The sequence below is a fragment of the Daphnia pulicaria genome, chromosome 4 (assembly GCF_021234035.1).
Source record: "Daphnia pulicaria isolate SC F1-1A chromosome 4, SC_F0-13Bv2, whole genome shotgun sequence".
NCBI lineage: Eukaryota > Metazoa > Arthropoda > Branchiopoda > Diplostraca > Daphniidae > Daphnia > Daphnia pulicaria.
In genome coordinates, this window is record NC_060916.1 from 10399251 (window position 1) to 10541612 (window position 142362).

A 142362-nucleotide genomic window follows, 5' to 3' on the forward strand; every position below is an offset into this window, starting at 1 on the left:
TGTTTACAACAGATGAGGTCTGCCGAAGAAGCTACTCACACTGCGATGCTTAATCAAATGAGAACTTCTGTTTCATTTTTCATTGTGGCAATGGACTGTTGTTGTTGTCACCAGCAATAAAAAAAAACGTGTACTCATTAACAACTTGCAATCAAAATGCTGGTCTTTGCAGAATAAAACGCAAAGGTTCAGCTGGAAAATTCCTTTAGTTGGAGATTTGTCATCATCAATTCCGCCAACCGCCCATCAACATATTTACAAAAACTATACCGCACTAATGGGTTGTTTTGTTGCTTGTTCCCCAGGTAATCTAATAACAATAGCATAAGTTGTATGTAAAAATATTTTTTACTGATGCTAAAGATTACCTTACGCAAAATATTAATCCGTCTCTTCCGACTATCAAATAGGACCCCCATTATGAATCATTCAGTGACTTTGAGTCCTAGAAGACATGCACAGCGTAATGGAAATGGTGGTAAACAATGACGGGTCAGATATCTTTATAAAATTTCCACCACCCTGTACACACACCACCCCATACACGGTTCCTAATTTTGACCCAGATTTATTTCAAAATAAATCTTTGTTCAAAGATAAAGTTGTTATTCCAGTAAAACTGAAATCTCAAGAAGAAGAACATAAAATTAATTTCCATATTAAAAATATGTTTAACAGTTAAAGTGAAGGCACATGCCGTAGTTTTGGCTTTTGCTATTACTGTCCATAAAATGCAAGGCCAATTATGTATTCGGTTGATACTAGATATTAATCAACACCCCGTCAAACCTTGTAATATTTATCATGGTGTTTATGTTGCTCTTTCATACGTTTGACAAGTAGTCAAAAATAAATTAAAATAAAAGCTAAAATTATAAATAACTATGAAACTGCTTTTTTCATAATTCTAGGAATAAAAAACTGGTTTTACGAGAGGCCAAGATGGGGACCGATACACCAGATGGATTGAGCTAAATAACGAAATAGCTCAACTAAGCATCCGCAACTCGTCTACATTATGTAATTACATGCAGAATTTGCATACTTGTTGCAATCTTTTTTACACTTATTTTTATTGCATGTTACTATTACGGATCTGAATGGGTGAGATTGGTCATGCTTTGAAACGGTAGATAATTAGTGATGGTTTTACACCTTGCATAAAAAATGCAAATGACACTTGTTATTTCTATCTGATATGTTACCTTGTTCACTATAATGATGAAGCAGTCATCACGAAAACATCGATTTAACCTACGGAACTTAATAGGATAGACAAGGAGTGTCTACTTTCACACACCCTGGAACCCCAACAGACACATTCTTGCTTGTATAATTTTCACTCGTGTCTGTCAACAATTATCCACCAGTATTGAGGAGACTTTTGGACCGTGATAAACGTGTAGTGCTATATCCTGTCTGACATTGGATTAAAGTGGGGACAGCGAAGATGAATCGGACGATTATGGATTTTATTGCTATTTACAATCACGCAACGTGACGCTCGAGACCCCCCAAAACATGGAAAAAAAAAAACAATTGAAAAAAAAGGAAAAAGAAAAAAAGAAAGAAATACTAAAAGGGTTACTGCGACTCACTTCACCCTGGAGCTATATCTTCCGTAATCCAATATTCGAGGGACTTTGAGCGGAGTTAGTGGTCTTGGACGTACAACCATAGTCCAGTTGGACCACTGTCCCGGTCAGAGTAATCAACCTCTCAAGAAAAAATTTCCATATTTTCGGTAATAAATTCATGTTATAGCGTATGTTATAAGATAGAAAATGATATTTTGGGCAACAGGCGAACATCCGGCCGGTTAAATTACAACTATTTTCAAACGAGCCAGACACTCTCCTTTTGCCAAAATATAATTTTCTATCGCCTCTTCCTCTACGGCATAAACTTGAAATCCTCATCCGTCGCTGTTGCTCCTTCAGCTTCTAACCTGACTAAATGGTCCACGATTGTCTGCACCTCTGATGTTTCTGCTTGATGATTGATGACATTCAGTATATCGTGAACAACATCTAATTGGGGCTTCCAATCAGTACTGGAACGAATGAATGCATTATGTGCATTGTCATTACGACATTAAAAAACTGTATGCAAGACTTGGGTGTCGCCTCTGGTGCCGCCCCCAGGGCTTTGATAGTCGGGGTTCGTCTTGACTTGGTCTATAACATACTTCATGTTGGCAAAGACGTCAATGGTAATATTGCCCAGATTCTTTTTCTGTACCAAAAAAGTCCGTAAACGGTCGGCTAGGAACTTCAGCAAGACCCAAAACACTATCATGGATAACCCGATGGCTTTCTCGAACGTGAAAGCCGGAGTAAATTGGAATGAGAAGCTCACAAGTCCGTCCAAGTTTCCGGCAAGCATTTTGTTCAGGATCCTTAGCTGTTGATTAACGCTTCGGTTGAGTAGTACCAATAATGTTAGGTCAGTAATCGACGTTTGGTCTATTGCGTTGAGACCTAGAAGTGTCGGATCATTGCGTATGTTGATTCTACTTTTTGTATGTCGTCATCGGAGATTGGAATGGTAAAGAATCCTGCAGGATTGGCCAGGTTTTTTTCTTGAATTCTCGCAACAATACTTGGCAATCGATATTTAGGGCGGTTGGATTCGCTTTGCCCTTCCCGCACAAGAATTGGTGCCACCCCAACAGAGACAGATGGAAAAAGTGCATCTGAATGTACGCAAACTTCAGCGTCTTTTTCTTGAGTGGCGCCAAAAGGGGAACGTAAGGTACTTTGCATATCGCTACCAGTAAAGGTTGTTATACGGTTGTTTTAACCCGAATCGTCGGTTTTTGCTGCTTAAAAATTTTCTTTGGTACAACCATATTCGGAGTAGCGGGCTGAGCTGGTGGAAGATACTTATAGTTTTGCCCATTTTTTGAATTCTTGAAGATAGCTCTTTTAAACATGTGATACATGTTGCGATGATTGGTGCTGCTTATAAATCAACGACCGACCCGTTTCTTGCAGCGGCGAGTCTGTGGTTTTTTACCTGCATGTGTGTCTGATGTCGAGTTGCGTTTACAGTTAACCTAACGTAATCATTTTTTTTAATTATTATTATTGTATAGAGCCACGAGCAACAAGAAGCTGCGTGAGACGTTTTCGCTCGAGTTTAGCTTCGTCAACTCTAATCTGCAGCTGCTCAAGGAACAACGTACTTGCCGTTCTTGACAGCTCGGTCGAGGTCTACCAGGGTGACCAGCATTTCGGTCTCACCCATCATATCCCCATGATACTGCTTGGTTTCAAAGATACGAAGGAATTTATATTTCACGTCGCCCTGCACGTACGTGTTTATTATTATTATCCCAGTTGGAAGGAATCGTTTTCTTCAAATTACCAATTGTAAATGGATTCAATTTAGTTTTTTTTTTCTTTTCTTGCAACAGGAATTTATCGAAGACCATTACAGGCAAGGCAGATGAATACCTGGAAGCCGGAAGCTGTTGCAGAGTTGTGTCACTTGGGGTAAGAGCCCAAACCAATAAGAGCAACCCAAACCCGTCTGTTCGGACTGTCTTCCTTTTTATTTTATATATATATATATATAAAGACTTTCTGTATGTAATAATGATGTTGACAAAAATAGCGAACATACTTCAAAACAAAATAGAAATCATTTTCTTCAATTATAATTTTAAATTTTTGTTGTCCTTCTTTTTTTGTTTCATCGTTTTTTGTTTTCTTTTTCATTTTGTTAATTTCATTATCAGGCCATGAGGTCCGAAACGACACCGGCATCGGTTTGTTTTACGAGTATTACTATCAGCTATACTTCCGAGCGACAATTTTGTGTTGGTGGTGGTGGTGGTGGAGAAGGTGGTTGTTGTGGTGGTGGTCGAGGAGGTGGTCGAACTGGTCGAAGTATAATTTAATCCATTATCATTACATTTAAGATAATCAATTTTTTTATTTTAAAACAGTCGGCGACTGGAAGTGCTTTCCGTGCGGGAGATGGAATGTTGTCTGGCGCTCAGTTTGCTCTGAATGCGGGGTCCGGGGTGTTCCGAAGTATTTCAGAAGAAAACCATTGATTCCCCAATTAAAACCGATCCATCAGTCTCTTCGGGGGCCGAATAGGCCGTTTCCTCCCAAAAAGTCTTTTTCAGAACGCAATTCAGCATCGAATCTTCGCGGAGCTTGACGGATATTCTGCATGCAGTGGGAATCGGTGGTTATTCATGTAAAAAACAATTGTTTTTATTAAAATTAATTTATTAAAGTAATTTTCTTCTTTTTTAGAAAATTTTTCGCCTAACCTACTGCAATGTCATCATTTGCTCAAGGTAATAATATTTTTTTAAACTGAATGTATCAGATTATTTTATATTGTTATGAATAGGTAAAGGTTGGGGTGGAGGAGATGGAGGTGGAGGCAGGGATTGGAAATTCCAATTTTGTCAGTCGTTCAACCCATTGGGACGCATTACATGTGTAATTTGCAAGCAAATTCGCATATTCAACAAAACTGAGATACAAATATTTAAAGCCGCCAAGAAGAATAAGAAAGATAAGAAGAAAGCCAACGCAGCACTGTCCGCAGCGCTATCAGCAGCTTTGGTGGCAGCTGTACCTGCTACTGCTGCTGCTGCAGCCCTACCTGCTGATGATTTTTTTGAATCCTCGTCATCATTCAACTTGCCGACGCAAATGGATATAAGTATGCTAAAATTCGTACTTTTTTAAAATTAAAATTTTTATAATTTCTTTTTTTTAATTTTCAGCGCCTCCAGTAGCCCCACGCTGTGAGAATTGTTCTCGCCCTTGCACATTTTGCGAGGGAGACAATTAATCACAATTTCATTCCGCATCTTATTCTCTCACTCACGTTCATCACACTCTTATATTCCGCTAGTCCGTACATTCAAGCTCCTCCTCATTTGTGTTTTATGATGTATGGATGAAACGGTGTAAGAAAATTTTTTCTTCATTCCTCGGCAGTGGCGAGATCCAGAGAGAAATTATTTGTTTTTCTGTGTGCACCTTGTTTCTTTTTTTATGTATACGTTTCTTTCCTTATTTGACCGTCATTACCAACATTGAGTGCTTGTGTGCTGTACTGCAGTTGATGGCCTGCCAAATTATTTTGATATGATAATACAGCTGTGGGTGCACTTGATCATCTCTAGAATCTTTCAAACTATCTTATCTGCAGACCTTATCTGCAAGCAATTTCTCCTTACCAAAGAGCCTAGAAAGACATGTCGGCAGTTGTATCGCAAGGTAATATATATTTTCATAATTTTGTGTTTATTTAGTAATTTAATTATTTTAATGAACAAGTGAAGGCTGGAGTGGTGGAAGTGGAGGCGAGGCTGATGGGCCAACTTACTGGAGATGCCCGTATTATAATAGAAGAAACATGCATTGGCGTTTTGACTGTGCATCTGCAAAAAAAACAAGGAAATTCACGAATGAAGAGAAGAAGGTGTCCAAGGTCACCAAAAAGACCAAAATGAATCAAAAAATGTTGAATGCCACAACTGCCTTGATGGCCACTGCTCTAGTTGCAGCTACGGCTGCAGTATATCTCCCACTGCTGCTTTTGCAGCTACGGCTGCTGCTGTTGCAGCTACGGCTGCTGCTGCTACAACACATTCTGCTGCTGCCGCCTCAACTCATTCTGCTACTGCTGCTACAATTTATTTTCCTGCTGCCACTAGGCCCTACAACTCATTCTGCTGCTACTTACCCTTCTAATATCCCTCCTGCTGCTGCTATTATTCGTGATCATGCAGCTCCTTTTGTTGAAGGCTCTTCGTCATCAATCAATTCGCCGATGGAGTGGCGCAACATAAGTTGGCTAAAATTATAATTTTTTAAAAATAAACATTTTAATAATTTTATTTTTTTATTTTCAGCGCCTCCAGATACAGTCGTTGCTCAACGCTGTGAAAATTGTTCCCGCCTGGCCCATATTAGCAGGGAGGCAATTATTTAAAATTTCGACGATGATAGAAATTTCCTTTTATTATATTCAACGAAACGGTGTGTAAGAAAATGTCCTTTTTTGCTCGGCAGTGGCGAGATTCTTATTTTTTGTTTTTTCTGTACTTGGATGCACCTTGTACCTTTTTCATGTATATGTATTTATATGTTTCTTGGATTTGTAGAAGTGAAGAAGTACAGAAGTCGAAGTAATAAAAGTTACACGTTTTGGTAGTGAGTGGAGGTAGTGCGAGTGGTGCTGGAGGTGATGGAGGTGATCGAGGTATTTAATTGATTAATTACAAATAAATTTAGAGTATTAATTAATTGTTTTATTTATAACAGTTAGCGATTAGAAATGTGTGCAGTGTGGAACGTGGAATTTTGTTCGGCGACTATTTTGCTGTAAATGCGGGGCTTCCCGTATCCCCGGCACATCTGGTCCCAGAGGAAGACTGGGACATGGAATCGGGTGAATCGCCCGCCCCCCCCCCTTCCGAAGGAGAAATCACATCCAAAAAAAGCAGCCAAAACCCCCAACTCGATGAAGCTGCCAATCATCAGCAGCTGGTCCCTCGTTTCCACTTTACAACTATCTTTAATTTGGAATCATCGAGGCACCTGGGGGAAGTCCTGGCTGGAATTGGGCTGGAAAACTACGGATGTCAGGTCTAACCTAACCTAACCTAACCGAGACTTGCCGCGATCAACCGATAAAATCGATCTCGATCCCTTGGGAATTAAATGGGAAATGATCTTCGAGGCTTCAGTCTTTACCCTAACCTAACCTAAAATTTTTAAGTGTTCATACGGAACCCAATAGATTTGGGCGTAGTAGTTAGAGGCACACTTCTGAAACCATGTTGTAATGACAAGTGTGTGTGTAAGACTCTGGATTGGAAGCTCTGCGTAGCGGGGATATACACCACTCTGAGTGGAGTGGCATCTAGCGGCCAGCACTAGACACTCTAACAGGTACAGTCCTGAAATCCTGAAAAACCACCTGGTCTCAGCTAGCACGCCAGACCGCTACGGGTATCTAAAAACGCCTGGCACGCCACACGCCAGACCGTCACGTAGGCTTATTCGAGCTTTTTAGACGGTAGGTTCTGCTTATTGAGCCATTTTTTAGAAATTTAGAAAAACTTACCGCCGCTGTTGGATTTCATTTTTTCAATGGCTTCTCTAACACGGAGGTAAAATTTAATTTCCTCCGGACTTTGAATGGCTTTTTAATGCAGAGGTAAATCTTAAATTCTTCCTGGGTTTTTGAAGAAGTGTTTGATCCATTTTACATAGGCGCTTTCCCTTGCGTAACACAAAATAATAAGTAATTAAAATATTTCAAAAAGGAAAAAAAAAAACTAAATTACTTCGTACTGATTCCGAAGAGCGATAGCTTCACTTTTACAGCGATGCAGAAACAATAATTCCTTAATCCTTGTGGTCGCATAAGACTAACGGTTCTCTCATCAAGCAAGCTAATTTCTAAGAACGCCACCAAATGTTTTAGGCCCTGAGGACAAGCGTATTCCTCAGTTATCATCTCCCCCACTCCCTAATTCATTTTTTTTTTAAATGGGCGCAACTCTTGACAGAGTATTGCCCAAATTTATTTACAAATATTCACGAGAAAATGCATTAAATACATAGGAGACATAGAGCATCAGCTCTTGAATAAAATATACACGATATAGAGTATACACGATAGTAAAATGGGAACTGGGCCTATTTACCCCACACTGGACAGGCACCACCTCCACGAGCACCGCGCGAATAGTTTTGATATTTTAGTCTGCCGGTCTCCACCACTCCCCATAAGCTAAGATTATAAAAAAAAAGGAAATAGATCTCCCCCCCCCCCTAAGTCTCCCCTCTTCGCAATTTTTGGCAGAATATTGCCATCTTTAATCCTGTAGCATCTCTGCTCCTTCTTTTATGTCTTTTTAGACAAACCTACGCTCATAAGGGTTCTTCTTCTCTCTATCCTTTTGGGCTGATTATTAAAAATTGTGATTAATAATTTGAATCAATGGCGATTACAGCTGTGTCTCTTCTCCAACTTCCGTCTGCAGCTACCGAAGTGGGGCTATATATATATTTATATATGTAACTCAAAAGTTTGGGCCGGGGCTCATCCGTAGTGAGGATTTGACGTGGTTGCATGCACGGACATTTTTTTCCACGTATCGAATATCGTATCATCACCATTTTATTTCTTTCCATCTCATTTTCTAAAAGATAAATAATACAAAAATACAAAAAGGGTGGACGACGGGTACAAACGAGCTGAGCTAGCTTTTGTCCCCACCAGCTATTGAATAATAAAAAAAAACATCGTGAATAAACGACACACCACCATCTTGATCTTCCTGCTTGGTTTCTAGTCATAGAAAAATCTTTATAATTGCAAGTGCGTACATGTGTTTAGTGTTCAACGATAGGAAATGTTTTTTGGGTTGTATTTTTGATTTTTGATCAAGTTAACTATACAATTGTTGAATTTGTCTTCCCCACACCTTTCACCATCTCGCTGCAACAAGAAGCGTTACACCTATTAAAGACAATATAAAAATTACAATTGGAAAAAAACAAGTGTGTACGCAATTACACCAGACTCATTTTGACAAAAATAATACCAGGAGTAAGACGAAACAGAATAACTTGGATATCTGATATTTAACTAATGGCGTTTTCACGTGGGCCTTTTTGAGCGCTCGAAAAAACAGATTGAGCTACTTTTCGCGGAAATCCGTTCCAGTGGGCGCTAAAGTGTGGCCCAAAACTCTAGAGCGTCTAGTCGCTCCATTCCACTGGGATGGAATTCGCCCAATTTTGGAGCGAAAATCACAATCTGGATTCCTTTTTCGACTCCGGAGTCTAGGGCAGGAGTCAAAAAGCAAATCCAGATTCGACATTTCCTGCAGCAAGTAGAAGCAGACGATGTTGTTTTTTCTTTACAGACGTTCAGACCAGCTGACATTCTGTTCCACTGATCGAACAAAATAATTGTTCTTTTCCAGATTTCGAGGCGCTCCAAGTGAGATTTTCAGGAATCCAGCTCCGAGCTTGGTCATTTTTCAGAGCGCTCGAAAAAGCCCACGTGAAAACCCCCCTAAGGAAGAATTACGGTTGGCAAGGTATTCAAATTTCCAGTAGCGAAGAAAATTGATCTCTAGTCATATTAATAACGGTGCCATATTAACTAAATAGTTAGCTAAAGTAAATTTGATCAAAATAATTACTTTTACTATTGCATGGGTCGAGACGCACGACTGTGTACTTGCAGCGAGACACACGAGGCACGACATTTCGGCCAATGTATAGGCACTTGCAAGTCCAAGTTGATTTGGCAGAGTGAAATTTACATGCTTAATCACCTGTAAATAAAAAAGTTGAGATTTTACGTTCATCACTAAACCTAAAAAATCGACTACGAATACCTTTTTGATTTTCATTGTATTGTATTATATTCTAGGATTTATATAGTGCTTTTTCATGAAATGCTCAAAGCGCTGTTGTTAGTTTCCAATTTGAAATATATGATTAAACACATCACAGTATATTGAACGTCATATTCTTGAAAGCAATCAAGAATCATGATTACAGGATGCAGCCGTCAGGGCGCTACTTACAGTTTTATGACAGGTTTAGCTGGGGTTCTAAACCAGAACCTCATTCCCTTTATACACAGCGTTATTGACGCTCTAGTCCACTACACCTCACATCCTGAAATGATGAGAAACTGATGGGAAACGTCACGACCAGCATCCATTCCATTTCGGCTGCGTCAAGGAACAAAATTGCCGAAGTTTTGGCCCCTGAAGTCATTTCAGACGGACATCATTTGGCCTAATAGCGACTGCCAAATTGGGTTGCTTAATTGCTTGCAGACTGCACGCAGCAGCTAAACTTGAATTCGCCACGCCTTTCACTATCTGGCTTGTGGCACAAAATAAATCAAGTGAGGATGACCACTAGATAACTCCAGCAGCTACCCTAGGCAACCTAGCCTACCAATTCAAATGTAACAAGGAAATATAGAGTTTTGGCTCGGCGCGCATATATAATTTCTTCTGATCTTGATGAAATTTGGTGTGCAGGTTTATAACAAGATTGGAAACTTATGTGCAAGCGTCGTGAAAAAACTACTAGTGGAAAAAAAGTTATTTGAAAAACAAATGCGAAAAAATGCCAATTTTTGGAGAAAATCGACAGGCGCGCATATCAAATTTTATTTTTTTTAGCTCAAACTTGGTGGATAGTCTCATTATATCATAAGAACATATAATCCGAACGTCCCCACAAAATTAAAAAAAAAAGTCAAAAATGAAACAGCCTAGACGACCTATCTTCCGAGGAGTTTCTTCAAGGTGTGCTTGAGTTTCGTAACACCCCACGAGCAAACGGAGCATCGCCTGCCAAGATGTTTTTTGGCCATCAAACTCGATCTATTATCCCGGCCTATAGAACCTCATTTGCCGACAAATGGAAAGCCGTAATGGACGCCCGTGATCGACAAGCCGAAATAGACGCCGTTGTGAAAACCCGCAACGACGCCAGCACCAAACCCAAATCACGGCTCCCTGTTAGACAAGGATGCTGTTTACTCCTATCCCTTTTTCTTTGTGTGACGTAAATCGTTTCTTTTTTTCTTACTTGTGTATGCACTACGTTGACGTTGTCACTACGATCGAAAACTCAGTGTGATCTACCATTGTTCTCTTTTGTGTGGTCTCTCTATCTCTTCCCTTTTTGATGATCAAGGTAAATAAATCTAACTAAGGCAGTCCCACAGTGAACACTCTTTAATTCAGACACAAAAATCGAACACTCCCGCTTAGAGCTGATGTACAGTATCCCAAAAAAAAATCCGAATGGATTTTATTTCAAAAAGCCCCCTATCCATATTTCGGGGAACTGTGTTTGGCTTTTAGCCCACATTTAGAAGGTAAAGAACAAAGCGAAAGGTGGGAAGAAAGAACCCCCCCCCCTTCCGAAAAAAAATAAGGAATAGCCTTAGGATTTAGTGAATTATAATATAATTATCAGGTTTTGAAATCTCATTGTTCATTTTTGAACAAGTGATGAGAATACCCAAAAGCTTCCAAATCTTCCCATCACAAACCGGGAAAAACTCAAAGGAACCGCCTTAAGTCACTTGTTAACAATCGTCAATGTGTTCAAGTCGGTTCAATCAGTTTTTCGTACCATGAAAAATCCAGACAGTCTGTCATGGCTAGTGGCTAATTAACTCTTTTCCTTTCATCCCACCTTTCGCTTTCTTCCTAGCCCCCAAATTTGGGCTAAAAGCCCAACACAATTCCCTGGAATATGGATAGGGGGCTTTTTGACAATAAATCACATTCGGATTTTTTAGGGTACACCCGAGTCAATAAATATCCCCCACCCCCCACCCCCCAGAAAAAAAATAAGGCACGAAAAATAATCGTACCGCAACAAAATTGGTTGAACGCTTACTGTCATTTAAACAATATGCTTATCACCCATCCTTTCCACTTTTTTTGCGTTGAAAAAAGACATCTCTAGATGACAGTAAGCGCACATCCAATTTCGTTGCGGTATTATTATTTTTCGCGCCTGTTTGGGGGGTAGATATTTATGGACTCGGGTGTACTGTACGTTTACCGCATTAAATTCGCCAGCGGGAGCGTTCTATGATTCTATGACGGCCCATCTTTAGCAAGGAGGACGGCGAGATCAATCTCGATGCCGTTGCCAACAGTGGTGCCGGTTTCTCTGATGACGATACTCTCATTGGCGGTAGCAGCGACGTGTCACAACCAGGGGACGGCCACACATCACCACTTCACAGCGACACCCCGAAGCAGAGCGACGGAAGTAGGACCCAGACGAGCCCACATCCGCCCCAGTTCGCCGTAGCGATCGCATACGTAAGAAGAGGGTCATATTAGATCGTTAGACAATAAAGGATTGTATCCCGTTTGCAACACCCGCCAGTTCTATTCCCTCCTCGTCTCTCTTAACCATGCGGTTTTTGCCATCAATGTCTATCGCATTCGTTAATTCACCTTTTTTCTTCACATTTATCTGTGCCATTCCATCACACCTACGCCGTCAGGCGATAGCTATCATAGTTCACAACCATTCCCTACATGTATTCTAGCTTTTCGTGGTTTTCAGCCGTTCCATATGTGTTAACAGGGAGAACAGCTTATGTGTGCTATTTCAAAGAATACACTAGGATACCTAACAGATATTGCATACTGACTATCTTTTGACCATCAGAAAACAGGCGTGTCATCGAACGTTGCGGACAGTCTTGGTACGGCTATCTTTGGACTTGTCATGGCCGTTGAAGAGAACCGAAGAAAAGATGCGGACAAAAACAGGTCGGAGAAGTCGTTGGGGGTTTTGGTGAACGTAAAAAAGAGGGCTGAGATGCAGGAAAAGATTTTGGATATAACAGCAGGATCGTTGGATTGATAAACTAGGCAGCGTTCCGGATATTGCGGGCCGGATGGTGCCTCACTTTAGTCTTACAGACCACTGAATAAAAAAACAAGGATAAAGCTTCCCATTCAGAAAAAACTGAATTGGTGTTGTTTAGTTGACTGAACAGCCATTGCTTGGCTTAGCAGATGGTCACAGAAGGTACCAAAACAGTGAAAAGGCTGACGGTATCGACAATCGATCTTGCTCGATCTTGCTGGACGAAAAATGATCACACTGGAAACCTGAACGACAAAATAGATGAAGATAACTATAGTATCTTTTATTGGCGGTGATCATAACGATTCCCCAATTTATCTACTTAGTCATTCCAATCCCATTTATCCGTTTGATAATCTTAATACATTTATTAGAAAACAATAATACTGCTGAGTTATTACCTTTCCCGTTTAATACTTAGCAATTTTAGTTTTATATCCTACCAAAAATACTTCTGGGTTTGTTTTTATAAGATTTCATCAGTAACTCGTCTAGCTCAGATTTTGATTTCCTTTCAAAGTTTAGTACTCGAAAATTCGAAATTTGCAAATCAGGGTCCACTTCACTTGCCAAATGGATCGTCACAGGCATCAAGGACGAAAAAGTTAAAGCCTGCAGAGAGGCGTTTAAATCTACCCTGAAACTGAAGTCAGAGTTTCTCGTCAACCCTACTTTGGATGAATCCATTTCTCTACGACTGAAAGCTTCAAAGATTTCTAACGCTACTAAAACCAACATAGACCCGACGGAGAAGATGCTCAAGAAATTGTCATACAAAATTTTGGATTTAATCAAGCCTCTTTTGTATCTAGCCAGCCGCGTCAATTTTAAAGAAGAAGAAGAAAAGTGATGTTATCGCAACTCGGCTTTTAGCCACACTTTTTCGAGATATTAGCAAATCTCGCCGGCAAACCATCCTCGCCCAAGTCTACCCTGAGTTCATGAATCTTCTGGATAGGAGCGGTATCTGGTCGGAAGGAGAAGACCTCTTCGGTCGGAAGTTCTTACGTCACTTAGTTAACGAAGCGAAGGCGCATGCTACCCTCGAAGGCATCTCCAAGGTCAACAAGAAGCCTCCACCCAGCAAGGATCGCAACCCGGGCCATGCTAGAGACTCTACTTCCAATCAACAGTGGCCGAGAAATTCCTACCCTTACGACGCTCAACGTGACAGGTACATTACCAATTCATCTCACTCTTTTGGCGGTCAAGTCTCCCGTTTCATTGGCAATTGGGTTAAAATCACCTCCGACCCGTGGGTTTTGCGTACGGTTGAACACGGCCTCAGTCTCGATTTCATCTTCACTCCCACCCAACAAAAGATCCCACGTAATGCAGTAATGAACGATCAATAACTAGAGATTTGCGACACCGAGATTTCTTCTCTACTTCAAAAAGGGGCCATCGTCCCTTCAGACGGTGTCGGTTTCATAAGCGGGTTCTTTGTTTTACCAAAATCTTCGGGGGGATGGAGACCGATTGTAAATTTAAAGGGATTAAATCAGTTAATCCCACACCAACACTTTAAAATGGAGGGCGTAAATACCGTGCGTCGCGCGGTGAGGCAAGGGGACTGGCTAGCAAAGATAGATTTGAAGGACGCCTACCTTACCATTGCCCTCTGCCCGGAAACAAGGGTTTCTCTTTTAGTTCAAATGGAGAGAAGTTGTTTAAATTCGTTTCAATGCCATTTGGCCTTGGTCCAGCACCCGGGGTGTTCACCAACTGCTGAAACCTATCGATAGCTTTGTTAGACAGCGTGGCGTGCGTCTCGTCATCTATCTCAACGACATATTGATCATAGGCCATTCCAAAGAATCAGCTGAAGAGGCCGTAAGTCGGTATTCCGAATTCCACCTCTTCGTATCACTCGGTTTTGTTATTCACGAAGAAAAGTCAATAATGGTGCCAACTCAGTCCCTCGAGTACATCGGCTTAGGCATAGATACGATCTCTATGACTTCCTCCATCCCATCAAAGAAAAAGGACAAATGAAAGGAAATGTGTACTCTTGCGTACAAGTCAAACTCTCCATCACTCCTTTAGCCTCACTGCTAGGAATTCTAAACTGTGCCGCTCATTCAGTAAATTACGCTCCGGCGCAATGCAGAAATCTTCAGGCCTTTACTCAAAACATTCAAAGTCAGCTAAGGGTGACCTCTCAGCTCGGTTTCCTCTTCTTCGCAAAAAGCCAGAAGCGACCTATACTGGTGGATGTCGAAGGCATCTATTTCGGGCGAAAACTGACCGCATCTCCCCCCTCAATTTTTATATGCTCGAATGCCTCCCTTTCCGGATGGGGAGCTGTCAGTGATAACGTGAGAACCGGTGGCCCTTGGACCACAACCGATTCAGGCCGACACATTAATGAGTTGGAATTGATAGCAGCCTTTAACGCAATTAAATGCTTCGCCACCTCGGCATCTTTTACATCAATCGAGATTAGCATAGATAATACGTCGGCAGTATCCTACATCAACAAACAGGGTGGCCTAAAATCAGGCGCCCTTTGCGAAACAGCCCTGGAGATCTATTCATGGTGTGAAGCCAGGTCAACCTATCTTCACCCCATCTACCTTCCAGGCTCATCGAATCTGGTAGCCGACGCAGAAACCCGAAAGCCCTTAGCAGCAGGCGATAGTAAACAATCGACATCCGCATTCCAAAAAAAGCATCAGACGTGGAAGACGGAAGTAGACCTATTCGCCAGCGCATGGAATGCGCAACTCCAAGATTTGTCAACCGTTTTCCTCAGCCGGACGCATGGATGACGGACGCCTTAACATTGAACTGGAAGTCTCTCAAAGCCTTCGCCTTCCCCCCGTTCAACTTAATCGCGAGCTGCCTAACGAAGTTGGTTCAGGAGAAAGCAACAATAATTCTAATAACACCATTTTGGCCGAGTCAACCTTGGTTTTCGGATTGGCTGAAACTGGCGACGGAACCCCACGCATGCTACACCCGGAGAAAGATCTGCTGACATCCCCGCTGGGGGAATGTCACCAGCTCACAGCCAACCATTCAATCCGACTAGTCACCTGGAAGCTATCGGGGGATGCCTCAAAAGCCAAGGGTTTCCGGATGAAGTCGTCGAGCTGTTATTTATCCGCACCAAGAACGAATACCAACGCTGTATATCAGTTGGCGTGGGTCAACTGGTGTGATTGGTGCCATAGACGGGATGCTGATCCCATGTATAATGGTGTAAAGGAGGTACTAAGCTTCCTGGCCGGAATGTTTAAAGAGGGCAAGAGTTACAACACGACAAATGTTCATAGATTTGTGTTATCTTCCACCCTTATTTTATCCCCTTCAGGCCTCAAGGATGTCGGAAAGCATCCACTAGTAGCCCAGCTGATGAAGGGCATCTACCAAGGCAAGCCCCCGATTCCTAAATACAACGCTACATGGGACCCATCCGTAGTCATCAATCATTTCATCTCCACAGCCGGAAACACAATGCCACTTATCCAACTGGCCCGCAAAATTGTCACTCTATTAGCGTTTACTACACTCCTCAGATGCTGATTGCTGAATTCCATCCAGCTTGAATCCGTTTCCTTCTCTGCCAACAAAGTATTTTTTAACTTAGGGCTCCTTCGGAAGAGCCAGCGTTCCGGTCCACTCATGAGATACTCGCCGGATGAGTGGGAAAACCCACTTGTTTTTCCGGTGGCATGCCTCCGCTCTTATTTAGAAAGAACGACCAGCCTTCGGTCATCTCTCAACAGTTCAAGCGTTTTTATTGGTTCCAATAAACCTCATAGCCCCATGACGGGTTCTACTATAGGCCGCTAGATCAAATACAAGCTGAAAGAAGCGGGCATAGACACATCTATCTTCTCTGCTCATTCCACTAGAGGGGCGGCTGCATCAAAGGCAGCGTCAGCCGGAGTCTCTATTCAGGCGATCCTCAATCAAGGCCATTGGGCCAGCGAGTCAATTTTCTCAAAGTTTCATCACTGGGAAACGTCGACTATATCTATCTCCCACCCGCCCTCACCAAGACAAACTATTAATTATATTTTATTTTTCTGATTCAATTGCAGATCCGACAATAGGCCTGGATCCAATCAGAACTGGACTTAGCGTAACAACAATGGCGGACTGAACAACAAGACTCGAAATAATATTCCCGTCAAACGGTGCGCGTTTCTTAAAAGATCTGAGGTCTACAGTGATATATGCCAACCACTTTAGTTCCAAATTTTCTTAAAATAGCTGAATAAACAAGGTCAACACTATATAGTTGATGATTCAAAAAATTTCCAACAATCACAATTATTCTTCACAAGCTTCGCTTGTTCGAACAATTTAAAATTGTATATAAATTTGTATTCTCAGGTATGTAACTATCTCAAAGAAATTATTCATATTCAGTTACTTTTACGTCAAATTATTAGTTTAAACCACATGGATCTGAATCACAGTGGGAATTCATGATGGATTAAGAAGCCTAGCATAGTATTAAGGCGTACAAGATTTTTTAGTGCCGTACCATCAATCCTAAAACGATGTAATGATTTTTTTTATTCGAAGAATGTCGCATACAAATACACGGAATAAAATTTACTTTTATATTGTGTTCCTGAATAACCAGATTTCTCGGTTTTGTATGCCCAGAAGCAACTATTAGAAAAAACAACAACATTCCTTGTTTCACCTAAAGGAGTAGGAAATGAATTGAATCTTTGTACTGTTTGGTTTTTTATACGAAAATGTCAGATGACTAGCTATTAGTTCATTTTTATTTGAACTTCTCTTACTCTTGTATCGCTTGATGATCGTTTGAACGCTGTTAACAACAAAGCAACACCTTAATGAAGCTAGAACTTATGATTTGTCCGTATATAGAAGGAATCCCAATCTATAGTATACCAACACTGACCAGAGTTTCACACCTGGCAACAAAATGCTGTTGAAGATAAACAAAAGTAAATGAAAAGAATGTCGACGTTGGCGTCGAAGACTAAAGAATCGTCGCCGGTTACCATTTTGTTCCTACATATTCCAGGGTTTAACGGAAAGAAAATAGGTTATTTTCAAAATATGTTTACTCGACTGGTAGACCAGTAGCAAATAGTGATCGACTCTTCACCTCCCCTTTCATTTGTCTGACCATTCGCTGCACGAAAATTCATGGTGTAATGAATTTTTATTCTTTAATTTTGTTAAAAATCTTACATAAAATATTATGTCGACGCAATAGTTGAAATATCCGGCTAGTTAGGTATGCCGGATGAGCCAAATATGGGATCTTCAAAGATGAATATTATGAAAATTATTATTCTTTTTATTATTTTATGGTTATCAGATTTTTTTTATATGGGTCTGTTGACACAGACACAAGGAACTTCGACTAGTTATAAGAGTGAAGACATCAGTGTACCCCTACTAAAAAGTTCCCAGATTTCGGGAACTGGACCTAAGGACCAGGATTGCCAGTTCTAGAAAAAACTGCAGAATACTTTTGTTTTGATTTGGGTCCCTGGTGGTCCAACCCTGCTTCGAACATCACACAGCAGACGACTGTCGTCGTGGAAACATAATTTTACGATAATTTCACCAAAACGTCGTTTCTTAGAACTGGCAATGCTGATGTGGCCACAGAAACCACATATTTAGGCTATATGGTAAATAGTGAAGGTCTAAAACCTGATCCGAAGAAAGTGAGCGCCCAAAAGTGTGACTCAACTTTATAGTTTCCTTGGTCTAGCCTTTTTTTTATAAAAGATTCATACAGAAATGTGTCGGGTTAGCTCAACCACAATGCCAACTGCTTAAGAAGAACGCTAATTTTGAGACAAACGGGAAAAAGTAACAAGAGTTCGCGTGGATAAAACTAACGAATATACTTTCTCCAACATCCTTTCTCGGATACGACGACGGAATCTCTCCTTTGAAAATTTCAGTAGACGCAGATGCTGTTGTAGTAGGAGTAGTGGTGGATTTCTCTGCAGACGATGATGATTTTTTCCAGGTCGGATTTGCTGGTGTTCCGTAAGCTGCGTTCCAGGCCGTACTCCATTTTGATGCGGACTAGGTTTTGGAATAGGAAAGTTAATAGGAATGGGAACGAACGGTGGATCACCCGGTCTGCATTTTGCGTCTTGGCCGTGCTAAACTTTGATATGTGGTCTGCGGTGTTGCAACACTTTCTGAAACTTGTTTGTTATAAGTTCAGCAGTCTTTTGGGTTCCGAGAACCAGTGGATGCAATCTGATAGTAGGCGTTCCGTTGCTTTGCATAGGCAGTATTTTAGTAATATTGGAGGATATGAGACTGGATCTTCTGATGGTTTTCTTGGTTTTAAGAATAATGGTGGATTATTTCAACTGAGGGGAGATGAATGCGTTGGCTAGGAATGTTTTGAAGAGGTGTTAGAGGTGTGGATGAGGTCCTACTAACCTAACCTATAACTCCTACTACTTTGCTTTTGGTCCTAGGTAGGCATTTCTCGACCGCTTCTTTCGTCATCGGGATTTGCTTTGCTTTGCTTTGCTTTGCCCCTTTGCCGTTGAGGATGTTGTACCGTTCGAATAGATGGATGAATTTATTGTTTCAATGTGGTTATTTGCGGGGATGTTGAATGGGTGGAGTTGCTAGTGAATTGCTAGAGGAAAATCTCTGCTTTCTTGGTCAGGAAGTTGATCAAGTTGTCGTTATTAAATTCGTGACGTCAGGTGAAACATTAGTGCCTTTGTCCTCAATTTTTTTTACAAACGATCATAGTCGTGGTTGGTTCTGGGACCAGTAGAGATGAAAATGTTCATTCTTTTTTTCCGTTATAAACTTATAATGTATTTTTCTTTTGGCGTCTGCTTTGCCCCATTGAGTCCTTAAGTAGGTCGATAGAGGTGATTGCGTCCAACGTCCAAATTGGACATACTTTGCTTTGCGTGTCAGTAAATCGAAAATGCTAAAAATAATTTAAAAAATTTGTAATCGATAATTTAAAATAGGTTAAATTTTGACAAGTTTTTGATTCAATGCTGCAAGTTGAACTGATGATCAAGGAACTGGATGTTAGGAATGTCTAATTTTGCGGGTATTGACTGATACAAATTTTAAAAAAAAAGTGTTGACTGACGGTTTTCTTGATTGACGCCATCACGTTGATCAATCGCTGCTTGGATTTTGCTAAAATTTTATTCTCCTCTTTTTTTTAAATTTATGCGAGCGTGCGAGGGTGCGCTCGTGATCCAACCTGGCTTGCCGCAATTGTTCTTCTAGTTTGCTTCATTTGGTTGCTGTTGGGAACGTTAGTTGGGGTTTTATGTTGCGCTTACATCTGCGAGGCTCCTATGCTGGATCACATTCCACTGCCCGGACGCAATATTTTCTTTTCGGAATGAATTTTGGTCTATGGCAGAAAGATACCCCTTCATTCTGTTAAGGCAGCCTTCGTTTGACTCTTGCACGTCATTAAGCCACGCGGTTGTGGCTACCGTTTCTTCTTCTAATAAGTTTAACCGGCTGGTGTAGTTTGTATGGAGTTCAATTATTTCTCTTATTGCTTCTTCGAGTTTTGAGATGTTATTCTTTACATCGTCGGCATTCGGCTTATTCTTCAAGAGGTTGCCAGTGCGAGTTATGAGTTTGGTTTGAAATGTCTTTGCCACCGTTCGCTGGACAAACACATACTTGTCGTTTGCCAGGTTGCTTTCGTCCTGTTCCATTTGTTATCGATAGCTTGACTGGACAGCTAACGTGACAGTGCATACGCATTCCTATAAGAGTCGGAATTATTTATGAACGAAAACACGACAGAAATTAAATACCCCTTTAATCTTGGATATTCGTTAGTCGATGGTTTTGGGTCAGTGTTCAGTTATGAATGTTCGGTTTCGGATGTTCAATGTTCAGTTGGATACAGTTGGGATCGGTGATACGCTCTGTCAGGTGTAAGTGACAGCAAGAGAGGGGAAATGATTAAATATGAGTGCCTAAGTAGTTAAAGGACTTCGATCGGGCAACAATAGTCACTCAGATAGATGAGTTGAATAAATTAGCCGGGAATAGGTTACAGAAATAGGGTGTTTGTTTAAAGAGGGACTTACTGATGGAAAGCATGTAATGCTGAGCCAGCGTTGACTTCTTTCACTTTCTTGTTGATCCCGTATTTCGGCACCAAAATGTGAACCACTTGAGCCACAGAGAATGAATATAAACGGTGAGATGAGAAACAAGGCTTTATTTCACTATACGTATGCATTTTAGCATCTAAGAACAGAGAGAGAGAACAATATGTTGGTTGTCGTTCTTGCTGTCGATTCCTTTTCTCTGCTTCCTTTTTTCTCTCATCTTCTCTTTCCGTTGTTGCTAAAAATCATTGTGCCGGTGCACAACACAAGGTATATTCACTGAATATTGGGGGTGGCAATTGACAGTTCATATTTCGATTATACACAAATATTTTGAAAATTGTAAGTTTTGTAACAAGCATATCTAACTAAAAATATCTCAAACTCAATTTTGATACATAAATAGGGGTAACTGTATCGCACTGCCATAAGATAGGTAGGTAACATAGGTTCGATTCTAGGCAAGCCAAAGTCTTAAACTGTTTTAATAATAACACTTAAAAATAAAAGGAAAACTTGCACAGAAAATCATAAATAGGGGAAAAAGAAGGAAACATGAGAATTTACTGTTCCTAAATAGGGTAGGTGTTTGTGAAAGTCTTTATTTGTTCAAATAAGGAAGAAATTGTGCGCTTTTAAGACGTTCGAGGGATATCGGGTAGGGACGTAAAAGAGATGTATCCTGGGTAGGACATTTGACCTAATTGAACATAAATGGGCTCAACATCTAACGTTATTTCGACGTTCCAGAATCCCGAATAAACCACAACTTTCTAATGACGATGAACTGTTTACCAAAATCAAAGTTTCAATAAAAAGTAGTAAAGTGCATCATATAGATACATGTAGGAAATGTAGAGATGAGTTCCATCATGGCGTTGGTTGGCTGACTTTTATGTTTATCAACACGACGACCCAACTGTTCAACAGAAGAGAGCTGTCCTATTTGGAGATGTAAATAAGAAAATAATTGGATTACACAATAATTGGAAATGTATGGATTTCTATCGAGTTATGCGAAAGTTGGTGGAATCATCAAAGTTTTAACCCCAATTCATCCAAAAATTGGAGGACATCACCAACCTAACGTCACACTTCAAGTCAAGTTCTTTTGCCAGGGATTCACTTTGGTTGTTAACAACCAACTTATATTCTGTTTGAAATCCGAGGCCTCGAATGTTGTGCATTGATCACGTTTCTTCATACAAATAAAAGAAAAAAAATTGACATAAGAGCAATAGCTGCAAGAAAATTACGGCTGGGACTATTAGTATGTCATTAGTTATGGTATTTTTATATAGCAAGACAGTTGGAAAGACTCATCGACCGTAGCAAAAAAGTTAAACTGAACCAAAAGTCGTTGTAAAGTAAACTTGATCGTAAAGAAAGACTCGTCAAGGTATTCTTTGAAGTGTTATGACGAGTTATATTTAACGTCAGTATTACATATTTTATTACAGAAACTAAGAGCAGAAATTAGGGATCTTCAGAGTAATATGAGTAAAGCTGGTGAAAAACTTTTTGAAGATAAATTAACCGTTTTTTTCCCAAGGTAATTTGTGCCCCAAGTTATTGAACGGTCACCTACAACGTGTCACCCGTTTCATCCGGGTTTTAAACCCAGATGAAATGGATTTTTAGATGTAGGGTCTAACAGGAGACTGCTGTTAGTCCTTGGTTAATGGTGTGATTGATCCTGATTCCCATAGCGTTTTTCAATGCCAAACTATTAAGAATTATATTATTGTTTCACTGTGCTCCGTTTTGACAAGCGATTTGAACTAATGAACTACAACAGAATTAAGTGTGTTTCAGTCATCAGTTATATTTTTCACGTTTGACCTGCCAGTAACCTTCTATCTATACTTTCCCAGTACAGGGTTTTCAGCGTTAAGTGCCGATTATGAGGTGTCAGAAACAGGTTGATAAATCGTAATCACCGGTTGCCTTCTACAATCCACACAAAGATTGCTGAAACTGAATTTCGAAGTAGGGGAGACCGGGGCTATGTGTGACACGGGGCTGTAATGTACAAGGGAATTAAAATATGTAAAATTCGTAAAAAAATTGTGGAATAAATACAGAGTATGTTGAATTACGTTTTATTTATTATATAAACTTTATTTCTTGAAATTGCGATTTATTTTTCTTGTTTTATGGGAAATTAAAAAAAAATGGGAATCTGACTGGAAACATGGAAAACGGGGTAAAAGAGAGCATCTTATTGGCACCTCCTGTGGGTGAGGAGCTGTAGGAGGGGCCAAAAGATTGCTGTTTAGTCCTATTTACGAACTGACAACACAAACGAATTGTGTGCTTGACATTATAGGCCCAATCTACGTTCCTTCCATTAATTTGATTTCTGGTAATAATACCGATTGAAATCCATTTAATTACATTTTGTCCATTGAAACAACACTTTCCTATTTCCTAGGTTTCGGCTCATGTAAAACAAATATGTTTCGTCCTGAATTGACCGACGATCAAAAAAATTTCTAGAGTTTCAGCTGCAAAAACAATCATGAAGAATGTAGAAAATTACACCATGGGTGTCAGTTACGGAGACAGTCAACGGTTCAGGTACAGTAAAACGTTTCCTCAGCTGTTTTTGTATGTTCTAATTATTAATGTTACTTACTTACACCTCTTGCTTCTATTGTTAGTTTTGAAGACAACGGAACAATGTATTTGTATCACAAATCAGAAAAGGAGAAGATTCCCAGCACTGTTCTTGTTTGGAGCTGTATAACTACTATCAACTCAACAATTTCACGAGTTGATGGTAGACGGGACTCAGCTAAATACAGAAACCTTCTAGAAGAGCATGAGCTTCCATTGGCACCACAGACTACATAGCACATGATTAAATACGTCCATGACTGGTAACTTACTATTTTTTTAATTACAAAGTTGTTGTGACGTTTCATGATAACATCGTTCTTTATTCAGGTTTCCGGTCCATTATTCTACTGCCATGAAAAAGTATTATAGTGAACACAAAAATGCGTTGATTCTTCGTGACTGGCCAAGATGTTTTAGAGACGTGATGCCTGCCGAATCGCTCTGGAAGCAGATGCTCAACGAGCTAACTGAAAATAAAATTGAAGTTTTTAGTTAGAACAAACTATGGAAATAAATTTACAAAGTTCGTCTAAACCAAATTTCAGTTAGTCTTGAGCAAGTGGTCAACAACCAAGGTGCTTGTGTTGATTAGTATTCTGTTTGTTGGCACTTTCTTAACAGTTAATACAAACAATCCCTCAGATTCATTGCTCAAATATTGTCACTTTTACACAAAAACTGCATTTTGTTACATAAGGGTGTTTCGCATTTCTAAATTCCCGAAAGATTTTTAATAGATAGGAGAAACCTTTCTTTGTTTTTTTCCAGTGTTTAAATTAATATCCAGTTCTTCATTGAGAAACAGTGAGATGACAAATGTTATAACTTTACTCGAGACTCGATTTTAACCGTCAATGTAGCAAATATTATTATTTTGCTGGCGAATTAGGTAAGCTGTGCTATCGCACAAATTGAGAATCCTTCATTAATAAATTAGACACATTGTAAATGGTACAGAAGAATGATGAATTTCTAGTGAAAATGACTAAATCAAAGAATTAATTTTGTGTTAAAAAAGCTGGTTTTCTTCCATTTCGAGACTGACGGTTTGGACGGATAAAGGTTCCTTTTCATGAACTGCATTTGGAGGCTGACGGTTTGGGATGGATCAAGGTTCTTTTTCGTGAACTGTATTTCGAGGCTGACGACTTTGCCATTTTCTGTCATATTTTCTTTGTTCGACAAGCGAGGCTTATCCACTCGTGTTTTCTTAGAGTTATCCTTTTCCATATCCTTTTTCTTTTTTTTTAATAGTTCATTTCTAGTTGAGCCATTTCTTCGGGATCGGTTTACAAGCGGTTTTTCCAGTACGGGTTCTGTTCGTTTGTCTTGGTCCGTTTTGAATGACTTTCGGAATGGGCATAAGCTCTGCTAAAAGTACACGATTTACAGTCACATTCGTTCTTAAGGGAGTTTCACAGTTGCCAGATCTTGATTGACTTGAAGGTCCTTGAATTGTTTCTCTATCACAGTTTTCCATTGGGTGCCGATTCTGTTGAAACTACTGTGTTGCCTAAAACACTATAGTCACATTCCATCATCTTCCCTCTCCACCATCTGAATGGTGTTGCAACCTTCTATCTCTATGAACTGCTGCGGGGGGGGGGGCGGGGGTGTATTTCAAGATCACTTAGAGCTTCTGCAACCTGTTGTTGCGGTGTGGCTAATAAAGGAAAGGTATAAAACAAATTTATTGGATTATTAAAATAAAGAGTAAGAATAATAAGAAAAACAATAATGAGAACTTCGTTTCGTACCTGGTAGATCAGTAACCAAAGATGATGAGAAACGGGGGTCGTCTGGTTGGAACATTGTGAAAGGGTAGATCCGAGCTCTTTTGAAACCAGAAATAAGGTTAGCAGGAGTCATTGCCATATAAAAGGATCCTTTGATAATCCTGCTATTTCATGGATGGTGATTCGTTTGCCAGGATTATTACGGTACCATTCCATGTGAGCTGCCTTTGTAAACTTTTTCAGTGCTACAAACATCGACACATCCAACGGTTGTAGCTCATGGGAGGTGTGGGTAGGCAAAGTTAAAAGCTCCATATCGTATTCTTTTGCTTTCTTTACTACTAGGTAATCCAAGTGAGAGGAGAAATTATCCCAAATTATTAGGACTGGATTTTCTTTGCTGCTTTGCACATACTTCTGTGCATGCTCAATGACATCCACCATGATGTTTCCATCAAACCAACCAGTTCCGTTAGCAAAAGCAATTGAACCAGGAACTGAGTTATTCATACTTTTTCGGTTGACATTCTTTATCGGAAAGACATAAGCTGGAGGAATAAATCCCCCCTGCAGCGTTTCCAAAGCATATCATAGAAATATTAGTTCCTCGCTCAGTACCGGTGGTTTGACAAACCTTAACAAATGAAATAAATGAATAGCCGCAATTGATTCAAAAATAAAACGAATTACGATATTTATCTGCTTAGTACCACGAATAGCAACAACTGTTTCAGGCGCCATCACCGTTTGATTGCTAGTTTCATCAATATAAATGATTCGGTCTGGTGGATACTGATGACGGACAAAAACACAAACCAATGTCTCTTGATATGAATGAACAACTGGGTAATTGAATCTGGCAGCTCGAGCTTGGCTTGTAGCTTTAGCTTTTTTTAGAGATAAGCACTGATTCCGCTTCATGAACGAAGTGAACCAATCTTCTCCACCAGTATGATATTCGTGCCACATTGCAAGACGGGTTCTTTCAAATTAAAAAATTCCATTACCTAGAAAAGCTGTAAACGAGCTTTCTTACTTCAGTAGGAGTCAACGAATGATTGCTCTCTATTGCAAGCTTGAGATAATCAACTTCACTACAACTTCCTCCTCTTCAGACTTAAGGATTTACCTATGATGCGCTTGATTTAAGAAATAGTTATCAAGGATAGAGGCAAGATGCTTCACTTTTTGGAAGTGATTGAAAAGCGTAGTCTTAGAAAAGCCATGACTATCTGCTACTGTTCTATAAGAACTCTGCCCCCATTTAAGATCTTGTTGTAATTTCAACTGTCTTAGTGCACTGAGCAATATTTCTCTTGGCACCTTTTTCTTCTTCCTGTGGTAGTTACGAACCATATTCAAACCTGTAATGTCAAAACATGGGTTAATTTCAGTATTTCAGTATTTCAGTAGTTGATTTAACAATAGTTAGATCACCACTCACCAGCAAGCTTATATAAATCGTGATTTTTACAAATGAAGAATGTGTTGGTGTGTTTGGCAATCCAGGTGTGCAACTCTGTTTTAACAAGCGATTCGCCACTCAAAGAGGCCGTTTTGGGTTTTTTTTATTTAGCGGAAATCGTCGCTGAGGGTGTAAAAATTAAGAAGTAGATGGGTTTTGTGCAAAATTTTTCGCTAAGTCGATTGGTAAAAACCGCAATCGCCTAGCTTTTGTAGTTTGGGAGATTTAAAAAAAAACTGAGAGGGGGTAGCCAAAATTTAGACTTTTTTCTGTTTTTGTGCATTAGTTTTCTCGTCAACTGCTGAACCTAAAAATATTCTAATTGTTTCAAAATGATCCCACCTCTTCAAACCATTTTCATGTTTTTTTTCGATGCTCAGCTCAGAAGCCGAGATATTAACGATTAAAATGTTGGAAAAAATTCCTAAAAATTTCTTTGTTTTTCGGCCCTGCCGGGCTTCATCCTATAAGCCACCTAGCTCTCGCGAAAACAACATTTCCCCCCTTTTTGCCTTTAGGGTCTGTTGGGGTGACCACCCCCTCTCGATAGGTGTAGGCTGACGTTATGAGGGAGACCACGTCATCAAGTCGCCCTCTCTCGAACACGAAGTCCCGAACAACATTCGACCCATTCGACAAAAGATTATGTGGCTACATCGCCATATAATTGGGTGATCAGCAGGTGGCTAGTGTTTGTGGTGTATGCTGATACGCAGAATTTGATTTGCGAATCATGTATGGGTATTTGTAGTGTACGCAATGTAACACTAGTAGAAATAAATTTAACATGTCCAAACCAAATTTAAAATGGTTATCCAACTTCATTATTCGAAAATAAAAATAGTCTGAATTATTCCATCAAGTATTGATTTCGCTCCCTAGTAGCACACTTTTTTCCCTAGGACCTTCCATGGATATAAACACATCCAAATTCAGTACGCCGGAAAATTGATGCTCAGTGTACACTTATTGTACGTATATATGAGGGCATGTATTTGAGAAATTTGTGTTAACCGAACAGAACGCCTACGGTGCGATGTAGGTGCGATGTATTGATACTGATAGCAGTAACACGTTCATCCCATCACGTATGAATGTACAATCCTTAAATGTATTTTTCCGTAGTTAAACTGGATTGTTAAAACTCCTGTCATATGGTACACGTTTGTGCATACAGTTTTTTATATCATTGAAACAGCCTTAAATGTTCGCCAACGAATATACCGTTGATGTTAATAGTCGGATGTGAAACTGTAAAAAAAAAATAAAAACCGCGAGTCTTTTAAAACGAACTTGTCATCATTATACATTTTTAAATGGATTTTGACTATTCGGAAATGAACATACCTTCCACATCGCCTGCAGAACGTTACTTGTCAATCTCAACGCATACCAATCTGTACTACATACGAACCAGTTTGCAGGAAACGTAGTAGGCAAGCAGACACATTTATACTTCACCGATGGCAAAGAAAAGGATTCAAGCACATTTGATAATGAAGAAACAACAAATTCATCAATAAAGGACGAGGGCATGGAAAGAAAAAAAGGGTATAAAAACAAGTCTTCCTGTTTCGTAAATCGACAACCCAATAAGAAGATATTTCCATTGGGTATTTCAATCCAATTTCTGATCAAAACAATAGTTTTATGTGCACCTTCAACGATCATAACCCAATTATCAGGAATAACATTAGTTAAACGTAGTTCTTGAATCGCAATTTTTGTATTGATTACCAGCCTCAATTGCAGGAATGACTGGACCTGACATTTGATATATTTCTACCTTAAAATCTTCAATAACACTACAGTCAGTATTCCGTGCGTCGTTAGAACAATTTAAAATTCTACTCTCTTCTTCCAACCTTCGCGCAATCTGGTGAAGTGGTCTTCCGCTTTTTTTAACAGAATTTTAATTAATTGCAATTTGTTTTCCAAAACAGAATGCACTATAATTGTCTAGATTGACATGAATTAAAACGTCTACCACTAAATGGATAAGACAGTGAACATTTATGGCGATGCATTTTGCGCTGCATAGACTGGCACTGGTGGTGACAAAGAGCCTCAATAAATCATTCGCATAACTGGCCAGACTCTCGCAGTGATCTTTGTCGGAAAGTAGCCTTGGGGCTACGTGAATAAGCAAGAAGTGTTTGTTGCAAGCTACAGCCAAAAATTTCTTATACGAAACAGGGCGTAAAAAATTTAGATCAAATTTCTGTTCCGATGCTTTCCACCTAGGAAAGTCCTTTGCCAGTCTAGTTTTCTCAGCAAAATCAGATGGCGTATATTGGTCTACTGCAACGCGAAATGCTGATATACAGTGAATATCCGTGAAAGTTTGTAGAGCAGGAAAATGGCTCTCTATGTTTGAAAATTAACTTGACGGAAGGTATACTACGGTGCCTACCGCACCCCATATTTTACTCCTTTTTCTGTTTTTTTTTCGTAGGTAAAGGAAGAAAAGAATGGGAGGACCACATTTTTAGTCATCGTAACTGTAGATATATTAGCTACCCACACGCCCGGTGTAACACATTTTCGACGACCGTAATAAGCATTGTACGCAGGAATTTTCAGCAAAAAAGTAGCAGCTGCTGCATCACTGCACATTCCATTAATAGTTACAGGGATGTTCTTACCCTTAAAAATTAGTCCACTCGTTATTTTTATGAATTCATCTCGAAAAACAGAGAGAGATTGGCGATTCCTCCTTCAGAAGAAAACGAGAACCTGTACAAACGCTCAAACGTGGTGCTGGCTATTGGTTGCAATTAACATTGCTCGCTGTTTTCCTCATTGGCTAATTCCTTTAATATTAGGTAATAATTCTGTTTAGGAAATATATTGATTAAGGTGACCGAATATTCCTTCAATTACTGACAATACTCGTCGTACACCTGTTAGTAATAATCTTTATTTCGCCGTATACACTACGCAATTTTTGGAGTAAAGCTCGTGTTACACTACTTGCAATTGATTCTAGACTTCTTTTCAACAACATGCATTTGAAGAACTACGATGTTTGGTACCTTTAAAGAAAAAATTTATGTAAAAATCTGTAAATCTAATGTATCTTTGTCCAACAGTTGATGAATATAGTTTGTTTGAATATGTCCGATGTGAATTTCAAATTCGTTGCAAGCACTCTGCTCAATCTTACAAACCTGGCTATATGTTTCAAGGCGATCTCGAAGTTTGTTATATTATCTTCGAAGAATATACAGAAAAAGACTGTAGTCAATAATTCTGAAGTAGCTATAGTATTACTGGCACCGGGCTGCGTCAGGTTACGGCATCATCAGCTGTTGCGGAGCGACGCTTCGTTACAATATCTTTGAGTTTGCTATAGACATTATAGGAGCAAATGTAGTTTTTTTTGTATAATCATACAAACGATGCGTTTTTTGTGTGGGTTTTGTATAATGACACCAAAAACGAAATTTAAAAAAAAAATTTAATTTTTTCAGCAAATGGGTTTTTGTATAATCATTAATCAATACAAAAACAACACAGTTTTTGTTTAGAAAACTCATTTACGTCATTTACGAGTATTAAGACCAACCATGAAATCAAACCCGGTAAAATCAGTAAATGAAAATAAATAAAATGGGGTTTTAACGGGTTTTCACTGATTAAAAAAAATTAACAGGCGATCTCTGACTCAACTGGACCGAAAACCCCTCTTTTTCCAGAGATAAATTGTGGATCGTAATACGGAAAGGGACTTTAAAAATCTGGAAGAATCGCAAGGCGATTCCGACGGAATAAAGGTCCAGAATATTATTTTTATCTTTCCTGAGATAATCGGTATTGGAATTCGTGAAATATCACGAAAATCCGATCAAATTTTTCTTTTCCGTCCACATCTCTTTTCACATTGTATTTGGCTTGCAAAAAAAACTTATCAATGTATAATTTAGCCCTTTCATTCCTTTTCCAAAATCCAAAAGGATTTTTAAAAATTCGTTCAGATATCTGAGATATCATTTTTGATACTCTGATTTCGACAAATTTTTGAGGCATTTCATTTTGCGTGGCCGTTTGCATTATATTTGTTTTTGCCCTTTTTCTATCCACTCCTTCACTTTTCCCCTATTTCCTATGTATAAAGTCCCATCTGTATCGATATACAAGCTCTTGATACATAGGAAAGAGGTAAAAACAAAGTTTAGAGTGGAAAGAAAAAAAAAAGAACAGTGTTTGCGTCAGATGTTGGGTCCAGATATGTAGGGAAGAAAAGCAAGATCTATGGGCATTCTTATAATGAAACCCAATTTTGGGTTTGACCAGTTGGGAATCCCCAATCCCAAAGAACAGGCGTAACGGTAAATAACCTACAACGACAAATGTGAATTAATACATACGTGGTAAAAACAACGCCTATAACTTGCACCATTTGGAAATGCGGCTTACATTGCTCTGAGAATAGCCAACCCTTAATATGAAATTATTTATTAACAAGGGGTTTCACTACTCTTCAATTCCTTTCCTGGTAGGGGACTCAAGAACACAATTAAGGCAGAGAGTGCACAACGCCTCCAACATGAAAAAGTCGTAAAAGAAACTGTCGGAAAAGTCCGAAGATTTACGAAATAAAATCACTTTTAACTTTATTAGGGGAAATGTTGAGTTATATTTACGTATTCGAATGCAATGGTATGTAAAGTTTCTAGTTGTTGAAATCATTGAGGATGTAGACTATAGAAGGTCCCGTCCATATGGAGTTCCTCCGCCAGTACGAATGCGTCCGAAATTCCAACATTGATGAAGACGCTGATGCAACTTCATCACCACGTTGAACATGACCGAAGTAAAATTGAGTGGTACAATCTCGAAGCATACTAAAATTTTCCAAAATCCATTTGAGATCAGCATTCAATCACCATTAAATGGGATTCTCATCTGCTTTCGCTGGCCAGCTTTGGATCTCTGCGAATTGTGAAGAATTTCATGAAAAATGAAATTCGTCCTCGGAAGTCTGAAATCACACATCACTGTTGAAAACACTTAACTAATAAGTTGAAAAAAATACGCAGCATATCTCAACGGAATAGTTAAAAATTTAAATTTAAATGATGTGCAAATTTGAATGAGGGCGCTTCCATAATGAAATGATTTTGTGAACTTCGCCGTGATTGTAATGACCATGTATCTCGTAGCCCCCATTCTCATTAATATTACAAAAGTTAGAAAACAATTTTTTCACTACTGTTTGCATCTCAACTGCAAATTTCAAGGAATAAACATAAATCAAATATAATATTCATAAACGAAATTTTGAATGGTTTAAATATGAAGCAACTCGCTTGCCAGAAACGAGGATGGACATAGTAAATGCGCACCGACTCCAAATAAACAAGGACTGTATCTACAGCAAGAATACCGGGTCGTACAAAAATCTTGGTGCTTCACTCATAGCATATCCAATTTATCCATATATGAGCTTCAACTCTTCTTCAGCTGCTGGCACCAGCCTACTTAAGGAAGTCTGCAACTGTTGCCAAACAGCACTTGGAAAGAGAATTGAGACGGGTGAGAGTACCATCCTTACCGTGTTCCCCACCATGTATTTCGAATGATCGTCTGTCAAATGACAAGAGCAATCTTCTGAGAGAGTTACATCAAGCAAAAACTTCATTTTGAACCAAGGGACTTAACTTCACTGCCAGCAACGCCATATTCTTCTTTTGAAAGAATACAACGAGTGCCACTTGTCGAGTACATTTATCCTCTTCAATGGTGGAGAGCGAAGCAACGAGATGGTCTTTTGACCACCATGCTCCCGGTTGTTAATTTTTTTTTTTTACATTTCAGCTACATCCGTCCCCAGTGAAAAAATGTTATCAAAAACTGGACATCGTATTACTCACAAAAGAAATCGTTTCATACCATATAGTGTAGATATGCTTCTCTTCCTCTTAACAAGAATGCCTAGGCAAACACTTAGAAATACAGTTTAGTTCTTTAAGTTCAATTTCAATTTGTGTTTATTTTTCACTGACTATTACTATAGTTTCAGTAATAATTAATAATAATTTTTTTCACGTTCAAATTAAATTTCTCTTTGGCTTTACGTCAGATGTTGTCTTCATTTTTCAATAAAAATTGACATTCGAACGATATATCTTGTTTATCGATATTATTTGTTGATAAATCGGTTATCATCAAATTCCGTTCTTATCAAGTTTGACTATGCTTCCCAACAACAGAAAAGATCCAAGAAAATATTTGAACGAAGTCCACAGAAAAACCAAAATATATAAAACCCCCAGGAGCCTCTTGACAGCCATCAAGAGGAAATGACTATTTAGAAAATAATGTTGATTGAAGCAAAGCGCAAAGCTTGATTTTCATGGTTTCCAAAACGAATATGAGATTTTTCGACTATGTATCATGGACGTTAATATAAAAAACTGGAAAACTATTAAGCAAATTGAGCGATTGAATCATCCCGATCTTCTCCCACCTTCCTCCTGCAGCACAAATTCATAAAATGCCATAGCCATTGATTTTCGGCATTGAATGAGAACAAATTACAAGAGCAAATTTCTTTGTCAGTTTTTGCATGAAACAATCAAATGGGTGACAATAATATTATTAGCATACTTGAAATCATGGTTGATTTCTTATAAGCCTCATCAGGCATGGTGACTTCCATCTGCGACCTTGATTTCTCTAACCCCACCTACCAAATTATATTAACACCATCTTTGCGGTCAGCCTATATTTAGTGGCAGCAGCTGAAGAACAGTTAAAGCTCTTATGAATATGCCATGAGTGAAGCACCAATATTTGTTCAACGATCCGGCGATCAACGATGATTATTTCATTATTTCCAAATGGGAAATCAAAATAATCTTAAAACTCAGGCAAACAAAGACAATTCAAGCATCTGGGCCCTTGTGGAGGGGGCTGGAAAAATTTTATTAAATACAGGTATTAATATTTGAAACTTACTATCTATATTCATGTCTTCCACATTTCTATCTTGGGAAATAAGTGGTGCAGGTGGGGTTTTGCAGCGGTTGCAGAATGCTCAATGCGCCAAATTGTAAGCCCCACATCCAAATTTCCGTCAGTTGTCTCAAGGGGCGAGGGAAAAAAACAGTTTTTCTTTATCTGTACCGCGAAGCAGTCGGCGCCCTCCTTTACGTTGCATAAATAAATAGACCAGATATCGCTTACGCCATCAGACGGGTATCTAAATACTGTCATAATCCAAATCAGTCTCACTGGAACGCTGTAACACAAATTTCACCTATCTCGTCAGCACTAACCACTATGGGTTCTGGCTCGGAGGGAGCCAAAGTGGACGCGTCAGCGACACCACCAAAAACTTAACCGGTGACCGAGACGACTGCCGTTCCACCTCCAGAGGTATATTTTTCCTGCATGGTTGCCCTGTAGCTTGGATCACCAAGAAGCATCCCAATACTGCACAATCGGCCAAGTCCATAGTTTTAGATCGAAGTCCATATTTTAGTAGTCCATTTTGGACTGTCCAAGTCCATAGTTTAGTAACACCCCAAGCATACTGCACTGCACGAAGGCACAAAATCTATCGTTTTCCTCTGCTGTCTTCAATAAAGCTTCTTGGGTGTGGAACAATTTAAGATACCGATTATGTGCGACAATCAGAGTGCAGTATTTATCTTACAATCCTGAACATTACAAACGTACAAAACATATCCTCATTAAATACCATTATACACTCGCTAAAAGGTTATTAAGGGTAAAATTTTAATATATTATTTTCTTACCGATGATCAACTAGCCGTTATTTACTAAACCCTTTCCTAGCCCAAAGATCCCAAAGTGGGTTAAAGAATTGAAGTCAGAAAATTCACTTGCAGCGTAGTTATTAGACCTTCCCAGTCCATCTCATTCCTTGGAATCAAAGTTGATGCCAACCTGAAATGGAAAGAGCACCTAAGGACGAAATGTGCTTCGGTTAAGAGAGCTCTGTATGCAGTGAACAGTTGCCTACGTCAAACTTTTGGCTCTGACCTTCAAGCGTCTCCATTTCTATATAACACAACGGTGGAGCCAATTCTTACTTCTGGGTGCTCTGTCTGGCTAACAGTCCTCAAAACCAAAGCCATTGCGAAGGCCCTCAGATCTTTCCAGCGGTCAGCTGCACGCCTTATAACCAAATGCTTTAAGACTGCTCCAACTGAAGCTCTCTTAGTCCTGGCGAAACTGCTACCTCTTGACTTTAAACTGCTGAGATTAGCCAGTATGAGTTTCTTGGCTACCAATGACGATGCAAGTTTTGCTCCTTCAGCCACTAAAATACTAGCTAATCGTATTCCAGTGGTATTCATCTCGCAAAAACCGGCAATTGCCGGATCAGTTAATCTTGCTGACCATCCACCGTGGTCCATCAAATTTTTCTTAATCAGAGGAGATTTTTTATCAGTGTCCCTCTGCACCAGCTACCCTTCGGTTTGCAATTTTCTTCTCTAACAAAGGTGGAATCACAAGTTTCTGTTCAGTCTTATCTGACCATTCAGGGATTTTATACGTTCCCAATTCCTCTCTTCTCCACGGATCTTCTTCCCAAGTTGCCACTTGCCCTGCACTCACCAAAGCAATGGAAGCTATTGATTGCCTCGGACAAAATTAAAATCGTTCGAAATATTTTTTTCAGTTAAACATCTTCCCATTATTTTCCAACCCGCTACTGGCCTATTTCCACAGGAGGCCGCTGTCCTTGCCAGGGTCTTAGCTTTACGTTCCGCACTGAATTTTTTTACTTCCGCAAACCCGTCCTCTCCTATCATGCAGCTAGCCAGTTTCTGGACTGATTTCTTTTTGTCTTCTACTACTGATACTGGTACTATGAAGTGTCGGAACTCACTTAAGTTCCTGATAAATGCCAGCATCAGTCAGTCCTGGAACGCGGAGTGGAGATCTTCGGCAAACGGCTCTGCGACACGTCTGTTTTTTCCCACTATCGCGTCAAGCAATACTAATACTTCCTTATTCCCAAGCTCAAACTACGCCCTGCTACAATTAATCTCTGGTCACTGTACTCTGAACAACCGCCAGCATCGTTTTAGCTTTTCCGCCACACCAGCTTGCAAATGCGGTAATGCAAATGAAACAACCACCCACTTTCTATTTGAATACACGCTATTTGCCCGCCTGAGACTCCTTCTAAATGAATTGGTAGAGGCCAACAAAGGCTGTTGGCCACCTCCACTTTTAGAGTTTCCAACATCCACCAAACTCTGGAAATCCCTCATAACGTACATTTTTGCCACTAAACGCCTTGAACTAAAGCGTGCTGTTCGAACTTTCTCAGTTGTTCTACCTCGAGGAAGTGTTTGGATCCACCTGAAATTCTCTGCTGCTAATTCTACTTGGCCTACATCAGTCATCCCAGCTATTGCTCCGATGCCCGAATTTTTTCCTTAAAAACCCCACTAGGTCACCGGCAACAGCCTGCAGGAAACGTAGTTGGTGTCCGCTGGTTTCTTGTTCCCTTCTTACAGACTGGTGCTTTCAATGGAGGAATTCTGGTGTCCAGCCTAACTACTTGTACTACTTGTGGCTGTAACTACATTGCTCCCCATAAAAGTTTTTTCTCCAAATCCCGTAGAATCAAACATTTCTGAATCCTCAAAGAACCTAAATGATAGAAAAATTGTCGTTAGTACGAGGTTTTCAAGATTGGAAGGGGGTAAGGACTGGCTGATGTTTACTAACAAATTTCCTGCCCTTGCATGGCATTTTCATAAAATTGTGATGTCCAACCAAGAGAATAGAGTTTACTTATTATGCTTACTATTACGACGACAAGAATTAATCAAGCCCAAGTCTCCGTGCCCCAGTATAAGTAATTTAAGTAAAAACTATAAAGACTTGTCTTAAAAATTGTTTAGGCTGCTAAAAATATGCGAGACGCCCGAGTTCAGGGGTATGGAATATCTCTCAATAGCCTACCCTTGCTAAAGTGCCGATCAAGTTGCAAATCCTCCTCTGCCTGGAGCTTGCTGGGAGTTGCCAGAGAATTTCAGGCTAAATTTTTAAAATTTAATTTTAACTTTTATTACGCAGACAGCACAGTCTGAAACTAAAACGTAAATATTTTTAATCAAAATTATTAGCCCATTCATGGGCATGGAGAGAATAAAGTAGTAGTAGGAGGAATGATATATTGATGGTATTTATTTATCTTTTTAATGAATAGGTGGTGGCTGGAATGGAGGCAGAGATGAAGGTTCTGAAGGGAGTGATGGAGGCGAGGCTGTGCCACATTGGATTTGCTCTATCTGCAACACTCCAAACCCTCATGGCCACATCCAGTGTGTTCTGCAAAACAATCAGAAGACTTAACAGAAAAGAAAAAAAACATCTTCAAAGCTGTCAAAAAGACCAAAATACAGACGAAAATACTCGCTGCTGCTGCCTCAGCTTCTGCTGCTGCTGCCTCAGCTGCTGCAGCTTCTGCTGCTGCCTCGGCTGCCTCATCAAATCTTTCTGATGAAGAAGATTGTGAGCCAAATTATAGTGAGTAAAATTATGATGATTTTTCTGCCGTGACACCTGCCAGCAACCCAAATGATGATACAGAGCCTATAAACTGCACAGAAGGTTCAGATTACAATATTATTTTTAAATTAATATTGTTTATGTTTTTGTTTTCTTTATTTTCAGCTTCCCGGGATATTCAACGTAATACAGAAAACTGAGATCGGAATGCCAAACGATGCGATAGATGCTCTCGTGACTTGATTTGCGGATGGTGCCATGGACATGGAAGCAATTAGTGCACAAAGCTGGCCTTAAGAAAATTTAAATTTTTCAAAATTCTGTTTATACCCTGACAGCTACGTAACTCCTTTTTTTCTTGCTTGATTCTGTCATCTTTTTCGTGTTTATTTTTCGATGTGTTTTTGAATCGATGGTTCGTAAAGCCGAAAGAGTTTACACGAGTATTAATTGATTCCGACGACGTGACTAGAAACCAGTGTCTCCTATCTTTTTTTTTACCCAATAGTTACGATACTAAAAGTAACTGTCCCCCAAAAAAGTTAAGTTAACAGTATCCGAAATACCGAAAAAAATGCTCCGATAGAAGATAGTATCTGGAAAAAACAGTCAAGATACGATAAAAATAAGATATTTCCGAATTGTTATGGTGGGCTAAAGATAAGATAAGTTAAGATAAAATATAAGTTATGTTTTGGCAAAAAAAATAGCAAAAAAAAAGGAAAAAGAACATTTGAGTAAATAAATTGTTGAATTTATGCATTTTATTGCACGACAATTAAGCAACACAACATTACAAGCATTACTTTTAATTTACACTGATGAACTTCTGCATTGCTTTGCACGACAAACCAGTCATACCTGACTAACGTGAGTGATAAAACTGATAATTTGCTATTCCAACAGCAAGTCAGCAACTCAACAACAGGGAGATAAAAAAAACACTGCTGCTGTATTTAGATTATATAGTATAAAACGAATAGCAATATTGCCTGGTAAGTGTAGGGCACAACAAAAAAATTGTAAATACTTAGGCCCTACTGGATTTATTGGGATGAATTTGCAAATACTAGATCACAGATCACACGCAATGTGATGAAAAATAATTCAGAGACCAAAATCACCCTTTTCGCATTTTGCCTTAAGACCCTAAGGGCGAAAGAGGGTTGTAGTCAGCAGCCGTAGGCAGTACGAAAAGGGTGATTTTGGTGATTTTGGTGAGCGTCGTCTACAAATTCATCACAAATTAAGCACCGCCCATCAAAAATGGCTGAGAGCCCGTTTTTTACATGGGAGGCGCTTATTTGAACTTTGAATTAGAAATACACATAGTTAAGTTCATTTTAAAAATATTTAAAAAATACCATGAGAATCAGCGTAAAAAGCTGATTCTAACCAGGTATGTTTAAAAGAAATCGAAATTTCATGCAACGACCCTATTACTTGAACTGAAGACTTTGAGTTTCTATTCATTTAAATACATTCAAAGTAAGAATTAATTTAACTGCAGTAAGTTTTTTAAAAATGAAACGCTACATGTCTAATCTTTATCGAAAAAAATAAAGGCCAATTTCCAAGTGAAAATGGTCTCCAAGGGATGAGGATGACCCAACGACCGACGAGTAGGGAGGCAGAAGCATATTGGCATCTCTGTTTTTGTTTGATCACGTGATCTTAAGAACCGCCCTTCCAAAGTTCCAAGATCGACGCCTTATTACTTCACAAGTTCATCAATCTATTTAGTCTGCTAGAAGTCGTCCCGCGGTAAAGACCCACAGTTGAAGAGCTGCTGATACGAAATAGATATTTCTCGTAAGTTTTATGTTTTATTAATTGTGATATCTGTGATTCTTTTTAAAATTCAATATAAATTCATTGTATTATATTAGGCTAAGTTTGTCCATGGATATACTGAATTATGATATTGTTGTTGACTAACAGTGCAATAAACTCTCATTTATAGGCTATAAAACAAATATTGACCTCACAAGCTGAAAAATGAAAATAGGAAAGCAGACAAGTGAAAAAGAACAGAGTAAAAATAAAAATTGACTTTCTTATTTGGTCCATTATTGCTGAGGATTATGTTTGTTATTTACAATCTAGGTGGACAAGAAGGTGCTGATCAACAAGAAGCCACAGGAATGAAGCAAACACAACCTCCTGCTCAAGAAATAGGTGGACAAGAAGGTGCTGAACCCCAAGCAAGTGAGCATGCATGCCTCATGCAACAGTGCCCTGCATTCAAATTTGCCATCCAGCCAAACTACAATGGAGCAAGTTTCTCTTCTCCTTGTAAGATCATTCTATAATACTTATCTTTCTGTTACAGTATTTTTATATTCTATCTAATTTCATAGGTAGTACATGCGAAGGTGCTATAGATTCCTGCATTCTACCATTATTGGCTGCCGTTCCATCATTCGATCCAAATTCATCTTGTCGTTTGTCGCAGCTTCTGGATACTATCGGACTCTCGCACTACGCAGGTAAAACTCCCTTTTTTTTACTGCATCTGTCTCACTGTCACCTGTTTGTAATTGTGATCTGGTTTTTATTTCTTCGTTCAGAAATTTTTATCAAGAACCACGTCGATCTGGACATGTTCAAAACTTTGACGGACGAGGATTTCACCACACTCGGAATCCGTTCGTTTGGTGCAAGGAAGATAATGGTCAATGCCATTCAAGGTATAAATCTGTTTTCCTCTGCATCAATCCGAGTCAATCAATTAATAACACATTTTTTATTTTATTTTTGTTTTATTTGAAGGTGGCGGTGGATTCGGAGGAGGTAGTGGAGCTGGCGCGCCCTCCGCCCCTATTTGCTTTACAATCAGTCGCTATTGCCCATATTGTCGCACCACTACAGAATTCCAAGGACTAGCCCACCATTTATCGCAGCTTCTGGAGGCTCTCGGACTCTCGCACCATAATGGTAAAACTATTTTATTTATTGCATCATGTCTCACCTATTTGTAATTCTGTTCTGGTTTTTATTTCTTTGTTCAGAGATTTTTGTCGAGAATGAAATCAATCTGGACATGTTTAAAACTTTGACGGACGAGGATTTCACCACACTCGGAATCCGTTCGTTTGGTGCAAGGAAGATAATGCTCGCTGCTATTCAAGGTATAAATCTGTTTCCCCCTTCATCAATGCGAGTCAATCGATTTATAGCACTTTTTTTTATTTCTTCAATTAGAGTTGAACCGCTAATCGCTAGCGTTGGTGGTGGCGGTGGATGAGGTCGGCCTTACCTGATCGGCGGTTGGTTTTCTTATCCTTGATTCTTTTCTAATTTAGAAAGTACTTCCTCGATGAATAGAAACCCTACCTCGTGCTTTTCTCGTATTGTGTACACGGATTTCGTTATTTTCATTTCATATTCATCCACTGTGACTGCGAATCTTTTCTGTAATAATTTAACGTGAAACTTTTGAAATTGTTTAAAAAATACCAGTGTCGATTGCCGACTTCTGGATTTCAATAAAAAAAAATTTTTTAAAGAAGTGATTTGATTTTTTACCGATAGAGGACAGTGGTTTAAACTTTGGAATTTGTTTCTGGATATCAGCTGAAATAGCAGAGTTTTTCAAATCATAATGGCATTTCGACAATGAGAAAAAATTACGAAAAGTTGTAAGCCGGTTTAAAATTTATGATTCATTTGTGTTTTTACAAAATTAGTTTGCATTTGATCTGTTTCTGTTGCAGATATTAAAGCTATTGAATCTGAGTGGTAGGTCATGTATTTATTTACAATATTGTTGTAATTTGAATTACCATGTTTCAAGTGTTACAAACAGGTTTAAGCAACCAGCATCATACTTCCTGAAATTGACTAGGACTGTCCGTAAGACCGATCAGGACATATTTATCACAACTCATTTACTAAAAAAGTCTTTTTATGCAGCATGAACCCAGATCGGAAAATTTGTGGTTTGAGGGGAGTGAGCAATAAGGCATGAGATATGGCCATAATCGAACAATTGCAGATGTACTGAGTTTAAGGCCAAGCGTAATGAATCAGGTAAAGTCATCCGCCCAGCCCCTTATTCCATCTGGCTGTGGGTGTGCAACCTAACCTTCACTGGTTCTGAAATGTCAAGAGTGGTATGTAATGTTTTACTACTTTACCATTTCTTTGTCATTGATCAAATACCTTCTTTCATCTGATGTTTTTAGGTTAGCCGAACAGCACCCAAAAAATAGCGCTAGCGGTCATCTAGTCTTGCCACCACCGGTGACTTGGACAGCTATGAATCCTCAGATCAAAAATTCAGCGACGGTTACGAAATCGAAAAGGACGGAGCCTTGGTTCGTGATCTGCTAGACCATCGATTGCGAATGGAGTCGATAGTAGATCACGAAGGCACGCCTCATTAAACGAATCTGGGGAGAATTGTTCAAAGTGATAAACTGCTGTGCTCCGACGTCATTATCCAGGTATTGAATTCAATCAAGTGATTAATTGTAGGTATACATAATACATTACAGTAAATGTTTGATTCGAAAGGATTTGGACGCCCGTGATCCTATGGGAACTCGCTGCAAGCAAGTTGAGGCTCATATTCACAAAGAAAAAAGACACAAGCAGTTGTTTTTCGTGCTCAACAAGTAACAACAATAACAACAACAATTATCCCCCTCCTCCTCCAGCCACTACTGCTGCTTCCAGCAATCTGCCAATGGTTATCCTTCATAGAGGATCGACATCGACTACCATCGTCACCGCCACCGTTGGCTCCAGGTCAACACAACGTTCATTTGAATGTCAATTCCGGTGAAATGGTCAGCCTCCAGATGAGCCACGGTCAAGTTCATGTGCTTCCCGGTACTCCACTTTTTGTTCTAGAATTGGCATGTCTCCCGTGCGCATTGTTGCATATTTAATGCCCCCCCCCCCCCTACCTCCGTGTGTCAAGTTGTTATCGTCCTCCACACGACAACAACAGGATTGGGTGCTGTCTGCGACGCACACGGAATGGGGAGAAAGTGACATTGGATTTTTAGAGGATAGTGAGGAGGAGACTCGACCAACTCAGTCCATGATTTAATGCTGATATTTATGTTTTGTTTGTTAAACCGTTGGCTGCCATCCGTTTTATCCTCATGCTCTTCATGTTGGCCCCTGTTGTACGGGTCCGCACTGTTCGGTTTACGTGCCGTGGGGTCGAGCTTGTTGTACCAGCCCAAGATTCGCCGTTAAGCGCTGTTAGGCAGTGCACCATAGGGACTTCCCCCTTGTCGATACGGTGATGGGTTCTAGAGGGCGTGCAATCCCATCTTCTCCCACATGTTCTCCCATCACTGTGTCAGCCAGGACTTGTCAGCGATGGCAAGTCCCACCTTGGTCGTGGATCCTGAAGACGCGACACGTAGATATAGTAGAAAGCAACCTATAGATTGTATGGGGTGGAAGCCATTGGGTTAACTATATGCTTGCTTATAATTAAAGGATAGAGTAAGTTTAAAATTATTTTGTGTAAAAAACTGGTGGAATTGGATAAAATTGGAGATGGGAAAAATAAAAATACAACACTAAATTAAAATTTTGTTAATAATCACTTTTTTCAATGGGGTTCATTCCTGACCGACTACCTTGGATAGCTATCAAGTTTATTTAAGAAAATTAAGTCGTAAATAAGTCAATTACTTGTTTTCCATGTCCCAGATTCAAAACTTTTTAAATTCTTGATAGGATGACACTCCAAGATTTATTCTTCACGTAAATCAAAATTGATTTCTGTTTTCCACTGAAGATTGATAGTTTATCTCGCCTTTTTCTAGTCACGCAAAAATTTATCTTCTAAGAGGATTACAAAATTCTGCCTTTGGTTTACGAGACCATATCGCTCTACACTAAGCTATAAAAAGGCATGCAATCCCCAATCAGTTTTTAATATTATCAATTGTAATTCATTTGTTAATTGTGTCCTTCATTTTATTCACAGTCCTTTATTTTTTAATAACATTCAACACAGAATTGCAGAATTGAACCCCATTTTTTTAGAATCCATGCGCGTCGCTTAGAGAGCGGGACTGTGTATCCTGTAAATGTCAGCAGCATTGAAAGAAAGAACTCTATTTTTTTCTGGAAACAATAAAAATAGGCGATATATCTCTCCTCTTATTTTCTTATAAATGCAATTCACTGTGAAATGTTTTCGTCATGCAGAGATTCTGGTGAAGATGTTGCTGGATGTTACCTACGTAGATGTAATTTCCGGTAATTTCCGTTTGTTGTCGTCAAGGGCCATATGCGTGTATTTCTGGGGTGTGAAGCACGGTCAAAGTTTTAGTCTGGGAGCTGGGTGACCAAAAAATGTTTTTTGTTTAGCAAAAGGTTTGAGGCTAAAAGATGGTTAGGGGGGGGGGGTATGACACACACGAAAAGCCAAGTCTGTCGACTGGCGGCCGGGGCGTTCAAGCGTGACGCGATCCCGAAGTCGGCGGGAACCGTAAAAAAATCCACTTTTTTTAGCAAGCCCAAATTTTCCCTAGAAAGCAAGTTAACATTATGTTGATCAATAATCCCGCAAGACAGACGTCAAATTACGGGACTATAATACCAACAGACCATCTTAAAAATTAATAAAACCGTAAATTTTTTCATTTTAGTTTAGAAAATCCAATTTTTACATTAAAAAATAGAGCAACATTTGATTTATAATAATCCCGGTAGACAGACGTCGATGTCTGAGCCCTTGGGGGCACCAGACGTCGGTGTGTAACGGTTTTTCACGAACTTTCAGTCGTTATTTGATACCGGCAACGCTGTTTCGGATACCGGCAATGCTGTATCAAAGGCGCTTATTTTTAAATAGCTTGCGTTTCTGAAGGATAATAATGACTAGAAATTCATTAAAACTGGTTGTTTAACACTTATAAATTAGTTGAGTTATTGGATTACATGTTTAATTAATAATTAGCTGCTAAGGCAGCATAAAAACGATATGGTGGCAGCATAAAAACGATATGGTGGCAGCATTTTTCACGGCGTCAGTGCTGATGTTGCGTTTCCAGTTTCTTTTTCTTTCACACCGGAATTTTTGGTTTGCGTTCTGAACGGCGGAAGCGAAGAAAGAAAAAAGCCCATCTGATGCCGTGGAACAGATGCGCATTGGTCAGAGAGGACAGTTAGTATGCTGCTGCTTGCCCCATCTCGCCTAGCTCTAAAGTTCTGGCAGTTGCTGGAATTGTCTAGCCCCACATCCGGCAGTATCCGAGAGACGACGACTGTGACCCGTTCCGTGCCAATCGACACGTATCTAACACACGAGAAAAAGGAGAAGATCTGCGCTCGTATTTGTGTCTGCCGTGCGTGCGTTTGTGTTCCTGTGTGCTTTTCTTTTTCTTTGTTCGTTGTTTATTATCATTCAACCCGCCGTTTTATTTAAAGAAAATGTTGTCATTTCTTGTCACGGCCATTGTGACGATGACGATGGGACTGTTAGCCATCTGGGATAGTGTGAGGCGTCATCAGCGGCGACGGCGGGAACGAGATCGTATTAAACCAAGTCCCGGCCGCCGCCAGAAACGACCCACCAGCAGCCGTTGTGCTCGTCGTCGACTGGACTAAGCGTAATAGCAACAACAAGTTGCAGGACATTTATATCGTGGGCTTTTTGGCGCTGAGCGAACACGAGATCGAAGCCCATCAGACGACTAGAAATAAAAATAAAAAGATTCAACACAATAACGAGAATGAAAGGCTGAACAGGAAATTCCGCCGAGAAGAATTCCTTTCAGATACGATTCCCTTCAGAGTCATCGGCCAATTCGACCTGTTTCAATTTTCTTGGGGGCCAGCCAAGAAAATACAATTTCATTTTTTTTTAATCAGTCGATCTATCTCATCTCTTTTTCCCTATCCATTGTCGATGTGTCTGGTAGTAATACCTTGCGCAATAATAATAAGAAGAGCCAGTCAGCCAGCAGTGTTGCTGGTTGGATTATTGTTATTAGATGGATGCTGCAACCTGCAACAAAAGAAACCGTTTGCGACCTTTGGCGCCCGTTTCGACTATTTTTATGAAAGGGTGTGTCTGATTTGATCACACGCCACTCGCAAAATTGACGGTTAGGAGCGACGACACGTCAACTCGTTTAGTACCATACTGCCGGTCCGCTTGTCCCTCCTTCCTTGTTGCCTTCCAATGGGAAGGTAACAAATTGGCCATTGCCAACTAACCAATGGACCAGCATGTAGTCCTCCTCTTTCCTATTTTTTGAGCTTTCAGAATAGAAAAAAACAGACAGACAAAAGGAGAACGGCCCTAATATAACAGTCAAATAGCAGAGATCTGGTCGGGATATATATCTACTGAAAACAAAAAAGATGTTTCCCTTATAATCATTCTTTAGATATTTATTCCCAGCGACTATCTGGATGTCGTGTATTTTTTTCGCTTATTGTTTTCAATGAAGCTGGTCGGTTGCTGTTGTTTGCCATTGTGTAGACGTACTGGAGAATTTATTGAAAATCTGATTGATGCCACACACGATGAAACTCCTCGGATGCGCGAGTTATATATGCCGGCAGCAACTTTCACCAGCATCGTTCACGACAACGATGGCAATCAATCTTTTATTTCCAGACTATTGAAACACCGCCTAAGAGGAACGTTGTTCTGAGGGTCGACTGATGGTGATGTCGCTAATTATGTATCGATAAGATGGGAGGCTATGTCCAACAAACGTTGCAGCGGTTATGACAAGAAGCCCCCCAGTGGGTGTGTTGATTACTAAAACTGAAATTGACAATTGGGGGGGGGGGGGGTCTATAAAAACATGCGGACATACTATGTGGGCAAGTAGTCCAATTATTGCTGGACAGTGGAGCGACGTTGCCTCGTAGTTTCAACGATAACGTGCGAATTCCGTTATGGTCAGAGAGTCACACTTTGCTCCCTATACTTTACTTTAGGTCACACAAGGTCTGGAGTACTCTGGACTTTACTTTTGAACATGATGCCTACGGTTTGATGGAAGATCGAAAAGTAAGGTTTAATTAATTGATTACCAAAAGGGGTTTCGTAACTAAAATATCTCATCAACTAGTTCGTCTACAACCTGATGGTTTGTGGCAAAAATCACAACGCTTGCCACTGTGCGAATTCATTTTGGAATCGCCAGCGCCTGTGGACGATGTCGCCAAATTAGCGCACATCCTAGGTAAAGTGATTTTAATGAAATTTATAGGGTATTACATAGCCTGATGTTATCCACGCTGCAAGAAAAGAAAGGCCAAAGAAGTTGCTGGAATCTGCCAAACACCGCGAGTCGATTACTACCTTATTGTCGACATTGGTTTCATCTTTGGAAGGCGCTGCCTTTCTTATGACGGCCCATGATCGAATTTGATTGTTATTTGAAGTTGACCTGTTAGATATCCTTGTGGAACAGGAACAGAAGGATGTTTTCTTTCATCCAACTGTCCAGCGCTACCTTCAAGTCAGCTCAAAAGAAGGTTGAATTTGGTCGTTCTAATCAATCAATATTTGTAATTTTTTTGCGCTGTATAGGCCGGAGGTTGATAATTGCTTGCCGACAAGCCGCTTTGAACAGATAACGACGGGCAAAAATTGGGGAAGAAAATTAATAAAAGAAAGGATAAAGAAAGGAGCGGGAATTATTTTTGACCAGCATCAGCAGCACATCAGTGACGAGGCTCTGATGCATGTCGAAAGGAAGAGGAAGAAGCTGCAGTGCTGCACAAGAGCCTTGCTGAAGACTCGTATATACGTGAGAAGGAAAAAAGATGAAATAAATATTTTATATCTATTCTCTGATTCTCTCTCGTTTCGATAAAGACCACTCTTGAAAACTATCCTGCTTTATCTGTGACTGTGATTTTGAATACAAGTTTTGGCGCCGACGTTTTCAAAGCAAATCTGGCAACCCCCAATGCGTCCCCCTGGTACTTTACTAAGACACCCCTGTGTTCTGATCGTTTGTTTTGCTCCAGTCCAACACTTCGAATTTGTTTAATTTATGGCCGATTAAGATCCCAATTTGAATACTACTAAACTAACATTCTGTGTTGAGAATACAGTACTTTGGTGAGTCCCAAACATTTCATACTTGTTGCTTAAACTTCTCATTTAAAGTTATCATCAGTTATAGTATATAACAGTGTTGGCAGTTATTCTTTCGCGCTCATTCATGGTCATTATATCCACTCCTACCAATATTTGCTTTTCATCAACAGGTACAGCATCTGGTCTTGAACCCATAATTCAATATGGGAATGTTCACAGAAAGTCCTTTGTTTGATGATCCTAGCCTACCAACAGGTTGGCACCGTAAAGTTGTACAGCGCCAGACAGGAGCCACAGCAGGGCAATGGGATGTCTATGTGTACAAGTAATGAAATAATTAATCTTTTATCTCTGTTTTCTGAAAAATTTATTTTATTTTTGGTTTAGCCCAGAGGGAAAGAAGTTTCGTTCTCGCAATGAGTTACGAACACATTTCAACCAGATTGGGTCAACAATGAATTCTGAAGATTTTGACTTTTCAGTTAAAGGGAAAGGTCATCATAATAAAGGTAAGAGTCCAACAAAAAAAAATGAAGCTGAAAATAGCAAAGAAAACCAGGTTAGCAAAAAGTCTCTTACACCTGTCAGTAGCAAGCGTAATATTTCTAAAGTAAATATTACACCTATTGAGAGGCCAAAACGAGAATTAAGGAAGCGTTTGCGTAGTAAGCATGAAGAAGAGCCACTTCCAGAGCAAGAAGAAGAAGAAGAAGAAGAAAGCATCCATGAAGAAATTGAGGATAAAGAAGTCAGTAATGTAAAACTTAAAGTAAAAGTTGGTTACACTGCCACTGGTGCAATGATAAGACCTTCTACAAATGGGGGCCGGAAGAAAAAGCGAAGATTTAGAAATATGCATGTGAAGAAAAACAAAACTGAAACAAAGTATGTTCCAAAGGCTTCTGGTTCTCCCACCAAGAGAGTCAGTCCTATTGCAACAGCATCTGCTACAAACAACACAATCATGGATGAATATACAGAAACTGCCACCCCAAGAACTAGGCAAACAACTAAGAAAAATCGAAGAAACAAAACAACAGAACCAGTCGCTGGACCATCAGGTCTTCAGAAAGTTAAACGAAGCCCCAGACGTGTCCTTAAACGAAAAGGAGGAGCTATCCCTGTAGGAGACGGAGTGGACGATTCCGAAGAGGACGACGAGGAAGATTTGGATTATGTTTGTAGTCTCTATCCGAACAAAGATACTTCTGATATTGCTGATGCGGATATTGAGACTGCTGGTCCTGAGACGTCTGAGGAGACTTCTGACCCTCTACAGATCAACGAAGAAGATGTTAGAGCTGCAAACGGTGAAACCAATGGCACTGAAAACCATCAGTCATACAGCGAACGTTTAGCCTCCCCAAATGATGTGGTTGATCCGCTTCTTTATACAGCTTCAGGGGAAACGTATCCTGTCACGCATACGGTTAACATTGATAAAATTGTCCATCATGAAGACACTGAAATCAGCGATGACCATATGCAAGTAGTCGTAATAGGCGATTCGGTGGATGTGCATAATTATGCCAAACCTCACTTGCAATGAAAACGCAAGACTTACAGCATTCTTTTAAAACTGAGCATTAGAAAACTCATAGTTTTTAACGGAAAAACGAGTTGATTTTCAAGGACTTTCAAATTTTCATGATCATCTCACAAGATCACGTCAAGTGTTCATTCTTCCCCCGTAACTTTTCAATTTTTTGACGATTTTTTTTTTTGCATTCGGTACTCGATTGATTATGTCAGCCTTCTATGGTATGGGAACACAAATAATTATCTTACTAACAAGTTTTCCAAGTAGGTAGACACAAGACTTGTACCCACATTCGCTATTTGTTGTGTACTCCATCCTTACATTTTAAAATGAGAAAGTCTACCAACAACTCACTCCACGAGTTCTATCGTCGTGTGTGCTTGTATGTGTAAACAGTTGATACATTACATGATGAAAAGTCCTGCCACAGCAATGCCTATCTTTGTCTCTTTCATTGTTTACAATAGTTAAATATTTGTTAGTGTGAAAATAATCTTAATATATAACTGTTTGTTACTAATATTGATGTTGGTAAAAGAAAATCATCTCTGCTCTCCCCATTGCAGATGGACCTGCAGCGTCGGGGGAGGCGAGCGGCGGGGGGGAGCAGAGGAAAACCAAAATCAGAGTACCTAACAGCAGCAACAATCTAACACAAAGTATACTTTTGCCTCTTTATTTAAGTTGAAATGTTTATATTGCGTGGTTTTAAGTCAAAACAGTTGCTTAGCAAACGAATTCATGACAGTTCTTGAACCTCATGCCATTTTAGGCAGCGCGAAGAAGGTGACATTAAAACGCAAACTGGACGAGCATACAGTACGAACGCCAGTAGTGGCTAGGCCAAAAGTAGCTGCTTCAAAGAAACTAATCAAAAACTACAAAACAGCTATTCTGGACAAAGTAGAGACAGAAACGGAAGCTATTCCCGTGGAAGGAAACAATAAAACTAGTGCCTACTTTTCTGTGCCTTTTGACGTTTTACCCAAAAGCAAAGATCCGCGATTGCCAATTGAATGGGAGCCACCTCAATCTCCTTACAACTTCATACAAGAGTACCTATTTCGAGATCCTTGGCAGTTACTAGTTGCCACTATCTTTCTGAACAAAACCAACGGTTTAGTTTTTTTTAAAGCTTTTAGTGTTATTTAATCTCATGTTTCATTTTCTTATTTTTAGGAAAAGCTGCTACCCCGTTAATCTGGGAGTTCCTAAAGCGCTGGACGACAGCCGAAGTTGCACGGCAAGCCGATTGGAAAGTATGAATTTGTTTAATCACCATGCTCATGCAATTATATCCGCAAGAGAGGCTCGTTTTCAAAGGAATTTACCTTTCTTTTAATGTTATAAAGTTGGCCAATATTTATGTTACTGTTGTTAAATATTGTTAGGAAATAGCAGATCTTATGAATCCGTTAGGACTACATGAGCTTCGAGCCAAACGTATTGTCAGAATGTCAGGTAGGCCTACAGCAATTATAACTCCAGTTAATATTCACTTATTTTGTGTATGACATTTTTGGTTGTTGTGTAGAAGACTATTTGAAAGGAGATTGGGTGAAACCTTCAGATTTGTATGGTATCAGTAAGTACGGGTCAGATTCGTACCGTATATTTTGTCTTGGAGAGTGGAAAGAAGGTTGTCAAATATTTAAATAATTTAATTTCCTGCATCAAATATCTTATGTTCATCCTTTTTGCTTTCAAGTCCGACCTACCGATATTATGCTGAAAATTTACCAAGATTGGTTGTTTACTAATTGGAAAGCTCTAAAATTAACTGAGAAATGTAGCGGATAAAAAAAATGCGAATTCTTTTTTCATTGGTTCCACCGTGGAACTTCCACGTATGAAAAGCGCAGCTATCAACAGTCATTTTTGGTTTTTCACGTTTTCTGCGTCAATAATCGGAAATTTTAACATGCTGGCTGGATTAGCCTACAAATAAACTCTGAAAAATGTCTAGCTGTTTTTTTGTTTTCAGTATTCGTACCGTAAAAAAGGCGTAAAAATATGGAAAAATTACTAAGGGGGAAATAATCTTCTCTGAAATCGATTTTAGTTGTACGTATAATATTTCCTGTGAGATTCAAGACATAAACAAACTAGGCCTAGTTAAAAAAATCAATGCAAAACTTAAAAGTTGAAAAATTCAACTTTGTAAGGTACTTTAACAGTTAGAAGTTAGAACATCTAGCGGAAATTTCCAAAATTAGAAATCACCCATTATAAATATTTTAAAAATCATATTCAACAATCACATGAATTCCCAGGTTTATAAACAAAGTAATTATGAAATTAGATGGGTGGAAATCGATCAGGTTAAGAAAATATTTTCTTTTTACGACTCGCGCCTATCTGAAAAATGCAAAAATGAATAAAACGTTTTCTATTTTAGTTCGACGAATAGTCATCAGAGGGCTTGCAGACAACTACAACTTCAATTCATAGTCCAGCTAAAAAAAAGTGCTGATACTTCTGACGGGCCTTACAATATTTTGCTTCTTCCGAGTTCTGAAGTTTATATTTATTTATGGTATGGAGTCCGATGGCCGAATCGCCTCTATTTTCTATTAAGGAGGCAAAAAACACTATTTGTAAGCACACATTTTTGTGTCAAACGTGAATACGTGATCCAGGAAATTAAAGACAAGAACTTTGTACCCCACTTGATTTAACATCATATTTAACTAAGCATCCTTGTGACTTCCAATGTAGTATGTTATATTGTTTACCATTATTCGTCCCTGTTTATACCAGAAATCTTCGACGTTTAAATTAAAAACAATAAGTTGATTCTATGCATTTTTAATAATTCTATCTATTGCAGATATTTTTCGTAAATTCTGGATTTACCTGTGGATTTTCTGGATTGTGCTTGTTGTGTTTCTTTTGTATTACCTGAGAGGTCCACTCAAAATCTCAGATACACTTGCAATGGGTTAGTGTTTTCCTTCATAAATTACCAAATAAAATAAAAAAATACTAAGTTAAGCCATGATTTTCAGCAACAATGTTCCTGAGCACTTTGACTCCCAAGTTCTATGTTGCACTAACTGGAACATCTTCACTTATTTCTGGACTGATATTGGTAAACCTTCCAAAACCTTAAATTTGATATATTTGGTTCTAGTCAGTTTTTAGAAAATAACCAGTTATTGCAATTGCTTTGTAGATATTTGAATGGTGGTATTTCCGAAAATATGGAACTTCTTTTATTGAACAAGTATCCCTTAATCATCTAAGTCCATGGCTAGGGGGTGGTGAATCTAATAGCAGTGAGCCATCTACTCCAAGCACCAACAACAATACTCCTCAAGCTACTGTACCAGGTAATAAACAAATTGTATTAAGTTTATTCTAGTGGCTAAATTTGTTTCTAGAATGCAAGGTATGGAGGAATCCATTGAATCTCTTACGTGGAGGGGAATATCAGAGATTTACTTCCAGTACTGGAAAGGATCCCTTGACATACTATGATATGAACCTCTCTGCACAAGATCATCAGACGTACTTTACGTGTGAAGCTGATGCCGGCAAGCAAGATTATGAGAGTAAGTGCTATGCAATTAAGAAGTAACAATCAAGTTACATTTTTTAAATGAAAAATTAAGGTCAGTTTTAGATACATTCAATATCAATAAAACTTTTGTGCTTATAGTTATGGCCACTGCCTGGAGGGAACGAAATCCTGCTGCTAGAGTGAGTGCGGCCAAAGAGGCATTAGTTCTTAATCCAGAATGCGCTCCAGCCCTTCTTTTGTTGGCAGAGGAAGATGCTTCCACTGTTTTTGAAGCAGAACAACTATTAAAACAGGCTTTGAAAGCTGCCGAAGCATCGTACCGTAAATCTCAACAGAACCAACACCAAGGATCCTTAGCAGAAGGATTACACCGTAAATTGGCACCCCTAATATTTATGTTTTCCATATTTCATTTTGGATTTTTTGTTTAAGGACGAGATACTAATGTATTGATATGTGTAAAACGGCGCCTGGCCATGTGTGCAAGGAAGTTAGGTAAATTGAAGGAGGCTGTGAAAATGTTTCGCGATGTAAGTGTAGTTTTTTTTTTAATTGGGACTACTTTCTTTACACCGATTAATTAATTTCCTTTTAATATCAGTTAACGAAGGAAGTTACACCTATTCTCTCTATGCTTAACATTCATGAGAATCTTTTAGAGGCTCTCCTAGAAATGCAAGCCTACGCTGACGTCCAGGCCGTCTTAGCGCGCTATGATGACATTACACTACCGAAAAGTGCCACGATATGTTACACAGCAGCTTTGCTTAAAGCCAGAGCTGTGGCTGACAAGTGAATTTGATAGAAACTAGTGCAACAGAACTTTGTATTAAAGGTTTCACATTTTTACTCCTGCAGGTTTTCTCCTGATTTGGCTAGTAAACGAGGATTAACCCCATCGGAAATGTCAGCTGTCGAAGCCATACATCGAGCTGTTGAGTTCAATCCTCACGTACCAAAGGTATGCAAGCAACAGTTTTTTTTTTTTTTAAATTGATTGAATGTATTCTGTTTTGATTAATTTTCCTGCGTTCAGTATTTGTTAGAAACAAAGCCATTGTGTTTGCCGCCCGAACACATCCTTAAACGGGGGGACTCGGAAGCTGTGGCGTATGCATTTTTCCATCTATCCCATTGGAAAAGAGTAGAAGGCGCACTGCATTTGCTACACTGCACATGGGAAGGAACTTTTCGCATGATCCCGTACCCATTGGAGAAGGGTCATCTGTTCTATCCCTATCCTAGCTGTACTGAATGTGCCGATAGGGAACTTCTTCCAGGTATTTACATCTAAAATTAACTCTTTGACTGATCATATTTAATAACTGTTGGTGAACATATTTGCAGCTTTTCACGAAGTTAGTGTTTATCCGAAAAAAGAGCTACCGTTCTTCATACTTTTTACTGCCGGGCTGTGCTCTTTTACTGCTCTCTTAGCCCTTCTCACCCATCATTATCCAGAACCGATGGGATACATCGCTCGCACTGTAAGTTTCTTTCAATGTGTGTTGACCATTTTATAATCTACTTTTACCTTAGGTCATCAACGGGGTTTCGCTGCCATTGCTCTATGTTCTGGGAAAATTGGAAGCTTTCTGTCCGTCGAGTCTCCTGCAGCATTTGTCGCGTGTCTAAATATTGCAGAGATCTCAACCGTTTGGCGACTGTTCGAAAATCTTCTTGTTTCAAACCTCTTTTCTGTTTCACGGAGTACTTACATTTTTCGCCCAACGCTACTCTCTATTTTTTTGTTGTTGTTTATGTTCATACGAGAGGGTACTCAACCCTCATTAGCTTGGAAGCAAGAGAATTATTTTTCATATATGTCCACGGGAAACAGTTGTAATCTTCCTGTAATGTTTTCAACCTGCTTTATCGAGACACGTCAACTAACTTCTGTTTCTTTTGACCTTCATACTTGACCTTTACTGCTCGTCCCTTTCTTTCATCCGTTCAAATCACGTTAAATCAGTCAGAACGAAATTTTTGTTTTGATTTCCTTGCACTTTTAGTACATCACGTCTATATTCTTCCTTTGATGCTTATCTGGGTTTTCTGTTAGATGTGATGGGGTTTTTGGCATTGCCATCCGGTATGATGTCGATTAGTATAGTGCTTGCTAAACTGTGAACACTTCGAACTTTAAGGGCTCCTTGCATCCGTGTTCTTTATGGCGTACCGTTCTGTACATTTGTGTTCATGTAAATGTGTCTCCTCGGTGTCATTTTAAGGATCAGTCGTTTCTGACTGCTGGTTCGGAATATATCAATTAACGCTACATTTGACTTGTATCTCCTTTTCTGTTTCTAAATTTATATGAAATGATGCGTTAGAAGATGGAATTCACCAGTATGGCTCAAAAAAAGAAAACAGTAACGACGATTTAATTACCTAAAGTTAAGTCAGTGTACCTGTTATTCGTTTTAGGATTCAAATTTCAGGACATGTGGAACAACCGAATAAGGTATAGTGAATAAATTATTTTCTAACTATCAACCGAAAAATAAAAAAATTTTCAAAGATCTAGACTTAAACTTAACAATAAGGAATAACAATTAACGAGCAATTAAAATAAGAATGCAGGCAACTTTTCGGCATTCAAGTAGTTTATATTAATCATCAGAGATAATGAATTTAATGTTTCACTTCCCTCGTCTTCAATTACAACGTTGATAGTATACAGTATACACGTTAGTTCACTTAAACTAACTTGATTTACTTTATGTATCAACACGTAAGAACAGTCCATTTTTCTTGGACTTGCTCCATTTCTTTCCCGACAATAGGATTTCGAAGTCTGATTTTTACTTCAAGTTTACCGCCCACCGGCTTTCTTCCATCCATTAACTGAAAATTACAACACGCAATCGTTAAATGTGACCATTTTGGAAGATAATAACAGTCTAATACTCACATCAGCGGCCTCATGGATCTGACAATGGTTTAATAGGTTCAATAGTTTTACTGATGCTGTGCCAATCAAAACGTCACTGCGCAGGAACCCACTAAAAAAAAAAATGTATATATATATATATATATATAAATAAAATAATCATTAAAAAATAAAAGTTCATTTTAAAATATACCCTTTAGACCAAACTTCAAATTTTATGACTTTTGCTTTGAAAATGCGGAGTAGAGTTCGTGATTGTCGACTAATGGCCACGTGAAAATTTTCGTTATATTCAGGGCTATTTGTATCTTTGACAGTGTTCGTCTTCTCTCTCGTCGGGGTTTCAGTATTCGGGATAGGAACTTCGAATCGTACATAAGTATCAATAGTCTTGGGATTTGCTACATTGTAGGAAAGCCCTCTAAGAATAGTCACTTCCATATCGTCATCCTTTAAATCGGTACAGCACCTTTTTCGAACATAAGTTTAAAGATTTTCAACATCAAATTTAGAAAAAATATTAAACATATTATAGTTATCGGCATACTTGACAATTGAAAAAGTTCGCATTTCATTTTTCCACCGTGGAACTACATCACCTCGCATGGCTGAGCTCCGTATCACGTCCAAATCTTTTCGAGTGTGGAGAGCCAATTGGTCAAAACGATTGGCGCTTGCAATGTCTCCCATCAGTTTGTAGTGCTCTCTGTTATCGGAGCACATCTATTGTAAAGCACCAAATGTTATTATGGATAAGTGTGACATGTACGTATTTAATTCTTGCCTTTAATTGAGTTAATAAATCAGCTTCCAACTGAGCAAAGATATTTTTTTGTTCCAACGTTGGTATGGACACACACTCTTCGCTAGAAAGTATAACAAAATCATCTGCTGGTGCACGTTCTTTTGATGAACCGTGTTTGTCTGTGGTTGAGCGAAGTTTCATTTGCGGGGGAATCGGCAACTGTAACTTGAAATGAGCGATTTGTCTCTGACGAAAGAATATATCAAAATTACCGTATCCATATCAACAGGAACTCCGCATTTATTGGCGCTTATCAAAGGATCGATTCCTTTGGCCATTCGCAGATATTCCTTGGCTAACTCAATTTCATTAGATTTCTTCGCTTCCAGAGCAGCTTGTTTGAACAAACTCTGCCGTTCCAGCAACATAGCCAACTGTTTATCTTGTCGAGTGGCCAAAGGAGTTTTTGTCGGGGAAATTTTCTGTGATTGTGCTGGAATCAGGGTACTGGTTGGAGGTTGTATTGTTGAAGGATTTTCAGGATTCCTTATGGTAGTCTCTGACGGTGGGGTTTCACTCGACTGCGCTGGAGTTATTACGAGTCCCTCCATATCTTCTACCTTTCGTGGTGCTCCAGGAATGGGAGGATACCCTAAAGAGAAAAAAAAACTTTTAGCTAATTGCAAAATACTTCACAGTGAAAAATAAACAATACCTGGAGGGTCTGGCAGTTCGTCGAATGGTATTGGTTTCCCAAGTTTGAAAAGCTTGATCGCATCTTGATATTGCTTGACAATTCTACCAAACCGCCGTGCTTTTGAACTATTTCCTTCTTCTTGGGCTTGCTGCATTATACTTTGATATTTGGCTAAACGTTGCTCGAGCGCTTCCATTGTGGATTGGGGAACGGGTATTACAGGAACTTGCACTGGTACGCTCTGTTCATTTGCTACATCCATTGCAGGAGGTACGATATCATTTTGTGGAGCTGAATTTTCGGGTTTCATTTCTACAGATTTAGTTTCAACTGTACTCGAAGCAATGCTACCCTCACTTCCCATATCAATTGAAGGCAAGCTCGACCAATCCACAGATACACCCTGTTTCGCAGAATCAATCATCTGATCACAAACCTAAAAACACACAATAAAACATGTTGAAAATATCGTTCTTAAAGATGAAATAAAAATAAATGCGTGATATACTTTGACTAGACGGACGAACTGCAAAGCTTTTGCTTGATCTCCAGTGCGTTTAGCTTGCAATGCTGCATTTTTCAACTCCTGTCTACGTGCCAATGCATTTTCGATGTCCGAAGGAACTACAAAAGAAAGAATTAAACCCAAGTCCTTATTAATTGAAATTGCGAATACTTTTTGACGGTAGAATCAAAAGTCCTTCGCCAGATTCTACTTGTTGATCTTCTTCGGCAGCAAGTTTGGGAACTTTTACTCTTGGAGTGATAGGTGGTACAATATTCGGCGGTAAAGGGGCAACTCGTACAGGTATTGGTACTGGAAGGATTGGAGGAGGAACGTTGACTTCGAGTGAGGGAATCGGTGCATCGAAAATACTGGGATTATTTGTAATGTCTTCTTTCGGAATTGGTTCTGAAAATAAAAAAAAAATTTGAAGTAAAAATACTTTTTTTTGTTTGTTGCATATAACAGAGCAATTGCAGCTATTAAACTCACGTACTTTGGATAGCTTTATTTGAATCTGCGAGCGGAGGAGGAATATCTTCCATGGCAATCGGTTTTCCTGAACGAGCTTGCTTTAGTAAACCGTTTAAAGATGTAACTCCTCTGTTAAATCTGAAAGAATTTTTATTACAATCACAATCCCCCACAAAATTTAAAAATAAAATAACACCTTCTTGCTTTTGTTGTGTCACCTATTTTAGTAGCATTATTTTCAGCCAATTTGTACATATCTATCCTTTCCGTTAAAAGTTTTATCATTTCCTCCACATTTAATGAAGGCTCTTTATTTACTGGTTTATCTGATGAATCTGAATCTGATGCTTCTTCACAAAGCTCACCAAGCTCATCCTGAATAATAAATAATATTAATGTTAAAATGTTAACCTTTACTATATACAAGTACAAACTTCAACTTCTGCATCATCAATGTCAGATATTTCAGCATCTGAAGGTATATCAGCCAAACTACTAGACACCATGGCAGCCAATTCTTTCTCTGAAATAAGTTTTTTTGTGGCTTCGGAAAAATAAAAAAGAAATTGGTTAAAATTTGTGGAAAATGATTATGATTTGAAAACTTTTCCTGTACTATTTAAAGAGGAACTGTCTAGTACTGTATAGTGTAGCCTATGAATTCCAGCTTTTTTATATACTCTTCTTAATTAGTCATGTTTAAAATTCACACTAAAATAACCATCAAAGACTAAATAAATGTAGGGAAAAGATATAAAGTAGTGATATGAAAAATATTGGATTTTCTAAGTCATAGCATTTGACTTTTTCATTTGTATATTCTTACGTTTCTTCTGGCGGTTCTTTGTTGACCCTTGTGTCAAGGCAGAAAGTTCAGCTTCCAAATCTTCATCATCACTATCATCTGCTCCTGTCATGTTATCAGTTTGAAATCCCATGTCTAGAAATCCAAACTAATGCACAACATAACTTTAAGTCACGGGGAAAAATCATAACAATTTCATTTAATACTGACTGTACCTGTGCTAGATTCCTATTTTTTCCTCCTGCGGCTTGAGGTGCCGTAGATTTTGCTTTAGGAGCAGGATTTGGTTTCTTGTTCCCAAATGAAAACATGATAATAGAGTTGTACAATACTTTACAATTAGTCAGTGCCAATATCAAACGTAAAACTTGAAGGGAAAACAATTGCTCACTAACTTAGACTTTAGACTTGATAGCGAAAATCCAATAAAAACAAGCAGACGAATTTTATCCAGGATATCAGATAAATCGATACTTAATGTTCTCGATTTAAACACGAATTTTTGTTTTTTTAAACTGGTAGCCAGCTGGTAGCTTAGTCTGGTACTAACTTACCCATAACTTTAGCTTATTATCCTTTTAGCTTTTCAACTTAAAAGTTACATTTTCAATCCAATTCAGCCGTGATTTCTTCCGAACGAGTTTATGTTTTTTTGTTTTTCTAACCGATCTCCCCGGTTTTAGTTTAAGATCGATCACCGTGTGTGCCCTTTTTTCATCGAAAAACGTACGTTCTTTGTAATTTTAATTTGGACTTCAGATACCACGAGTACGTTGAATTTTTAAGCTATTTAATACTAACATAGTGGGATAATTTCTCTAACTCGTTTTCTTGTTTCCTTTGAGTTTTATTACCCTGCGTTCCATTTTTCCCATCTCAAGAAAGCGTTGTTATGAGCGAAAACTTTCATGTCTTGTCTAATGTCCAAGATGTTTCGTCATTATTCAAGAAGAGAAATTAGAATTTATACGTGGCAGAAGCTGGCACTGGCAGAAGAAATGGGAATGTCACCATCGTTATCGTGAAAAAAAATGTGTTGTGTGGGAACATATGTGATGCGTAGCGTAATCTGGCAACGCCAGTCGTAATTTTAGTTTTATTCTTTTCAAAAATATGAAATATGACTTGGAAAGATGGTGTATACTGCACGTATTTCTTTCAATTAAAGATCAGCGGTTTCTTTCGGTATAGGTTACTTGAACTTAACTATTACCAGTATTAGAACGGGGAAAATAAAAACAATTAATGTAACACAAACACTTAAAACATTCCTCGCTGCAGTGTGGGAATAAATTGCACAGTAGACGGAAGCTTCGTTCAAGAGATGTGTAATTCATTGTTGCAAAAGACACGTGACAAAACAATACACACGAAAAGTATGCTCTTTCTGGAGCCTGAAGTAGGGCAAAAGGGGGAGGGGGGAGTGCAGAAAGTAATTAAGAGAAAGGGGAAGAGAGATAATATCAATCAAAATCTATGTAAACTAGTATTTGACGTGCAACAACGTACAAGGGCAGCGGTCGATGATATACGATGGTACCTCACAACCCTTATAGCTCTCCTTATTTGCAGACAGCAAAATAGTCCATCGGTTGGTTATCAATATCAATTAGATTTTTTAGTTTCATCTTAAGTACTATGGCAAATCTGAAATGTTTCAAACGCAGAATCAGTTATTGCACGAACTCGTAACTTTTTCCTTTCAATTGGGAGTGAAATAAATTTGGGAGGAATGAGAATATATAAACTATGAAAATAAACTTTGAAAAAAAAAAATCGATATTGTTAATTGAAGAATTTTTTTCTTTTCAATGAAACCATCTTCAGAAAGTACTCCTTATTCCACATTACTCTCTGTCTTTGACAAGTTTTAACTTTGAGATAAAACATATTTGGTTGGGAACTCTCAAGCTTTTTGCGCTTTTTTTTCTTCAAATCATTGCCAAAATCGGTCTTCACTCTAATCAATCGACATTCTGAACTGCAAATTTAAAAAAAAAAACGAGTAGGACAAAACATAAATTAAGATGGTACAATCCGCAACGAGTGCGGAAGGAAAAGAGCTATCAGGCAATTTACTATAATGAGCAGGCGATTGAAATACGCTAGCTATTGAATGTAATTGAAAAAAAAAACAAACGCTATCAAAAGACGTTTTTAGATCGACTTTGTGTGTCAAAACTGCAATGCCTTAGTGGCAAGATTCAAGACGTTTCCTTTTACCGACTTCGGCAAACAGTTTCGAAAACAAAACAAAAAAAAATAATAATAATAGATGACGTGGGCAATGATCGCATTGTCGTATGCACAAAAAAAGGACCAAAAAAACCTATTCAACATCACATCGGAGTGCGGGACAACTTTTGCTGGGTTAGTTGGAGTTGTCGTGGCGACTCCAGATTTGCACGATCAACCCCCAGTAGAGAGGAGAAAACAAAATGTTATTGCCAAACTGAAGATAGAAAATCAACTACAGGTAAAGGGGGAAAGAAAATAAAATTTTGGAGGATATTTCGATAGTTTCAATTCATTTGAGAAACATCCGAATTCGGATGATGATAGATGTCAAAAGAAAGGGTTTTCAAAGTGGGATGGAAAGAAGATCCGATTTGCCAAGACAATTTGCTTCTTTTTTAATTATTTCTTCTTCGCGAATCGGATTCTATCCTCATCCACTCTCGTTCGATGTTGGTGCGGTGTGGCTGTTTATGTCATGAAGAGTTCAATGTATCGCGTGCCGATGTTTTGGCGATTTTTCTCCGCTATGGCTCGCTCGGCTTCAGCTCTGTTCGGGAAATTGACGACAGCCTCTCCGGATGGGCGGCCGTCATTGTTGCGATGAATTTGGATGCAATCTGGTGTCAACTGTAAAAGAAAGGCGACAAAGTTAATTTTTCAACTGAATACCAAGTCGACACGGGCATGTCGAGTTCACATTTCGTTTTAAAAAACAAACTTGTTAATAAAGCGGGTGGGATCAATAAAGCATAATGATTGATGAAAGAGTAGATAGTGAAATAAGTCACCAAGACCAGAAACAAATTGAACTAAACTCCATTCAAACAATTGTTATTACACGCTGATGGAGTGAGCTACTGGGACAAAACAATTTGTGAGCTATGAAGTTAAAATTTACGTGAATTGTGCATGATAAAATTAAAAAGCCATGCATAGTGTGGCAGACTTCGTAGCTCACGATTGAATTCCTGATATTTTTTTGAAAAAGGGCAAGCAACTCAATCAGATCTCACGTTCAAAATGTCTTCCTTGAAGTGACATCCCACGACAGATCATCAGTTCAAACAAGAAATAAAATTTAAAAAAATAAAATAAACGTTAAAAGTAGTGAAAAAGTAGATAAGGTAAAAAGAGAAGAGTTTTGTCGGATGAAAGTCCCCTAACCTCGGAGAAGCCAGAGAAGAATTGAAGAATGTCCGAACATGATGCGGTAAAGGGGAGCCCCCGCATGATTACCAAGGTACCAGGTAGACCTGAGCCATTGTTCGCTCCTCCCGCGGCGGCTGACACGACGGCGGCGGCGGCGGCTGCGGCAGCCGCAGCTGCAGCGGCCGACCCATTGGCAGCTCCGTAGTAGTTGGTGGGGCTAACGGGCGGTGACGGATATGGCCAGTAGAAGATGGGAGGATATCCAAAGGGCGACGGACGAGGGGTCAATGGACTAACGGCCGGGATTATTTGTGGTGGTTGGCCAAACGGGTACGTACCGTAGGATTGGTGGGGCAGCAGTGTTCCGCCTATCGAGTCACGCCAAACACAAAAATTCAGTTTCACGAAAAATCCACATACATTCATCAAAATTCACTCAATTATCAATCTACAAAAAATAATCAAAATGTTTCGATGTGACTGGAAATAAAAGGCTAAAGCCTGTGTGAAAACGTCGTAGCGGCAATTAGCGAAGGAGTGGAGTCGAACATGGCAATATTACCGACAAATGCATATGAGTGAAAAAGGTGTTACCCAATAACCACGAATCCAAGTTTCATAACACAACTGATTTCAATTAGCCAAACAAAAAAAATGAATAAAAATAAGGAAGAAACAAAAATCCATTCAACTTACCCCTTCACCATGACACACGTGTGCGCAATAGATAACAACATGCAGCTCGTAAACCACCAGGAAAATGTTTTTTTACTATTTGGTATTAGTCAACACACAAGCCAATCAATGAAGTAAATGAAATTGCAATGCAACATTCTTTTGAATAAAACGAACCTCCTAGATAATGAAAACAAGAAAGAAAATAAAAAAAATAAACCCATGCGCCATCTAAAAAAATCAAATAACCACCGGCACATCTGAGAGACAGGAGAACAGTGTGTGCCGAATGCATCCCATGTGAATGAAAAAGAAAAAAAAATCAAACAAACATTGACATTGAAGAGAAAAATAAAAACAAAAAGGCTGAAAAATAAAAATGAATGCCAACATTATTTACCATACCACGTTGAAAGCAAATAGCCATAGCCATATAACTTGCCCTTACCATACACGTTGGGTGTCTTGCCAGTATAAGTTGTTTGCTTTTTTGTTTGTTTGTTTTTTTAACACCTTGTACCAGTTTTTTTTTGGGGGGGTAGAGGGGGGAAGTAGCCCGCAGAGGACAGTCGGCGTAGTCTAACAAAGTTATCAACACAGCGCGATATACCAAACATAAAATAAACCAACCGAAAAAAAAGGAGAAAGGAACACAATGAAACAACCGAAAATTTCCAGCTGGTTTTTTTTGTTTGTTTAAACTTTTTTTGTTTTGATCGGCAGACGACTGGGTAAAACGAAATGACGTGTCAGTATGTATGGGTGTGTGTGTGTGTGTCTGGGTTGAGTTTTACGAACCTTTGGGACAACCCCCCCAACCCGCCCCTGTTTTACGATGGGCAAAATAATAGGACAACCGAATTTTACGAAATGCAAAAAAGAGAATCGTCAGCAACGCGAATACAAAAGCTGAATCCCAATCCGCCATCCGAGTGGACGGTTTTTTTTTGTGTGTAAAAGTGACAGCTAAAGCGGATGGCAGAACAACCAAGGCACCAACTTTGAATTGTTGAGTTCAAGCTATGAAGTAATGTAAACTAAAAACTGAAATACAAATTACCGTAAACAATTTGTTTGTTTGTTTTTTTAAGTTCACAAAGCCAATAGGAAAGAATTGGGTAGGGGGGAAATGTCATGCTTTTTTGGCTGTTATTTTTTTGAATAAATGTCTTTTTCGGTCTAAATGGAAATCAGATTCAAATTCGATTGCCAGAAAACTACACGAATCGAATTCAAATGTGGGGGGGGGGGGGGGGGGGCGAAACACCAATTTGGGGGATTAGATCAAGATTCCAGAATGATACAAATATAAAGAGCGAGGCTTTCGGACCACCCAGCAAAACACGGAAATTAAAAAAAATGTTTTAAACAAATTAAACCAACGAATAACGCAGTGTGCAATATCCAGAGACAAACGAATAATAAGATAAGGAGAATTTTTGCCTTCCAACTAAAAATGTACGACCCCCAGTCAAAAATAAATAAAAAAGCGGAACCACTCAAATACTAAAATTATCCGCGAATCAAAGAGGGGGGTAAAAAAAGATGAGTTTGTTTGTTGAGTTTTGCACGGGAGAGGGGGAACCCAGGATACACCAGTTTGAGAGAACCCTACAGCCACTGATTAAGTCTCAATACGTATCAAGTGCGCTAAACAAAAAAAAAACAGTGTATTATAAATTGAAAAGGGGGGAGGGGAAGAAAAAAAGGAAGTGTTATGATGATTGTATCTGGTTTAATAGAGAGACTGATTATAATAATAGCAAGCCATACACGCCGTGGTTTCTCTTTGGATCCCATAGATCTATATAAAAAAGAAGGCCACGTCAAGGAATAAGGAAAAAAGGAGAGAAAACACAATAGGTAACAAAAAAAAAGTGGGGAAAAACAAACAGAATTTTGCTTCCCTCTCCGCCCTCCCAAACTTTGTTTTTTCAGTGTGTTTTGTTTGACTGTATTTTTTTTTCTTAAAAAATAGCCAGCACCTTTTTTTGTTTTTTTAAGGGTGGACAAATAATGTGTTGGTGTATCTCGTGTTTGTGCGTAAATGTCCGTATTTTTTGGTAAATTTGAGTCACGAAAAATCGAAGCATTTGGAGAGAGCGAGAGAGTGAAATGAGAAAAACGGGCACAGAAATAAGACCACATAGAATAAAGGTTAGTTCAATTTTCTTTTCGGGGGGAGAAAAAGAGGATAGATAGGGCCACTTGATATGGAAACACACTGCATCAACCCATCAATCGTCATCATCATCGACATTAGTATCGATATACTTGGCAAGCTGGACGCGCGTGGGTTAAAAAAAGGAAATAAAGGACTCCACTTTGACTTCACACAATTATTTTTAAAGATAATCAAACGAAAAAAAAAATTTTAACGCAGCTTCAAATCGAAAAAAAAGAGAGCTATGTGAAATAAACTAGTACATTTAATTCGACAAGGGCATTTACGTCTCTGCGGTAAGGGATAAATCTAAAAAGCGACCGCGATTGAAAAGGAAAATAAACCAAATTTGCAAGGCAAGAATTTCGGGATTAATGGAACGTTTTTTTTAAAGACATTAATTAATTTGAATTGAAAAAATCACTACCATACGATCTTTTGAAATAAGGCCATTAGAGGTCAAGCCAACGAAAAAAAAAATGTGGAATGTTGTACGACAGTCAAGTAGAGGGGGTGAGGAATAAGGAAATGGTAGATGAGTGATTTATAAGGCCACGGGACTAAAGAAAGAGAGAGAGAATCAACAACAGTGTCAACTGGATAAAGCCCGGCATGCAAAATCAACGGTAACCAGACTCGCAAAAAAAAAAATTATACATGTCCCTTTTGTGTGTTTGGTTTTTTGATTGACCAACTACGAAATTAAGTCTCCAGGTTTTTGCCAATATTCAACGAAACGCAAATAAGAAATCAGGAAAATGGGGTGCGCAATGTCAGAAACAACAGAAAAAAAAGAATCCCACGTCTATATATAAGTACACGACGAGGGGAATCAATCAAAACATGACCCATAAACTACAAAGCAGGGTAAATGGATGAAGGAAAGGTGAGAGAAGAGGAGGAGCCAGCACCGGACCCGGGGGCGCCGCCCAAATGTGGCGGCCACTGTCTTTTGGCCGCTGCCGCCGCTGCCATGGCGGCTACCGCCATGGCTTGAGAGGCGTCGGCGTGCTGTTGCTGTTGCTGGAAAGCAGCTTCCCACGAACGCTTAAATCCGCCACCCAACTGAGCCGAGGCCGGCTGTGCCGACACGTTAGGGAAAAATGAGTTGGCCGCTTTAGCCGCCTGAAGGGCATTGGCTAATCCGGCTTGATTGTTTCGTGCAAGTTGATTATTGCCGTGCTGGAGACCCAACAGGAACAGTGGATGGTGGGGATTTAGAGCCGTTGGAGTTGCCGGTCCAGCACTGCTGCCGGCCCCGTTACTAGTGACGCCAGCCGGACCGAAATTGAGGCCAGGAAAGTTAGCAGAAAGCATCGGCAACTGTTGCAAAGCCAGCTCTTGCTGAACTGTTAAGTTGCCCATTCCCAGGCCGGGCATTCCCAGACCACCCATTCCAAACCCGAGATGAGAGAAACCCGACTGAGCAGAGCCGGGCATAAAATGAGCCGATCGAACGCCACCTTGACCGAGGAGACCCAAGCCAGAAGGCGGTGGCTGCTGCTGCGATTGAACGGGCCCGGCAGACGGCCGGTGCTGGCGATCGACGGAATTGGGATTAGAATGGCGAGAAGAGAGCGTATAGGTGGATGGGGTAGGCGGAGGCCGGCTAAGTGAAGGATTGGAAGTGGCAGGTGAGGGTGGAGGAACCAAACCCATGAGCCAGAGTCCCTCATGTTGCTGTTTGAGTGCGGCCAACTGAGCCTGGACTGATTGAATCTGAGCAGCCTGAGCCTGTGCCTGGACCTGCTCCTGCATAGCTTGCGCCTGAACCTGGGCTTGGGCTTGCAGGAGCTGGGCCTGAGTGTTACTCAAAGGAGAAGCAGCGGCCGCAGCCGCAACACTGTTGAGCTGGTCCCAGGGCAACATACCAGGAGAGAGCAGAGCCTTTGGAGTGGCCGGAGTCGACGGCAGGGCCAGGCCGCCGGTCAGTACGACGTGCATGTCCTCGCCAGAGCACTGGAACACCTCGATGTAGCGCTGCTTCTTGCCGAACACCATGTAGCGGTGATGGCGCTGTTGGGCCGCCTGGAATGAACTTTGCTCCGAGTCCATCTGGATGAAAGCTTCGCCAGAAGGTTGACCCTACAAATTTCCGTCCACCGTGACGTACACAATCACCACACGCGCCCGCAATAACACACAAAAAGACGGTCAGCTATCTGGGCAATCTTCGTCACCAGACATTTTTTTGAGTTTTCAAGAGTCCATTTTAAAATCTAAGTCTAAGTGAGCAGCAAACCACCAAATTCTATCCCATCCAACCATTAAATTTCAAAAAAAAAAGAGACATGTCATGTTGGTCTTACCTGTGCATTGTAGACCATGTGAACTCCCTGGTAGACGATGCTCTTGGCGTGTTCGCCCAGGAACTCGAGGATATGTTCCACTTGGGCCTCGTAGGGCAAGCCACGCAGACGGATGCAATCCTTGCGTGTGCCAGACGTAATCATGTTTTGTGGGAGGAGAGGCATCTGCGGCAGTTGCGGAATCAACGGCGCTTGCGTTTCGTACGTGCGGGGATCCATGGACCGGTTTAGAACCTGGAAAGTTGTGAAGAAAATGAGTCAGTTTAAAATCAAAAACGAGTTCCCACCACTAAAGTAAGAGCGTCGTTCAACCTGCTGGACTTCCGCTGTCGTCGACCGGAAGAGTTCAATATAGCGGGAGCCGATTATGTCACGATGCTTAGCCAATGCTTTGGAGCCCTCCTCTTCTGTAGCAAACATGACAAAGGCATCACCCGTTGCCCGTCCGTCATGTTTCTTGACAAACAAAACGCCAGAATCTCCGTCCAGCACAGTAGAGCCGACGTCTTCGCCACCGGATTCGAAAAATTCCACCTAACGTCATCCAAATATGAGCATTACTTTTTAAAAAATAAAAAGATGATTTAACAATTCACTTACAACTTGTTTTGCCGTGCAATCGTAAGGTAATCCACGCATGCGTACGATCACTTGTCCACTTCTCGATAAAAAGTTTTGCGCTTCGTTGTTGCTACCTGAAATCATTGAAATAAATAAATTAATTAATAAGTGTTGGTCTATCGGCATAAACGGTGCAATCAGTTGACATACCTCCAGCGACATCGATAAAGTCCTCGCCGGTGGCTTTGTAGACTTCGATGTATCGCTGTCCGATGTGATGCTTGTGCCGTTTGAGAGCCATGTCGCGATGCTCTGGCGAAATGAATCGGACGAGAGCTTCGCCGTTCCGTCTTCCTTGAGGGCTCAAGCAGAGCGCCACTCCGCCCCTGTTATTATGAGTAGGTTGAGGATGAATGTAAGGACTAGGCATCAGAAAATAACTGGGCAACATGGCTGCTGCTGCTGCTGATGCTATTCTTTATTTCTATTATCGAACAAGATTAGATGGCGCCAGTCGGCCACACACTTGAATCGGAGAGATCGGCTATCAACTAATTTCCGCTTTGTGAAAAACAGAAAAACAAAACAAATAAAGAAAAAAATATTTCTTTTTGGGGTTTTGTTTTGTTCCTGATTGAAAGCACAGCGGGGCACGATGTTACTGCAAACTATTACAAGCCAACATGCAGCAGTGTCAAATGGCATCCACTGACATTACTTCTCGGCACGCGGGACCCGACTCTGTTTCACAAGAGTAAAACACACACACACGCACACACACACGGATTCGGGTCACGTAGTGTTACAATAACGCAAGGCTGTGCCCACTTGTGTGTCAAGACTGATCTGGCCAGCCACTATACACAAAACAAAAATGGCGAAAAAATACACACTCACACACACACAAAAAACTCAATTCACAACCAACTGTAGCGACCCTGACTGGCAGTGCCGTGGAACAGAATGACACCGAAGATGCCGAGATGCGGATGATGACCATCATCCGCAAGAGGGTGGATAAAGAAAATAAAAATAAAAAAATCAGATAAACTTTAGCTGCTGCATGCTGTTGCCCGGGAGGGACTCTCTCTTGTCAGATTAGAATACAAAACGGACTTTGTATCATTGGATGCGTCCAGCTTCTAATCAGTCTCCCCGTACAGACCGCCCCGAAAAAATAAATAAAATAAAATAAAAGAAGAGCTGAAACTCCCACTTTTTACCCACAAAGTTATTTTTTCGGGGGGCTGTCCAGTTTACGAACGTGCCTTCTTAAAGTCACTTTCTTGTCTTTTTCTATTTTATCTTATCTCTTGTTAAGCCCAGGGAAAACCACCCCAAAAACCAACATTTATACAAGTCGACGACACAAAATGGATACCCAAATAAACGAAATCAAATAATGGCTGCCCACTTGTAGGAAAATCGAAACCAAAGCGTAAACAATGGAAGAAAAACGGGAAAAAGAAAATTAAAACAGATTTTCGGATGTGCTGTGTGAGCGTATCGTTTCCCAGTGGCGTATCGTCTTACACCCTCCCAACCGTCTTGACCGGAAGCAGCAAAATAAAATTGAAAATTTAAATTTAAAAAAAAAGGACATTTCTTGCACACGTCAGCTTGGCCATACACACACATGCACGTCGCCGATAAACTCCCGATTTTTTCAGCAATAACAAAATCAAGCTCTTGTACATAACATGATCCTTCCGATTTTTTTAATGAAGTGCACCATCAGCACTGATAATGTGGTTGGTGGTTTATCTAAAAGCCAACTTAACTTGACATGAGAAAGAGATGAATTACCTAGCAACGTTGAGACCGCGAAAGAATCGAGCGATATCCTGATCCGATGACTGCCAAGGTAGACCACGTGCTCGTACGACTGTGTTACTGTCTACCTCTTCATCCTTGGAACTAGACGAACCAAAGAAACAATTAGAAACAAAAACTATTAGTGAAATGGTCCTTTTAAAAATGGATATCAGAGACGATGGGAAAATACCGACCAGTAGCCTCGAAAGTGAGTGACAGTTTAAAGCCGCCTGCCTCACAGTCGACCACGTCAAATCGAGAACAAACACACAAAAAAGCCAAACAAAATGAAAAGTAACACAGAGCTTTGTGTTATCTCTCGACTCGACTATCAGTCAGTCAAAGGCTAAACAAACAGTTAACACAAGACACACTTGTTGTGTGTGTGTGCGACAGATTGATTCGAAATAACCAAATGAAATAAATAAAAACTTACCAAATGCCAGGTTCGAGTCGCAAATGGATCGTCTCTGGGTTCTCGAACTTGTGACCTGACATGACACACAGAGAGAAATGGCGGCGGCGATTAATATTAAGGCCAGGTATATTCTTAATCGAGCGTAATAATAAGACTGGTGTGGGGGTATATACCTTCTTTCAAAAGTCGTTGGAGAATTCGACCCATATCTTGCGCCTCTCTCCTCGTGGCATTCTGCTGAACTACACCAGCTGATTCTTCCGGCTCCAAATTCAGATCTGAATATTATTCAAAACAAAAAGACAAAAATTGTTGTTTTTAACTTGCCCACGTAGCACACACACACTCACACACACAAAACTTGATTTCGAAATGTAAATATTTTTTTATTAATATTTTAAATATAATAACTAGAAACAAGTTTTTTTCATCCAGCACACACACACACAGGTCTGATAAGAACGTCTCAAGTAACCCGCGTCCAGACACGACAGGCCAGCGATTCCCTCTGTTGCTTCACGAATGGAGAAGAGGGGGGAGAGAGAGCCATAATTCGCATCCAGCTGTACACAGAGAACACACCACTTGTTGCTAGCCCTTCCCCTGCCTAGTGCTAGCTGCTGCGTCTCCATTTTCCTTTTTTTCAAATTTATTTTTAAGTGAAAAGAGGGTTGGACAATCTTATTTCAATTCCTTTTTGAAATGACGACACACAAATCACTTGGATGTTGTGTGAGTAATTGCGTTTAGACCAACATAAAATATTTCGGGGGGGAAATTTTTTGGGGGGTTTCATTTTTCTCAGCTCTCCCTTCTCCTTTCACGAATCAAGGACGTACACACACACAAGTGAGCGACAAGCTTTGAATTACACTTGGTCTTTTGGCGCCATCTATGGCTTCGTTAAATGACGTTTGATGATTATTTGATTAAAATTATAAAATACTCTATTGGTAGGGAATATTATTTAAACAAAAAAGGCTCTCTCAACTTTTGATGGATGCCACAATCCACTGATGTATCAATATTTGTGTTTGGCTAATCAAGATAATCGTCCTTCACGTTTCAAGTTCGTTTTTCTAGCGGATGTTAAAAGGCTGAGATCATCGATTCACGTTTCCCCTCTACACGAAAAAAAAACAAAAAAAAGTTATCGACGGATTTCAATCTTTTTTAAGGACGTTTCTGTTTTCGTTTGTCCAACAAACTACTCTCGGCGTGAGTAATGAATCTTTTTTTTTATTATTATTATTCATTCTAAATGGGTGCAGTTTTTATTTTTTCGATACCCAACGCCATCTATTAGCAAAGGTATGAAATGTTTGTGACCTTGGAAAAGCTAGTGTTACGTTAGAATGGAGAAAACCACTTGGAGGAAAACTAATCCGAAAGAATAATAAGACAGCGACACGGATTGAATAACAAATGGACACATTCTTGCGCAATTAGAGAAACATGGCCGACTCATTAAAATGGAGAGTGGAAAAAAAGCCCCGCCCGTCAACATTATCTTCCAAAAAATATAAATCCCCCCCACCAAAAAACCAATGGCGGAGCTTATTTTGTGTATCGATCACTTTGCCTTTTTGGGGGAATAAATGTGGGATGTCATTTTTTTTCAAAACAAGAAAAATGATAGCCAAGAAAAAATATCGGCAACGTTTCCGTGGTCAAACAAAAAACACACACATAACCGAATAAGGGAAAGAATAATAATAATAATAAAAAAGAGAAAATTGAAATTCCATGCGGGACTGATGGCGCGGGATCAGGGTTCCGTTCTGGCTAACCGGCATGGAATTGCCACCCTCTTAACAATCATTTCTATCCTCCCCTCACAAAGAAACATGACCGTACCCGTTAACCGAAGGTGATAATACGGGACCAATCGATTTTTCTAGTCAATTATTTCCCCCTTTATTTATTTTTTGTAAGGAAAACTATTTTGACTTACAGTTTTAATGCACACACTGGTGGTTTTTCAACAAACTAACCAACTTTATCATCACATCATCAGAAACTCGAAATCAAAATTGTTTTCAAAGATTAAAAAACCAGCGGGTGGTTGTTTCAATTCACGTTCCACCACGGTTGTATTGACTGTCGTGTTGAAAACCAGGTTATTGGCAGCCAGAGTATTTCTCTTTTCTTTCCTTACAGGTAAGAATGTGGCTGATTACATCGCGAGAGAAAGAGAGAGAGAGAGAGAATTGAAAGAAATGAAATAATTCGGCGAAAATAGGTTAGAGTCTGATTCCAGCATTTTTATCTCCACGCCGGTGGTGTAGACGCCGACCTTCGGGACTGAAAAACCGCACATCGTGCACTACACCACCTACCCTCATTTCTCCAAAAAAGCCATTATGATCGATTCTCTTTCAGAGCGCAAAGCGTTCAACCGCGACTGGCTCCATCTAGACGCTTCTCACCCATTTTTCTTCTTTTTTTCCATAAACAATTAAAAGAACATTTTTCTTTTCTAAAATAAAAAGTAGTAAATTTTCTTTCTTCATCGGTTAAATGGGCCTGACACAATACAGAATACGTTGAACTCGGCTGCTTTTGATCCAAATTTGCCTAGTCACATTCAATGGGAAAATTGTAATAAAACGTCCAACTGAATTCGATCGTCAAAGACTTGTCTCTCTCGGTCGACACAGCGCAGATGCTTTCCAAGAAGGAAACGGTAATTGTATGATGAATCCTACGGGAAAAGCCGGGAGGTAAATATATAGAAGAAGAAGAAAAAACGAGTTTTTCTCTCTCTGTGTATGATGAATATCACGAAGACACTCACACACACAGACATTTTTGTTGGGTAGAAAATGCAACGAAGCATGTCTCCCAGCCAAAAGGAAGGTGAGAAAGCCTCTGGAATGGGAACTTTGCCGGCAGCGCAGGGAAAAACCCAGCGAAAAAAAGAAAAACTGGAAAAATAAATATCTAAAAAAAATCCCTTTAGGGTGGATATGCGGCCATGTTTGAGCGTGTACACACACAGAGTCTTCTAGAAGACAATTTATCCACTACACTGTTTTTACCTTTGTTTTTTTTTTCTATTTAACAAGGTCGTACAGGTAATTTCATCACTATTAGCAATCTTAAATTATATTATAACAGCTCTTTTTTAAAAAATAAAATCTCGGCATTTTGGCTTGATTCGTTTGTAGAATTGTTGGCTAGCCGATTTAGCTGTCGAGATAGATGACTCAAAGGAAAAACAAAATGGAACCGAAAAAGTACTCAACAACCCGCTATACCAGTGTGTTGGAGGTATCAAAAAAAGACCATTTTCTTTCCTTCAAAACAGGTGAATAGGTGGGCTGGCTGGTACCTGGTGGAAACTGGTAAAAGAGAAGGGAGTCCTTGGGAGAGTTTGTCTCTCTCTCTTTTACCTTTCTTTTTATTCGTTTCTCTCTCCCATTTCTCTTTTACCGAGAAGGGGAAAGAAACCGTTGGAGCTCCTGCCAACTATGGAGGAGGGAATGCCTAGCTGACAATTCAGAGTCTTTTTTATCCTTTTAATTGCCTGGAAGCGCTGGCAGCTATTTAAAGAGCATCATCTTTTCTTCTTCTTCCGTCACCGGATTTTCACGAGACAACCCACCCGAAGGAGGCCCTAAATATCCCGTCACGCGCCACTGTTTTTCTCTTTTCCGTCGTCGACAATTTGGCAATTCCAGCGCCATAAAAATTTCGTTCGTTCGTCCACTCCAGTTCATCATCAGGAAACCAAGGCCAACGAAAATCAGTTTTTTTTTCTTCGTTCTTATTTTTATACAAGCGAAAAAACAGTAAACTAAATCAAACAACAACTACTACGACGAACCGGATTGTTAAACAAGGATAGTCTAGGCGTTGCCCGGATCTACCAGCTCCAACAGTTAGCCTCCCTCGATGCAACCAAAAATTGGACAACAACACGTTTTGGGTTGTTTTTTTCTTTGACTTGTTCTTCTTCCAAATGAAATAAATGTTAACTGTTTCGGGGTCCAACGTGAAGGGGGGAAGGAAAGACATGGTTTTAAAAAGTTGTTGGTATTAATATTATTATCATTTTTCCTCCAACACACAACGAGGATGTGGTTTCATAAGGCGACACGATTCCCATTAGAAAGTTAATATCGTCTTATTCATCAATTTATCTCTCTTTCGATATGACGTCGTGAAGAAAAACGGGAACTTCGTGCGTCGAGGTTACCTGGCAAAATCGCCTCCAGCCAACGGGGCCACACCCTCTCTCCAGTAACCGCAGCGCGAGCCCTTCATCACCTCCCCCCCTTCATCCGGTGACTTTCAAAAAAAAAGACCTGCCCCCCACCCCCACATCGGAGTGTGTGTTGCGTGACGCTCCCGAAAAAAGCAAAAAAAAAATTTCGTCTATATAAGATTTGACCTTGAACTTGGGGAGGTGGTGCAGATTATTATTTTTCTCACATTTTGTTTTTCCCATAAGGAACACCCACCGTCGACATTTTGTGTTGAATCGACTGATTGAAATAGTAAAAAAAGTCAAAATGGGACTTACAGTTGATCATGTCTTGAATCGAGTTGATTTCGGGCGCGTTCGGGAATCCTTTTCGGAACTCTTTGCGCAAGTCGTAAAAGATGCCGAAAACGGCCGGAGGATCGTTGATGCCTTTGGAGCACGTCTCGGGCAATAGGCACTGGCGTAAAGGGAGTTGGCCGTCGGTCACGATCACGATATTCGTTGGCTGGCCCGTGGGCGGCTTATGCTCCACTTCGGTCGACAATTTCTGCAGAAAACTGTCCACCTGTTGAAACACGTCGAAATATAAATGAAAGTCATGAGAAAACAGAGACAAAATAGAAAGATAGTTTCGGGGTGGCATCAAGAGTTTGGTTCAACGACCTCCCGCCAAACGATTGAACGTTGATGCCGTGTACATTTGGGAAATGGTGCGCGAAATGACAGGCTGCCTCGTTTCCAAGACAACGCCACGTGCACGCTTCGAGTCATCTCTCAAACCTTGAGCTGGTCCCGCATTTATATACATAACAAACTTTCACTAGCATTTTGTGCCTGGTGGTGGTGGGTTCGGTCGATGGCCCCTAGCCCTATTTCTTTTATCCCCCCCTCTATTTTTCTATTTTTCTTTTTTGAGAAAAATATTTTTTTATTATTGTGTCCTTCTCGACTGGTACCGATTTTTCAATCTTTCCATTGAAATCTTCCAGTTGTGTCTCATCTCATCGACCTTTTCTCTTCTATCTCTTTCGAAAACATTTTCCAGGCAGTCTATCCATCACGGTCGACGGATTCTACTCCGGGGCTGAATTCGATATTGGAACCCCCTCTTGTCCTAGGGGCTTTCTTAGATAACATCTCATTATCACATGATGGCACATGCACCATCATTCGAATAATATCCAAAATTTGTAACAAACCCCCCCCCCCTTCTCAAAAAATAGTAGACGTAAAAAAAAATAAAACACATTTAAAACACGCACGTTGCACGTCAAAACTGATTCGAGAAAGTCGGTCAGTCTCTTATTTGACTAACACGTGCATCCCGACAGGCAATTTCATTGCATTTTTACCGAAGAAAAAAAAAGCAATAAAGAGCAAAATGGGAAAACAGTTTCGAAATGAACCATCAGTCATCTGAGCGCGCCACCGAATGGAACATTTGATGATTTTTCTATTTTCGTCGTTTTATTTCTTTCTTTCTTTGGTTATTTTCGGAGGGAGACAAGTGAACATTGTGAATTCACGAGGGGCATAAATGTTGCCCTCATATTTGTTCGTCTCTTTTTAAGTTTAAAAATAAAAAAGAACCGAAAATAAAAGTAGGGATATATAGACGCGAGGTATCTACGTGGCTAGAGTATTAAACAACCGCGCCAGGATGTGGTTACAATAGATTTCCTTGTGCCAACGGCGTGTCATCCATTCAAGTTGTTGTTGTTGCTGCTGCTGTTGCCTTTAGCCCGGATGGGGAGACCATTCATACGGAATCGACGTGATGTCATTTCTTCCTCTTATTATTTTCCAGCCACTACGGAATGATCATCGACAAATTTCAGCTGCGAAAACATTATCAGCTATTCGAACATGCATCTGTGCCAACAGATATACACACACAGAGAGACGACCGACAAAAACACCTGTTCACATACCATTTCCCATATTCACCTGGGCCAACTGCTCTCTCTCTCCCCCCACCAGCTCACCGGATACCTTTTTGTCTCTAAACAATTCGTGACGTTCATGGGGGGAAAACGAGTCCACTTTTCCACCCCCTTTGACGTCGTCGCCATCTTTTTTTCCATTAGCTGCAATAGTTAAAAGAAAAAAAACCCAAAACCCTGACCGAATAAAATATATATAACAATCCTGGTGGCAGCGACCGTTTTCATACGAAAAAACCCTCGTGCAATTGTTCTTTTCTTTTTTCGCCATTGTATAATCTTCTTCTTCTTTCCTCATGTACAATTTGTTAAAACCATCTGGCGTGTCCGTGGCTTTGTAAAATTGCTTGAAGAAAAAGAAAAACTGAAAATCTCCCGTGGCTAACCAATCTAACATTGAAACGCAATTCCAAATGACTTTCTGCTGCCTCCACTTTCTTGTAGCCCATCATCATCATCTTTATCTATTTTTGCATGCATTATTAAGAAAAGGTCAAGCACGATTCATAATGTTCGGCGGCGTGAATCGGTGAAAAAAAAAATTTTCTTTTGGGGTTGTACGGCCATTATAGAACGTGAGATGATGTGCGGCTACCAAACGAGAAAAGAAAGAATCACCTTGAAGCTTTTTCATTAATTTTTTTTTCTCTCTCTTTTCTAGTATAACCCTCCCTCTCTTTCAATCTTGTGAAGATTCAAAACACGCCAAGTGAGATGGAGAAAGATAGGATGAAAAAAAACATGACGGTTGCCTCGGGGTTACTGAAACAAAACTAAAAAACTAAAAAAGAGAATTTTATACAAAAAGAAGTCAGAAATAGGAGAGGCTCGCTCGAGCAGTTCATCAAGTTTGAAGCGCTCACATATACGAAACCAAACAAAAAAAAAACTGCTTGTGTAACATTTTGTAGGTTTCAAAGCCCCGCCTTGGCAGTGACATTTTGCTCTTGATTGTCTAATGTCTAATTCATTCTTTTTTTTTCCCCCAGCGTGCAACAGCCAACTCTTCCCGTTGGTATCGCTTTACGTGCACACCAGTTAGTAAAAGTAATTTAGCTGCCGACAGGAGGAGGACGAGATCCCCGAAAGAAAGAAAAAAGATGCATTCATTATGAATACGATACGGTCGTCTTTCCTGTTTTTCTCGACTGAAAAATCTTGGCGTTCTGGAACGACGCCGACTTTTCTCTCTATTTAAATTTCTTGTAACTTTGTGTGTTATTTCTTCTTCTTCCTTCTGAACACCGTCAAACCCAGCAGAGAGAGTTCTTGGACAGCGCATGCGTCAAAGTCACCCAACAGGTTTTTTCTTTCTTTTTCTTTTGATTCCAGGAGGGTAAAATTCCTGCCTGTTTTTGTGCTGGCTGCTGGCTGCAGCTTTTACCTGAGAAAGGACTTGTTCCAGCGAGTTGCCTTTGGTACGGATGAGTTCCTCGGAGAGACCCATTTCTTCTCTGGCTTGCTCCGAAAGGACATTCTCGTTGATATCAGCCGAACGTGGTTTAACCCAGTAGTCTTGCACGGTCACCACCTGTGGAAAAATAAAATAAGAAATAAGAAAAAAGACCTGGTCAGTGAATCTGTAACTCGGCAACTTGATTACGAAACCAATAAAATGAATTTTTGAGAAAGAAAACTCGGCGGTTGTGCCGAGTGGGTACATTTTTTGTTTTTCTCTCTGGCAACGGTACTAGCACGAAAATGCCACCCAACTAGTGCGCAAACTATAGTAGCAGAACCAAAAGACTGAAGGTCGCATTCTTCTTGGCACGGCGATATTATTATATGATTATATATTTTTATGTACAAATGTTTTTCCCAGGCCGCAACGTAATTAAAGGTAGCCCCGGTTTCCTTCCAGTGGCCTTGAAGACGCCGTTATGTAGTGCCTATGCCATAGCCGCCGAATGTTTCCTTGTTCTTTTCTTTTCTTTTTTCCTAGAAAATACATTTTTATTTTTCTCCATCACATGTGACGTCACTGGAAAAAGATGTACGAGCTCAATGCACAAAAGGATCGCCAGTAGACCATAGAGGTCAAAATCGTGTTGCATCTTAGCGACCTCTTCACGCTCGACGAGCGCACCAATGTCCCGTTACGATGGAAAATGACGACCTAATCGAAGGATTCCATCTTTCGTGAATAATAGACGACCCCATCTCGCCAACCCACGGGCCAGAGCGTGAGCAAACCTTCCCTTTTGGTGTGTGTGTGTGTCTCTTTCTCTCTCTTTATTCATACCCTAAAACTGCCCCAAAAACAATAAATAAATAAAAGAAAAATGAGCGGAGGGGGGAAAATTGTCTCGATAAACCAGTCACGCTACTTTAGCGTGAAGATCTATATAGCGCTTAAAAACACCGAAGGAATAAAACAAAACTTTCTAAGAGAGAGAGAGAATTAGAGCCCACGAGAATAAAAGAAAACTCGTCGCACCAGCAAACAATTGAAACGCAGGTCAGTCAACCCTTTTTTTTCTTCCTCCGAGTGAGAAAAACTCCCCTTTTACAGTCTTATACAACAGGTAGCGGTCAAAATAACGTGCAAAATTCAAAAGCTGATTTTTTGTTTTTGTTCTTTTTTTGTCAATCGAATATGATGGCTATTGGTTTGTTCTTCTTCTTATCTACTTAACCTGTTTTAAATGAAATAAGGGAATCCTTGTTTGTGTAAGAGACGGGAATAAAATGAAAAACCTGCTGTTGCTTGGCAAAGCTTCGGTTGAATACAGCCCCATAAAAGGTGACGAATCAAATTTAAGCCTGGCTAGCAACATGATAAAGACAGCTCACTTGGCTACAATACGAGGAATTAAGATTCCCCCCCCGTTTGAAAATGAACCAATGGAAAGCCTGCCATATGCGTTCAAATCACCGGGTTTCCCATCATCTGCTCTTAAAATCTTTTCAACTGCTTTTGGAAAGAAAGAAAAAAAGTTGTTTTAAACAGGTTACAAAGCCCGCCCAGCACATCTTGTGCCATTAATCTGAACGCAAAGTCGATTCTGTTTTTAAAAAGATAATCCCGACATGGCAAATATAAGCGGCCGAGTGTTGACTCATGATTTCACGAGCAAGTTCCCTGATTGTCGCGTTCAAATGATAAGACACACGTTACGCACACACACACACACACACAATATGTGTATACGTACAAATACGGTGTGTGCATTATCACTGGAGACTAGTAGAAAAGGGAGGGGTTGTCTACCCGAAAATAAAGTTGGTTCCTAAATACACATCGCTGGTGGTGGACCCTGCGTCAACAAGGAACCTTCTTTTTTTGATTTTCTTGTGTGATGTGTGTGTGCAACTTGAAGTCAATATTGAAAGAGACCACCATTTTCCCAAAACTTCTTTTCGTTGGGTGTACGAGACCAAACGGTTGATTCAACATTCGTTTCGACCGCACGGAAAAGAAAAAACAAAACAAAAGAAGAGCTGCAAGGGGGAGAGAGAAGAAGAAAAAAACAGGTGGTCACGACACTGAGGCGCCATCTTGGATTCAAGTGCTTCAGCAGCAACAGGTAAGAAGAAAGGCATTCCACCTAGATTGTTCGCTATTCAAAGTGAGAGGTGAACGCGATAAGGCAAGTGCGGGGCTTTAGACTAAACCCCAAGTTTTTTCTTATCAAATGCAACTTCTCGTAATAAACAAAATCTAAACGCTTTACATTTAAAAATAGGAAAAAATATGAATGTTTGTTGAATTGTTTACCTGGTTGGTCTGCATGTTGACAACGACCAGACAGATGAAAACGATTTCTTCTTCGTCAGAACCGAGTAGAGGACCATTCAGACCGGCTGTGGCCAAATGAACCACGCTCAAATACGTCGTCGCCATGGCGTAGAGATTATTATCTTGCAGAGTAATAGTTGGCTAATTTGTTTGTTGTTTTTTGAGGGGGGGGTTTTAACGGGGGGAAAGGGGTGGTCGATTAAATATTATAATAAAGTTCCGTTACGACGTTGATGGTGCGAATTTTTAAATTTTGAGTCACTATTCGAGAGAGAGTTGGCGATGTGTTGCCTCAGTTCCAGCACACGACACACAAAATCTAATAATAAGATACGACTCTAAAACGACGATTTTAAACCGGTTCCGAGGATCGGGAGAGAAGGAGACAATCGACAGAAAGATCTTCAGTCCAAGGTGTTGAGATTATGATGACGTGCGGTACTTGGCAGAGAGTATTTCTTTTGTGTTGTTTAGTGAAATGTTTCCCGAAATGTGTCGAGTAGAGAGAAGTACTTGTGCCGAGTTTTTCGTAGAACGAGAGAGAGAGGAACACGAAGTAAAACGAACAACACCCACGAGTAGCAAGAGAATAAAATGTTGAAGAATTCCCCCCCGGAATAAAATAGGAATTACCACAGAGCGAAGTAACTTATTATATAAAATAATAATAACAAACAAATCCCAAGAAAACCACCACACAACTATTTAGTTTAACACAGTCAAGTGTTAAACAGTCAAACAAAACCAAAACCAACAGCCACACCGAGTTATATGACAGCCCCCAGTACACTGGCTGAAATGAAGGAAGCTCCCACAGGTTTATTTTCCGAGGTTCGGCAATTTGCCACAGGTGAAAAACTCGCAAGTACATCCGTTGGCCGCTAGGCAGCGCCATCACTACAACAAAAACTGGCAACTCTGCACTCTCGATTGGTTTTTGACAAGACTTTTCTTTCTTCTCATTTTTTACTTCGTTATTTTTTCTTGGCATCAACAACTTTTTACGCAATCAACAATATAAATTGGATGAAAGTGTCAAAGAAAATTTACCAATCGAAGTTCTGGGACCGGTTTGAATGTGAAAATGTACAATCAAATATGATCCAATGTTAGGCAGGGGTTCCCCCCCTTCACTCGATTCTCATATTCGACCTCGAGATGGATTTTGGTTATTCCTCCAAGTCCAAGCTTTTTAAATTCTATATTTAGTCATTTGTCTCCTGTTTGGTAGATTTGATAGACTTGGGTAGTTCAAACAAATGAATAAAAAAACTAACTTGAATTCGACTAATCCCTAAGGGGGTTGATTGTATCTCTCAGTTTTCAAAAAGGTTTCAGAGGAAGGTTATTCCCGTGGTGGTTTAGGATCAAAATGGAGCTCCGGGCTATTTCAAGTCTTTTTTTTTATGTATTTACCTTTCGCTCGTTCGTCTACTTTTAACTACATATTCATTAACCTGTGTGACACGTCACTGCAACATTTTTCATTTGCTTGCGGTTGGGTTTCCCCATTGCGACCCGAATTCGGGAACGTGATTTTTCAATTCCGTTGATTCTACATTCGAAAAATCGCGAATGAATATACTAATATAATATTCTAAAGGCGTCTCCTCACACCTTAAATTGCTACTTAAATAGATAAGCTTTAATTTTGCTTGATTCAGTCATTTAAATCAGTTTGAGAGTTTGTTCGAACCGTTGAGCGCGTGCTCCGGCCTCCGGGGATGATTCCCACGATATTTTCAATCAATTTGTACTCTGCTTTCGGTTTGCGCATTTGGCGATACCCACACAGGCACACACAAGAGTTTGCGCATCGTCGATCAACAAATAATAAATTGCACGGCCGACTGAGCGAATCAATGTTTTATTTTTAAAAAATAAAGAATATTTTTCTCAAGTTTTTAGGCCGGAGTCGACCTTGACCTTGAGAAGTTGCCGAGAGGAAGAGCGGACATCCTTTCTCTTCTTACTGTCTCAGGGCAAATGGGAAAAAGCAAAGTCAACAAAAGAAATGACAATCATTTTCTTTACAGAAATATATATATATACCAGCCCCCCCGATGGCGGATGGTTTTTTTTTTTTTTTTTTTATCTTTCCGCTGGATATTTCCTATAGAAACCGCTCCGCCTTCATTTCATTGAGCCTTGGTCTATCGGACTTGTCGAATTCCCCCCCAAGTTTCTAGTGAATTACGTAGGGCTATTACCTGTAGCCGATAAAGATTTTTTTTATCGCGTTCTGTTCCAAGAACACTCTGCTACGTACAATACGTCATTGTAAAGCCTATGTTAATTTATTTCAAAGAATCTTACAAAGAAATTTAATAGCATTTGTTTCTTTTTCCAATGGAATAATTTGAGATCAGTATAGTTGTGAAAATACCCTTACATTGCAACATTCAGCACAATAAGTTGATCGGATTAACTAGTTTTTATTGAATCGTTATGGTGAAAAAGATGGTTTTATTTAATTTTTTTTTAAATCGTGCAATAGGATAATTTAATTCGCATACATTTCTGATTTAATTGCACTTTTTACTGGGTGCAGAATAATTTAAGCTGCTAGCGAAAAATTGCTAAAAATACCAACCCAGGTTAAGGCCAGTCTGAATACTGTTAATAATGAGCTTCGGCTGGCGACTTGATGTCTTAATATAGCAGGATTTATTTCTTCCTTGAGCTACTTCTCTTGAGTTCTTGAGAAACCACTGTGATGGTTAGAAATTAATGACAATGCAATCAATGAATATTCAAACCGTAGAATTTTACGATGCAATGATTCGTGGTATATTTTTCGCGGGGTTTATGAATGCAATATAATTTTTATGCACTTTACGAAGATTAAAAATGATAAAATTTCTGTCGTCTAAAAGACTGTTTATTTCGACACCCATATTTGTCAAAACTAATCAGATTTGTCAAGTAAGATTTCTGTGATGGAGTCGCTACACATGCATGAAAATAAAGCCAAAGTATCACCGATCTGACGAGTTATGAAATTAATCCTAAGTACGCAAGGAAGTCTTTTCATTTCAGTTATTTTGTTTGTGGTCAAAAAGAGTAAAAGTCAACATAAATTACGGGCTTGCGACTGACAGCAGCACTTTTATTGTCCACTTTCTTCCGCTTCCTCAGGCCTCCGGCCTCCATCATACGTATATGCTATTTTTACGAATACAATAACTTAGAAGAAAAGAAAACCTTGGTTCCAATGAATGCTTGTCTTATTTCTTTGACAGTTATTTTTCTTTCATTTTAATTCTCACAGGTTGGAAACCATCTCGTGACCAACGAACGAACAAGACCACGTCCGCCGGCCTCTTGCTTGCTGGTCTAACAGCTTTTACTACCAACTCATATAATCGAACTTGCTGGGTGCGATCCTGGGTGAAATGATCCCCAGCATTTTCTGTTGAGTGCCTCTATAAACATATGAGTATAAAATATGTCATAAAGAAACATCAATCATGACATACTCGACTGATTATAGAAAGATTTTAAAAAAGTTTTATTGTTATTGCCAAATTGTCTTGTATTCGTGTTTCATGCATGGTTTTTATCAAAACTGTACAGCAGTTTTTCAGATTGCATTATTAAATGTTTAACAACTATTTGACAGCATAATTTATGAACATCTAATAATTTTAGAATCTAAAATTTAATTATGGTGTCACTTGGCGGAGTAAAATATTTCAAGGGACGTTATTGCCTAGTAGAACTGTGTAGTTTGCTCTACATCGCTTCATGGGACATTTTTTCGTTCTGTTTGAGACGCTTTCTATACAGCTTCTAAATAGAAGTTCACGCATACGTACATTTAGCAATTTCAACAACTTTCACGGTAATGTATTGAGACAACTATTTCACAACGCGACTTTCGCAACAGGGAAAAATGATCCTAAAATAAAACTACATGCAATGTATTATTAGTAAAAGTTTCCAAATATGATATTCCTGGTCTGTATATTTAGCAACCAGCTAGTCAATGAAAATAAAATATTGTGAGTTTATAGCACAGGCCACATTAACTTTACCTTCTTGAGGTTGGTACAAAATTAAAAAAGCAAATTCCGTCATTTTAATTTGCTTAGTCTGTGTGTTCTTGCCACGTTACGTTCACCTTCAAGCCAAAAACGGTGACCTACTTTGCGCATGAATTACGGTATACAATTTGAACCTTTAGCCTCCATTTGTTGAACGCTGTGTCGGTGTGTCCGTTAAGTAAAGCTAAGGTTTACCACGTAGAGTGTACATATATCCTGATGATCGGCTTACATTAAGAAATAGAGAATTTCCTTGTTACAAGTATGTTGAAAAAACTGACCGCGGTTAGTTAGAAACTCGGAACATTGAGAAACTCAAAACTTAGTAAGCAGCCGAATCGGTCCGTACTGTTCTCGTCGGAAATTTGTCGTACTTTCGTCACAAACTATTTCGCCTATGTAGTAACTTCACAATCCTTGCAGACAATCTGATAAAAGTCTACTCCAGTTTATCGAGTTTTTCTGCTTTTCTAACCGAAAAACAAAACAACACCATATGTTATTTACTCCCGTTTCTTGGCCTCAAAAAGAAGACAGCATCGAAAGGCAAGTGATTAAAACTCACGACTGTGTTTTTTTGTTTTTTTTCAGGACAAATTCTCGCGTTCTAAAAAGATTTAGATCATCAGGTTAGCAGCGAATAGAGAGGCTAAATTTTGGCAGCACGATAGTACTAGTACTGGTGGCCTGCAGTGGTTGCCTGACCCAGATGACCCTAGATAGAAGGGAATTTCATAGACATATGGATTTGGTTGTTTACTGAATATTTTTTTTAAATTTTAAATAAATGGGGCGTCTGTTTGAATCAAAACTACTCGACATAATTACAGATAATAATTATAAGATGCCGAAAAAATGTTACCAAACATCTTGGCCTTTCTGTTTCTGGTGAAAGTTGGTGAACGCGTCAGCAGTTCCAGTTATATTACTTCGAGCTTCACTCTGGCAGCAGTTCTGCGCAAAACGACGAAAAGAAAAAACAAGCCAAGCCACCTTTTACCTTGATTTTACCGTTATTATTTGGAACCTCTCGGCTCAACCACACTGGTAGGGTGAGATGCTGGAGGCATGAAGGGTTTCCAAAGCGCGTCTTCCGTAAAACACAACTCCGCTAGTTTCCATTCAGGTCTAGGAAGAAAACGGTCGACGAGCCTTTGGAGCCAGTCATTCGCAGTATTCTGAACAGGTAGCACACCAGGTTGCAACGCTGAAGAGTATACACGCTCAGTAGGTTAGACTTGTTTGATTACCAAGTTTGAGACTCGATAGCAATTAAATGTCTAAAGTTTTGTTTGATTCATTTATTCATTATTATTTCAAAATATAGAATCGGTTAAATTAAAATGGCAATTGATCAACAAATGGGACGGAGCATTGTTGGAAAAGTCATCGAGGTAAGTTATTTTCTTACAAATTTTATCTGCCTCTGGCAAAGACTCCTGACAGAAACATCTTGCTTGACTTTTTTTCTGGGTCAAACACAGTTTCTTGTGCAAGACATTTAATAATGCTTTCTGTTTTGCATTTCGAATGGCATATACATTTCATATGTTTTACATATTTCTCTAGATGGTCGATCGTAGATAGTTTCAAGTTCATTTGTTTTATATTTCTAGACGGCCCCATCTCTCCTTTTCTCAGCTGTAGTGTACGGAGTACCTATAGTGTACACTGCAGGCATCGTAGCGGAAATTGTTTTCACGACGTTTTTCAAACAGACCAAACGGGGTCGCCCAAGCGTCTCAAAGGCAGTCGATAAACCTGAGGTCAGAACAATTGGAAAGTAAACCAAGTCTTATCTCTTATGCTAATTATCACGATTTCTTTTCTTTTAGGCTAATAATACAGCGCGCGCTCAAGGCACTTGTGGGGCATTTTAATCCGGGTATCACGTTTACACTTAAACAGAGACACCATGTAAAGTCCAAAACAATTTTCAGACATTTTTGTTCACTATTAAAACAAATGAAATCGAAGAAATATACATGCTGATGCAGCATGATTCTAATTTGCGAAAAAGGCGTCCTTTATCTCAATTATTTTCTATATGGCATATTTGTCAAGACACATATTTACCGGATTAAGTTTGGTTTACAGACGCCATTGTGATGTGAGCCATTCCTGTGTTCATTATAAAGGGTTTGGAATATCAAATATATAGTGACATGTATAATTTCAAATTATAATTAAAAAGGCTTCTTTATATTAGTAACATTGATCATTTACATTTGATGTGAAATTAATTATTACTCATACTTAGTGCCTAGATGGTCCAAACCGTCGCAGGCTCTCGTAACTCGGATTACTGAAGTAAATTTTTCGGGGAAAAATTAAATTTTCAATACAAGCTAAAACAAGGGCGCGTGCGGAAGCCTCCTTTGTCCTTACTCTCCTCCCATTGACCCCCTCCCTACTCCTACTCTTTCTATCCTATTACTTTTTCTTGTAAGATAAAGTCTACTAAAAACATAACAAATAAAAATTACTCTGGTAAAAATTAAAAGAAATAAGTACCAAATTCAAATTTGAGTTGCTGACCCCTTGACTGTAAAGGTGGACGAATCGTCATTTCATTCAAATATTAGAAAAAAAATTAACATGATTAACATTGTTTTATACATCCCATTTTTATCCTGGCCTTTCATTGAGGAACCATCAATGTTGTGTCAAGAAAAATTTCAAGGGTAACCTCAATAAATTTTTCCAGCCTTCAGAAAATAAACTCAATCAATGCAAAAGACCATGATTTCATATGCTTTATCTTTATGGTTTAATATTTGGGCAACACAGGAAAAAAGCTTGTACCAAGAAAAAGCATAGTAAATTAAACAGTGGATAAAATTAGTCAGACTGGTTTTGAACAACTATCAACATGTACTCCTTGTCTGGTGCAACCTGCATAACAATTAACATCACATTTAAAAAGAGACAATGTTAAATTAAAATCAAGCTTACCATGATCTCATGTTTCTTGGTTCGAATACGGAAGAAAGTCAGATCATTTGTTGGGTCCAACTCACGCACCACACTACAGGCTTTATCTGCAAGTTGACTGATCAAACCAGCATATTGAATTGTGGTGGCATTGTCCAAAGTTGACTTGATAGGAATGCCTAGAATTAAGGAATTAGCTTATATTTCAAAATGGTTATTAAAAACATTTTACCTTCATTGTTAATAACGACAACCCCGATTACTCCCTTGTGAGACTGAATTCGTTTGAGAGTTTCTTCGATTTCACTATTGGAAGATTGCTGCAAAATAATAGTTAATTAACATAACTTTGAAGTTACATTTTAAAACATTGAATACCATTTTCTCTTTACAGCTTTACGTGAATATTTCGTCAATATGACACATCAAAGCAGTTGAGCAGATGTTAACAGTGCAATAAAGTGAACTGACGTAACGCCTAGTAACCTAACAACAAACAGGTACAGAAGAAATGTCTGTCTCAGTGTCTCTCTCTTCTCCCAATAGAGGGAATTTCGTCTGCTCTTTCTGCCGTAGGGAGAAAAACAGCCTAAAGCACCTAAAGTGCGGGGGCCGGGAGCGGGACCTAATATTTATTTATTTTTTTTTTAAACTAGAGTGCAGTATTTATATTTTTTCAAAATCGTGGTCACATTCAAAGTTTAAACCTATTCCCCCCTCTCAAGCAAGTAGGCCGAAATACTCGTTTTTTGTCGTTTTTTTTTTCGGGGCTCTTCCTTTCCACTTTCCAGTTTCCACCCGCGCTGGCCCGCTCTCTCTCCGCTGGACTGGTCCGTTTTTTTTCTTGCTGAGTTTCCGCTTTCCGTTACCCGCCAAATGGAGTTATTTGAAATTTGAACGACATTTCTGCAATTGATTAACGGACTTTACTATAAGTGACGGAACGGGCCAACGAAGTTGACGACCATTTGAACTATTTGCTGGGCCGCTTGTCGCTAGTTGTTCATGGTTTCAATCAGGTGAGGGGTGGATTGGGTGAAGCGCTCGAATCACTTCGCGTTCAGAACTTGCCGAAACAGGCCGACAGCCAAGTACGACGGCCGGTAAATCCTCTTCACTTGCTCCTAATCACTTGGCCAGTATCCAACAACCAATCAAGAGAACGTCAACGTTATCACGCGGAAAGAGAATATTAATAACGACAGCGAAGGGAATTGAAATTGAATTGCTTTCTTTTAATTTGCTTGTTCGTTGTGTTAAGATTTTTCGTATATAACGTTGATGGAATTAAATAAATAAAATTGAAAAAGTCTATTTCTTTATGATCGTTTGGTAGCGTGCATAAATATAAACCACCTATTAATCTAATACGAATAAAAAAACTCAGTCTTTTATCGAAGACATTTTATTGAATAAAAAAGCGTTTTAAATTCCTTTTTTTTTGAAGAATCCGCGACAGCCAATTTGAATGGGTATGCAAACCCAGATTATAACAAGATTTAAAAAAAGTTTGTTTAAGTGGAATATTATCTTGAAGTAAAACATTAATACCATACTCCGACACCACGTGGCAATTTCGTAGATGCAGAATTTCAAGTTTATGAAATCCATGATAATTGGCTGCCCTACGTAAGACTTCATCGGTCAACGATCGACAGTAAAAAAACCGAATGTCTTCAAGTAAAGGAGAACATAACAAAAAAAGTAAGATATCGAATGGAATACTCCAACAATAAACATGAGTTAATTTCTTAAAAATGTTTGGATTCCTTTCCGTTTGAAGGTTTATTAATTCGTTTTCAATAAGCATGCCTCCGGCGTCTTTGAAATAAAGAGCAGTCAAATTGGGACATAACTCGGCTATGGTCGGAATACAGATTGAATCGAAACAATCAGTGCCAAACGCTTCCAAAGAGTTGCCAATTACCTTGAGAAGTGAACATAAGCCACCTTCAAAGGTCATTTCATTGAATGCGTTCGAATCAGACCTTAAGATTTTTAATCCGCGGAGCACCTTAATTACAATTAAGCCCAAAAGGTCACTGTCTTTAAAACCCCTGGTTGCGTAGATTGTGACACGAGTGAGTGAATTGCACATGGAGAGTGCTACTTGAAGGCTACCGTTTATATAAGGCTTATTACGAGTGGTGTGCAGAATAAGTACGGACAATTTACCGTTGAAACAATCAACACGCTTTGAATCTTCCGCTGACTGAGCCAATTCTAACAAGGCTTCAAAGGTATCATAATGATTAATTATTTCTAAAGACAGTAAATGCGTGAGAGCCATTTGGATTCCCCGCTGTGTAACACTAGTGCAAATAAGATCCAGTCTTTTCAGAGTCTCACAAAGTCCCGATTTTTCATTTCCCATCTCGGGAAAATCAGCCTCGCCACAGAGCCATTGAATTCCAGTGTCTGTCACCTTAACGCATCTTGTCACATTCAGCCACCTATTTTTTTAAAATTAATTCACAATGAGTTTTCTTTCAACAGCCATAATGACAATATAACAATAAGCACTTAAACTGAAATACCTTAATTTGGAACAGTAAATCCCAATGCTTTTCAAACAGTCGTTTCCTACTCCGGTGTCTTTAAGGTTAAGAATTATCAAATTTTCCAGCTTGGGAAATAAACTCAAGTAACTTTCAGAGTAAAAAGATAATGTCAAATGTTGAAGTTGTGAGGTGATGAGTTGTTCTAGAATATTTGCATGTGTTGATTTTCTTCCGCTGGTAAGAGACTTAATGATCTTCTCCAAAAGAGGGACAGCTAATATAAAAGTTTAAAAGTGAAAATTAGTTTTTAAGCTCTCATGAAAGAAATCCTTTTTGATCAGTCTTCTTACGTAATTGAGGAAATGGATTTTTTGTTTCTTCTGAACTGAGAATGATTGTATCGTCCTTTTTCTTGGTTGCTGTTGATAGGTCGGATGCCAATTTCTTATTCTCAATCGTTTTCTTTATGTAGCATGCACCGAGTTTCAACACAGATTCGACTAAATAAAAGCAAAAAAAAAACATAATCATTTTCATCGCTTTTTCTTATTTTTTGGTCAACTTACGTAATTTATGAAATGGATCGCTAACCATTTCAGAATTGACATTGATCGCATTGCTCTCTCTTATAGTTGTCGATAGGTCTGGCACAAATTTTCTACATTCAATCGTTATTTTAATGCAGCTTACAGTGTTCTGTCGGATAATTCCTTTCGAATAAAATTCCTTATTCGCGAATAAAATTCCTTATTCGCGAATAAAGAATAACGTTATTCGTATTCGTTATTCGTCGAATAAATGACAGTTATTCGTATTCGTTATTCTTTATCTTTTAGAGAAAAATTATTCGTTTTTTTATTCGTTTGTCCGCGAATAACTTTTCGAATAAATTAGGGATACTGTTTAGGTTCACCCCTCGGCATTACAGATGAAAGTCATAGTCTAAAGTCTTTGTGTAGGTTCTGTAGTCTAGTCTAGCATTCTTCACGTGGTTAATTTTGTTGTGTGAGTTTCCAAATCCATGAAGGTATTAAGATTATTCATAGACAGTGGAGACGGTTTATCAAAAATTGTATTACTTGTTTTTCACAGAGTAATTCCATATTTTTTTATGGAGTAAAAGTTTTTATCTTCATATCTTGAGCTGTTTCTGTTTGTGACTTCCAAGCTTCATGGTCGTGGGCTAAGTTTATAGAATGGATGATCATGAGTATGACGCTGAATTAGCAGCTAATATTTCTCCAGAATCAGAGAGCTCAGACCAAGAACATGCAGATCAAGATAATAGGCAGCCTGCAGACAATACTTTGAAGAGTAATGAGTCTCACTCAGTCAATCCGTTCAATCGTATCTTAATTTCATTTTTACGAGTCAAAACAGTCAATTAATTCAGTTCCCAATTAATTTCTGTTCCAATTTAAGAACTCAGTCAATCCGTTCAATCGTATCTTGAATTTCTTAATTTTATTTTTACGAGTCAAAACAGTCAATTAATTCGGTTCCCAATTAATTTCTGTTCCAATTTAATCTTCAATGTGACAAAAAACACCGAAATAAAGCCAATACAGAAAAAGAATAATTTTTTTTTCATTAATCAATTTGGTTGTTGGTTTACTTATTCTCCTAAACAAACGAATTAAAAAAAACGGAATTTTTTATGTTTTATTCGAAATTTTATTCGAAATTTTATTCTTTATTCGTTATTCGTTATTCTATTCGAAAATTCGAATAAGACCCTTATTTTTATTCGTATTTGTTATTCGTCGAATAAATAAAAGTTATTCGTGATTCGACTACGCTCAAATCACGAAAAATCTTATTCGACAGAACACTGGCAGCTTACAGAGAGTTTAAAAATAGATTTAACTAGATAAATTAAAGTAAAAAAATGTAAATTATTTAACGCTTAAATTTAAAAAAAAATATATTTTTCGGGTCAACTTACTTAGTTCATAGATCGGATGGCTCATTCTGAATGTATTGCCCTCTCTCTTAGTTGCTGAAACATCAGATGGAAATTTAATATTCTCAATCGATTTTTGAATGCAGTCCGTACAAAGTTGGACCAGAGATTCGACTTCTCGTACTTTAGGCATTATTTTTCAAATGTATGCATGCGCGTTGGAGAAATGACCCGATGCATCCGATACAACTCAAAAGACTAAGCTTCCAGACTAAGTTATGAAAATGCAATGATGGCCGTTTGTAGTTAACGACTCGACAGAACGTTGATACGACTCTTGTTATTCCCGGAATTTTCTATCAGAAGAAAAGAAGGTAAAACGGATAATATCGTCGGTAATAGACTGGCGACCTTGGCCGATGGAAGTTTCTTAGATTACTTAGGCTACTTGATAAGGTTAAAGTCCTATATTTTATGGCAAGTATGGTAAGTACTTATTGCCATTTTTCGTCCCCCCACCCAGCTATTATGGATCACCCAACCTTGTACACACAGCTATGTTATCAATCCCCCCGCAATCACCCTTTGCTATCGGAGGGAAATATAAATGGCCATACATACAGGCCCCTACGGATCAGTGTCCCATGTCTTCGCCAACAGGCACTAAGTTACTTGCCATAGAAATACACCTTTTTTGGGGCAGTTCTTGTAACCCCCGCTTCAAATTACGCGCTCTGGCCCGTTTGTTTTCTTGTTGAATTGCCGCTTTCCATTATCCGCCAAATAGTAGCCTTCTTTGCTGCCTCACACAGCGGCACACAGCTGATCGATGCACGGGATCAGCATCGTCAAATAGATTGGTCGAGTTTTGTTGACAAATTCAGTAATAAACTAATAATGCGAATTTTCTGGTGGACTCTACAATTTCAAGCATGAGTACTCCAAGTTCTCCAAACTCCGATGATTTGGAAGATTTTCCCGGGCGCCTGTTACATCAGGTTTAATATTTGTTTGTTAAATTTATAAATTGTAAATACTTGGGATATAACATGTATTTATTTCGATGCTCTTTGCATGCGTTATTGTTTAGGCGGCTTTGTGGGACAATGCGGAATTACTTGAAGATCTCCTTCACGCTGATCAATTACAACATATTGATGGAGTTGATGCTTGGGGTCGAACACCACTGCATGCAGCTGCCACCACAGAAAACTCTAGCTGTCTCAGAATATTGCTTCAATAAGGAGGTATGCAAATGTTAAAATAAAAAAATAACAAAATAAAATGTATGTATTCATTCAACTGGTGTTTTCTTTAAGCTGATCCCAACATCCCTTGTGGGCCTCGAGGAGAATACAGGGTAAATTTGACAGCTTAAGTATATTTTGAAACTAACTAACTGTCTTAATTTTTCAATTAAGACATCATTACACATCACAGCTGAATATGGCCATGTCAACAATCTTCGGCTTTTGCTTTGTCATGAAGCTCGTATTGATGTCAGAGATGGTCTTGGATTCTCTGCATTGGATCTATCAGTCAAAGGTGGTCACATAGAATGTGCCACAGCTCTAAAAACAGCCCAGGCAACACATGAAGCTTCTATAAAGTTGAAACATTTTACGGATTATTAAAAGCATGCATTGAAGGAAACCCTGATTTAATGCTCAAACTTTTCAAGGAGCTCAAAGAAGACTTGAAACTTGTTATAAATATGACTGTTGAAGGATCAAACACATTATTATTCAAGTAAGTAGCTACATGTTTGTATCATGAATTCTAATTAATGCTTTAAATTATTTTTCAGAGCTTCAGAAGTTGGTCATAAGGAAATAGTTAATCTCTTACTTGCCAATGGCGCGGATGCAAGAGTTCATCCTGTAACAAAGTATTCTCCTCTATACATAGCATGTTACAATGGCCACAAAGAAATCGCCGAATTGCTATTGAGAGTAAGCTGCATATTCATTTGAAAGAACTATTCTAGAATTAAAATCGGAAGTGGCGCTGTAATCTGCATTTTTATCTTTTGACAGAAATATCCTGAATTGGTACAAACGCCAACAGTTGAAAAATGGTTTCCTTCTCACGGATGCTGTATACAGGGGCACCATCAGGTGCTGGATCTTTTACTCAAGTTCCCGTACCCCTCTAGTATTCTGAAAAAGTACATTGATAATAAGACTGGCAATTATGAATATGAACTTCCTTTTGACATTAACGCGAAAGATGTATCAGGTACAGACTGATGTAGATAAGTTTTTCAAAAATAGATTTTTAACTTGTTAATATTTTTAGGACAAACTGTGTTGTATATTGCTGCATACATGGGAAGTTTGAAGATGGTAGAGATCATTTTGAAGTATCGCGTCAAAGGGAAAATGTTAAAGTCTTGCGAATCAACAACGCAGTCGTTGTCGGGAGCGGAATCGATCACGGCGAAAAAACGGATATCAGATTCCATTCATGCATTAATGTCCCGTCTCAACGTAAACTTAAAAACGGATACGGCTACACCTGCTGGCAATGTTAATCAAACTTTGAGTCCTGTTGATGTAGACATCTATTGTGACCATGGAACACAAACAGCGTTACACATTGCTGTGAAGAACAAAAATTTTGCTATTGCGTCTCTTATATTAGTTGCCGGTGGAAATCCCAACCTTACAATATATCTAAATGAAGAAGAATTGTCAAAATTACGTTCTCGCACTGCTCTAGACGAGTACGTTTTTACAGGATCCACTGTGTTGGTTGAAGCAGTCAGACATCGTGATATGGGTATTTCTTTCAAATCATTGACGCATATTCTTTTCGCTTTAACATTGTAACGTTATTGCGTTTTTTCAGGAATGATCGATCTACTTTTAAAACACGGTGCACGTGACGTGGAAAGCAAAGCTCTTTATGTGGCTGTTCAAGCGAAAGACGATATCATCACCGGTAAACTTTTGGCTCTGAAATCGCATATTGATCGGGAAAAAGTGTGTAAAGTCTTCCAAAGAGTGTAAAGTTACTTCATCTTTGACTTTTCAGAGTGGAGAGAATGTGCAATAAGGAAGTGACTTATAATGGCGTTCATATCAAGAAGGGCATGATAGTAACTGTTCCAGCCTTCGCCCTTCACTAGGACGAGGAGTACTACCCGGATCCCAACAGATTCAATCCCGACAGGTGAAATGATGTCATTAATGCGTCCTCAGTGAAAATAAATTGATTTTAATCTTTACTTGATGGGAAAAATAAATCAGATGGGACTCTGAAAGTGAAATCAAGCCAAACCCCAACGTGTTCATGCCATTTGGAGTGAGCCCCCGCAACTGCGTCGGCATGCGATTCGCCATAGAGGAAATGAAAATTGCCTTGTGCACCCTCGTCAAAAACTTCCGCTTCTTCCCAGTAGCGGAGACACCCGTAAGTTATTATATCAACAGCAATGACGCAATAACGCGAATTTAAACAAACTTTTCTTTTCTCAAAACAGGAGGAGATGCAATTCGAAGATGGATTTATAGGAGTCATTCAACCCATTCACGCAACAGTTGGCATCGAATCACGTTGTTAACGACAACCTACGGACAGTTTGCTTGTTTGAGAAGATGTATCAAGTATTAAAGCAGCTATATCTATGCATTAATACACGAGTGTTTTACTTTGATGAGATTCCGGATTGTATTTGAATTTCCCTCCAAGGAATCAAGGACTAAAACATACTGTATAACATAATCCAGTGGAAATGGAAACTAGATCCCCTACCCAAAACCAATGCCAACCTCATGCGCCGATCTCAAAAGTACTGGGCACCTCTGGAGTGGCGTCTATTCTGTCATTGGCGCCTCGACGGTGGAAACTGTTTACTGCGATTTCACCAAGCCCAACACCGACCCCGGTAAAATCATGGCAGACTCAGTTCCAACTTCTGGTACGATTTAATTCGTTGGTTAATTAGGTTTCCAGACTTTTGTCGGTTACGCCGGCGTCCAATCCAAACCGACATACTTCTACGGTCAACTGAACTACAACTGGTACTCTGTCGGAATTCCAATTGCATACGACAGCTTCGTACTAAACGAAGGAGGAGCTTACGACCGAACGACAAAAAAATTCACAGCACCCGTGGCTGGAAGATATTTCTTCTCTTTTACTGGAAGAGCCCAATCGTATAACCCTCCAGGCGATTTCACATTAGACGTGGAGATGGTAAAGAACGGCCAGTACGTCGCCAGAGCAGCGGCCGATGACGGAGCCAATTCCGAAACACTCTCGATGCAATCGATATTAAATCTGAAAGCTGGCGATCAAGTTTGGACTCAGGTTACGTACATCACTTCAGGTATCAGTCTACTCGGTCCCTCTTACACACATTTCACTGGATTCCTTCTCGAAGAAGATGTTTCCCTATTGCTCAAAGCCCTCATTTAGATAACGATCGACAAATGAAATACAACGAGACTTTGCAGCCCTTGATATTTAATTTATTGACCGCCGACCAAGTTCATTTATTTAGTCTATAAATACAAACGATGAAGGGATCTCCGACTTGGTCCCTAATCCACCCCGTCTTTTATATCAGCCAGCCCCTCGCAAAATGTTGTTGATTTATGAGATAAGAGTTGTTGTTCTATAGGATTATGTATAATACGTATAGGAACGACAGTTGATGCGTGACGATTCAGCGGTTGGACAAAAGAAACAATGTGGTATATAACTCTGTACAAACACGTCAGAGTGCTAGCCAAACACTTTTCCCATTTCTCCACTGTACAGGTCGTGCCGTCTCCCAAGATACAAAGAAAATGAGATCCCGTCATCTCATCTCGTTACAGCACGTCAAGACAAAGATAACAAGGGCAAATGATACAAAATGCAATTCAATGCGTCCAATTGTGAATGTTGGTGGGTTTATAAGTTTCAATTCTGCCCAGTCCACATCATCACCAGGCAGTAGGTAGACTTTAGTGCTCCCAAAAATCCTATGTAATCGTTATATGTACTTAGAAGTTTGACTGTTGCATTTGTCAGTCAACCCCAACGTATCATTTTGAAAATATGATGTGAGCCTTTACAATGTACTATGCCCGTGGCTGCTTCATGCCATTTTCACAAGTTTGTAGTTTCCATATCAACTGGCTTTTCTCGAGAAGATGATTCCCTTGGCGCAGAGCCTTTAGCAACAGGTTGACTCGCAATAATTGGCCTAAACTACTCCCAACTTGATATATGGAAAACTTAAGTTGAATTCGTCCCCGAAAACCTTTGGCATTTAAAAAGAAAAAAGGAATTTGTTTTTCGACGCTTGAGCACACGTGAACATTTGCGAAGGATTGTTTGATAGTGCTACGCGTCAAGGGCGAAATAATTAGAAGGCAAAAGGCAGCTTAAAAATGTACAAAGCGTAAACTACGTGCTTCAATCCAGCCTTTGCACTTATCCACGGCCGACCCGTTGGAGATGCCCGGGACTTTCTGCTGTACGCTGGACAAGAAAAGTGAATTATCTACTACAGGCGGAAGGAACAAATTGAGTCTCCTCTGCCGCTGGGTTCCGCGTGAGGGGTGACGAAACGAACTGACTAATCAACAAAAAGAACAAGACGTCGGCATTAACGGCCAGTCCCAGCGGAAACTCAATTGAAACCTGAGTCAGCTGCCGGCTGATCAGAGCGGGGTGAAAAATTAATTGGCGAGTCACGTGATTTCAAAGTCCGTCTCATCACCAGCTCACAGCAGCTACGGTAAAAATGTTAACAAATGAAACGCATCGATCCGGAAGGTCTTTCCCACTTTCGAGCCAAAAATGTAACCAGAAAATTGACATCGATATAAAGTCTTCAAACTCTCGGAGAAAATTGCGATCTATTAATTATAGGACAATATTTTGTTTTCATCTCTTAGACGCTGACATCCAATCCTTCGAATAAAACAAACTGGCAAAAAGAAAAATATTCCTGGAGGGGCTTCGCAAATTTTGTTACCCAGCGACAAGAAGATGTTTATGTTGCGATTTTGGCGCCAAGTTAATTATATGACTTCCAAGAAGCGAATCCCACGAATAAAACCAAACAGCCAGAGCACATAAACAAAAAGTTGATTAAGGCGGTGGTGGCGGCGGCCTAGTTTGGCACACTGTAACTTTTCCCTCCATGTTGAAAAAGCCAAGTTGTTGCGTAGTACATCAGAAACACTTGGGGTGGGGAGAGGCAATGATAAGACGTGTGTATATAGCAATCAGATAGTTTGTCGTGTCGGATCGATACACGGTCGCTAGCTATATATACGGCTTCCCGAATGAAGGACTTTCTGGCGCCATCGTTGCGGGAGCTTTTGAACTTGACGAAGTGAACAAATTAACCGACGTTGAATCGAATTTGGGAACGAATAACCGCAACTATCTGCATGCGCCTGCATTGACAATCTGCAGATTGTCGAGCCACATCCCGCCACTATACAATCAGGCCTAGATATATACTGAAGGGGGGGAAAGCGATGTGGTGTAGGGTGTAGTGGCTAGAGCGTCAATGCTTTAAAAAAAGGCCCTGCTGAACCCGTCATAAAACTGTTGGCCTGCGCCTTGAGGCTGCGGCATAACACTAAAAAATGTTATTAGACAGGATCCTTGATTGCTTTCAAGGATATGACGTTAAATTCGCGTCATTAGAACTTTACTTGGATAGTGCGCGTTACAAATAAATCAAATCAAATCAAAATAAAATCAAAGCAAAAGCAATTAAATCTCTTGTTGCTAAGTAACTACATTTTCCAACTCGGCGTACCGTTTAGCCTCTTCCAACGGAAGTTTTCCCCTGTTGCCGGTAGAATTTTTCCCCTTTTTATTTTTTGGTTTTCCTACAAAGGAAGCATAACAATGCTGGAAAATTGTCGGAACAACCAGCGCTTTCCCGCTAAGGGATTTCCCTAACTGGTTTTTCCATCCAAATGAGTGCGCTTGCGCTATTATTGTTTGATCAACATACCGTTTATTGGAATTTTTCAAATTTCCCGCTGAAAAAAAAAATAAGATTACAAGATTCATTTGCCTACATTTCATCGCCGGATCGTTGAGGAGCGTTTTCAAATGGACCAGAATAATTCTCATATTAACTGAAACGGTTGTGCTGGCTGTCGCAAAAGTTTTTTTTACTGCTAGGGAACAAAAAGGCGGAAGAGCTGATTCGATTTCTTTACACGTTGTTATTTGCAAGTGCATCATCGTTGACGATATTGGATATTGAGAAATTCCAGCCCGGGTGTTTTTGAACCTCGTTTTACTTGATGTGTGCTCGGGATCGCATATACAAATTATGTTTGCATTGCGTCGCACAAATATGTTTGGCATAGTTGGGTTTCTATGCACAGGGTACAGGACGGTTCAATTTTGACAAAGTACGAAGTTCAATACGGGTCAGTGACGATTCCTTGTATGACTGTTCCTGTACATCTGACGTTTAGCTTTTTTTGAAACATTTCACCGCATTTCACACATCGCTGGTGAAATGGCAGGAAGTCTACGTAGGCAAAGTACGGCGAAGGCTTTTTAAGTGACTCGGATAATCTGCTGGAGGAACGATATAGAGCATAAAATCACCTAGTGTTTTTTAAAAATCCTGTCCGGCAGTTGTTAAGAGAAAAACTATTCTCCATCCATTACGGATGCAAATGAAAAAAAAAAAGCAACAATAATATTCGACATTGGACCCAAAATAAAATTGCACCCTAGTGTTACGGTTCATTTGGAAATATGCGACTAGTGTACTTATTGACTTTTAGTCAGCACGCGAAATCGAATAAGAAATTGGATTGTCAAACATTGTCGCCATGGGAACCATTAAAGATTAGCACACCTTTGAGTGGTGGCATTTATAGCACCACTGGTCAATTCTTCCCTGCTAACCTCACAAAAAGGTCTGAAGAAACAACTGCGTCAGACGGTGCGCAAAAAATGGCGGCAAACAAATTTCAAATATCCAATTACCTCGCCAGTCAAATTTGGCATTAGAGCAACGGACAAAGGTCTGAAGGAAATGAGTGGACACAAAAAAAATCACACGGGGTTATTAGAGTTAGACAAATTCGACACTCATATCCGCAAACAAAAGTGTTTGTCCTTCGAATATTGGATTTGCGGAAGACGCAAGACTCGAATCAAATTACATTTGAGGAACTGTTTAGACCAGCGTAATGGGGGTAAACAGTGTATTACCTTAAGTCGAGTCGGGAGCAGTGTAACGTATCTTTCGTTTTTTCGTTATCTGATAAGATAGCACCTGTTTTGAACCGCTCAGATAAGATAAAGATTCAAAAAAAAAAAAGATAAAGATAAGATAAATTTCAGATAAGATAAAGATAAGTTAAAGATAAGTTTGCACTTTATCTTTATCTGTTTTTTTTTAAAGATAAGATAAAGATAAGATAAGATAATGCTTTTAATTTATTTTTGCAAATGAATCAATAAATGTTTCAATCAATGCATGCATTTCTTTTAATGAACATTAGCATTTGGAAAAGATCAGCTTTAGTTCTACTGCGTTTAGCCTGAAGAATGTCTTTGGCTGTACTAAAAACACGCTCGACACTTCCGTTGGCTTCAGCGGGCGCAGTCTCTTCTCGTCTCTTCTGCAGACTACTTTTTTACAATATGAAATTTTCATATTCGACTTGGCCCTGATTTTAACCTTGGTCGTTACTCGTTAGTCATGTCTCTGGTAGTCTAATGGTTAGAATCCTGGGCTGAAATGTCGAAGGACCGAGGTTCAAATATCGGTCACACCGAAAAATTGTCAGAATGTCAGTAACAAGTTATCTTTTATCTTTTATCTTATCTTTGCGAAAAAAGGTCCGAAGATAAGATAAAGATAAGATAAATTGCGTTTTTTAAAGTACCAGATAAAGAAAGGTCAAAAGATACGAATTTATCTTACCTTTTCGTATCTTATCTTATCTTTTCAAAAAGATACGAAACACTGGTCGGGAGGGGACGAGAGCACAACGTGATGAATAGTCTAGCTAGCCAAGACTGACTCCCTTGCTCCTCTCAGCGTCGTCTGCTAGACTCGTCGTCTGCGGAGTCAATACATGCCCTTTCTTTCCGTGTTTGTTTATTTGTTATTTGTTATTTCAGGGCTTCAATTGGCGAGGGAAACGGATGAGAATGGTTTGAGGGACACATAGCGTTTGGATACATACATGGCCTGGTAGCCATACTAGGTTTGAGGCGGGGGGCAGGAATAATAAAAAGAGCCGAAATGAGAATGCTTGTTTGTTGAGACGAAGGGGGACAAAATAGCGGGAGGGGGTTAAAAAAAAAAGAAAAACCCGTGTTGCGGCTCGCATGTTCCGGCACTAGGCCGGGTAGCGAAGCGGGGCGCTGTGTGTTCTGGCTGAACGTCGAGTTGCCGGGCCGTAGTTCCTGGGCCGACGTTGTCGTCTCTGGCGCGGCTCGATGTCTGGATCCAGGGCTGGAGCTGGGGCGATTTGGGCTGGGTCGTTCGTCGGTACCGCGGGTCCCGGCATGACCACCACGCGTTGGCGGAGTAGGCGGCGGTTTCGGCGGTATAGGCGTCCTGATGCCGTTTTGACGATGTAGTCGCGGTTGAGGCCTACCTCTACGACGACGGCGGGGGTGTCCCATCGCTTTGTCGCGTGATGCTGCACGAGCACATGAGCGCCAAGCGGGAATGTGGCTAAATGATGAGCGGTGGCATTATAACGGGATGTTGTTAGCGCCAATGCGCGATGCATGTGCTGTTTCAGAACGTCGGCTACTCTCTGCCACTGCCACGGGGACGAAAGATCGTCGGTGGGCGGGCAAGCTGTCACGGATGGGCCGGTTGAACACTAGCTGGGCCGGGGAAGCCCCACCATAACACGGGGCGTTTCTAAACAGCAAAATGGCCTTTGCCAGCTTGTCCGGATCCGGTTGGCCCCCGGTTCTGGAGCCGATGACGAGCTTTTTCATAGATTTTATGGCCGCTTCCGCCCTGCCGTTGGATTGGTGATAGTGGGGGGAGGAAGATCCGAATGATACGCCCCAGTCTCGCAGGAAAGATTGGAGTTCGGCTGCTCCGAATGGGCTGTTGTCAGCATAAATCTTAACTGGGGCTCCCCCGGTGTCCATAAAGAATGCACGGAACGCGTTGATGAGACGCCGGGCGGTTGTGTTTTTGTCTGCGAACATGGTGACGGCCGGCCAATCACTGAACTGGTCGACGATGACCAGGAAGTGCCGGCCTTCAACCTCGCCGAGATCCGCGTGAAGAAATTCAAACGGCCGAGTCGCTGGTTCGTGGTGTTGCAGAGGTTCCGCCGGTAAAGAAGGAAGTTGGCTGACGCATTCTTCGCATGAGGCTGCGGCGTGGGCAATATCGACGTCCATGTGGGGCCAGTAGAGCGATAGCCTGGCTCGTTGGCGCATCTTTGAGGCGCCCTGGTGCATGCCGACAAGTGTCTGGATCGTTTCTTTCACCATGGATCGTGGAAGGACGATGCGTGCGCCATAAACGAGCATGTCATCGGCGTCGTCTATGGCGAGTTGGTGGCGAGCGTCCCAGTACGGGCGAAGGGCGAGAGGCAGATTGCTCTTTTCGTTTGGAAAACCTTCCCGTATGGTGGTACGCAGCGCCACTAATACTGGATCTGCTGTGGCTGCTAGTTTCACTTTTTCAAGCGTAATGTCGATGTTTGTGGCGGGGGATTCGGCAATGACCCCGACCATGGCGATCCTGGCCGTGAATGTTTGGGCTCCCTCCCCAAGCTCGTCCGCGGGTGTGCCTGGAGAAATTGGTGAACGCGAGAGAGCGTCGGCCTCGATATTGCGGTTTCGCGGCACCCACCGAGCGGTAAAATTGTATCGCGCCATCTGAAGACGAAGACGAAGGAGCCGCGGGTTGTCGAGCTTGTCTAAAGCGTAGTCGTTAAGGATCGGCACTAGGGGGCGGTGATCTGTAACCAAGTCGAAGTTGGGGAATCCTTCTATGAATTGGCGGCTTTGTTTCATGCCCCAAGATGCGGCCAGGCATTCCAGTTCTATCATAGCGTATCTCGTTTCAGGCGGACGGAGGAATCTGGAGCCAGCTTGCACGACGTGCCACGTACCGGACTCGTTTTGTTGCTTTAAGATAAATCCGAGGCCGTTTAACAGAGATGCGTCGACTGCTAAAGATGTTGGACGGCCCGGGTCGTAAAAGGCGAGGTCTGGAACGATGGCTAGTGTACTGCGGGCGGCGCAGAATGCTTGTTCATGATCGGCGGACCACTCCCAGGTGATATTTTCTTTAAAAGTGGAGATAAAGGGGCCAAAGCTGCGGCGATCTTGTCGCTGAAATTCCCCACTTGTTGGCAGAGGCCGTAAAACGAACGCAGGTCTGTGACGTTGGACGGCCGGGGGAATTCCCGGATGGTTCGTGCAAGTTCCGGGTGGGGCCGGAATCCGTCCGCTGAGATTTCGTAGCCAGCGAAAATAGCTGTTGTGTTGGCGTAGACCGTTTTTTTTCTTGTTGAATGATACATTGTTGTCGTTGGCCGTTTTAAAAAGGATGCGTAGCAGGTCGACGTGTTCTTCATAGGTGCGCGAGTATATCATCAGGTCTTCCATGCAGCGGGCGGTGTTGGGGATATGTTCGAAAATGTTGGAAAATCGGCGACCGTAATCATCGCCGGCGTGGCATATTCCCATGGGAAGGCGTGTGTACTGGTAGAGGCCCTCCGGCGTGGAGAACGTGGTGAGCGCCATGGATTCTTCGTCGAGCGCGCATTGATGATAGCCCTTTAGTGCATCCACCACCGTAAAAAAATTCATTCCTTGGGGGGGATGGAACGCACCGATTGGAAAGGCGTCGGGTTGTCGAACTTCGAGCCAATGAGAAATTTGTTGATCGGGCGATAGTCGGGGCAGAAGCGAATGCCGCCCTGCTTCTTAGGGACGACGACTACCCTGTGTATCCAGGGCGTAACTTCTTCCGGCCGTACTTTCCGGATTATTCCTTGTTTGAGTTGGCCCGCCAGTTCGTCGCGAAAAGGTACTCGGAGTGGTTCCGAACGGGCGGGAGCCACGAATTTTCACGGGGACTGCTCCTTCTTTCAACACAAAATGGCAAGGAGGTCCAGCCATCACCCGACAGACTCCATCAAACACGCGTGGGACTTCTGCCATGAGTGTCGCCAGGTCCGCTTCTTTCTGCGCCTCCGACGGCTGGAACGTGGGTCTAGAAGTTATGTGGTTGATGCGGGCGTGCGGGTATTTGATGTGGAGCATGCCTAGTTTTCGCTGAGTCTCTGAGCAGAGTACCGGCTGTTGTAGGTTTTCCAGCACGTATAGGGTGGTGGCGACCGGGCGGGACACCCCGTCGTCTGCTAGCCAATCGACTGTTGCGGCGAATGATCTGACGCAAGTGATAGCATTTCCCGTGGCGGTGCGAGCTGCAACCCCTGGGCGAAGTATCTGGGAATGAAATGCGGTAGAGCGAGTGTTGGTTGGCATCTGGTTGAGAGCCGGTGTCTGGTAGCCCTCGGGTGGTCACTGTTGGCCCATTTGGATGGGCCACGATGCTAATGGCCACTGACTTCTCCTCGGTGATCGCTGCCACTCGTTGAACGTGAATGCTGCCCACATTCTTGGGTTCGCTCTCACACGCGAAGTGATTGTCTTTCCCGCAATTGTCGCAGATTTTCCTGAACGCCGGGCACTGAGTTGTGCCGTTTCGTCGGGGCCCGGCACAATATCGGCATGGCGCTGACGTACGGCCGCGAGACTTGTTGTCCGATGCAAAACGTGTCTGTTTGTCGTCGCGCGTTGGTTACTTGCTGGATTTGTAAGCGGAGGGGCGGATAGCGTTGATAGCGTGGTCGCTTTGTTGAAGTGACGCGGCCTGCAGGCGAGATGTTTCGGCCGATCGGAGTATGGTGAGCGCCTGATCGAGGGTAAGTGCGTCACCTAGTTCTAATAGCTTGATGCGGACTGCGTTGTCTGCTACGCCGGAAATCAGTTGGCCCAAGATGCGAGTTGGTTCGCAGCTGGCACAGCAGTCTGATCCAAAGTCGCATTTGCGGCTGATGTCGCGAAGGTTGCATAACCAGTTATCCGCTGATTGGTTGGGCAGCTGGAAGCATAACGCAAACTGGTGTCGCCATACGTGCCAATTTCGACCGGCGTTGTAGCGGGTGCGGAGAAGGTTGATGATTTCAAGATGGTCCGCCAATTGGGCTGCCGTAAGCCCCGCTGATAGGACGGCCTGCAACGTAGCGGTTGACAGGCACGATTTCAGTTGGTTTGTTTTGTAGGCGGGACGTGCGGCAGCGTCGAGTACTTCATATATTGTGGACAGGGCCAAAAAGACGTTCCATCTTTCTTCCCATACCGGAAAAGAATCGCGTTCAGCTTCCAGGTCGAACGGCGGTGGTGAGCCGTAAGGCTTAAACGCCCTTGGTGGATTGACTGGTGGTGCTTGATGGGCTGCTGCGGCTGCTATTGCGTCGGCCATAGTCAATAATCTCGTTGCCTTGTGGCGCCCCTGGCGGAGGCGTGGGGTAACTACCTCGGAAAGCTGCGAATGGCGGGAACAGCGTCACCGTTGTCGCGCGTGAGGCCCGGTTTGACGATGGCGGTCAACGGGAGAGAAAGCATTGGATTCCGACACGCTGTGAAGGGAATAAAACGTTGCTCGTCAACTCGATTGTACAATAAGGTAACTGTTGGGAGGGGGGCAATATTACCCGGTGGGGGCTGGACTTTGGTGTTGCGCACCTAGCGGCCGAAATGTGCGGCGCCACGTGAGGTGAACGTTTGCCGGCGAAAACACGAAAGAAACAACTAGGATATTGAGACAACACGGTTAGGAACAACTCAAAGTCAAGAGAAATAGGTAAGCCCCAACTGCGCCATGTTTAGACCAGCGTAATGGGGGTGAACAGTGTATTACCTTAAGTCGAGTCGGGAGGGGACGAGAGCACAACGTGATGAATAGGCTAGCTAACCAAGACTGACTCCCTTGCTCCTCTCAGCGTCGTCTGCTAGACTCGTCGTCTGCGGAGTCAATACAGGAACGCACACAAGAAAAAGGTGGAAGAGGCAACGAAACAGAAAAGCTTTGCAAATGAGCTGACTTTTCGTCGCTAGACTAGACGCTGTTTAGCGTAGTTTAGCGCTAGACCTTTACGAATTTAGTATAAATAACAGAGTCTGGTCGGGGTAGATCGTAAACACACTGCTGGAGTAGCTGGCAGTAGGTCGTTTCTGTTTAGTAGACCCAAAAACATGTTAGTTTCTTCAATTATTTACATTCATTAAAACAAATTAAATTTCAGTTGAAGTCCGCAGATTTTTCGTCAAGCACTCCAGCAACACTTTTTACGTTACTACCGAGAATTCTTCCAGACTCATTTAATTAGCTGACAATGGCAAACATCACCATGATTGCACGAAATGTCTCCTTGGCATTGGCGCAGAAACACGATTTCAAGCCATGTACTGTGCCTGATCAACAAATTGATAATCTGTTGAACGTGCTCCTGTGCTTGGACTGTAGTCACCTGTGCCACCGGTGGAAATGTACTCGTTCTAAAAATCTTCAGCCGCTACAAAAGTCTCTACGGATGCTGGCCAATATGCTGGTGATGAATTTGGCCGTTTCGGATCTTCTCCTCATGATCTCGCTGATTCCCGAAGCTGTTTACAACTTCTCTTGTGGTGGACCGTGGCAATTTGGTGATCTCGGCTGTCAGATTAACACTTTCTGTGGTCAGTTATGAATTCTCCCGCTTGATTTTAGCGGCTTGATTAACGGATTTTGAATTTTGGCTATGACAGGAGCTAGCACCCGGGCTAGGGAGGCTGAGGGCTATGCACCCATTCGTGGAAGAGCCATGGCAATTGCACGAGTCTCTCCTCGACTCTGAAAAAGCTACCGAGGTGATGGCCATTAATATGGGTCCGAAACAGGGAAAATTATCCTTTCTTCTAGAATACCACCGAAAACTGGAATCCTTCAATTTTCTTACCAATAAGGAAGAGAAGATCAAATGAATTAATGGTAAACTTGTTTCATTTTCATTTCCTTGTGTAGTTTTAACAGATATTTGATGTTGTAGATGTTCGTGACGAATGGAATGAACTTTATTCCTTCGTTGAGACTAGCAAAACAGCATAAAAAAGAAGGAATTTGAGCGGAAAAGACTTTAAGTAGCAGAAAGTTCAAAGGCTTTGGGTACCTTCCTGGACTCAATTAATCAGTTACAAATTTCCTACTTGCCAACAAATCCTTCGGAAATCCAAAAGCTAATTAGTCAAGTCTTGTCATCCAGAGACAACTTGACTAACAACGAAATGCTGCTAGATAACCTAAAATATTCTGTAAGTCTGGAAAATTTTTTAAAAATTCAATTGTGTTTCTCTAGCAGCAATTTCTTGAAAAGTGTCTATTCCAGTAATGTTGCTCTAGCAGCAATTTTATAAATGTTTTCAAATTGAGAGATGTTGCTCTAGCAGAAATTTTTTAAAAAATATTCACATTTATAGATGTTGCTCTTGAAGCAATTTTTTGAAATGTGTCTATTTCAGTGATGTTGCTCTAGCAGCAATTTTTAAAAATCTTTCAAATCCAGTGATATTGCTCTAGCAGCAATTTTTTAAATGTTTCAATTCCAGCAATGTTGCTCTAGCAGCATTTTTTTTACGACCGTGCTGTAATTTCTATTGCTCTCATTGCAGCAGTTTTCTAATTTACTACCTAACATTGCTATCATTAGAGCAGAGTTTTTTTCTGGTTTCAACGTGATTTCCTTTTTGTTTTAGGTACGTGGTTTTCTTGAACCATGTACAGATGCCGACGGATTTTTCATACGCTGGAGGAGGTACAGTGACACCATTACATGTAATCACGAGCTGTACTTGTACTGGAAAGAAGTGTGTCTATTGATTTAAAGACAGTGTTTCTACATCGAGAAAAAATCGCCATTGTTTTTTTCTTAAATTGTGCACCGAAAGAAATATGTTTTGCGGTTTCCCCAATTGTTATTCAAGAAGTTGAGGTAAGCACAGCTTTTCAGGTTTTCACCATAGAATGCTAAAATAAAGTTTTTTGATAGAGCTACCTAAAGGAACTTGATTCTTATGAAAATGAGGCGAAGCATTACCAAATTGAAGACTGTGTTCGTGATTTCATCGGTGAAACTTTCAATCACAAAAGAGAGAAAATGGAAGCAACGCTGTCCATGGTGAAGAGTGTTCTACTAGGAATGAGCTCAATGAAGTTGTTGAAGAGACAAGAAGAGAAGAGACAAACGAAGTAGTTGAAGAGTCCATACAGGAAGTAGCTGATAGGATGTTTAACCCATTAAACCATACGGCGCTGGCCCATCTGTGAACATCACAATTCTTCCTCCTACAAGTAGCCGACGAAGAGCGATAGGTTCTGGTGGTGGCGTTTTTACAGATCTTGCCTTTCAGAGCAAACTTGAGGGCGATTATCAAGTGTTTGTCAGCAGTGCCGTCAATCCTGCGGCTTTCAATTCCACGCGACTTGATCATCGACAACCAAACTGAGAAGAAGAAGACGGACTGGAATAGTTCGTGACACAATTCCCCCCTCCATTTTGATTCTATTGTCTTTCTGATAATGATGATAATAATAAATAGACAGGAACAGCAGTATACCGACTGTCGTCGAAGATGCTGGGTGATCGAAATATTCGTCGAGCGAAATGACGTGACACAAACTTCTTGCAACGACGGATCCTATTTCTCTTTTTTATTTTTATTTTAGATTTATAATTTAGTTAGTAGTTACGAGCAATGTTTAGGGAAATATAGGGAATTAACAAGTGAAAATACTAAAAACTAGAACAACAATAGCTGTCAGCATTAGCTTTAGCACGGAATTGTAGGAAAATAACCGCTGTAATCCAACAAATAGTTTGCTTACAAAAATTTGCTGATTTAAGACTAAAAAGACAAGTTCAAAAAAAAAATCTTAAGAAAAAAAGGTGAGTTGAGAAAAGCTAGAATACGGTTTTAGGAAAATCCAAGCATAAATTGGATTTTTAAGCCAAAAACAGTAAGATAAGAAAAAATTCCGCGCCTAAGTCAAGGCTAGAATACGGCTCCTGGAGGGGCTGAAAATAAAAAAAGAACATTATTCAAATGTAAATAAAAAAAAAACATTTTAAATCTTAGCCTACTAATGTTGCGCCACTCCATCGTTTCACGTTCCATCGTGGCAACAAGGCCACGGCAGAAGGAGCAGCACCAGCAGGGTCAGCAACAGCAGGAGTAGAAGTAGTAGCAGCAGCAATACAAGGAATAGCGTTAGCTGCAATAGCTGCGGTGGGGAAAGAAAAAAAGGAATGGCTGTGTAAATGTCAAGTGCCGGAAAATGACCCAACGCTGCCCAAAAAGTTTAAACGATGTTCGAGATAATTACCTTTAGACGTGGTCTTTGCTTGTTGCTGGACTACAAATGATGGCTATAGTTGAATCACGGTGTGTTTCACTGTGTGGAGTTGTCCAAAAAAAGTCAAAATTTGTCCTCCACTGGCTTTGAAAAAAATAAGGCCTCACACACACCCACTCACACACACTCACACTTTTCTCGCCGGAAGCAAATTCAAACACTTTAAAGTTATTTGTGTTTCACAAAAACACAAGAAATGTAGCTCACGTCTGTTTGCCAGTCGTTCGCAAATGCTACTGGAGTTTTTTTTTTTTTTTTTTTTTTTTGGGGGGGGGGGGGGGGGGGGTTGGCCATGAGCACGATTCCTAAAGCACACACACAAGCGACAACCTCATGGATGATCCAAAACTAACCATGAGTGAAAATGACCATAAAGGTGGCAGCAGGCATTTCCTGTCCAAAGAATGGGAGTGTGTGTGCGTTTTCCAAGGGGTGGGTGGGTGTGTGGGTGGTTTGATTGGGTGTTCGCAATTTTGTAGGAGTGTGTGCAGTGCTCACAGGCCAGACACAAAGTTCTCTGCAATTGGAGTAGTCAGCTGCGTCGAAATTTTAAACGGCCACCATTGCTGCTGTTGCCTGAGCGTGTGTGTTTTTTTTGCTATTTCCATTCCCGTGGGTACGTGGACTCCGCTTTGCACAAGCATCTGTTCATGTCCGTGTGTGTTTGTGTGTGTATTAAATCGTATCTTCATACATCATTCTTTCCACCTGCCACTTCAATGGTTCTGCTGTTATCCTGAAACATGGTGCCAAGAGAACTAGATAACGACGATTTTCTGGACGAAATGCCTAAAGCTACATGAGTAAATTTTTTTTGTTTTTGTCTTTTTTTATTTATTCCACTTTTTAAATTTAAATAACCCTTCTCTCTCTCTTTATTTGCGCTGTATTTGGATTCCGTCAGCCGTGACAAAAGTGGCCCAAAAAATGGGACGGCAAAGTATCGGAAACTCCGCAAGCTACCAGCACCCACAAGTCGACGAGTCCATGCTCAACCATTTCATAGCATCTGGTCACGGACGGGGTCTTCTAATGGTCCAAGCACCAGCAATTCCCAATGCATTTGGGTTCGATTTTTCATTATTTCATTAATAAAAATTGTCCATTCGAATATCCAACAACTAAATTATTGATTGAATGAAGGATGGCTCATGTTAGCACAGTTAGAAACAATAAAAAGTTGGTTAGGAAATCTAAAATCAGTTAGCTTGAGACCAAAATTTAATGTAAAAACGATGGGTAAAATATTCGCAATGCCTGGGGCTCTTCTAGCAGGCAAAAAGTGTTTTTGACTGCTCAGTTCGTCGTTGCTCGAGATCTTTTCAAATGCCAAAAAGATGTCGAACAGCCCTGTAGTGAATTGGTTAATTTTTTCACTCACATATTATTTCAATGTTGCACCCCTATCCCTGCAACCCTCTCTCACCTTTTTATTTTCAACACCTATCTTTGTTCTACACAACAGCGGAACTCGTCTCTCTCTCGCTCCAATAGGTCGTTGTTTTCAAGCGCTATTTTTTTTCTCTCAGGCATTCTTTACAAGTGAATAAAATGTTAATTATATTATAATACGACTTTTATTCAATTAATTAGACAATAAACAGCCGTTTTCAAATTAAATTTTTCAATTTTTTTATCAGTTTTGCCAGTGGTTTCTTCGGAGGAAAGGAAAGAATGAAAAAAAGAGGGGACCAGACTTTCCTTTTCTCCCTTTTCTTCCCTCGGGCATGATTTACCCGAAAAGCATATGCGGAAACCACATGGGGCGAGCCAAAATAAAATCTCCTGTTCATGGCACCCCTTCACACTGCAACGCGCCGCTAAGGGGTCGGCTTGACCCATACCTTTGGATCTTAATAAGGTCTTTAGTATTCGGAATTCATTTTAAAAGACCGAAGTCAACATTAATTTGCAATAAATCTTCAACATACACAACCACAAATTCACAAAACACCAGAAAAACAAAATAGTGAAATTTTGTCTAAGGAGACTGGGAGCTGCGGTAAAACGCAATTTAATTACGAATTTTAAAAATAACCTGCTAAATTTGAAGAAAGAAGTACGACGCCTGCTTTTCTGTTGCCAGATTGGAAAAAACTTGTTTTTGTTTATATTTAAAAATTCAATTTTACTAAAACTATAAACAGTTAAGTCTTAATTCGTGCATAAGTATGTTTTTTGAGGGAATAGGCATGTACCTATTAGTAACAAGAGAAACAATTTCAATGTTTTTTTTATTAACTTTTTAAAAAAATTGTTAACATTTCCTCGAAAACCGTAAACTTTGTGACGCGTAAGTTTGGTTAATCAATGAGATAATGGCATAGTTTTAGCATAACTTTATTCTCCTCCCCAACTTACGCCCGAGAGCCAGAACTTATGCCTTAAAGTTTTCTAAAAACAAAAATAACGCTGTTTAAAAAATGCCGAAACTGAGGTTTTGGCATAGCAACATAGCAACAACAGCAACATAACAACATTTCCCCCTCTTTGCCTTTAGGGTCTGTTGGGGTGACCACCCCCTCTCGATAGGTGTAGGCTGACGTTATAAGGGAGACCACCCCGACAGACCCTAAAGGCAAAGAGGGGGAAATGTTGTTTTCACGAGCGCTAGGCGGCTTATAGGATGAAGCCCGGCATGGCCGAAAAACGAAGAAATTTTTAGGAATTTTTTTCCAAAATTTCAACCGTTAATATCTCGGCTTCTGAGCCGAGCATCGAAAAAACATTAAAATGGTTTGAAGAGGTGGGCTATCCTATCATTTTGAAACAATTAGAATATTTTTAGGTGCAGCAGTTGACGAGAAAACTGCTGCACAAAAACCAAATTTTGGCTACCCCCTCTCAGTTTTTTTAAAAATATTTCCCAAACTACAAAAGCTAGGTGATTGCGATTTTTACCAATCAACTTAGAGAAAACTTTTGCACAAAACCCATCTACTTCTTAATTTTTACAACCCCAGGCGACGATTTCCGCTAAATCAAAAACCCACCAAACGGCCTCTTTGAGTGGCGAATCGCTTGTTAAAAGCTAATTCGTCTAGAATTATCATTGAAATGTCGAGAAAATACGATGTGAAAAGTCTCGTTGGATTAATCTTGCAACTCTGACATGTGTGCTTACATTATTTGTGTTAAGTGACGCGTAGAAATGTCCGGTAGAGGGCCGCAAAAGGCGAAGGAAGAAACATTTATTCCGGCTAGCACCGGCATTCAGAGAGGTTCTCTTTCATGTCCGTGCATGTGTCATTTTTTACGTATGTAACCAGATATCATACTGGTTTTTAAGTCGCTCATTTTTCTGAATCTAGCGATGAAGTAGATTACTTTGTCCTTTCTCCTATACGAAAACTTTTTTTAAATTTATAGTTTAAAATATTAAAATTGAGGCTAGGGAATAGTGGGACAAGGAAATGGTATAAAAAATAAAAATACATAAGGGTAATTTGGCTACCGCAACAGTTGCCAATCCAAAAACACCTTCAGCCATGTACAGCAGTGTTCTGTCGGATAATTCCTTTCGAATAAAATTCCTTATTCGCGAATAAAGAATAACGTTATTCGTATTCGTTATTCGTCGAATAAATGACAGTTATTCGTATTCGTTATTCTTTATCTTTTAGAGAAAAATTATTCGTTTTTTTATTCGTTTGTCCGCGAATAACTTTTCGAATAAATTAGGGATACTGTTTAGGTTCACCCCTCGGCATTACAGATGAAAGTCATAGTCTAAAGTCTTTGTGTAGGTTCTGTAGTCTAGTCTAGCATTCTTCACGTGGTTAATTTTGTTGTGTGAGTTTCCAAATCCATGAAGGTATTAAGATTATTCATAGACAGTGGAGACGGTTTATCAAAAATTGTATTACTTGTTTTTCACAGAGTAATTCCATATTTTTTTATGGAGTAAAAGTTTTTATCTTCATATCTTGAGCTGTTTCTGTTTGTGACTTCCAAGCTTCATGGTCGTGGGCTAAGTTTATAGAATGGATGATCATGAGTATGACGCTGAATTAGCAGCTAATATTTCTCCAGAATCAGAGAGCTCAGACCAAGAACATGCAGATCAAGATAATAGGCAGCCTGCAGACAATACTTTGAAGAGTAATGAGTCTCACTCAGTCAATCCGTTCAATCGTATCTTAATTTCATTTTTACGAGTCAAAACAGTCAATTAATTCAGTTCCCAATTAATTTCTGTTCCAATTTAAGAACTCAGTCAATCCGTTCAATCGTATCTTAAATTTCTTAATTTTATTTTTACGAGTCAAAACAGTCAATTAATTCGGTTCCCAATTAATTTCTGTTCCAATTTAATCTTCAATGTGACAAAAAACACCGAAATAAAGCCAATACAGAAAAAGAATAATTTTTTTTTCATTAATCAATTTGGTTGTTGGTTTACTTATTCTCCTAAACAAACGAATTAAATAAAAACGGAATTTTTTATGTTTTATTCGAAATTTTATTCGAAATTTTATTCTTTATTCGTTATTCGTTATTCTATTCGAAAATTCGAATAAGACCCTTATTTTTATTCGTATTTGTTATTCGTCGAATAAATAAAAGTTATTCGTGATTCGACTACGCTCAAATCACGAAAAACCTTATTCGACAGAACACTGATGTACAGGCCCCATTTTGCAATTCGGATATTAAAATCATCACCTTCCGATAGCTGGGAATTTAGAGTAAATATTGAGATATGACCGACAAATCTGAACACAAATAAATAAATAATAAATTTCGGCGGAATTTTCTGTTGGTTTGGTGTAGTTTGTGGGTGTCCCGGGACACCCGATGCACTTTTAGTGGTCCCCCTCGCCTGGGACACCAGTGCCTTCATTCAGTTCTCGCGGTTGAGACGTTTGGACGAAAGCTGCACATGGAGGTTTCACTTCCAACAATTGCTTTGTATCCCTCAACAGTTTGACTTGCTGCATGAGCAGCTCCAAGTTGTTGGGTGGAGCTGGAGCTGCTGCGGGAGAGGGGTTGACATACTCGACAAGGGCATTCCACCATTTCCCTGAAATAATAAAAATATAAAAATAAATATTTATATATTGATTTTTGTTTAAAAAAAATCATACTTACATTTACGCATGAGTCGACCCCCATATTTTTTCAATAAGGGCCATATCACATACTTAAATCCGATCACAATACAAATGCCAAATGTTCCTTGAAGGAACTTCAGTTCTTTATCCAGCACAATTTTGCCTACCTCTTCTGCCAGCCCGTCCACATCAATAAATTTTGGATCAACTAAATAAAAAAAAATAAATAAACATATATTTTTTATTCTATTATTTACTTATTATTATTACTTATTTTACTTCCAATTGGCCTGGCAGCTGCAAACGGAAGAAAAAAAGGTATCAATCGGGATCAATCGGGATCAATAAATTTGTATTCCATGAATCCCTAAATCTATAAATATCTCAATCTTGGTACACACAATAGAAAAGAAGAAAAGAAACAAGAGAGTGGAAATGTTTTTATTAATTGTAAACCACTGAATGTAATAAAAACTGAATGTTCAATCTTGATTACTCTTTCTTCCCAGAGGATGCGGCTAGAGCATCCAACTTCTGGTTCAAAGATAGCAGAATTTTCCCATATAAAACAGGAAAATTAAAAAAAAAAAATAACATATTGTTGAATGACTGTTTTGAAGAACTTACGTCGCCACCTGATCCGACAACAGGGTCTGCCTGTCAACCTGATCTGCCATTTCCATTTGACTTTCTTCAGATTGCGGTTTCTTTTTTTTTTGTTGTGCCACTCTGTGGCCTTTTTCATACAGTAGTAGAAGATCCTTGGCCCAAACTTATTCCCCATCCACACAAGGCCGAAGAAAATTATCCCATACGATGTCCAGTGAACGTGAGGATCATCCTTAAACAGCGCACTGGAAATGGGCTTCACGACTTCAACGAATTTAACGTCGGTCTAAACGTCTCTTGAATTTCACGCAGTATCATCAATTGCTGCTCCATGTTGGCCATGAGCAGCTGCTCTATGTTGGGTGGGGAAGTGGGGGGATTGGGGAGGGCAGGAGCACAAACTGAAAAAACAGCAAAATATTTATAATTTATTTAAATAAACCTTGCAATGACCTTCTTACATTTAAGCTTCAGGAGATTCCACCAGTGCTTCACTAATGGCCACCCCCTATATTTTGCCACAACCATGAACATAAGGCCGAAAGTGCCTTCAAGCCACATCAACTATTTTTTAACAATTACGGCTGCCATCTCTTCAGCGAAAGAATCAACATCAACAGTGACGAATTTCGGGTCGTCTAAATAAAAAAAAAAACATAAAAATTGAAATATCTAACATAAACGAATATTATATAAAAATATTGAAATGGAACACGTTACTTACTGATACAGTAATAGAAGATTCTTGGCCGAAACTTGTAACCCATCCACACAAGGCCGAAGACAACTGACCCGTAAGATGTCCAGAGAACGCGCGGATCTTCTTTAAATAGCGCACTGGTAATGGGCTTCATTACGTCATAAAAAATTGCTTTTTCTATTTGGTCGGACGTTGTGGTTAAAGGATCGCGAATTGGTGGCATTTTCTAAAATTTTTAAAATTTAGATAAACATTAACAAATTTGAAAAATTGAAAATTTAACTTACGAAATGGATAGTGATTGAAGAGCTGATTGTGGAAAGTTGATTAGAAGCAATTTTGCAAAGTTTTTCGCGCAAAACCCATCGGTCTCGGGGATAGCAGAGAGTGTACCTATAATTTCACCTTCAGCCATGTACAGGCCCCATTTTGCAATTTGGTGATAAAAATCATCACCTTCCGATAGCTGGGAGTTAGCCATTAGCTGGTGGCTGATGGCCGAGGGTTCCTTGGTTTTTTAAAGCCAATTGGGGCGCTCTCGTTCTCGCAGAAACAGTGGTTACAGCATAAACCAATTGCTGGCCCACCAGCTTCGTCCGAAGAACTGTGATCAAGTGTCCCTTCCTCATCATGCGGATGTTTCGAAGACTTCTTGTTACCTGCACGAAAAAAGACAGATTTAAAAATTTTAAAAATAAAACTCGAATAAGGAGGCTTACCTTGGATCGACTAGGCCAGTCCCACTTCTCACGTAAGTAGTATTGAATTGGTGGCCCAAGGGTAATTTTGGCAACCGCAAGAGTTGCCAATCTTAAAACAACTTCAGCCATGTACAGGCCCCAGTTTGCAATTTGGTGATAAAAATCATCCCCTTCTGATAGCTGGGAGCTAGCCATTACTGTAAAATAAAACATGTGATGAGTAAGAAATACATAAATACACAAATAAATCTCATCACGACATGTAGTACACCATACACATAGTACACATTAAATAAAACCAATTTTCGATAAATTTTCCAGTTCCATAAATTTGTATTACCCCAATAATTTATGTTATCTTGGTTTTATTTTGAGTAGTTTCTGACATGATGTGATCATATTTGACAAAACAATGGACTGGAAGAAAGATGGAAGAAACACGAAAAAAATACTGACTGTGTTGCAATATGCATGTGGGAACATTGTAGATGCCATGACCAAGTAATTTAATTAAATTTGGAAGAACATAGAAGCGGAAAAGAAACTACATTGACTATTGATTTCTGTTTGATAGTCTTCAGTAGTTGAAGGATCGGTTAGGTTTTTTAGTTGGACGTTGAGACACAATTTGCTGCCCCTGTCAAAATGAGTTTTGCGTTATTAGGAAACGAAGTTTACAGTTTAACAAACTAACCAAATATAATTTTTGAATGCTTCTTAATTTAAATGACAATAAATTAATTGAAAAATGAAATTGACAAATTAATTGACAAAGAAATGGACAACAAATCATGATTTGGAAGAAAAAAATTTAGAGAAAAAAAAATCTGAATCTTCAAACATCGATTCTCCACAGCATCAACTGCATGCACGCAATAGTGTATCTCGCACTGTCGACTACATGAAATTGAATACAAAATTGAGTTTCTAAGATGTAGAATGCAAACATTGCAACTTCGTGTTTAATGTTCTTTTTTAAATAGTTGCGGCACAATTCGCGCAATGTTTTTTTTTGTTGCAACCTGCTTGTAGTTGGTGGTAGGAGCAAAGCACAACACTGGTGTCCACAACTGTGTGGTGTGTCATCTAAAACGATCGTAACTGAAATGATTAAGGGGCAAACGGGAAATGATATGTTCTTGAATTTGCTGATGGCCGAGGGTTTCTTGGTTTTTTAAAGCCAATTGGGGTGCTCTCATGCTCACAGTAACAGCGGTTACAACGTACACCAGTTACAGGCCTACCAGCTCTTAATGAATAACATCAGTCTATTTACCATTACGAAATGATGTCTTCTTTTTTTCCAAAGTGAACATTTGAACCAATTTCGTAATGGTAAAGGTTTCGTTTGGGTTGTTAGTGATTACTTCTCTGATCCATGTTCAGCTAAGGAATCACATTACCTACGAGAACTGCAGTTAAAAATTCCCCAATCTCTCACGTGACTTTTTCGTATCATGTCAACAACAGTTATGAAATTGTTCGCAGGGTTAAATTTTTGTAAATCAACTCCAAATTTAGATTTTCCCTAACGCAACTGGTAACAGATCTGTTTAAAAAAATACCAATTTCAGTAATAAATTCGTATTTAAAAAAAGTAAAAAACATTACAGGTGAGGATTCTTCATGATCAATGATGAAAAAAAATTATATTGCGTCGCCGGATTTGCGGTACCAGAGCCATAATGGGTACTTTGGGAAAAACGGTACGTAAGACGCCAAGCTGTCCGTATTCCTCACTAGCAAGTAAAGACAAATTATAATTACAGAAAGTAGTAATTATAATTTTCAAAATTACTGAAATTCTGAGCCCTAAACACTGATACAGTTAGCCTCATCAATGACAAATCTCACAAGATAGTTTTTTTTCCAATAGAGGACAGTCATAATCTTTCGTAACTTACGAGGCTCTTCCACAGCATCCAAAGAGTTGATTAGCTTCTCCGGGGTAAAGAAAAAAAATTTCACATCCAACAAAATTTAAATTTACAATTAAAAATGTCAATTTTCAATTATTTTTAATATTCTATTTTATTTTATCAGTGAGGTGTTTGGTTAGCGATGAGAAATACTCGACAGAATTTTCATCATTTTCGCTGCAGCCTAATGTGGATTCAACCTAACAGAAAATAGCATCACGTGTAATTAAATAATTTAAATGATAATCAATTTAATTACCCCAAGCGTGTTTAAATAATTCATTTGATCAAACATCAAGGCTTTTAATGGTGAAATTACAAAGGTTACGCCTTGAACCATCAATCCTGGAATGATAAAGCAACCAGATTTTCCACCACCCGTTGGCATGATAACAAGACAATCTCGATTATCCAGAGCTGCCTCCAAAACCTCCTTGCCAAAATCCTCTTGCTGCTTCTTCAAAATAATACAAATAAAGGTTATTAATCGTGAATTCTATTAATAATTTATGATAAATCATTTAAGTTGACCGAAATCCAAGAAAGACCAAAATGCCATTGCAGAATTACGTCTATGCATTTCAACACACTATTCACTACATCTTTCTCCAACTAGGATTACATCTTCAGCTGATGACATTATCGCATCCATTGCAATTATTTTTATAACATAACAAAAAAAAAAAGAATTACACAAATGACATTATCATGTTGAAAATAAAAGCTGAAGACATAACGAACCCACTATTGTTGTACACATCTTTTACTTCGACAGCATCACTACAAACAGCTTGAAAACTTTTCTTTTTGTCAATGACCTCGTTTATGAGTGCTTTTGCTTCCTCATATTTTCTCAATTTTTCCTCATCAAGTTTATGAATAGATTCCAATACCAAGGAGATGTATCGATCTATGGTATTGTTCAATACCACTTTATTGTGTTACTGTTACGAATATCTCTGTGAGATTGACTTATTTTCAACTTTTCATTTTTCCTATTCTCCCTTTGATGTTGGTTATTTGTTTTACCTATCACATTATGCTGTTGGAGGTGTGATATCGTTTTTTTAAACCTTTTCCAGGAAAGGACTATGGCCCTTTTTCATTGGATTTCAGAAGTGACGATATTTTATTATAGGTTAATCTTTTTTTTGCCATTGGAATGATTTGTTGGTCACAAGAGGAAAACAAAATAATTTTTTAGTATAGATTGAGTTCTCCATTTATAATAAAAGCTCAATTTTCGTTGCAAGAAACCTTTTTGTCCCAGCTTCTTTGCAAGAAAGGATCGCCATTCTTTTTTTCAAAGGATTTCAGAATTGACGAAATTCTATTATAGGTAAACGTTTTTTTGGGGCCATGGGAATGATTTGTTTTCAGTCTTTTGTTGGTCACAAAAGCAGAAATTGGCATTCGTGGTATAGTTTGATTCTCCATTTAGAATAGAAGCATTTATAAATTTTCGTCGCAAAAAGTTGTTGTTCTTTTTTCTCAATGTTGTCCTTTATTTGCTGGTGTAGCCACAGCTACAGTTTGTCAGTTTTTCTCATCTGATATCATTTAACAGAGAGGAGTTTCCCTTCGTGTTGTTTTGCCTGACTCTGTTATGATTCCGAACCACTGGAAGAAAAATTGTTCGGTGCTGTCTACAAGAAGGTTCGCTTGGATAGTAACTCTCCTGATTTTACTGGAAATGTTCACTTCATGCTCAACCGAGACAAATATAAATCTGTTATGACGTATGACCTTCTCGAAAACACAAAGGAGGAAATTGACATGGCACTACGTCACTAGAGAGAAACAGGCATTGCGCCACGCTTTGTGAACCATCCAATCCGACCTATCCACCGACTCTATCCAAAACTGACCCATAAAAAGTGAGGCACAATGCCTCAGGCTCTATAGCAGATGATTGCTAACTACTCTAATATTATACCTTATAACAGAAAATGTCTAGCTTAAGCCCCATTAGAGGAACTAGACAAAACTGAATAAAAAAAAATGTACGTAGTGAGAATCATTCCAATAAAAAGGGAAGTAAGCACAAATTGTAATAACAGAGGAAAAATAAACTTTTGCAGTGAAAACAGAAGTATTGTCGGTTGGTACAGAAAAAAAAAATTGAAAAAAGAAGTCATGCCAAACCAAAATACTACAGAATCCGGACAACTAAGAGGTGGTGTATGCATAGCTTGGATGGGTACTCCAAGATAATTAATTAGTTTAAAAATGAATAATTGTATCAGTGAGATTATCATTCGTGATTTTCATCTATTGGATTATTCATATGGATTTCATACATTTGATGGAGATTGGGTTAAAAGAGGCAATTTTTCATCCTCACTATGAATTACAATTTTTCCTATTTTAGAAAGATTAGAGTAGGGTCCATTGGAATTTCAAATGATGCGATGGCCATATTATGCTGGCTGCATTATTACGGGGTGCTTAGTGTCACTTGCACTGGTCAGAGGTGCAAGGAGTCAGTCAAGCAACCCAACCCATACTTCTTTAGGGGGGTTGAGTTAGACACCCTATTAAAAAAGAACTGCAGTTGGCCAAATTACTGCAGTATTTCGACCAAATTACTGCAGTATTTCGGCCAAATTACTGCAGTAATCAGCTGTTTTTCAGCTGGGCAATGAAATGGTGTTAGAGGGTATAAGATGGGGTGACCCGCATTTCTTTCTTGCTGAAAATAAGACTAATAAATAATGATTGGTTTCGTAAAGTAAAGTAAATATAGAAAAACAGTCATGCATCAAATTTCGATTGTAGCCAAGACTTCAGACAAATAAGAGTAGTTATTTTTTTCCGCAGAGAGAGGTCCCCGAGTATGATTGCAAAGTAATTTATCTCCAGAAAAGGCCGTTTCTGATGATGTACTCGTCATACACACACTCAAGTGTTTCATTGCCATAACATACAAACAAGGGAACCTATTCATTTTTTCTTTCCAATACAACAGAGGGTCTGATTCTTTACTAATTGTAGGTTCAGACCAAGAAATTTTTACTTCCTTGTATACATTTGATCTTTTTGTTTATTTCGGACAATCCACGACAAGTTATTACTATCTTGAGGTGGCTCACCCTATCTCCTGTCCTGCGTCTAGAATTTGGTTTGAAACCAGTAAATCTGACCATTTTATGGTTTTTTTACTGTTTTTTCGAACCGTTTGGCGACCTCTACATCTTTCTGACCATTTCCAAACCGTTTGCTTTACTTTATGTAGGACGGTAAAGCTTTTTCGAAATCTTTTTTTTTGAAAAGTCAAATAAACTGAATCTAAACTGTCGTTGTTTCGTTGACTTACACTGCAATTCAACCTTATCAACGAACCTGACGGAAGTGTCATCTGCCACGGATGATGACAAACGCCAGATATGTTGTGAGAGTTTTCAAATCTTCTGAGATTGCTCTCTCTCGAATGGTCTCCTCTAGTCGTTGAATGTGAATGTACATCCTGGGCAACTACACCTATTCATCCTATTAATTTACACAACTTTAATTAGTATTGAAATATGGAATCCGTAACTAAGAAAAATTACCGTTTCCTGTAGGTGTAGTCAAGCCAGAAGTTGACCACATATCAATTTCAGTCTTATTAGTGAGGACAGAAGGTGGCCCATGGTCAGTTGGACGAACGAAAGGGACAGATGGCAAATTGTTTTCTTCAAATGAGATCAAAAGTTTTAGAAAGTACTTTTACAGTTTTAAATAAACATCTTAAATACCAATCCAAGTGGAAGAATTTGTCTGGACAGACGGTGAACACAACCCATGATGAACGATAAGGACAGATATAAATTTGTTTTCATCTAATTAAATCAAAAGTTTAAGTTAGTCAATTTCAAGTTATAACATTTACAGAATATTTTTTAAAATATACCATTCCCAGTCGGAGTATTATTCGAGGCAAAAGGTTTCCTACTTGTGAAATAAAAACATTTGTCGAATGCTTTTACAGATTTAACATAAGCAAAAGATTCAAAAAACATTTACCATTCCCAGTCGGAATATTAGTGAGGATAGTTGACCTCTTGCTGATTTTTTCAAAGGATTCTAAATGAATAAACGAGATAATTATTAATTACAAGCTGAAATAGTTTAAATAGACAAATACATTTATAACTTACTTAAGTAGTGTGGATTGAGATAACTGACAAAATTCATACTCTAGCCAATCTGACTTGGAATTTCTGTTGTTCATGAATTTGATGTTTTCCTAGTAGACTGGTTGCATGGACTTCTGTTGAGTAATCCTTGGATACAATGTACACTTTTCGCAATAAAAAATCCACTCTGGCAAGGCAAGGCAGTGTATGACATTGCCGTCCTCCATGGTTTGCACAATTGCATAGAGTAGGGGTGTATTCTTGTTGATTGCTAAATCAAAATTTTTGTAACACCCTAGCAAGCCAGACTTAGGCACCTAGCAAACAATGTAAATATCAAATTTAAGCAAAGGAAAAACATTTACACGAAAAGAACAGCTGCAGCTGTTTTTTTTCACTGTTCTCCTTCACTTCTTTCCATAAGATTCAGCATCTTGATAGAAATTTACTTTTAGTGAAACACAATCTTGTCTGCCTCTGATATATTGATACGCCTTAAACCTATAGGATCGAGTATGGTAGCTGTAGCAAACCCTTTTTTAAAACTGCTTGATGGTAGTAGCCTACGCATAATGTTTTTTTTTCGATGGCCATTTGCGCACTTGTGAACGCAATGTTGTCAATCGCAATTGATTGAATCTTCTCTATAAAACCAGAGCAACAACGGATACTTAGAAGATCAAATAAAATTTCTGACGTCATCAAGTCAATTTAGAACAGATAGAATATGATCTAAAAATCCAATTCCTCACCCGACAGACTACAGTGTTTTTAAGGTTAGATCAGACACAATAATCAATAAACATTTCAATGAGCACCTTAAGTTTTTGAGACCTTTTTAGCATCTCATAAGTGGCATTCTAGAGGATCCCAACGTCTTGGTGAGGTTTGATGGTTCTTTTTTCGTGGCTGCAATCATTGCCGAAAAATCTTGTTCTTTTGAGGTGAATTTCAAATGGTGGTAACTGGAACTATCAACGATGGGTCATAATTGTTAATATTTTCATTTACTGTTTCCTATTAGTTAATGTTTTAAATAAATGGTAATCAAAGCAGGAATTATTAAGAAAAATGTAACCTATTATGAGAATCACGTTAATTGAGTTTCCCTTGCTCCAAAACTTCATCTAATGACCAATTGCCTCGTTGCTCTTTGTTCCCTCGTGGGTCGTCCAATATCTGAAAGGTGGCTTTTGTGTTAAATATTTGGCAGCTTCACGTTGTTTTGTGCAGTGTCAGGTGTTTGAAAAAGTTCTCACATCTTATGACAAGATCTGTGCATGCCCTTTGACGGTCTCTTTTTGTCAAACACTCCTCGTGTCCTTTCAAAAATTTTTAGAACGAGCTCACATTGTCACAGGTCTTCAAATTTTTGAATGGATAATAGCTCTGAAATGTCAGACACATTATTTTACCACCATGTAGCTGATTTGCTTATTAAAATGGCCGAAGGAACGTTCGGATTGGCACTGTTCTATTCGGCCAAGAACATTTATGGCCTCCAGTCCAGTTTTTTTCTACGAGAACGGTTTAATTGGCCTCCGCCTCGCAGAGGATCAGCGGCTGTTACTCCGGTAACTCGTTCGGTTGATGAGGAGGCTCCTCATGATCCTCCAGCTGCGAATCCTAGTACAGTTAGTCCCTGCCACGGTGCCTTTCCCAATGCTGCAGCACCCGTGCCCACAATAAAGTACTTCAAGCCTTCTAGTCTAATATACGTAGACGAACGAGGTGTTCCGAGGCCACTTGTTTATCCTGTTGAGCAACCGAACGAGCATCAACCAGTTCAATTTCCATGCGTTATCAGAAGGCTGTGACAACGGCCAACGGCCAATATCAACATGGATCATCGGACAATGAACAGGCCGGAATGGCGCACAATTTGGCAAGAAACTTTCGGCGAGATGGCCACCACTCTCAATCGGCTGCCACTCACTGCTCTGCTCAGAAGTAGTCAAATTTTCCCAGCCCAATTCGGCTCAGATGGAGTCTATCGATTCGCGTTCTTCCGCGTTATGCCAAAATTGTTCTGATTCAGAAGAAACAAACCGCGTTTGATATCTACCAAGGGATATTGTGCAACACAGCAAGTCGTACGTAACATTCGCAAATTTTTTTGATTCGTTCGCGTTTCCCTTTCTCAGCCCTTTCCAGCGTTCTAAAATTAATCAAATACACAGCGTATATTTCATTAAGATAGATTGCAATATGATAATGACAATGTTGCATTTACAAAACGCACTCTGAATTCTTGCAGATTCAAAACATCAACTGTAATTAAGTTTTACGAAATGACTGCAGCAAGTTACATCTCCAGTAAGTGAAAATTTTTCTGTATTCGTGTTGTTTTTCTAATTAAATGTGTAATATTAACAAAATGTTATATTTTTTATTTTCTAGATTCCGATTTGGCTGAAGGTTTTAGCAAAGGTCCGTCCTCACCGCCTCTCCCAGCCTGCCAATCGCCTCAACTTCCCTCCCCAGCGTTTCTACAGCCTCCCCCGTCTCGCCTCACCAAGCTTCACCAGTACGCCGATGACAAAAAATTTCGTGTGGACTGGTTGGAGTGAGAGCGGGAGCGAGTTGAGAGGGAAATTGTTGAGGAAAAAATTAAAATACGCCAAAGGCATAAATTGCGGGAAATTCACAACAACGTAAAATTCTAAGTATTTATGTTTTCCAAATGTTCTATACACAAACTTACTGATTTACGTTTTTGTGCATTTTTCTCAACTTATCGTCGTTGTATTTATTTACTTTTGTTCTTAAATTTTCCAAATGTTTCTTTATTATTTTTTTTAGTGCTAGGGCCAACTTATCTCGCTTTTTAGTGGATAAGGCGGCCACTAGAAAGCAGTTGGCTCAGGTGCAGGGGCAGTTGGAAAAGATGGAGAGAAAGAACAAGGAGATGCTGCAATGATTTTTAAATGTTTTGTTTTTTTATTATGTTTGTGCGTTTTTTAAACATTCAAAATCAAGATAATAAATGAAATTTATTTTGATTCTCCGCAACCTTCCTTCACTCCCGCCAGATTAATTTTTTTTCTCGATATACTCATCGGGCAAACTTCATTTTGCTTGGGGAAAGGTAAGGTCATGTCTTTAATCTTTCTTTTTTCACGGAAATAATCAAATTTTTTGTGTAATTTTTCTTAAGGTGTGGCTAAGACAATCCCGGATGCGTTTGCCACTGAGGTAGTCGGAATCGTACATGCCCAGGAGTTCTTCAAGGACCTTTAAGCCTTTTGTTGCTGGTAGCCGTGAAATATGTTTTGTGGCCATTCATCAAGAAACATTATTGACCTCCTTGCCCAAACAGCAAGTTTTAGTTTCGCTAGCTGCATAAGCTGCATAGCTGCTAAGAAAGTTTTTACTTCAAGCAAGCAAGTCGCCAGGAAGGCTGCCAATTTATTAATGATAATTGGCTGGCTAATTTTCCTTCCTTTTGCAGCTGCCAGGCCAATTGGAAGTAAAATAAGTAATAATAATAAGTAAATAATAGGAAAAAAATTAATGTTTATTTATTTTTTTTATTTAGTTGACCCAAAATTTATTGATGTGGACGGCCTTGCAGAAGAGGTAGGCAAAATTGTGCTGGATAAAGAACTTAAGTTCCTTCGAGGCACTTTTGGCATTCGTATTGTGATCGGATTTAAGTATGTGATATGGCCCTTATTGAAAAAATATGGGGGTCGACTCATACGTAAATGTAAGTATGATTTTTTTAAATAAAAATAAATATTTAAATATTTATTTTTATATTTTTTATTATTTCAGGGAAATGGTGGAATGCCCTTGTCGAGTATGTCAACCCCCCTTCCGCAGCTGGAGCTGCTCCACCCATCAACTTGGAGGAGCTGCTCAGACAGCAAGTCACCTTGTTTGGGCAAATAAAGGAGTTGTTGGTACTGGACCCAATCAGACTGAAGATTAATCTGAAAGTGAAAAAAAAGGAAGAAGTCAAAGTAAAACCAAAAGAAGTCAGTAATGATGCGCGGAAAAAAAACCTAGATCGTAAAAGAGGCTCAGAACATCATATTAGCTGGAGTGCTTGTAAATCACGTTCATAGTTTCGAGTTTTCCGTTGCTGACTCGTAGTCAGTGAAGGTGGGTACTCTGCTAGAGTAATGAATGAAGACGAGCTGGGTTGCGCAAAACTCGAAAGGCAAAGGATAAAGTTAAAACGGCAGAAATAAATCCAGAGTAAGACATTGCTGGACCTAGTCAGACTGAATATTAATCTGAAAGTGAAAAAAGGAAGAATGTCGAAACTAGATGTAAAAAAGGAGCTCAAAAGATCAAATGAGCGAGAGTGCCCGGAAAACGTGTCCAAAATTTTTAGTTTTATGAGGCTGACTCGCAGCCAAAGCCGGCTAGACGGGGGGACTGCGCATACCAACGAGAGAGTGGTCAGTGTTCAGTGAAAGTCTGCTAGAATATTGAATGAAAATGTACAGGGTTGCTGCAAAAACTTGAAAGCCCTATTTTTATTTTGCACTTTAAATATGTCCAGTAGAGGGCGTCAAAGATATTTTAAAAATTTCGACATAAATGCCATCTAGAGAGAAATATGTAATTATAAATATAAAAATATTTATATATGAAAAAAAAAACATTCAATCTAGTTTAAGACAATTTTCTGGAGGTTTCTAATCGTCAATTCAGTAGAAATATAGGCTGCCGAATCGCCGTTGCCATTCGGCAAAATTTCCAAATTGTTTTTAATGGAAATTGTAGATGGAAATACAAATTAAAGTATGATATCCGAAATTCAGACCCATTCATTACAATTTTTTCTGTATAATATTCCAACATTTATAAATTGCATTATATAAGTTAACGGTTGGGCTATTGGAAAACTCGTTGAAATTACATGCGAGAAAGCATAGGATTGAATCTGGTGATGACCACGCTATACATGACGATCGTCTGCTAAACTAGAGTGTTTTTTGAATAATAAAAAAGTTATGCTATATTTAAAAAAATTAAAGATTTTATATTTTAAGTTTTTTTTTTCACTTTTACTTTACTGAGATTCAAATCTCAGACCTTTCCAATGGCAGCCACGCCATCTAACTGCCAATTTTGAACAAGCAAGTGAACATTCTTTTCCCGGCCATAAAGACAGTGTTCAAAAATAAATTAATGCTTGTAAATAACGATTTTACCATGCCTTTTTGCTTTTTATAATTGTAAATTTAAGCAATAAAATTATTCAAAAAAATTTAACAGCTAATTCTAAGGCAAAGGTGTCGCCCATTAGACCCCATGTTAAAGTGCTTGTGGCACTAAAACTTGCTTTTCTTCCAACTATAAAAAAAAACTATAAAACCCGTTTCTAACACACCATCTACGAGTATGATTGATATTAAGAAGGACTCAAAAATTGTTGTATTATGTATGTATATTAAAAAAATTGTATGTATATTAATAGCCTTATTTCTGGGGGTCATTCTTTCTCTTCTGAAATTAATTTTATTATCGACTTCATTTGTAGTTTATAGGGCTATTCACTTATTCACAACTTAATTCGGTAAGGTAATTAAGACACGCTTCCCTTCCGAACATGGTCCTTCGAACCTTATTTTGAACCAATTTATTTTTGTGAACCTGACTGAAACGAGAACGCTTCTCGGCAAAGCGTTCGGGTCTCTTTGGTAACAAATGACCCACTGACTCTCTATAAACTAAAACTGTGCTTCTCTATCAAAATTCCAAACAATTTAGTTAAGGTTATGTGTGTGTGATTTTCGACTATTCGTCTAGCCGTCATCGCCATTTTTTTGAGAAACTGCGTGGCGGCCTGAGGCGTCAGAAAATCCGAGCGCCTCACACACACACACACACTCAACTGTAAAATCATTCTCATTCCCATTTTTTGGATTTTCTTAAAAGTAAAAGCAATTGACATTCCTTTCTTCTCTCTCTCTCTCCCTAATATCAACTTAAATTAAATTCAGAAAGTTAAAATTAATCCATCCAAGCTCTTCTTGCATTAATAATTTTTTTTGCCTCTGTTTATTCCCACATCTCATTTTCACAATTTAACCTTTTCTTTTTTTCTCTCAACGCTCCACTTTAGTGGAGCTCCAAGGCGGGCTCCTTTTCTTCTTCAAAATTAGGCCCGAACAAAAAGGAAAGCGGCATTTGGCCCGCCTGAGAGGAGAAATTGCTCCATGGAAGGGCCCAATCAGAGAGCCTCTCCATAAAAACAAGAGGGAAGGTCGGCGCGAGGAATACCGAAACCGGCCGATCGTCCCGTGCGCCGTCATATCTAACGACCCGGTCATCCCGGCCCCATCACCGGAACAGGAGGCAATCAACTTCCGCCGGGTCTTGGAACGATTTGCCGCAACTGACCCTCCTCCAAGAACATACTTCCCATCGCCGGCTGAGAGAGACGAATTCGCCAGACAAATTTCGGCAACTGCCACCCAAGACTTTCGGATCACCAGGGGGCTGTTTCACGGCCCCAAACAACATCAACCGATCGCGCAAGTCCAGGCAGCCGCCGAAGTAGAAGAAGAGGGAGCCGTTGGCGGAGAAGACAAAAGAGAAGGAGCAGTCGGAGGTGAGGACAGCGAGGAGGACGAGACTCTGCAGTTGCTCTACGAGAGCCTGTCACTCGAAGAGCCGACACAAGCCCTCATCCCGCCACCACCTAAACCAAAAGAGCCAACACGGCAAGGCCGATCAAGAGGGAGGGGGCTTCTGATGTACTCGCCAGAGAGTCTCAGAGAGAGCTTCTGAGAGAGCCCCAGAGAACGATCCAAATCCAGGATCGCCTGGATTCGAAGACTGGCGGAACAACAAAAGAAAATTAATTTCACATCACTGTTCCAACCATATCACTGTATTCTAGGAATGTCGTCTTGTCGTCGATAAATACAGGATGTGTCTCTCTTCCATTAATTTATTCTAAACATTTTTCAATCCCCCCCCAAAAAAAACCTTCTTAAATCCAACGGGAGATAAGCAACAGCTGACCTCCATAACAAAAACTTTTTCTTTTCCTCTCAGCAAACTTAAATTTAATAAATGCTGGATAAAGAACTTAAGTTCCTTCAAGGCACTTTTGGCATTTGTATTGTGATCGGATTTAAGTATGTGATATGGCCCTTTTGGAAAAAATATGGGGGTCGACTCATGCCTAAATTTAAGTATGATTTTTTTAAATAAAAATAAATATTTAAATATTTATTTTTATATTTTTATTATTTCAGGGAAATGGTGGAATGCCCTTGTCGAGTATGTCAACCCCTCTCCCGCAGCTGGAGCTGCTCCACCCATCAACTTGGAGGAGCTGCTCAGACAGCAAGTCACCTTGTTGGGGCAAATAAAGGAGTTGTTGGTACTGGACCCAATAAGACTGAAGATTAATCTGAAAGTGAAAAAAAGGAAGAAGTCAAAGTAAAACCAAAAGAAGTCAGTAATGATGCGCGGAAAAAAAACCTAGATCGTAAAAGGGACTCAGAACATCATATTAGCTGGAGTGCTTGTAAATCACGTTCATAGTTTCGAGTTTTCCGTTGCTGACTCGTAGTCAGTGAAGGTGGGTACTCTGCTAGAGTAGTGAATGAAGACGAGCTGGGTTGCGCAAAAACTTGAAAGGCAAAGGATAAAGTTAAAACGGCAGAAATAAAGCCAGAGGAAGACATTGCTGGACCTAGTCAGACTGAATATTAATCTGAAAGTGAAAAAAGGAAGAATGTCGAAGCTAGATGTAAAAAAGGAGCTCAAAAGATCAAATGAGCGAGAGTGCCCGGAAAACGCGTCCAAAATTTTTAGTTTTATGAGGCTGACTCGCAGCCAAAGCCGGCTAGACGGGGGGACTGCGCATACCACGAAAGAGTGGTCAGTGTTCAGTGAAAGTCTGCTAGAATATTGAATGAAACGTACAGGGTTGCCGCAAAAACTAGAAAGCCCTTTTTTTATTTTGCACTTTAAATATGTCCAGTTGAGGGCGTCAAACATATTTTAAAAATTGCCACATAAATGCCATCTAGAGATGAATATATAAGTATAAATAAATAAATAAATATTTATAAATGAAAAAAAAACATTCAATCTAGATTGAGACAATTTTCTGGGGGTTGCTAATCGTCAATTCGGTAGAAATATAGGCTGCCGAATCGCCGTTGCCATTCGGCAGAATTTCCAAATTGTTTGTAATGGAAATTGTAAATGGAAATACAAATTAAAGTAAGATATCCGAAATTCAGACCCATTCATTACAATTTTTTCTGTATAATATTCCAACATTTATAAATTGCATTATATAAGTCAACGGTTGGGCTATTGGAAAACTCGTTGATATTACATGCGAGAAAGCATAGGATTGAATCTGGTGATGACAACGCTATAAATGACGCTCGTCTGCTAAACTAGAGTGTTTTTTTAATAATAAAAAAGTTATGATACATTTAAAAAAATTTAAGATTTTATATTTTCATTTTTTTCACTTTTACTTTACTGAGATTCGAATCTCAGACCTTTCGAATGGCAGCCACGCCATCTAACTGCCAATTTTGAACAAGCAAGTGAACATTCTTTTCCCGGCCATGAAGAATGTGTTCAAAAATAAATTAATGCTTGTATAATAATGATTTTACCATGCCTTTTTGCTATTTATAATTGTAAATTTAAGCGATAAATTATTCAAAAAAAATTTAACAGCAAATTCTAAGGCAAAGGTGTCGCCCATTAGACCCCATGTTAAAGTGCTTGTGGCACTAAAACTTGCTTTTCTTCCAACTATAAAAAAAAACTATAAAACCTGTTTCTAACGCACCATCCACGAGCATGATTGATATTAAGAAGGACTCGAAAATTGTTTTATTAATAGCCTTATTTCTGGGACCCATGTTGGGGTCATTCTTTCTCTTGTGAAATTAATTTTATTATCGACTTCATTTGTAGCTTATAGGGATCTTCGGGATCTTTTTTCTTTAGCCGTTTTATCTGGCAACGCAGCATGGCTCTAGACTTTTTTAACGCAAGAACGGGGAGAAGAGGGAGAATGGGACGAATGGGGGAGAAGAGGAAACGTGGGTCCCCTTTTTTTCGTACGCCCTCCTCCCTCCCATTCGTCCCATTTTAATACAGTTTATTGAAATACAGTCATCCGCGAAAGTTTCTTTGGTAGGAAAATGACTCAGTTTGCTTTAAGTTTAATTTGACGGAAGGGATACTACGATGCCTACCGTCATGGACTACACTATATTAAGGATTGGACTCAGTGCAATCTCGCCGTGTTAAAGGCTGTCGGGTGGGCTTTTTTACAGAAAATTTCAGTAAAAATACCGTTAAATAGAGCTTTCAAAGACGATTCTAACTAAGTAAAGCATTTGTAGAACAGATATCTTTCTCTTAGCGCAAAAAGAGTCGTCGTTTGATCCATATATTCCAAAAATTCCAAAATACAAAAAATATTCGATCTTCACACAACATCTAGAACAAACAATACATACAGTATATTCCATCAATTTGACCTAATCCAAGAAGTAATGGACATATTTCTTTTGAACTTAAATATTCCTCGTGCCTTACAGGTGGTAAAACAGCATCGTAGCTGCACAAATTAATCAATTCCACCGAGCACACCATGTTGCTCGTTGAACACTTGAATGCCGTGGACAACTGAGATACCCTCCTCTTATAGAGAGTGTTCCTTGTGTGCCAGTGTTCCATTTCGATAGAACACCCTGAAAAAAGAAGCTTCTTTTTGAACAAACAAACGTGGTATATTTTGGCGCTACTCTTGGCGTCAAAACAAAATGGTAGCGAAAGGAGCAAATCAATGGGAGGTAGGGGGGTTAAGATTTTTGGCCTGAGTTTTGTATCCTGAGGCAGAAAACCGACGATCGTTAGTTTTCCAACACTTGCGATCTATTGTTTCGTGCATCTTAAGCGTGTCGTGTTGTTGTGTTGTCGTGGGTGTTGTGTTGTCTTTAAGCGTCTCGTGCTCGTTAATATTCAGTTCGCTTAACAATGAGTTTCTTCTCAAATAAAAAATTGGAAGCAAGAGCTAAATTAAAGAAAAAGCAATCGGAGTGGAGTGGTAATGACCATCTCGACGCTACATTGGAAGCGAGAAATTCTACTGACGTGAACGACAAGTTAAAATCTTTTCATCAAACAGGTAAGGGTAGATTTATTTAAACACATAGTGCTTGAGAAAGAAAGTAACATGTTATATTTTTGGTGTCGTTCGAATTCTTCTTCACTTCCACCTTGCGAATTTCATGACTCGGTGATGGGTGGTGTTCTAGTGTTCTCTTTGTGTCTTTTATGTCCGTTGTACTTTCGCTCATCTAAGCCACCGATGTGGTTTGAATGATCAAGTTAAGTTGTTTGCGAGAAATAATAAAATGATTCTTTAAAAAATTGAAAGGAGTGGCCGATCGGCTTCACAGTGGGGAATATCTATTAAGTGATATTAGGGAATTGCAATGTTTTCTCTCCAACGAGTGATAGAGAAAGACACTAAAAGTATCAGAATGTTGGTCAGACAAAAATCAATGGAAATTATCATTGCAGTCAATACCTGCAACCTGAGCCCAGGCGCTGATTTGAGTAAATGCCTGCGATAATAAAGGCAACAAATAATCAATTGGGGATATACTGCCGATAAATACAGCCGCACTGCATCTATCCATTGAGGAAGAACTTCTGACCGATCCAGGTGCAGCAGCTACAGTAAAAAGGCAGGCAGAGGAGGATTTATACGAAGGGGTCAGTAGGTTATCTTCGAAGAAGTTGAGGGAAAATTTAGAAAATTTCATTATAATCATGTAAAAAAATTTGCCTAAAAAGCTGGATTAGAAAAATCATTAAATAACAGAAGTCGAACGCAGTGTTGTCAAAAGGGAATCATGGAAATCATTGCAAGACGGAAAATCATAGACAAAAGTAGGAAAACCACGAGAAGGAGAAGCAGCAGAATGAATTGTCATTAAAGTTGAAAAGAAATGTCTTTTTGTTAAACTTGTATACAATGGGAGAACACGAAATTAGTATTCAGCAAAAAAGAATTCCCTACGAATCTAATGCTTGGTAGAAATATCTCTCCACAAAACACGGTGGAATCTATTCTTACAAGAACTACCATCTACTTTTTGCTGCTTGACGCGAATTTCTAATCGACACTTGAAGCAAGCAAGAAGTGAAGCCATTGCAAAAACTGTAAAAAGCTAGAGATCCAGAGAACAAGATAAAACTTGGCAAGGTAAACTGTCAGCGATCGATTGACTTTGTGCAGGAAAGAAACTTAAGATATATTTTTCCTTCAACTGATCGGACTCGCTCTTTCTCCTACCAACGAAGGAAACACCAAGGTCTTTCCGCTTTGCTAAGACTTCAAACTGTAAAGGGTGCCGCTCGTATGTGTGTAATATATTGGTCAAACTATAAAAACAAAATAATTTCATACCATTCGCGTACTTTTCGTGCATCCTTTCACTGATCGACATGAACTGTCTCACCTGCCAGAATCCAATTCAAACCTGAAGAGCAGAAGTTGCAGTTTAGTACTTGCACAAAATGGCAGCAACGTTATGCTGCGTTACTTGTTAGTTTTTTTGCCTCTATTCGTTTTTTCTCCATGTTAAACATTTTATTAGCTTTCTAGGCAAGGAACTAGCAGATTACAAGCGTGTCAAGCGTTGTTACATTTTTCAGTTCACAGAATATTAAAAATGTATTTCCTTCAGAAGCTGATGCCACATCTTTTATCCCCGATAAAAATGACATTGGGATCGAAGTAAAAAAGCCAACTACAGAGAAAGTTAATTCTTCTCCATTTCAGCGGCCACCAACCTTATTTCCTCAACAATGTCATCAGTCTAATCTATTATCAACTTTGTCCCTCCTGCAATGATAACTCATATTTCATCACAAATTTGTGTTCCTGTTCGTATGATTTCCCCTTTGTCTTTGCCATTTTTCAATGGAAGTTTAGGAAAATACCTATATGACATTCTAGAGTCAAACAATATTCTTGATTCTGTAATTTCATCAGAACAGCCAGGTTCACCAACTCTTGAAACTAGAAACGAGAGGTAAATACATTTACTTGACCATATTGTGTCGATAACATGATAAACCCCTTTTTTGAAGGTCATACATTATGGTAAATTCAGGATGTTCTCAACAAATTGATGACATGCATTAGATTAGGCGTGCAGTTTTCCTTCTGTTGTCGAAAGATTTTCGGATTGTTGGTGGTGGTTCTATTATGGAAAAAACATATTTTATTAGATGCGTTGGGGATCCGTTACGGAGTTTTAACAAATAAATCAGGTGTCACTTAGCGTTGTACCTTTTTATGCATAAAATGGGAAGAAAGCATGCAATGCTGTAATGGAAGTAAATGGAGTGTACATTGAAGGTTAATCTACGCATTGCCATTAGTCTATTGTTCAAAATTTTAATGTTATTGACATCCTTTGTTTGTTTTACTACTGGCTTAATTGTTTTTTACGATATTCGGATCAGTGAATGGAAGTTTTATTCCGAAAGGGACGGGATCAATGGATATCGTAAACATTTTGAATTGAAAGATTCAGATGGAGAAAATACTACTATATCCAACAATAGAAATAAGTTTTCTACTTAGTTGTCTTTATCTGTTGTAATATTTCCTGATAACTCCAAAACTTTAGCAGTCAAGAACAACATTCAGTAGCCATAAATAGAGAGATGAGGTGCAACAATTTGTTCGACTTTTCTTCACCACAGGTGGCCAACTACAAGTGTCTTGGAGTGATCATAGAGAATGTGTTGGAATTCAAGAACACATTCTAATATACAATAGAAATCAGGTTCCTACCAAGTTTTATTTTTGTCTCTTGCAACTTATTTCCTGTGCCAACACCGAAACTTTAGTAGTCAACTATACTCTATTGCTAGCCAGGGGCATCTCAGGGGTGTCTATATTAAAAGAAAAGCTTTGTTAGATTAAATTTGCAATTAAATGAGTCTAAAATGTACAACATAAACGAATGTTCTTCACTTTAGAAACTAGAGTAATGAGATGCATATGTATGTATATGTATATGTAATGAGAGCCTCGTCAATTAAGTTCTTGATCTTTTTCATTTGACGTTGTCCAAGCAGATGGGCTGTATAAAATATGTCGTTTGCTAGTAGATCGATCTAAAATCGATCAGGGTGTATTTTTCTATCACAGATATCTCAATCGTGTAAAAAGGAAGCTAAAATTTCTGCTAATTAATACAATTTCCACCCTTCCTAAAAGTGTTGAGTACTATCTGCCATTTTTTTAGTAGTTTTTCCTTTTCTGTTACTTTTCCGCTGCTATCAACCAATGTTGGAAGGGGAGCAGCTTCTGGCAGTTTTTACTCTTCCTCACTCCAGCCAGATTTATTTATTTTTCTCTCATTTTTCTCCTCGGGCAAATTCCATTTTGCTAAGGAAAAGGTAAGATCACGTATTTTTTCCTTTCTTTTGTCAGGGAAAAACCCTATTTTTATTTGTGATTTTTCTTAAGGTGCTGCAAAACCATCCCCAACCCGTATGCCTTCACCACTGAGGTTGCGGCCGTAGTTACTGCCCAGGAACTTCCGTTTTTGCAAGGGAATATTGGCCTTTCGTTGTTAGTAGCCGTTAAAAATTTTATCTGGCTTTTTCTCCAAGCTCTTATTGGCCTCTTTACCCAAATAATAAGTTTGTTGTTATTGAAGATCTAGATATTTATTCATTCTATGAAAAAGATTCATTGCTTGAAGAGGTTGAGAATGAAAAAATGACTAGAACTTGAATAACTAAAACTTACTATTAGGGCAAGGAGGCCAAGGTTTACCATTTTTGGCTGCTTTTTCAGTTCTAGCTACACCCGCAAAAAAACCTTCAGCCGTTGCAGCAGCAGCTCCAACGGACACCGTCATAAACGTGGAGCAGCTGCAGCTCACGCAGCAGCAGCAGCTGTTGCCTTCCATGCAGGAGCTGTTGCATGGTATGCAGGAAGATCGGAAAGCCAGAACGAAAATTCATTTTCACCAGGTCCCGTAACGTTAAAGTCCCCAAACGTGGGAAACCGGTCCAACACCCACTGGCGTCCCGGGCGGAGATGAGGCAAAAGATGTGAAACCGATCCAACACCCACCAACTGGTGTACCGGGTGAAGATGAGGGAGGCCTCGAACGGAAATTCATATTCACTAGTATTTCCCCAAAGGTTCTGGTAAACCGGCACAACAGCTACTGTTGACCTGGGCGAAGTTGAGGCCTCAGGGGCCTCAGGCCTCTAAAAGACGTCAAAGTGCGAAAGTAGTTTGAAAGCATCGACTGGTGACCTGGGCGAGGATCAGGCCTCAAAGGATTTCCTGGTGGGAACAAACTAAAATGGACGCCTTTGCCGCTAACGTAGCCACACTGGTATTTGCGCAGGAAGATCGGAAAGCCAGAACGGAAATTCATGTCGTCCCAAACGTGGGAAATCGGTCCGACAGACCAACACCCACCAACTGTTGTCCCAGGCGGAGAAAAAGGAGGTCTCAAACGGAAAGTTGCTATTGATAGTAATTTCCCATCACATTCACGTCAACGTGAATCTCACTGGACATTTACAACTCTCTCTAAACTTATAAATTTCCTGTTGGGAGACTATCGTCAAGTCTATGCTGAAAAATTTTCTTCCTAGAAGTTGGAGAAACCATTGGACAAGAATAACGTTGTAGTTGTTTGCAAAGTCTACTCGCCTAACGAGTTATGAATTCAGCAGTTCTGTCACAAAAATGCATCGGAAGAGGTAATGAGAGACGTTGAGATGTCTTATCCTTTTTGTGACCCAGTTTCAATCCAGTTGAAGGACAAGCATGTATTGCTTATCATCAAAAGAATAATAGTTGGAAACGAGCTCAAATTATGAAAGTAGTGCCAGGACAAACCAAGAGTTGGATCCACTACGTCGATTTTGAAAGTTATGCAAGCTTGCCCAACACAATGGACAACATTAGGAAAAAGGAAAAAGACCTTAGTGACCCTCCCTTTTATGCAACCAAAGTCACATTGGCTAAGGGTCCATTCCCTTTCACGGAACCACTTGGGAACCTGACGTCAACATGGGTTATGCAGCATGGGCATTAAACAAAATTTTCTACATGGATGTGGTAGAAAACAATGATGTCAAGTCTGTTAAATTGATGTACAGTATCCTGCATAAAAATCCGAACAGCAATTTTTTTCCAAACAGACACCTATCAATATTACGGGGAACTGTGTTTGGCTTTTAGCCCAAATTTGTTGGGCAAGGAAAAAATGGAATCCAACATAAAATTGCATCCTGTAAATAGTTATAATTAATTATTACATATATTTCCACTAACGTTGCTTGTTTTAATCTGTACTTTAGAATGAAGCCATTGCATCAAAGAAAGACTGTACAAATTTTTTCTTTCAGATATGAAAATTGGCACCATTTACAAAAAAACGAGCTTATTTTATTTCATCCGTTGAACAAACGCTATCGGGGGTACTTAACCATGAAAGGCATCTACGATTTTGATTACACACATCACTGCCTGAGAACCCAGGAAGTAAGATCACATTACCAGCAGTTTACTGTGGCAATACTTTGCTGTTTATAATCTCATATTGACCTTTTTATTATCTCATATTGACCTTTCACTGCCCAAGTTAATAAAAAGAGATTGTATTGTTCGACTTTTAACGATTTGAAGGAAATTTTCGTTTGAGCGTTCAAGTTCATTTCCATAAGCTCATACTTATGATTCCTTGTCTTTTACAGTTGATCTGATGTATTTTTTAAATTTACAGATGACTAAATCACATGCAGTCATCATTTTAAGCATTTAAAATCATGTTGAGAGCTAATAAAGAAATGAGTTATCAATGTGTTTTAGATTTAACTCGATCAGCTTTAGCAGCAGCTCTAGCCATCCTATCTTTTTCTTTTTCAACTTTTCGCAAGTGCTGTTCTTCCAATAATGTCATCTTAAATTGAGTTGTTGCTTCTCTAGAATAACCTTTACGACATCTTGTACTATTTCTTGGGCCATTTTGAGGAACTTGTGGAATTGGTATGATGTCCAGAAATTTTAGTCTCTTTGAGGGCCTTCTAATTGAATTTCTCGAATTCTCCAACGATTTATCTTTATCATTCTCCGCCGGACTAAATTAAGTTTTTATGAAGGGTAGATTCACTGTGGTCAATTTCCTCCATCAAATGATCTGTTGGTAATTCTGTATATAGAGGATATATTATAACAACATGAACTTACTATCAATTGAGTTATTAAATTCCAATGAACATGGCATTTACTGACTGCTTAAGGTTGGCTATTCATGCAGCTATATGAGATAACGAAACAAATTAATAAAAATGTAATATAAATAATTAATGAATTGTGCTACCTGGTGGTAACTCTGTGACAATTGAAGGTATAAATCGTAAATTATCGGGAAGGAAATCCTTAAATGGATATATGCCCACCCGTCTTGGATTTTCTTTTTTCAGGGAGAATAAGAAAATTGGTGGTATGTAGCCACCTGCAGCATTGCAAAATGCAAGCATCATGACGTTCTGTCCTCTTTCAGCAGAAGTAGTTTGCATTACCTTATAAACAGATACATAATGTTACTTTGGCGATGAAAAAAGGGGAAATAATTCAAAAAGCGAAAAAAAAATCACTTGTTTTACTGCCCGTTCAGCTACAACTTTTATAGGTTAAGGAACTGTTAAAGTACTTGTTTCGTCACCATTAACATTCGGTGTACAGGAATTCGTTGTACGATTGTTCGGTGTACGATAATCTCTGATGTATCTTCATAAAGCCTGTGTATCACTCCGGTCAAGCACATTCATTTTTCGCCCAGCTCTCTTGGCACTTGAAATTGTTTACTCGAGTAAAGGTGTTAAAAAGACGACGAATTTCAATTGGACTTAGTTATGATTGCGCTGAGCAGAGTATTTTAGATAACAGACGAGTTCTTCTTCTTGTTCGTCATTCACAACTGTCTAGTGATAGATAGGGGTAACAAAATATGCAGGAAGCATTCCAAGATGTTTTTTTTTATGGTAATGATTGAAGAGCGTAGTTACAGAAATGTTGTACTATTTTGCAGTCCGTCGAATGCCCTTTCCTTCATTTTTTTTCAATTTTTTGACAGCATCAATGATATTTGTATGGGGTCCTTGAAACCTTCTCCGTTTTTCTTTTGAAGTTTATCATCTACAATTGAAAGATCTATAGAAAGATGTGAAAACACAAATAATACTATAGAGCTTCAGAACAGCCGAAAGAATGTTACAGAAACTGTAAATGCAGAAATTCAGCAACAAGAATGAATATGAAATGACTATCGGAAATAAGAGGGGATTTGTAAGGAAAATAGTATTTTTTTCAAACAAGAATTACTCAAGAATAATTTACTTGTTTTTCACAAACATTGTAATACTCTTGAAGAGAAATTAATTTTCTATTTTCTTATAGTTTTTTTCAACAGATGTTATTCATCCGTTGCTGAGAAAAATGGCGTTCTAATTTATCCCGGGGTCTGTTCCATTCAACCCTGTCTTTTTTCGGTCGAGAGCAAAACGAGTGAAAAAAGCTTAGTTAGATTTTCTTTCATATCTCGTTTATTTTTCAATATAAACATTTAAAAAAATCAGTGGTTAGCCAGGATGTAGCTAAACGATACGGAACAAACAAAAATATTAAAATGTATCTATTTTATCTTAAATCATAACAAATACGGCAGACATGAAAAAATGTTCCATTTCGCCCCGGTCTCCCCTGTTTGTCGAAGACCCTCACTGACGAGTTGGTAGTGTTCCCTCTTTTTAGTTGCGTAGTTGTTATCTGTACTCATGTAACACATGCCCAGGCTCTAACTTGTAAACCTGCAAATCCTTGGGCTGCACTTCATCCTAGTTGGTAAGTTCTTCGTGTTTTTTGTGACTCTGCAGCAGGGTAAGTTGATTGTATGCATGAGTGTGTTACTATAGTTACCGTTTGTTAGTTAATTACTGCTATCCCCAACAATTCCAAAACAAGTGTTAATTTACAGGCTTGGTAGCGTTTGAATCCATACTGATTTGGTGTTGAAAAAGACAGTCCATATTTCCAATTTACCGTGGCTGGCGTCTTCGTTATTGTAACGGCCTTTATACCCTTGCTGATTCCTGTTTTTAAGACTTGCAATAATCCATGCCAAACTAGTAACTATTAATTTTATAAATTCTAAAAATATAATTACTAATTTTTTTTCCTCGGAGGATCTAGCCATGGAGAAGCTCTTGAAAACTGTCGCTGCTGCTCTGGTAGCAGCAGCAGCTGCAGCAACAAACAAATCGCCGGAAGTTGCAACGCCGTCCGATAACGCAGCAAAAGCAGGAGCGGCCTTCGTGCAGCTTCTTACAGCTTCTCTGGATTCAGGAGCGCAACCAGCTCCGGCAGCGATTTACTTGAAAAGTCTGCAGGAATTATTTAAGAAGTTGAATGAAAAAGGAACTCCCGTTGAGATGGAGACGGAGTTTTAGAAGTCACCTCGCCCGTTCTGCCTCGTTAAATTTATCGTCTAATTCTCTCCCATCTTAATGCTAACTTTATTGATTTGTATCAGCAACTCCAGCAGCACGTTTTCAGTTCCAGCTACACCTGCTGAAAAACCTTCAGCCGTTGCAGCAGCAGCTCCAACGAAAACCGTCATAAACGTGAATCAGCTGTTCACGCATCACAAGCAGCTATTGCATACCATGCAGAAGCTTCATTGTTTTTTGTTTTTTCGTTTTGATCCTATTGGCTCTCTTCCTGTTTCTTGGCGAAAGGTAAGTCACGTCTTTATTTTGTCAGGGAAATAATACATTTTTATGTGTGATTTTTCTTAAGGTGATCCGAAATGGATCGAGGATCTTGATGAATTTGCCACTGACGTAGCAGGGGTTGTCCACAAGGGGGAAATCCCCTTTCTCCAAGGCACATTCGGCCTTTTACTTATCGTTGTCACGAAATATATTTTTTGGCTTTTCATCAAAAGATATTTTGGCGTGCGCGCTAAAATGGTAAGATTCAGTTAATTTGGGCAAGGAGGCAAACGTTTTGATTTTTTTGCTGTTTTTTCAGTACATGCACCAGGAACCAGCACCACCGGTACTGCGGCACTACTGCCAACAACCTCTTTTTCAGCTCCACCGGACACGGCAATAAATGTGGAGTAGCTGCTGCTCAATCACACGAAGGAAGTGTTGGACTTAATGAAGACCACAATATGTGACAATTCATTAGGAAGTCCCCAATTGTGGAAAACCGGTCCATCACCCACCAATTGGTGTCCCAGGCGGAGATGAGGGAGTCCTCGAACGGAAATTCATATTTACCTGGATGTCCCCAAAGGTGCTGGGAAACTGGACTAACAGCTACTGGTGACCTGGGCGGAGATCAAGCCTTAAAAAATTTTCAAACAGTTTTTATTTATAGGTTAAGGAAATTACATTTCCTACGTGTTTTATGGTCAATTCAATTACAATGCTGTACCGCCTTTAACGCCCGATATATAAAAAGAACCATGTCTTTGGTATGTTTACTGTCATTTTGTGTTTTTATGCCATGGACGCCAATAAGCGACAGGAGAAGCACATGGACGCTGTTCTTCAACAACTTGATAATCTAGCAAGATGCTTTTTCGCAGATTAAAAAGATTCGAGGTTAGTTGGCGACTTTACATTTCTGCCCCGTAGAATTTGAAGTAATTTAAATTTGCAGAAATATTTAAGTTTCTTTATATTTTTAGAATACGACATTATTTCAATTTATCTGTTTGAATTTCCAGCCCGCGTGATGTTGCAGAAACAAGAGACTTTCGCAGAATTTAATTCAGTCAACAACTCGGCCCCCTGATACTGCAAAGTTGGCTGTAGGTCGAGGTATTTTTTTTAGATTTGAAGATCTTTAGAAGGATGCAAATTAGGGTTTTTGATGTAAACATTCAGGAAAAAGTAAAGCTCTACGCACCCAACGTGATTGGACCGAACAATACTTACCAATTTATCAAAATCCTGGGTCAATCCCCGAAAGGTTTATTGCAATTTCGCATTACTTTAGATTTTTAGATTCCGTAATTTCGAATTGCATTTGTATGAAGGTGGCCAAACTATACTTGTATTGGAGAACCTATATTGGGATTACAAATTGTCGTGTGTAAAACTCCTTTGAAAGAGGTTTGACAACAAAATATTATTATTATTTTTATTGAAATCTCATTTCTCTTTTCATTACAGGTTTTATTCTGCTATAACAATGTGGATATTCAGCAATGATTTACACCAAAAAGCCTACTGGATTAGTTGCCAAATGTTGGCAGTGTAATTGATCTAACTGCCACAAGCAGATATTATGATCCAAAAGTCTTTACTGATGCAGATGTCAAGTATACGAAAGTTGAATGCGCAGGACAAGGAATTCCGAATGAGGGTTCAGTCAACAAGTAGAAACAGACTAATTATACAAACATTAAAATTTGTTTCAAGACTTTGGTATTTAATGCAGATTTTTCAAACTAATGGACAACTTTCTACACAGTCCTGAGTCACGTGGAAAGCTTGTGGTTGTACATTGTACTCATGGCATTAACCGTTCTAATTTTTTAGTGGCCAAATACTTGATTCTGAGAAGAGGTTTCCAACCTGCTGATGTTTGCAAGGTCTGTTAATTTTTTAATCTTCACTTTTTTATCTCACCATTATTTTTTTTTCATTGTCATAGGTGTTAACCAAGCTCGTGGACACCCCATGGAAAGGGTTACCTTCATTGAAGATATAAATAAAATGGTTCAATCGGTTTGTCCGAATCCCTTGTCGATGATTCAGAAAAGACAGGTTATTTTTATTTTCCTTCAATTCCTAATTTTTGTTGTCAAAGTAAATTTGTTAATATTTATAGATTACCCAGAAGAAAAAATTGAAAGAAAAGAATCAAGAATCTGTCTAAGAAAGCATCTACAGTTTATTCAATGGCTCTGGTTTATTCTTATATTTTTGCTGTTTAATGAGAAGCTCCGTTGCATGGTCGGTTTGGCAGCCTTGCAGAGCAGACGACGAACGCCTAATTTCTAGTGTTGGTGATATCGATACTGATTTCTAGATATATCGCGGAATCAGCGCCAGCGGT

At 39.5% G+C, this 142362-nt stretch overlaps 9 protein-coding genes and 3 long non-coding RNA genes across 20 annotated transcripts; 8 read left to right on the forward strand and 4 right to left on the reverse strand.

Annotated features, from left to right (window-relative positions):
- Positions 1–22782: 22782 nt before the first annotated feature.
- LOC124335876 lies at positions 22783–23780 on the forward strand. Its single transcript, XR_006916933.1, has 4 exons — positions 22783–22880; positions 22950–23095; positions 23179–23397; positions 23465–23780. It is a non-coding gene; the product is annotated as an uncharacterized LOC124335876 (long non-coding RNA).
- A 14798-nt stretch (positions 23781–38578) lies between these two features.
- On the forward strand, positions 38579–40349 carry LOC124335976. The gene is made up of 8 exons (XM_046789480.1): positions 38579–38653; positions 38805–38876; positions 38948–39136; positions 39202–39330; positions 39412–39531; positions 39614–39778; positions 39853–39972; positions 40046–40349. Exons 2-8 carry the CDS (start codon positions 38840–38842, stop codon positions 40057–40059), a joined length of 774 nt encoding a protein of 257 aa, XP_046645436.1. The 5' UTR covers positions 38579–38653; positions 38805–38839; the 3' UTR covers positions 40060–40349.
- A 6400-nt stretch (positions 40350–46749) lies between these two features.
- Positions 46750–50387, forward strand: LOC124337865 (methyl-CpG-binding domain protein 4-like). Of its 2 annotated transcripts, XM_046791879.1 has the most exons (9): positions 46750–46907; positions 47057–47211; positions 47274–47395; positions 48993–49085; positions 49199–49543; positions 49606–49685; positions 49818–49887; positions 49961–50065; positions 50135–50387. In XM_046791879.1, the coding sequence occupies exons 2-9, from the start codon at positions 47090–47092 to the stop codon at positions 50224–50226; spliced, it is 1029 nt and encodes a 342-aa protein (XP_046647835.1). In that variant the 5' UTR covers positions 46750–46907; positions 47057–47089; the 3' UTR covers positions 50227–50387. The 2 variants fall into 2 exon arrangements, with proteins under 2 accessions (XP_046647835.1, XP_046647834.1); XM_046791878.1 differs by lacking the exons at positions 48993–49085; positions 49199–49543; positions 49606–49685; ... (1 more) ...; positions 49961–50065; positions 50135–50387 and having other exon boundaries at positions 47274–48855.
- A 496-nt stretch (positions 50388–50883) lies between these two features.
- LOC124337864 (protein ST7 homolog) lies at positions 50884–54227 on the forward strand. Its single transcript, XM_046791877.1, has 12 exons — positions 50884–51023; positions 51257–51367; positions 51435–51517; positions 51602–51758; positions 51810–51980; positions 52088–52321; positions 52382–52479; positions 52551–52741; positions 52808–52910; positions 52986–53229; positions 53297–53436; positions 53489–54227. The coding sequence occupies exons 1-12, from the start codon at positions 50960–50962 to the stop codon at positions 53582–53584; spliced, it is 1692 nt and encodes a 563-aa protein (XP_046647833.1). The 5' UTR covers positions 50884–50959; the 3' UTR covers positions 53585–54227.
- Positions 54228–54537: 310 nt separating this feature from the next.
- LOC124337863 (coiled-coil and C2 domain-containing protein 1-like) lies at positions 54538–58517 on the reverse strand. The gene is made up of 14 exons (XM_046791876.1): positions 58284–58517; positions 58090–58216; positions 57698–57807; positions 57460–57638; positions 57286–57401; positions 56961–57197; positions 56793–56908; positions 56303–56720; positions 55860–56239; positions 55627–55806; positions 55390–55565; positions 55036–55311; positions 54864–54954; positions 54538–54796 (listed from the first exon to the last, which is right to left on the reverse strand). Exons 1-14 carry the CDS (start codon positions 58377–58379, stop codon positions 54677–54679), a joined length of 2622 nt encoding a protein of 873 aa, XP_046647832.1. The 5' UTR covers positions 58380–58517; the 3' UTR covers positions 54538–54676.
- An 863-nt stretch (positions 58518–59380) lies between these two features.
- LOC124336637 (RNA-binding protein fusilli-like) lies at positions 59381–80093 on the reverse strand. 6 transcript variants are annotated; one of them, XM_046790427.1, is made up of 13 exons: positions 79269–80091; positions 76935–77081; positions 73926–74172; positions 69571–69675; positions 69416–69470; positions 68971–69081; positions 67375–67550; positions 67204–67298; positions 66916–67137; positions 66604–66837; positions 66166–66379; positions 61560–61823; positions 59381–60933 (listed from the first exon to the last, which is right to left on the reverse strand). In XM_046790427.1, exons 1-13 carry the CDS (start codon positions 79392–79394, stop codon positions 60896–60898), a joined length of 2034 nt encoding a protein of 677 aa, XP_046646383.1. In that variant the 5' UTR covers positions 79395–80091; the 3' UTR covers positions 59381–60895. The 6 variants fall into 6 exon arrangements, with proteins under 6 accessions (XP_046646383.1, XP_046646381.1, XP_046646380.1 ...); XM_046790425.1 differs by having other exon boundaries at positions 61543–61823; XM_046790424.1 differs by having other exon boundaries at positions 61471–61823.
- On the forward strand, positions 70532–70903 carry LOC124336641. Its single transcript, XR_006917141.1, has 2 exons — positions 70532–70615; positions 70704–70903. It is a non-coding gene; the product is annotated as an uncharacterized LOC124336641 (long non-coding RNA).
- LOC124336640 lies at positions 78678–83169 on the forward strand. Its single transcript, XR_006917140.1, has 2 exons — positions 78678–79077; positions 82561–83169. It is a non-coding gene; the product is annotated as an uncharacterized LOC124336640 (long non-coding RNA).
- Positions 83170–86077: 2908 nt separating this feature from the next.
- LOC124336639 (dynein light chain roadblock-type 2-like) lies at positions 86078–86805 on the reverse strand. The gene is made up of 4 exons (XM_046790429.1): positions 86648–86805; positions 86502–86589; positions 86291–86448; positions 86078–86230 (listed from the first exon to the last, which is right to left on the reverse strand). The coding sequence occupies exons 1-4, from the start codon at positions 86648–86650 to the stop codon at positions 86177–86179; spliced, it is 303 nt and encodes a 100-aa protein (XP_046646385.1). The 5' UTR covers positions 86651–86805; the 3' UTR covers positions 86078–86176.
- Positions 86806–87628: 823 nt separating this feature from the next.
- LOC124337692 lies at positions 87629–89444 on the reverse strand. The gene is made up of 5 exons (XM_046791727.1): positions 89337–89444; positions 89121–89270; positions 88807–89044; positions 87821–88722; positions 87629–87633 (listed from the first exon to the last, which is right to left on the reverse strand). The coding sequence occupies exons 1-5, from the start codon at positions 89362–89364 to the stop codon at positions 87629–87631; spliced, it is 1323 nt and encodes a 440-aa protein (XP_046647683.1). The 5' UTR covers positions 89365–89444.
- Positions 89445–91308: 1864 nt separating this feature from the next.
- LOC124335946 (leucine-rich repeat serine/threonine-protein kinase 1-like) lies at positions 91309–94331 on the forward strand. 3 transcript variants are annotated; one of them, XM_046789454.1, is made up of 11 exons: positions 91309–91671; positions 91764–91920; positions 91993–92033; positions 92095–92422; positions 92481–92625; positions 92710–92911; positions 92972–93454; positions 93524–93657; positions 93710–93847; positions 93925–94087; positions 94158–94331. In XM_046789454.1, the coding sequence occupies exons 4-9, from the start codon at positions 92337–92339 to the stop codon at positions 93728–93730; spliced, it is 1071 nt and encodes a 356-aa protein (XP_046645410.1). In that variant the 5' UTR covers positions 91309–91671; positions 91764–91920; positions 91993–92033; positions 92095–92336; the 3' UTR covers positions 93731–93847; positions 93925–94087; positions 94158–94331. The 3 variants fall into 3 exon arrangements, with proteins under 3 accessions (XP_046645410.1, XP_046645412.1, XP_046645411.1); XM_046789456.1 differs by having other exon boundaries at positions 91311–91671; positions 93524–93616; XM_046789455.1 differs by having other exon boundaries at positions 91311–91671; positions 93524–93613; positions 93742–93847.
- Positions 94332–94438: 107 nt separating this feature from the next.
- On the forward strand, positions 94439–95095 carry LOC124337693 (complement C1q tumor necrosis factor-related protein 2-like). The gene is made up of 2 exons (XM_046791728.1): positions 94439–94562; positions 94623–95095. The coding sequence occupies exons 1-2, from the start codon at positions 94439–94441 to the stop codon at positions 95093–95095; spliced, it is 597 nt and encodes a 198-aa protein (XP_046647684.1).
- The last annotated feature ends 47267 nt before the right edge of the window (positions 95096–142362 follow it).

Bases quoted from the DNA above. Each gene is read 5' to 3' on its own strand.
- LOC124335976 (XM_046789480.1), top strand. From the start codon at position 38,840: ATGAAAATAGGAAAGCAGACAAGTGAAAAAGAACAGA. The intron at 39,137-39,201 runs GTAAGATCATTC...CTAATTTCATAG, and splicing joins AGCAAGTTTCTCTTCTCCTT to GTAGTACATGCGAAGGTGCT. The intron at 39,779-39,852 runs GTAAAACTATTT...TTCTTTGTTCAG, and splicing joins CGGACTCTCGCACCATAATG to AGATTTTTGTCGAGAATGAA.
- LOC124337865 (XM_046791878.1), top strand. From the start codon at position 47,090: ATGGGAATGTTCACAGAAAGTCCTTTGTTTGATGATCCTAGCCTACCA. The intron at 47,212-47,273 runs GTAATGAAATAA...TTTTTGGTTTAG, and splicing joins TGGGATGTCTATGTGTACAA to CCCAGAGGGAAAGAAGTTTC.
- LOC124337864 (XM_046791877.1), top strand. From the start codon at position 50,960: ATGGTATGGAGTCCGATGGCCGAATCGCCTCTATTTTCTATTAAGGAG. The intron at 52,480-52,550 runs GTAAGTGTAGTT...TTTTAATATCAG, and splicing joins CTGTGAAAATGTTTCGCGAT to TTAACGAAGGAAGTTACACC. The intron at 53,437-53,488 runs GTAAGTTTCTTT...CTTTTACCTTAG, and splicing joins TGGGATACATCGCTCGCACT to GTCATCAACGGGGTTTCGCT.
- LOC124337863 (XM_046791876.1), bottom strand. From the start codon at position 58,379: ATGTTTTCATTTGGGAACAAGAAACCAAATCCTGCTCCTAAAGCAAAA. The intron at 57,639-57,697 runs GTTTGTACTTGT...TTTATTATTCAG, and splicing joins TTGATGATGCAGAAGTTGAA to GATGAGCTTGGTGAGCTTTG. The intron at 57,402-57,459 runs GTGTTATTTTAT...AAATTCTTTCAG, and splicing joins GACACAACAAAAGCAAGAAG to ATTTAACAGAGGAGTTACAT.
- LOC124336637 (XM_046790422.1), bottom strand. From the start codon at position 79,394: ATGGCGACGACGTATTTGAGCGTGGTTCATTTGGCCACAGCCGGTCTG. The intron at 69,082-69,415 runs GTAAGTTTTTAT...TGGTTCGTCTAG, and splicing joins CGACTCGAACCTGGCATTTG to TTCCAAGGATGAAGAGGTAG. The intron at 66,838-66,915 runs GTTGAACGACGC...ACAACTTTCCAG, and splicing joins CGACAGCGGAAGTCCAGCAG to GTTCTAAACCGGTCCATGGA.
- LOC124336639 (XM_046790429.1), bottom strand. The intron at 86,449-86,501 runs GTAAAATGTTTT...CCTTAATTCTAG, and splicing joins TGTCGTTATTAACAATGAAG to GCATTCCTATCAAGTCAACT. The intron at 86,231-86,290 runs GTAAGCTTGATT...ATTGTTATGCAG, and splicing joins CCAAGAAACATGAGATCATG to GTTGCACCAGACAAGGAGTA.
- LOC124337692 (XM_046791727.1), bottom strand. From the start codon at position 89,364: ATGGTTAGCGATCCATTTCATAAATTAC. The intron at 89,045-89,120 runs GTAAGAAGACTG...CTTTTATATTAG, and splicing joins AAATCCATTTCCTCAATTAC to CTGTCCCTCTTTTGGAGAAG. The intron at 88,723-88,806 runs GTATTTCAGTTT...TTAAAAAAATAG, and splicing joins ATTTACTGTTCCAAATTAAG to GTGGCTGAATGTGACAAGAT.
- LOC124335946 (XM_046789454.1), top strand. From the start codon at position 92,337: ATGCTCAAACTTTTCAAGGAGCTCAAAGAAGACTTGAAACTTGTTATA. The intron at 92,912-92,971 runs GTACAGACTGAT...TAATATTTTTAG, and splicing joins TAACGCGAAAGATGTATCAG to GACAAACTGTGTTGTATATT. The intron at 93,455-93,523 runs GTATTTCTTTCA...GCGTTTTTTCAG, and splicing joins AGTCAGACATCGTGATATGG to GAATGATCGATCTACTTTTA.
- LOC124337693 (XM_046791728.1), top strand. From the start codon at position 94,439: ATGCCAACCTCATGCGCCGATCTCAAAAGTACTGGGCACCTCTGGAGT. The intron at 94,563-94,622 runs GTAAAATCATGG...TTGGTTAATTAG, and splicing joins CAAGCCCAACACCGACCCCG to GTTTCCAGACTTTTGTCGGT.